The 106949-nt window shown below is 53.1% G+C and overlaps 5 protein-coding genes, 2 long non-coding RNA genes and 1 other non-coding gene across 13 annotated transcripts; 6 read left to right on the top strand and 2 right to left on the bottom strand.

Annotated features, from left to right (window-relative positions):
- Positions 1–1483: 1483 nt before the first annotated feature.
- GCK (glucokinase) lies at positions 1484–38204 on the top strand. The gene is made up of 10 exons (XM_020902798.2): positions 1484–2068; positions 28436–28598; positions 29134–29288; positions 30433–30552; positions 32173–32268; positions 32473–32572; positions 34555–34738; positions 35652–35807; positions 36448–36681; positions 36936–38204. Exons 1-10 carry the CDS (start codon positions 2024–2026, stop codon positions 37078–37080), a joined length of 1398 nt encoding a protein of 465 aa, XP_020758457.1. The 5' UTR covers positions 1484–2023; the 3' UTR covers positions 37081–38204.
- Positions 38205–39833: 1629 nt separating this feature from the next.
- MYL7 (myosin light chain 7) lies at positions 39834–42875 on the top strand. The gene is made up of 8 exons (XM_070476365.1): positions 39834–39911; positions 40566–40637; positions 40846–40959; positions 41162–41249; positions 41506–41592; positions 42014–42092; positions 42302–42350; positions 42774–42875. Exons 1-8 carry the CDS (start codon positions 39834–39836, stop codon positions 42873–42875), a joined length of 669 nt encoding a protein of 222 aa, XP_070332466.1.
- A 12654-nt stretch (positions 42876–55529) lies between these two features.
- On the top strand, positions 55530–64495 carry POLD2 (DNA polymerase delta 2, accessory subunit). Of its 2 annotated transcripts, XM_020902802.2 has the most exons (12): positions 55686–55898; positions 56026–56192; positions 56875–57134; positions 61179–61300; positions 61504–61627; positions 61789–61903; positions 62076–62274; positions 62558–62638; positions 62786–62943; positions 63155–63282; positions 63767–63868; positions 64235–64495. In XM_020902802.2, the coding sequence occupies exons 3-12, from the start codon at positions 56915–56917 to the stop codon at positions 64387–64389; spliced, it is 1404 nt and encodes a 467-aa protein (XP_020758461.1). In that variant the 5' UTR covers positions 55686–55898; positions 56026–56192; positions 56875–56914; the 3' UTR covers positions 64390–64495. The 2 variants fall into 2 exon arrangements, with proteins under 2 accessions (XP_020758463.1, XP_020758461.1); XM_020902804.2 differs by lacking the exons at positions 55686–55898; positions 56026–56192 and adding an exon at positions 55530–55623.
- Positions 59533–59639, top strand: LOC139036592 (U6 spliceosomal RNA). Its single transcript, XR_011489410.1, has one exon. It is a non-coding gene; the product is annotated as a U6 spliceosomal RNA (small nuclear RNA).
- Positions 64496–64595: 100 nt separating the features above from the next.
- AEBP1 (AE binding protein 1) lies at positions 64596–74387 on the bottom strand. The gene is made up of 21 exons (XM_020902799.2): positions 73742–74387; positions 71695–72081; positions 71085–71147; positions 70886–70957; positions 70610–70741; positions 70453–70533; positions 69955–70032; positions 69748–69831; positions 69576–69629; positions 68837–68946; positions 68620–68759; positions 68208–68292; positions 67972–68116; positions 67782–67867; positions 67501–67624; positions 67030–67226; positions 66756–66935; positions 66189–66540; positions 65969–66108; positions 65720–65819; positions 64596–65497 (listed from the first exon to the last, which is right to left on the bottom strand). Exons 1-21 carry the CDS (start codon positions 73992–73994, stop codon positions 64866–64868), a joined length of 3495 nt encoding a protein of 1164 aa, XP_020758458.2. The 5' UTR covers positions 73995–74387; the 3' UTR covers positions 64596–64865.
- An 8249-nt stretch (positions 74388–82636) lies between these two features.
- Positions 82637–85725, top strand: LOC110143210 (uncharacterized). Its single transcript, XR_002315536.2, has 2 exons — positions 82637–82804; positions 83742–85725. It is a non-coding gene; the product is annotated as an uncharacterized lncRNA (long non-coding RNA).
- A 5507-nt stretch (positions 85726–91232) lies between these two features.
- On the bottom strand, positions 91233–91827 carry LOC139034912 (uncharacterized). Its single transcript, XR_011487488.1, has 2 exons — positions 91655–91827; positions 91233–91453 (listed from the first exon to the last, which is right to left on the bottom strand). It is a non-coding gene; the product is annotated as an uncharacterized lncRNA (long non-coding RNA).
- A 93-nt stretch (positions 91828–91920) lies between these two features.
- Positions 91921–99913, top strand: POLM (DNA polymerase mu). Of its 5 annotated transcripts, none has more exons than XM_070467097.1 (11): positions 91921–92189; positions 93486–93669; positions 94200–94298; positions 94423–94593; positions 95339–95410; positions 97211–97331; positions 98608–98740; positions 98884–98986; positions 99090–99326; positions 99404–99487; positions 99722–99913. In XM_070467097.1, exons 1-11 carry the CDS (start codon positions 92014–92016, stop codon positions 99803–99805), a joined length of 1464 nt encoding a protein of 487 aa, XP_070323198.1. In that variant the 5' UTR covers positions 91921–92013; the 3' UTR covers positions 99806–99913. The 5 variants fall into 5 exon arrangements, with proteins under 5 accessions (XP_070323198.1, XP_020758460.1, XP_070323199.1 ...); XM_020902801.2 differs by having other exon boundaries at positions 99719–99913; XM_070467099.1 differs by lacking the exon at positions 91921–92189 and adding an exon at positions 92213–92552 and having other exon boundaries at positions 99719–99913.
- Positions 99914–106949: the final 7036 nt, after the last annotated feature.

Genomic DNA, 106949 nt, shown 5'->3' with positions numbered 1-106949 from the left:
GCTCCTCCCAAGTCCAGCTTCACTTCCTAGAACACCACAAAGTGCTTAGGTTAGCTGTGCACCTGTGTGTACTCCTGCAAGGTGACTAGAGCTGAATCGTTCCCTCACAACAGAGAAATACAACAATGGAGCACAAACTGTGGTGCAGTCAATAGCACAAGTCAGTGGGAAAAGGATAGCCAACAAGTATTAGACTCCTCAGTTCAATGACGTTCAGTTCAGTCGCTCGGTCATGTCCGACTCTTTGCAACCCCGTGGACTGCAGCACACCAGGCTTCCCTGTCCATTACCAACTCCCAGAGCTTACTCAAACTCATTAGACTCCTACCCTCAAACTATGCACTAATTAGAGGGACAGAAGTGCTGAACATAAACAAATTGAGAAAATATTAGAAGGAAATGTGGAACAGCATTTTTCTAATTTGGGTGGAAAATGCTTTTCTTAGCAAGACAAGAGCTTCACAAAAGAAAGCAAAGAATAAAATTCATAAAAAAGAAATACTGTGTGATGAAAGACATCAGTGATCAAGCCATATGCTTAGCAATAGATGGGGGACAGGTATTATAGCATATTTAACAAGCAAAGGATTATTAGATATTATGGATGGAATATAAAAATAGTTAATACAAACTGAAAAGTAGAAGACGATTTAATAACAAAATAAGTAATAAAAACAAATCATCCATACGAAAAGAAATACAAATAACTATAAACATATGAAAAGGTGTCCAACACTTTGCCACTCAAATGATAATGAAACACAACAGATAAGTAAAAGTTTTATCAACTCATGAATTGGCCAGCATGGAACCAAACTTCCAGTGACTGTGGAAAGATTAATTAGTGAAGCCATTTGAGGGGGTAACGTAGTCCTTTGCAAGCAATCCTAAAATGTGCCCAGCATCTGACCTAGCAATTCAGCCTCTAGGAACCATCCCGAAGAAACACATGTATGTGTTGACTCTGGTAAAAGACAAAGATTTGCAATGGAGAAAAACTGAAACTGCCCAGATGACCATCAGTACAAAAGTGGCTTTAAAGTGTTACAGTGGAAATGTACATTTGGAGAATTCTCCCTGGCCACTCCTCCTTGCTCCCTCTGCTGGATACTAGCAGAGTTCAGATTTCCAGATGGTAGGCAGGGAAGGCAGTGACCAAGCTTGAGAGTGGTCTGAGCACGTGTGGCCATGCCAGTGGCTAAGCCACCCGTCCCCTCTCCTCTGGTTCCCAGAACCCCAGGGGCCTCTCCCCCTTAGGACTTGAGTTTGGAAGACCCTCTGAGTCTCCCCTGGGAACTGGACAGGTGGCAAAGTCTACAGTGATAAGATGATCAGGCTGTTGCTATGGTGATGTCAAGATGGAGGCCTTTTGCCATCAGCCCCAGTTTTCTGCATGGCAGCTCTAATGACAGGATGGTCAGCCCTGCAGAGGCCGGAGGGCGTGAGCACAGAGGCCTGCTCCTGGTTGCCATGGCAGCGTGGGCCCTCGCAGGAGCTCAGAAAGCCCTGGCAGGAGAATTCCCCACTCCACACCTGGTCGGAGCAGGAAGTGTTGGGCGGTGACGGAGCCTCAGGGAAGCAGGTTGGTGTGTGAGAGACGCACAGTCGTCTGCAGCCTCATGACTCAAAGGCTGTCCCCCAGACACGGGAGGAAGGAGGACCTTTTCTGCTGAGTCTGTTTAGAGAGCACCAGGCCATCACAGCTCAGCACAGCCCAAAGAGAAAACTGACCAGCCCTGGGAGCCCAGCAATGGCCCTCCCCGGACCATACCTAGCCTGACGAGGCCTCAGTGGGGAAAGGTCCCGACTGTGACCCAGGAGAGAAAACTGGAGAGCAATGAAAAGGAGGAAACTCTGTGATTGAACATCAAGCCAGAAACCAGCCAGAAGGCGGACCATACTCAACCAGATACCTGGGCCAGCCGTGACCCTTGGTTGGGAGAAGTCCGGGGATATTTCTGCCTTGGAAGCCTGTCAAGGAACGCTGAGGGGTCCCAGCTCCCCTGGGCTGGCTGAGGTACAAATGCTGGATGACAGAGCCAGGATGGAGATCGCCAAGAAGGAAAAGGTAGCTCTCTGCCACAGTCAGTTTTCTAGAAGAGTTTCTTCCATGTTCTTGCATTCCGTGGCTTGTTTAACTTGATCGAGTGTTTGTGCCTCCGTAGCCGAGTGTATGCGCAGGCGCTTTAGGGACAATCTGCTGGGAGTGAATTGTGGGGCACTGGCTTGGCTGGGCACGCTGAGTCCTCTACCTGCTGCTCTAGAGTCCAGCCCTGTGACCTGGGAGTCACTGCTGCCAGGAGGCCTGGGAAGTGACCCCTGCTGGGTAGAGGGTCTGGGGAATTTAAAACCCCAGCTGGGGAGTGGGGTAGGGGGACATGGGATCTTAGTGGCAGAACCAACTACCTAGCCACGAGGCAAGACTCAGCAGACATTGTGAGAGCTCTCAGATGCCCACACCTCCCCGCAAGAATCACTTAAGCCCAAGAACCGTTGCTCCTGGTAAGAAGTGGAGAGCAGTTACTTTTTCCAAAACAAAGAAAAATCCAGACATCCTGTGAGCCAGCTTTGTGCCCAAGCAATGAGGAAAGGAGCCAGAACTGGTGACAGGGTGGAGGGGAGCGCCTGCCTGCTCCCCTCAGCCAGGCAGGGTGGGGGAGATGGGGGAGAGGGCCCGGATCCAGTCCCTTTGGCATGGTTTCCCCCTCACATGTCTTTTCTTCTCCTTCTTCTGTGAAATGATGAGGTCAGCATAAACACTGGCCTGGTTCTGCTCCTGGCAGGGCTAATGATGTTAGGAGAAAAACAACCAGCCCAGGTCGGGGCGCCCACAAGCTGCAGGCAGCAGGAAGCCCGCATCTGCTGGTCACCGACGCTCCTGCCGGCGGAGTTTGGATGAGAAATCCTATGAGGAGGGGCCATGGGGGGGGGCAGCTGGAGAGAAGGGAGATGGGGTCTTTGGCACAAGCAGAGAGCTGGCACGGTGGCAGTGAGAGGTGGGGCCTGTGGCCTGCTGTGGGGGAGCCTACCACATCAGACAGGGGCTGGCCCATGCCGCCTTCTTGTTTGTCCCGGGGATGCAATGCTCCCCGTGGTAAACTGTTTCTGTTCCACACATGTGGGGTGCTGGTTGGCTCTAGAGCACTGGGGGGATGGGGATCACCGCAGCCTCATGAGGGCCAAGAGGAGAGGGAGGCCCCTCCTCTGGCCCATTCTTTAAGGGGGCACCAGAAACATCAATCATCAAGATAAATATTTTAATGCAAATTCTAAAAAATAAAAAATCAATGCAAAAAATTCTGGTGAGCAAAATGCCGAATTTCCAAAGAAAGAGGGCCCAAGTACTGCTGATATGTTCACTTGTTTCAGGCCTGTGCTAGCTGCCCTTACAGCGCCAGTCAGCAGGCTGCCAAGGCCAGGCGAGGGAGGTAGGGGCTGTTGGCGATGCACACACCCCTCCTGTCTGTCCCGGCTGCCCAGAGGGCCCACTTCTTGTCTGGGAGCCGGGAAGCTTCAGCTTGGTTTCAGGGCCCTCCTAAGGGTCTGAGGTCTTGCTGCCAGACCTGCCCAGGTCCAGCCCTGTGCCCCTGGCAAATGCTATCCTCACTGCTAGCCATTTGGCCCGGAGCAGTGAGCAATTTCAAAATTGTCCCCAGCAGGTTGGCTGGGGCTGTATCCACTGCAGGCTCCCAGAAGGAGAGTGTTCTGGTTGCATTGGTGGGGCCTCAAGTGTGGCCGATTTTGCTCTTTTTGTTTCCCTGGTGCCTCTTGCCTATGCTGACATCTCAGATCACCTGGGGTCATCCTCTAAGTTTGTAGGACTGTGTGGCCTCAATACCATTTTCAGTGACTTCCCCGGGGGGATGGCGGCTTCATACATAGTTCTTCTAGAGCTCCTTGGGAGCAGGCCTGTTCCTGTGATGCCGCGTCCCCTCACCTCCGGCCTGTGGCTGTGGAACCTCAATACCCTGAGTCATTCCCTCGGCTTGGAGCTCTATCTTTTCCCCATAGTTTCATCATCTGTAGACAGGTTAAAAATATCTTTTTCTTTTTTTAAAAGAATTTTTTGATTTGTATTAGTTCAGGTATACAGCAAAGTGATTCAGATATATATATGGGCTTCCCTTGTGACTCAGCTGGTAAAGAATCCACCTGCAATGTGGGAGACCTGGGCTCAATCCCTGGGTTGGGAGGATCCCCTGGAGAAGGGAAAGGCTACCCATTCCAGTATTCTGGCCTGGAGAATTCCATGAGCTGAATATATATATATCCTTTTTCATGTTCTTTTCCATTACAGATTATTACAAGATATTGAATATAGTTTCTGATGCTATACAGTAGATCCTTGTTTTTATCTATTTTTTATATAGTAGTGTGTATCTGTTAATCCCCAATTCCTAATTTACCCCTCCATCCCTCTCTTTTCCTCTTTGGTAACCATATGTTTGTTTTCTATGCCAGTGAGTCTATTTTTGTTTTGTAAATTAGTTCATTTGTATTATTTTTTTAGGTTCCACATGTAAGTGATATCATATGATATTTGTCTTTGTTTGACTTACTTTACTTAGTATGATAATCTCTAGGTCCATCCTTGTTGCTACAAAGTGGCATTATTTTTCCATCTTTTTTATGGCTGAGTAGTATTCCATTTTATGTATGTACCACATCTTCTTTAGGGCTTCCCATGTGGCCCAGTGACAAAGAATCTGCCTGCAAATGCAGAAGCCGCAAGAGACTTGGATTTGATCCCTGGGTCAGGAAGATCCCCTGGAGGAGGAAATGGCAACCCACTCCAGTATTCTTGCCAGGATAAGTCCATGGACAGAGGAGCCTGGCAGGCGAGAGTCCATGGGGTCGCAAAGAGTTGGACACAACTGAGCAAGTGAGCACACACACACCACATCTTCTTTACCTGGTCACCTGTCAGTGGACATTTAGGTTGCTATAGAGTTCTATCTCTTGATGGTCACCACTTCTGAGTGGCCTCAGATTGGGTTCTTGGAGCCCCCTTGGAAGTTTCTGGTCTATTCTTTACCCTCTCTCATCTGTGCCCCTCTGCTAGTGGGCAGGAGGGATGGGGGCTCCATAGCCCATATAGTTAGCTGTGTGTGGTGGATTTGGGGAGCACTTTTCAGGAGGAAAACTGGGGAGGTGACCCTCCAGGTGTTTTAGTCTGCCCAGGTGCCAAAATAAAATACCATGGACCAGGTGACTTAACCAACAGACATTGCTTCCTCACAGCTCTGAAGACTGGAAGTCTGAGATCAGGGTACCAGCATGGTCAGCTTCTGGGGAGGGCTCACTTCTCGGCTTGCAGACTGCTTCTTTATTGCTGGGTCTTCACATAGTGGCGGGGGGATGCAGAGGTAAGACAGCATGCTGGTCTCTTCCTCTTGTGGGGACTCCACTCTCATGACCTCACCTAACTGATCATTTCCCAAAGGTCCCACACCCTGATACTATACACTGGGGGTTAGGGCTTTGGCATATGGATTTGGGGGAACACAGATTCAGTCTATAGCACTGGGGTGGGGGGAGAGCTGGAGAGGGGGTGGACCTCTCTTCATTCAGCCTCCACAGCTGCCCTGGGCACTGTGCTGCTGAAGCAGAAGGCTCAGAGATGGGGTGAGAGTGCATCACTCAGCAGGCATGCTCTCCCAGTTTCCCCGGCAGAACCTGTCCCAGCCTATCTGGGGCCCCTGCCCCCTGAGCTGGTTGGAGGCCCTACCACTGCCAGATGCTCAGAAGGACACAAAGCCCCAGGTGGCCCCCAAGCATATGTGTTGGTAGAGGGGCCAGAGTGGGGAGGAGCAGATGGCTCCCCCGAGCAGAGTGGTGATAAGACCCTGAGCATGGGGCGACCGGGCTCTTGGGACCCAGTAAGGTGTGGATTCAGCAGTGGGGGCTGGGGCCATGCCTGCCTGCCATGGGCCCCTCTCAAGCAGGAGCTGCTGGCTCTGAGCATGTGACACGCTGTCCCTGCGGTCCCGCAGGGGGGCTGGGCTGGCAGACTGTGAAGCAGAGACTGCTCCAGGAGAGCTGAGCAAGCCGCCTGCATCCCAGGCCCCAGGGTCCAGGCGCCTCAGAAACAGAATTAGAATTCCAAACATCTCCCTGCAGAGAGGCATTGTCGTCTGGGGTTTCTGGGGTCAGGAGCGGGCCAAGGGGACCCAGCAGTGAGAGGCAGTAGGGACCCGGCGAGGCCCATGCCTGCTCCTGCAAGAGCAGGACCGGAGGGCAGATGGGCTGAGAGAGAGAGGAACAGAGAGGAAGAGAGGAAGAGAGAGGAAGAGAGAGAGAGGCACAGTGTTCTCGGCCTCCTCTCCCGGTTTCTGCAGAGCTGCCCTGAAACCACCCTGATGCGAGAGAGATGAGAGTTGTGATGAAGGGAGGCCCTCCTGGGAAGGATCTGGAATACCTACCCCCCCACCCCCCAGTCCTGTGTCAGAGGGGCAGACCCAGCCCCTCCCCTCCACCTTCATCTCCCTTCCCTTCTCAGATAGATACTGATCCTAAGGACAATACAGTTCTGTGTGTGTGTGTCTGTCTGTCTGTCTCTCTCTCTCTCTCTCTTCCTCTGTCTCGCTTTCTCTCTGTTTTTCTGTCTCTCTCCTCCTGTCTCTTCATCTCCGTGTGTCTCTCACTGTCTCTATGTGTCTCTTTTCTCTTTCTCTCTCTCTCTTTCTCCGGCTGGACACATGGTGAAAAGAGGCCCCCTTTTCCTCCCCAAACCCCCTCCCTTCCACATCACCCCCTGAGCAGGTCCCTCCCAGACTGGAATCCCCTTGGCCCCTGCTCTGCACCCCTGCTGTACTCAGCCCCGGGGTGTCCCTGGGCCCACACGCTCCTCTCCCAGGCCCCTTGCCTCAGCCTCTGAGGGCCTCTGGGGATGCTGCTTGGCGTCAGCCAAGGCCCCTGGTGCTCTGACTGCTGCCACCTCTTCTCTTGTGCCATGTATTCTATCCCTTTATTTCTCAAAGAGCAGCCGTTTCCTGGCAACCAGTTTGTGTACAGGCCATCGAGCTATTTGGAGAAGCCTGTTTTATAGGACTAAGTTCCAGTAAGTACACGTGCCTGGTGAGGATCCATTTCTGTTTGTTTACTTCTGCTCCAAGGAATCCCTCGCTGCAGCCACTCACGTTTCAAATATAGCTACAGCACTAGCTCCAGCCTCCCCTTTTCTCAGTGAGGTTTAAACCCATCTGGCACATTTCTTAAAAAGAGGGGTTTATATCTGGAAAGAGATGTATCTTCTACCCCAGAAAATGGACCACTTCCCCCTGACTCAGATGATGGCTTTTTTTGGGAGTAGGGGTGTCTTTTTTTGCTTTTTGGACAAGTGTTCACATTTCCTCTCTTTGGTCTTGGACTCTCCTTTCCAAGAGAGTTGAGCTCCTGGTCCAGGCCTCTCCCTGACCCCTGAAAATGCCAGTCTGGCTCATCCTCCTCCAGCCATCGATGCCAGCTGTCCTCTTGAGGGCTGGGGTGGGCCAGGGTGCTCCAGCTCTGAATCTTCCCACAGGCTCCTTGAGCTGGATGCTGGGGGTCCCACCAGCAGCTGGAATCAGCGGGAATTGCACCAGCCATAAGCTAGACTGCAGGGAGGTAACTGGGAAGGGGCACTGGAAGGAGCGGGGCTACAGAGGCCGTGAAAGTTGGAGGGTGTTCCTGGAGCCAGAGCAATCCTGTGGGATAAGGGGGATGAGGGGCCAGGTGTGGGGTCTGGCCATACCAGAGAGCCCACCTTTCTAGGTGGGCAGCTAGCGCCCCCTGGACCCCAATTCCTCAGGCCCCCTGCAGTCGTCCTGCCCTACTCTTGATCCCCAGTCCTTTCCCATGCTCCTCATGCGTCTTAGTCCATCTCTGGTTTGCTCTCTTAGCTGACACCTGCCAGGTGGGGGCAGGGGCAGGCAGGGGAGGGGTGCTCCAAGTATCCGCCCCCAGTGCTGGCCCAAGCAGGAGTCTCACAGAGGGGGAGGGCCCCAGTGATGGGTCCTTGGTCCCAGGTCCCCACCGGCCAGGTATGCCCGATGCTTAACTGCACTGGCTGTTCTGCTCAGAAGCTGTCCTGCCCCTAATGTCACAGAAAGAAGGCTCTGTAGGCAGAGAAGCCAAGTGAGTTGCTGAAGTCACAGGGGTGAATGATGGAGACCTGGGTTCAGCGAGCACATTTGTTCTTCAGCAGTGACTTCATGAGCCCAAAGGCAGCTGCTGGCAAGGGCAGAGCCTGCCCGGGCTCTGGAGTCAGCTTCCTCGAGGCCTTGTGAGATCTGGGCGGCTCTGGGCCTCACCTGCCTGGTCTGTAAAATGGGTTAATAGCAGCATGTGCCACATGGGCTGGGTGTGGAGACTTCTGCGAGGTGGGGTCAGAGGGCGATCGGATGGAGACTGGGGGAACCAGGAGCTTTTGAAGTTATGCTGTTTGAGAGCCCCAGGGCTCTGGGTGGAGGAAGCATCCCCACACCCACCCCACCCTGTGAAGGAAGGCGCTGCTCACCGCTCCAGCGTGGACACTGACTCCACTGCTCCTTGGCTCCCACCCCTCCAAGGGGCTTAGCACAGCCTGCCTGGGGATGTGCAGTCAGGACCACAGCCTTATGTCCAACGAATGCCTGTAGATGCCTGCTGACCTTCCAGTTGACCCTGCCCAGCACAGCTTGGCAGACTCCTAAGCCCTGGGCAAACCACATAAATGCTCAGGAGTGGTGGAGCTAGCTCCCCACGGGCCCTGGTCCTTCACGCAGGGCCCGTGGGGGCCCACTCCTGCTGGCCATCTTGCCCAGGGGGGAGCTCTGCTGACCCCTCACAGGACAGTGGGGACAGACCTGGGTGGATGTGCTTCCTGCCCATGAAGACCCAGCAGATCCGTCCTTCATCCCCAGGGGAGGTGAGGGGTGGGAGAAAATAAAGAACTCCTTTGGTTAGCACTCCCAGAAAAGAAGAACCAGTCTGGGCACCCAGCAGGGAAGGAGGCCGGCTCCACCTCCAAGGACTGCCCTCTGCCCCCAGCCTGTGCCTGGCAAGGCTGTGGGTTCAAACCCACTCTTTCCTTTCCTAGCAGGGATGACTTGGTGACTTTGAAATCCCTCCAGACCTCAGTTTCCCCTCCTGTACTATGGCCTGCCAGGGCTACTGTGGGGGTGTGAGCCCCTAAGTGTGCGCCTCTCAAAGGGGTGAGGAGAGGAGCCCCTCATGCTAGGTAACCAAGCACTGACCTTTCCAGAAGCGCTTCCCACTGAGTAGAAGGCAGAGAAGTCCCACAAGTAGACAGAAGGAAGGTGAGGCCACACCGTGCACACCCTCTTCCAGATGAGACAGTATCCTCACTCTGTGTCCTGGGACATCATTTTCCCATCCACAGGCTCACATGAGACTCGTGTCATATACGTCAAATATATATGTATATGACCTGCATGACTCCTGGATCTAGCCGAGGTCCCGTTTCCTCCAGAGGTTCCAGGGTAGCATTGTTTCAGCTGATGGGGCTGTGGGCCATGCACACAGGGAGAAACATCAAGACCAGTGTGCTGGGGAAGAGCACCTGCTTTCTTTTTCTGGCCCTGGCCCGTGTAACCCCCTTAGGCTCACCTGCAGGCCGGGAGTCCCTTGAACATACTATAAAAAAAGCCAATGCATACATTTGTAAAGAAAAAGTCAATGAGAATGGTGATAGATGTCTTTTAAAATAGCCCACAAGGGGCTCACTATTGTGCGGTGATTTCAGTCCATTACAAAGAAATAGTGAATGTTTCCCTATTCACACACACACACACACTCACACACACACAATCATATAATCACTGATAGAAGCAAATGACTTGGAAATTATAATAGTAGTGTAAAAAAAATACCATCAGGCAGGACTCGGGGTTTCCAATGACTGAGCCTGAGTCTGCCCAGGAGGAGATTATGGAACAGGAGCAGCGTTGCAGGGCTGGGTGCCAGCCCCTCCCCTGTGTCATCCAGCTCCCTCTGTGGGTGTACATTTACTACCTCCGCACCTGAGAGAGGGCACCTGCCTGGAACCTGCTTGACCAGGTCTGTCACAGGCCCACCTCTCATCCCATGGTACAGCAAACGCTCGTATTTCACCATGAGACCTCAGGCAAGGAAGGATGTGTCAGGGGGGGCATGAGAGAGTGGCCGGCACCCTCTCTCTGAGAGCCCTGGGTCCAGCGAGGTCCACATGCTCACATGTGGTGCCCTGGTCCAACAGGTGCTGGTGGCCGTGTCTGCTCCTTTTGTGGTCCAGCCAGTTTATGTTCAAACTGCTCCATGGGATGGGGTGCATCTCTATACCTGTATTTGCTTGTGATGAATTGGGAGCTGTCAGAGATCGTGCCCGAGGTCACACAGGTGGGCACCTGTGGAGCCGAGATATAGCCAGACCTCTGGACTTCCAAGAAAGCCTGGACCCGTTCAGCCTGGATGCCAGGCCTCACAGGTTCTCTGCCATGCTCTGGACCAGTGACCTCCTGCTGCTGTGTACAGTCCTCCGGGGGACTCTGAGGCTTGGCAGTCCTCTTAAAGGCGGGTACCAGCTGGGGACACATGTGGTAGGGTGATCCCTTCCCACCCCACAACACTGCTCATCCCTCACAGCATGTCTGGGAAGCACAATTCCCCAGAGTTATATTCATTAATGTGGACACTTTTATTAATGCTAAAAGGGATTCCCAGGTGGCGCAGTGGTAAAGAATCCACCTGCCAAAGCAAGAGACTAAGAGATGTGGGTTCAGTCACTGGGTCAGGAAGAACTCCTGTGGCAACCCACTCTACTATTCTTGCCTGGAGAATCCCATGGACAGGGGAGCCTGACAGGCTATTGTCCATGGGGTTGCAAAAAGTCATACACGACTGAGCACATATTCACACAGTTGAGATAAAAATATAAATGCTGGTCCCTCTCTGCATGAGTTTCTTATAGCTTCTGTAAGAAATGATCACTAATAGTGGCTTAAAACAAAACAAATTTATCAACTGCCGGTTCTGGAGGTCAGAAGTCTGAAATGGGTCTTCTGGGCTAAAATCAATGTGTCAGCAGAGCCAGTTCCTCTGCAGGTTCTAGAGGAGAGTCCATATTTTTGGTCTTTCTGGCTTCTGAAGTCCATGTACGTTCCTTGGCTCATGGCCCCTTCTTCCACCTTCAAAGTTGGCAGTTGCTCCCTCCAGCCTCTGCGTCTGTCATTACATCTCTGACATTCCTGCCTCCCACTTATAAGGATGCTTATGACGTTATTGGGCCCATGAAATAATCCAGGACCATCCCCCCATCTCAGGGTTCTTAAACATCTGCCACGTCCCTTTTGCCATGTAAGGTCACGTTTCACAGATTCCAAGGACTAGAATGCCTTGGGGGCTGTGGCTCCACCTCCCACGCTACCCCATCCTCAGCTCAGTGATGAGTGCAGCCCTGCCTGCCTGCCTTACACTTTGCCTCACTGGCTTTGAGGACTTTTTCTTTTCAGCTGTACATCACCTCCCCCATCCCAACATACATACACACACTTACTCAAATTCTGACACTTTTAGTCAAAATAAAATAAAAGAGATCATACAGAGCTATTTCCCCTCATGGGCAGCCTTGAGGAGGGCAAAGGAGGAGGCTTCCCAAACCCAGACCCATGCAAGGTCACAGCCTGCAATTTTCCTTGCATTTGGGAATTGGTACCAGTGTCCTGCATGGCCCAGTGGAGGGCAGGAGGGGCCAGGCTAGGGGAAGGGCTAGGGGTCCACTAACAGTAGAAGGAAGGGACTGAGGACCAGGAAGGGTGGCTTGTGGGCATCTTAGAGAGTTTGGGATGTTATAAGTCCTGGCCTTCCTATCTGTTCCTTTCCAGATGGATTGGCCAGGAAGGCCGGCAAGAAGGGATACTGCATGGGGACCTGTGGAGGAAGTTAGCCCAGACAGGATGTGTCTGTGAGGGCCTGGAGGCAGGAAGAACATCCAGGAGGGGACCTTGGGTGACAGGAAAGAATCACTAGTGCTGGAGAGAATCACTTTCCTAGGGGATGGGCATTTGGACTTGGCACTTCCTGTCTGTGAGGATGAAGGGACAGCAACAGAGGAGTTGACTGCTTTTTCCCTTGTGCACGGCCAAGTGTTCTGCTTGTGTCTGAAGGTGACTCTCAAAGTGTTAGCCTTCTCTCTAATGCAGGTACAACTCCACACATCACTGTCCAGGGGAAATGCAGTGTTTTCTAGAAGCTGTGTTACAAAAGTAAAAAGAAATAGGAAGATTAATTTCCATAAAGCTTTATTTAACCCACTATAAACAGAATATTAAGGGCTTCCCTGGTGGCTCAGATGGTAAAGAATCTGCCTGCAATGCAGGAGACCTGGGTTTGATCCCTGGGTTGGGAAGATCCCCTGGAGGAGGAAATGGCTACCCACCCCAGTATTCTTGCCTGGAGAATTCCATGGACAGAGGAGCTTGGTGGGCTACAGTCCATGGGGTCGCAAAGAGTCAGACACGACTGAGAGACTAGCACACACAAACAGAATATTATTGGGACTTCCCTGGTTGCCCAGTGGTTAGGACTCGACTACACTGTTGAGGGCTCAGGTTTGATCCCTAGTCAGGGAACTAAGATCCTGCAGCATCCATGCTGTGCAGCATGGCCAAAAAATTACACATATACATACACACACACACACACACATATATATATATATGGACAAGACAAAAATCCAGAATATCATCAGTGAAACATGCAATCCACATAAAAATTGTTAATGAAATATTTTACATGCTGTGGTTTATATTGCCTTCCAAAGCCATGTATATTTTCCATGTGCAGCTTCTCCCAATTTGGACTTGCCAAGTGTCAAGTGAACAAGAGCCACATGTAGTCAGTGGCTACCACCCTGAATAGTGCAGTTTACAGCTTCTCTGATAGATGATTGTCCAGGGATTCGTCCGGATCTCTGGCCATAAGCAATGCAAACTCAGTGGAAGCAGGGGAAGCAAAGAGGAGATGGACTGGCTGATGGGACCAAGTTCCATGTGCTGAGGTGAGATGAAGGGAGGGGAGCAGGATCTGAGGTCCAAGGGTGGCCGAGGGCCCTCTGTCCACCTCTGTCTGGGGCTGGTGTCCCCTTCCCCTCCGGATGATGAGGCCATAGAAACTCCAGGCTCACAGCCTTACAGTGTTACAATCAGAGCAAAAGGAGAACTCTTCTTCGTGAGTTCCACTACACACGATTCCCAGGAAGGACTGGGGGCTCTGCTGGGGCAGCGCACCCCCTGGAGTTCCCAAGGTGCTGGCTCCCTGAGGCACTAGAATCAGCTGCCTTCTGGAGTCAGAGAGCTGGTGTGGGGACACAGGACAAGGGTCCTGTTCTGGGCAGGCCCTCTGACCCTCGTCCATGCCTGTCCTTACTGCAGTGTGGTCCCCAGGCAGCCCAGCTCCCTTCACCAAGCCACTCACGTGGGTGCTCTCAGCTTTGGCCCGAGGCCGCCTGTCTGTCTCACAAAGTACATCGTTGCTGTGTGTTCTCCTGTGGCCAGCTGGCCCCCAGCAGCCTTTCTGCTCTCCTGACCTCCCCGCTCCCCCTGCCTCTGCTGGCTGTCCCATTCCAGATCCTTGCCTTGTAAGTCAGCTCACTTTCCCTACTGTGTCCAGAGTGAGCCATTATCAGTGCAATTCCAGTGGGGCTTCCCCTGCACAGAGACTCCCATGACCTCAGCGCAGAGCCAGACCCTGAGAAGACAGCCCTGACTGTAGCCTCGCAGCCTGAAATCTGCCACCACACTCTGGCTGCCCTAGACCCAGTGCATTCACTGTACCCAGCCCAGCTCCTGGGACTTGGCTCCTGTAGGTGTCCTGCCTGGCTACTGGCTCCAGGAGCAGGGCTGACCAGGTTGCAGTCATAACTTTAAATTCTGTGGGGCTCTTCCTGTATCTCTTGTGGAAGCATCCCTCCTCTGAGAACCAGGACCCCTGGGCCCACAAAACCTCAGGTTGCAGGTACAGAAAGAACAAATCACCTCACATCAGTCATGAGGAGTGATGAAGAGCCCTTGGTTCCCAGACCATGTATTTTACCTTTTAGGGACACAGCATCACCCAGTGGGGGTTAGAGTGGACACTGCACCCTGGGTCCCTTCTACTGGGGGGCAGGCATCTTCAAGCTGACAGCTCAGCTGTGCCTTCAGGAGGTTGTTTGACTGCTCTATCAGGGGGCAGCTGCTAGGTGGGAGGACTAGTGCATCCTGATTGTGTGCTCACTGCCAGGGCTCCTTTGCCATGAAGCAAGTCCTTCCTCTGTGGTCGTGTTGTGGGGGATCTCGGATCAGTAGTCGAGGTTCCTTGGTTGGTGGTACTAGCACTGGCTGAGACAGTGAAGGTAGGAAAGGCAGACGTGTGCCTGGAAGAACAGATGAGTTGTTGCCCCTTCTAGAGTGGGTCGGTCTGTGTGATCAACTTGTACTAGGTTGTGGCTGGTTGGTCCCCTGGAGGAACTGTGTCACCCCAGGGGTTTAAGGTTGGTCTCTGACACTGGCAGGTCATACATTTGACAACAGCAAAAGCTAGGCTGGCCTTGGCAAGACGGAGCCTATGCTTTGGGACGTAGACACAGCTTCCACATCCGCCGCCATGATTAATGGTTTGTGGTGGCATCGTGGTAACGTCGAGAAGCTACTGACGTGAGAAGTCTCCAGCCAGCCCCCCGCGGGCTTGGACCGTGCCTCTTCTCTAGTAAGTGGTGTCTCACAAGCTGGAACTCCGCCGACTTGTTCCCGAGCACCTGGATTTCTCTATACTCCTCCTCCCCGCCCCATTCCTATCCCCAGTCCTCTAATCTCGCTCCTTCCAGCTAAGCTGTTCGTTCCTGTCCATGGTCTATGGGTACCTTGACCTGTGGGCCATTTCTCTCTCCTCACAAGGGGAGTCACTGGGTGCCTGCCCCAAACTCTGACTCTTGAGAGCCTTTCTCCCCATTTCTGTCTTCCACGGCCACCCCTGAGTGGGACTGCTCTCTGGCAAATGCCAGTTTCCAGCTTGCACCAACAGGCCAAGCTGACCTGTCTGTGGGCCAAGCGGGTGGATTTTGCCCCCCTCCGGCAGCCAGACAGAGGGAAGGCCATCCGTGTGAGCTGAGGGGGGCATGTGGGCATCCGTGCAGGAGTGGTAGTGACAGGAGGTGGGTCTGAGCCTCCTGCCCCTGCTTGAGCCTGATTGCAGACGCCCTTCTTCCGTCTTATGATGGATGGCTGTGGCATCTGCCTGATCTGATGACTTAGCAGCTCTGACATCACCCAGCTCAGGATGGGCAGTTCTGGCCACATGATCGGTCACTCAGTGTCCCGTGGTTAGATGTTCTGTCTCTATTGGGGCCCAGTGACAGACCAGGATCTGCCTTTCAAGTGGTATTTGGTTCTCTGCTGCAGGTGGTGGGCCCTTGGTCTAGAGCCTGGGGTCCGGTCTGTGACACTCCTCTTGGGGTTTATCACACTCTACACAGTGTAACATCTCAAGTATCACAGCTGCCAGGTCACGTGGCCTCAGAGTCAGGGCTGACTGTGGCCGACTGGGTGCAGAGTGCTTTCTTTCTCTGGCTCCACTTAACCTATCAGCCTTCTGTTTCATCCAATAAATATGTTAGAATAGTATCGCCAAGTGCAGAATATGCTGCTTCCAAAATCTGAAGAGGCTTATCAAGCACTACACACCTTTCTTAGTGATAAGAGAAACAAGGCACAATCATTTGTTACTCACTTTAAAGTAATTGCCCCTGGCATGTCTCAGACCACTGGGCCCCTGCAAATTTTACGGAGGTGGCAACCCCTGAGGCTTTTCGAGATGTGCCTCACCACGAGACATCCATGGTACTTGACTCTTGTGTTCAACTAGCATGATGTCCAACTAGGATGATGTCATCAATGTGGTGAGCTGATATAATGTTCGGTGGTCTGTGTAGATCAGATGGTTTCGGTCTCTTGGGACCATACTGTGACGGAGAGCAGGAGAATTCACAGAGTGAGGCTGGGTGCATGGGGGACGTGGCAAGACAAGGATGGAGGCAGATTCACATTTAGCAGAAGTCAAGCTGCAGTCTAATCCCATGGGGAGCTCTGGGGCATGAATGGCCTCATGTGTGAGTTGTCTCTCCTGAAGCCAGGTAGCCTTTGCCCTTCTATACTGGGCAGTCATTGGTTGGGGGCCCTGGTAGGAGGGTAGGGGCTGCCAGATTCAGCAAATAAAAATATAGCAAAAAACAAAAAATGCCCAGTTATATTTGAATTTCAGATAAACAGCAAATAAAATTTTAACATATGTCCCAAATATTGCACGACATACTGTATTTTCTCTGCCAACCCTGGAGGCACATAACCTCCCAGGTATTTCTGAATGGGATGACTTTGTAGATTGAAGGCAAGTCTTGGGAGAAGGGCCCAGCTATGAGCTGTTGGGAGCCAGCTGGGGCAGGTGGGGGCAGGTACAGTGCCTGTACAAGGGGATCATGGCAGCCTCCAAAATCTACAATGTGATAGGTTGTGACATGAACAGGATTGTGTGTACTCCATACAATTATAGCCACCATTGAACTCTTTAAGAGTTAAATAATTAGGAAATTGGTGTTTTGAATGTTCCATATTATGCAAAAATCACTGGTGGGTTGCTGTATATGAACAGAGTTTTAGTGATATCTGGATAATTGGATGGAGTTTTTGGATGGGCATCATTTGCCTTTCATTTAAAACAAGGAATGAAAAAAACAAATAAAACAAGGAATGTAGGCTCTTGCTGTTGTAAATTAGTTCTCTAAGATGTTTTCAAAGTGATTGCAAAGCTCCTGAATATAGCTCAACCATGCAGGGAATCCCTGCGGGGAGCAGCAGCAAACCTAGCTTGAGCAGCGGCATCGTTAGACCTGATGTGAGTCAGAGGGTGGGACAGAGCCCCCACTCCATCTGCAAGTGGCAGGGCCAGAGCGACAGGAGCATGTGTGGCAGACCCCTGGTGCTATGGTCCCACAGCCCCTGCCAGAACCGCAGCCTCTGCAAGGTGGCCTAGCTCTGTCAGAGGACCAGGTCCTAGGGAGGCGGGGGGCGGTGGCTGCAGCCCGTCTCTGCTCACTTCCTCCACTCGGGTCTTTCCCCCTGGAGAGCCAGTTGTTAAACATTTTCCAGCTGGGTTTCCATAACCTTGAAGGGAGTGGAGTCCAGTTCTGCCTCACCTCCTGGAGGCTTTCCTGAGCCACTCTGTTGAGGGTGATTACCAACATGTGCCCCTCTTTGGGCTTGCCCACATGAAGAAAAGCAGAATAACTTGTTAGTCCTCATGTGGCAATTATGGTCTGTTAGGCTGTACCCGTGGAGAAGGCAATGGGAACCCACTCCAGTACACTTGCCTGGAAAATCCCGTGGACGGAGGAGCCTGGTAGGCTGCAGTCCATGGGGTCTCGAAGAGTCAGACACGACTGAGCGACTTCACTTTCATGAATTGGAGAAGGAAATGGCAACCCACTCCAGTGTTCTTGCCTGGAGAATCCCAGGGACGGGGGAGCCTGGTGGGCTGCCATCTATGGGGTCGCACAGAGTCGGACACGACTGAAGCGACACAGCAGCAGCAGCAGCAGCAGCTGTACCCAACACTCAACGAACACTGAATTCATTGATAGGCTCATAATCTCACATAAAAAATAGTCCAGAGGTGGCTCCCACCCCAATACAATGACACCCCGATGGCAGACTCTGGGTCAACCCCGCGGTTTGTCTTATTCTCCCCGTGGTGGCTGTATGGGGTACCAACAGATCCAATGATGCTCCGAATGCAAGAGGGGTGGGTCTTCCGCTGCCACATGTTCCCTAGCTGCCTCCCTCCTGTTGTTTCCAGAAGAGGAAGGGGGTGAGGCCAGGCAGGTCCAACTCCCAGCACTGGGTGCGTTGCCACAAACGGAGGCTCTTTGAGTCAGAATGAAGGGGAACCACCTGTGGGTGGCAAGAAACAATGTTTGCCCCCACCCCTAAGAGCACACATGTGCAGGGTACTGCCTGGGAGCAGGCCACCCACCTGACCAGGGCCAAGGCTCAGGACTTTTTTATAGGCACAAAAACTGAAATTTTGAATATATCACTTATCTGAGATCAGGTAGGTTGCAAGATCAGGTAGGTTCCAGCTCCCTCTTCCTGTCCCAAGTGCCATGAGGGAGCTGGAACAAGGACTTCCAGGGTCCTGGTTCCTACAAGGGAAAGACTGCTGCCCAGGGAGGCTTGAGGATGAGGCAGCTCTCTCCAGGGGCCCCTGTCTCCTTCCATCAGTGATTCGGACCCCTGACTCTTCTACTTTGTCTGTTACTCTTCTTTTTTTAATGTTGATATAAAATACATGCAACAAAATTCACCTTTTTAATCAAGATTACTTTTTAATTTTGTTTTTATAGATATAATTTTAAAATATTTATTTATTCATTTGGCTGTACCAGGTCTTAGTTGTGGGATTTTCTTTAAAAAATTTTTTTAGTTGTTTATTTTTGACTGCACTGGGTCTTCATTGGGTTTTCCTGGTGGCTTAGATGGTAAAGAATCTTCTTGCAAACAGGAGATCCAGTTTCGATCCCTGGGTCAAGAAGATCTCCTGGAGAAGGGAATGGCAAACCACTCCAGTATTCTTGCCTGGAGAATCCCTGGATGGAGGAGCCTGGTGGGCTACAGTCCATGGGGTCTTCATTGCCAGAAGAGAGAGTTTTCTCTAGTTGTGGCAAGCAGGGGCCACTCTCCAGTTGCAGTGCTACGGGCTTCTCATTGTAGTGGCTTCTCTTGTTGCAGAGCATGGGTTCTAGGACACTCAGGCTTCAGTAGCTGCAGCACGTGGGCTGAGTAGCTGTTGCTCATGGGCTCTGGGGCGCAGGCTCAGTGGTTGCTGCTCACAGGCTCAGCTGCCCCACAACATGAAGCATCCTCCCGGTCCAGGGATCGAACCCATGTCTCCTGCATTGGCAGGTGGACTCTTAACCACTGGACCACCAAAGAAGTCCCAGTTGTGGGATTTTCAATCTTCACTTGTGGCGTGTGGGATCTAGTTCCCTAAACAGAGATCAAACCTGGGCCCCCTGCATTGGGAGCATGGAGTCTTAGCTGCTGGACTGCCAGGGAAGTCCCTCAAGTTTGCTATTTTTTTTTTTAATTTTTAATGGAAGATAATTGCTTTACAAATTTTGTGGTTTTCTGTCATACATCAAGAAGAATCAGCCATAGGTACACCCATATTTGCATATTTTCTGTACAATTTGTTTCTATTTTTATCATTATTGATTCCTTTATTCTTAGGTTTACTTTATATTATATGTGTTGGGTTTTTTTTTTACTATCTTTAGAGAAATGCTTTGCTCGTTGATTTTTCTTTTTTTTTTGTAAGTGAATTAAGGGTTCCTTTGAGTTTTGCTTTAGCTATTATTCATACTTTTTATATTTGGTATACTCATGGTTATACATTTATAAAGAGGGCTGTAACCCAACTCAGATTTCCTCTTTAGCCCAAATGCCATTTACAACAGCCTAATTTCCTTTGTGTACCCTTTGAGTGCATTATTTCAAGTCACTATAAATATATGTATTGCTCCAAATGACTCTTGACTTTGTTCTGCTGGCCCCTCAATCTAGAATGTGCTTCTCTGCTGGCCATTTCCTGCTCATACATCAAGGACTGCAGGAAGAGGTCCTGAGAACCCTGTTCTCCAGAGAACCCTCCCAGCCTCTTTCATGTTCCCCCAAGACTCTGCAGCTCTGCCAGTATCAGTTAGTATTTGTTATTTGCTTGTCTCTTCAGCCAGATTGTAAGGTCCTTGAGAACTAAAAACTAGTCATTTTCATAACCTCAGACTGAACACAAATTAGGTGCTCAATAAATCTTAAATAAATGTGTGATTCAATCCCTTCCGAAGCTCTGTTTGGGTCACTGGTGCTTTCATTCTGAGAGTTAATTAGGGCAGGTTTAATCGCTGTAACCAATGCCAGACAGGAAATGGATCTATAGAGCCGAATTGTGTTTGCTCCCATGTTACCTCAGCAGTATCCTGCCTCCTTTGGGTCCTGAATGATCCTGCAGCTAGCCAATGTGCAGGACACACCCTGTTCCTCACCCACTCTCTGCCCCCATCCCTCCCATGGTCCCAGCCTTTAGGTTTCACCCTGACATCTGGCCCCAGGCCTTCAGGCCCACCTGTTGTCAGAAGCAAGCACCGTACTGGACAGACCTCTGTGCCTGCTGCGGCTCTCCCCCGACCTCCCCGCCACCGCTTCACTCCTCCCCACCTCCCCTGGCTGAAGCTGAGGTCTCTGAACATCTCCATCACGGAAGCAGCTCCAGAGTGACTTCCCGACCCCCAGCATGTGCTTGACCCTGGAGGGACCGTCCCCATCTAGTCAGACTCATCTTCCAGCACACCCGGAGTCAGGCTGAACTGGGGGTGAGTCCTGGTTAAGTCACTGGTGGCTGCTGTGTATCAGCAATCCCTTCAGTCCCCTGGACCCCCATGTCCCCACATTTAAAAGGACAGCCCTGAGCTTGCCGGCCAGTTGTGATCCATGTAAGCATCTAGCACAGCAGCCGGCCCATGGGAGGCACTGGGTCCTCACCACCAGTGGTTACCAGGACCCCAGCCCAGTCTGCTGTCTCTTGGCTCTTCTCCCCCTTCCTCTGTCCCTGACATGGCCACACTACCTGATACCCTCTCATCACCAGGCCCCTGGTCTGCCCTTACACGAGGGCGCAGCCAGTCTCCCGTCAACCCTGCTGTAAGCAAACACTTGCAACACCGTACTGACCTCCAGGCCCTGTTGCATCAGGTCAGGGAGTACCCACACTGTTGCCCAGCTGGTGGGGAGGGCTGTCAGGCCAGTGGGGAAGGCGCTTGCAGGCAGGGTTCTCCGGTTCCCAGCCTCACTTTCTTTCCCACGGAATATGGAGTCTGGTAATCTGACCCATTCAACTTTGAGCCTCCATCCTCAGAGCCTCTGTGCAAAGATAGCAGATAAGGCCCAACTTTTTTGTTTTTAACTTCATTTTTAAATGCTACTTCATTAGTACAAATCCATTGCAGAAAACGCAGGACATATAGATAAGCAAAGAGGAAAATTAAGTCACTCATATTTCCATCATCAAGATAACTACTATTACTATTTTTCTGTATTTCCTCCCATGTGTATATCACATATACATATATATGACAGGGTCTTCCCTGGTGACCCAGCAGTTAAGACTCCAAGCCTCCACTGCAGGAGGCACAGATTCAATCCCTGATTGGAGAATTAAGATCCGCATGCTGTGTGGTGTGGCCAAAAAAGAGAGAGATTTAAATATATTTATATATTTATTTATATATTATATAATATATATTATATATATAAAAATATGAGGAAAATGGATTGTGTTATTTTTAAACTGTTTTTCCTCTGTATTTGTCATCTATTCCTATGTAAACACTTAGTGGCTTGAAACAACAAAACTTTATCTCACACCATTTATGTGGGTCAGGAATCCAGGAGTGGCTCAGCTGGGAGGTTCTGGCTCAGCATCTCTCCTGAGGTTGCAGTCAAGATGTTGCCTGGGGCTGCATCATCTGAAGGCTCAACTGGGGCTGTTGGATCTGCTCCCAAGGTGGTTCACTCAACTGTCTGGCAAGTTGGAGATGCCCATTAGCAGGTGGCCTCAGTTTTTCTCAGTAGACCTCCTGATAGAACCTGAGTGTCCTCATGACCTGGTGCTGGCTTCCCATAGAGTGAAGAAGCCAATAGAGAAGTGGGGAAGCTTCTTTGTCTTTGATGGCCTAGCCTCACACTTCAGTCCATCATTTCTGCAATAGCTTGTTAGTTACATAGGTTAGACCTATTCAGCATGGGTGGGGCCTACACAGTGGCTTGAATGACAGATATGAGGCTCACTGGAGGACCTTTCAGAGGGTAGCCACCATGTTCTCTCCCTTAAAAAAAAATTATTTATTTGGCCTTGCTGGGTCTTAGTTGGGGCATATAGGACCCTTGATCTTCACTGTGGCATTTGGACTCTTTAGCTGTGGCATATGGGATCTAGTTCCCTGGCGAGGGATCAAACCCAGGGCCCCCTGCATTGGGAGCACGGCGTCTTAGCCACTGGACCACCAGGGAAGTCCCACATTCTCTTTAAACAAAATGTCATTAACATCTTCCCATGCCAACAGAGGCAGAACAATCTTATCATTTTAAATGAATGCATATAAATGTAGCATAGTTTATTTAACCAATTTCCTAAAGTTGGGTGTGTGGATTATGTCTCATTTTTTGATCCTATAAAGAGTAACCTGGAATATCTATCACTGAATTTGTTAGGTTATTTCCTAGAGATAAATTTAAAAAAAATTAAATCATGCCTATCAATCAGCTCCTTGAGCAACCAAAGGATGAGGACACTAACTCGGACATAGAAGTTCTTCAGCTCCTACTCTTTCTAATACCCCACATCTCTCTCTCTCCCATTAAGTCAGGAGCTCACTATCTGCTGAGACATCCTAGCCCATTGCTGGGCAGCTCTGTTGTTTTATTTTTGAGAAAGTCTAAGCAGAGACCACATTCATCCAACTTCCTCAGAACAACCCTTGCAATACTCACAACTCTGTGTCCTGGGCATCCCCCAGGAGCCATTATCTTTGATATCCTCCCTCTCCTGGCCTCTCTTCCCTGGACAGGTCTGTCGCTTGCTACAGTGATCCTTGACTCCAGCTCAGTGCTGACCCTCTGGTGTCACTCCCTCACCCGAAAGGGAAGTGATGAGCCAGGGCATACCTCCTGTGGTGGGAGAATAGGAGAGCTGGCTGAGGCATGAGAGTCTGGCTCTGTAGGATTAACTAGTGTGGGCAAGAGGGGGTATTGGCCTCCTTCCTTCTTGCCCTCACAGGTGCAAGGAGGAGGCCAGGAAAGGGGGTCTGGGGAAGGATGCTCACTGGTCAAATTGAAAGCCAGAGAGGGCCCCGGAAGTCCAGCAAACCAGAAAGGGACCCACTGATCTCTGCCCAGCCCTGTCCTCTCCAGCCTCCCAGAGGACAGAGCTGGGGGATTCTGATCCTCCTGTCAGGTGCTGTGAGCCTGGACCAATAGAAGGGCAGCTGCTCCCCCTCTGTGAAGACAGAGGCACAGAGCCAGGGTCTGGTGGGACAGTGATCTGTCACATGTGGGTCTGGTGAAGTCCTTTTTGCTCTATTTTGGGAAAGAGATCAATCATGTCAAGGGCTTCCTTGGGGATGACCACACTGGCCATTGGCTGGAGAGCCTGGCATTCTGTCCAGACACCCGGCCCACTTGTGAGCTCTTGCTAATTTTAGCAGTGCTTGGCAGCTGCAGGCAAGTCCCACTAGACAAGTTCACTCCCAGGCAAGGAGCTGGGAGGTGGGGAGGAGGGATGGTTCTCAAAGTGAGCACTGGCCTGGGCTTTGCAGACCCCAAACCCAAGAATGACCTTCCCCACCTTTTGAGGCAGGTTTTGATGATTTACAGTTGAAGACCTTTGATGAAAACAAGCATTTTCTACTTGGGCGGGGAGGAGGGGGCATGGCCCTGAGGTAAGGGTGGAGCCAGTCATCAGAGTGGTGCCCTGCCTCCATCTCCTCCCCACCCTTGCCCCACCCCTCCCCTTCCCACCTCCTGGCCCCACCCCCAGCCCCCAGCGACCATCAACCCTCACCCCCAGCCTACCCCTGCCTCAGCCCAGGCCTGAGCCTGGCTCTCAATGCCCCAAATGATGTCTTAGGTACATCCTCCAACCCCTCATTCAACCCACCTGCCTGATTGGACAAATGATGGCTTTGAGGGCTCAGGAGAGGAGCTGAGAGTCTCAGGAGGTCTCTCACCCTTTGCACCCGTTTCACAAGGAGTCTGCCTTGCTCAGGTCCTCAGGCCAGGCCTTCCTGCCACCAGCCTGCCTCTCCCCTCCCAAGCATAGTACAGACCTCAGGGAAAAATTGGCCAGGGGTCCCCATGGTCCACAACCAAGACCAGGTCCAGATTCTTCATCCCACAAAGGATCAGGCCCTCAACAGCCCCCTCCCAGCCTGCCAGCTCTTCAATGTGCTTTCCTGACCTGGGCAGTGTGAAGACTGTCCATCCTGGATGTCCAAGGACTGGAGGGGACATAGACTGGTTCTGCCCCCTCTCCAGAAACTCTGGGCAACAAATCTCCACCCCCGTGGGCTGAAGGCATGGGGCACCACTCCACAGCCCTTGTCACTCCTGATCCCACGCAGGCCTCCTTTGCTCTTTCGGCCCTGCCTGACTGCGGCAGTGGGCAGAGTATTTTAGCAGCTGCCTGCTGAATGTTCTCTGCAGAAGTCCCAGGCAGCCTGAGTGGGCAGCTCTCTGCTCCAAGGCCCATAGCTGCACAGGTGGGCCCCTGACTTCCAGGCTACAGGCCATCCCTGTGCCTCAGCAGGCACGAGTGTCTCCACCTCCCCCCAAACCTACCTCTTGCCTCTCAGAGAAGTGGTGATGGAAGCCGCAAGGAGACAGGCCCAGACAGCTTTGAACCCGGTGAGAGTCACTGCAAAGCCAGGTGAGTGGTCCCTGGGGCCACAGCTGGGACAGCAGAGGTCAGGGTGACGCTGGACCCCCTGGAAGGAGGCATGGAAGCTAGGCAGCAGCTGATCCCTCCACTGTCCAGCCTCTCTAGGAGGGGTCTCCATGGACAGTGTCTTCTTGGGGACTTGCTCCTGGGCTGACAGAGCCAGACTGTCTGCTGTGCTCTGGCCTCACAAATCCAACTGCTCCTTGGCGCCAATCTCCCCTTGACTAACAGACACACTGACATGCCAAGACCAGGTGGATTCCCCCAGCCCTACCCACACTTCTCGGTCTGTGGGACCTCCCCTCCTAGTGCGCAGCCATCAGTATGCAGATAGTCCTTAAGGCCACAGGTCTGGACAAAGCCATTGGATGTATAGGTTGGAAGCAGAGTGAGAGGGGCCAGGTTGGTTGGGCAGAGATGATGGGGGCTGGGTCTGTGGGACTTGGTTGAGGACAACTGCCCTCTTTATGCCATACTCGGCCCTTTGGGACCCCACATCCTTGGCTCAAGAAAGAAGGCAGGACATGCTGCCGGGCTTCCTTTTGATGGATGAGACAGGTGAAGGTGTGAGAGTGCCTCCCACCCCAGCATAGTACTGGGAGGGCCCCAGAGGGCCAGGGCATGGGACCCCTGGGCAAATGCTGGACACCCTGTGGGCTTTAGAGCCCATCCATTCCCCTGGAGGGCAGTGTGAGCCCCATGTGCGTCCAGCTGCGGCCACTGGATGGCTGTGTACACACAGAGGGTGACCCTGGGCCAGCTGCCACGTACTCCTGGGGAAGTGCTTCCCCAAACTGCCAACCCCAGACCTGCCTTGAGAATCCCAGGAGAGCCGACATGGGAGCACCCAGGAGAGCCAGAGGGCCGGGGCACCAGAGGCCGGGATCCTGGGGGCCATGGCGCTGTCAGATGGCGGCGGTGGCCTGCCTGGAGCATAGTAGAGTTGCTCAGGCAAGAGACACCCCCCCAACACACACACACACAATATTCGGGTGTAGCTGTGAGCCTTGATGCTGTGTCCTGTGACCTCTTCGTGAGCAGGCAGGGGTGCAGCTGTGGGGTGAGAGTGGGAGACAGGCTCTGTCTGTGACCTGGGGGACAGGTGGCTTCTTGGGGTTCCTCAGGCAACTCCCTGCAGTCCCTAGGCTACTCAACAAGACCTTTAAGCAGGGCTCCTGGACACCCAGCCCAGGCTCTGGGAAGGGCTGGGCAGCCCAGTGGGATGGGGAGGGGAGGTGGTCTCAGAGCCAGTGCCCGGGTTCAAAGCCAGATCTGAGCTGTCTAGATCTGTGGCCTCAGAAAGGAAGTAGGGGTAATAAAATGCTTGGGTCCCAGGGGATTAAGCATAAAGGAGAACTGGAGATGCTCTGGGCAGGGTCTGGTGCACAGTACCTGCTTCTGGGGATGTTCGCAGGGGGTCTGTGAGGCAGACCTCTTCCCTGTGACTTGAACCCCACCCATACCCACCTGGACACACAGCCTTGAGAGTTGAGGGACTGTGCAGTTAGGAGCACCTCCCTGGGGGTTGCAGGCTGACTAAGCGTGGCGCCTGCAGATACTCAAGGAAGGGATTTGCACCATCTTGGAGGATGCTCCTCATGGCCAGAGGGGAGGTCGGCTGGAGGCCCATGTCAGTCTATGGCCACCTGCAGTGTTGGTCTGCAGCCACGGAACCTTCCAGACCTTTTCCAAACATGTGCCCACATGGGCCTGGACACAGGGAGTGAAGCCACTGGGTCACGACCCCTCATGGGGCCAGGCTTACGGCTATTGGACAGGCTGCCATGATGGAAGGAGAGGGGATAAAACCCAGCGGGGCCTGAGGGCTGGGCCTCTGCAGGACTAGCATTGCTTTTGATAAGAGCCCATGATGTCCCACAGTCCTGTTTGGGGAAAGATGCCAGGCAGCCCTTGTGTACCTGGCCTTGGGTGCTGGACCCATGCTGTGTGTTGGCTGCCTGTGGCCACCATCTAAAAGATAAGCGGACTCTAACACCTTCTCTTGTGCCAGGGATGCGAGGCAGCTTGTGTAGTGTATGCCAGCTCAGCGCCTGGCATACTGGAAGGATTTAGCGAATGCTAATGTTACTATTCCTTCTTGGCATGTTTTATGTTCGATGTTTGAAAGTGTGTGTGTGTGTGAGAGAGAGGGGTCCAAGCTGTAGGTGTGGGCCTCTGAGGACCGCCTGGGGGCCTCTCCAGGGCTGTGTCCTGTGAGAAGAGCCTTGGGGCAAGCTGCACCCCACCTCATGCCCAGAGCTGCAGAAGAGCTTAGCAAACATTGACGTTTGAATCTGCAGGCTTTGTTGTAGACTTTGTCAGCCCCCTTCCTGTGTGACCTTCTGTGGGTTTAAGTTTTAAGCAAGGGGTCTTGGTAGGAGAATTGGTTCCTAAGTAAGGCTCTGCATCCATCAGGAGTGCTTTGGGCTTCAGGAAATGAAAGACCTGACTAGCCACGGCCTTAAGTGATGAGTGCTCGCTTCCACAACCAGCACAGGGAGGCGTGTGGGTCCAGGGCTGACTCAGCACGTCAGTGCCGTCCCAGGGCTGGGCTCACCCTGCCTCTCTTCACTGCCATCCATAATATGCTAGCAGCCTTTTCTCTTCAGCCTTGTCTCCTCATGGTTCGGGACAGTTGCTACAGTGCCGGTTATCACACTCTTATACAGCTATGTACACAAAGTTGGCAGGGCACTGACCTTCCCCAGAGGGCCCTCCTGCTAAAAACAGGCTTCCCATCACCTGTCATTGGCCAGAACTGGGCCACACGCCCAACTATAAACCAAATCACCAGCAAAAACGGGACAGGATAACTGGGCTTGGCTTAGCTCAATCATGGGATGTCCCCTCAGCCTGGTGAGGGGCTGTCTTCCTTTAAGGTGCTAGCCCCCCAGTCTCCGAACAAAACGTGGGCTATCAAAACTGAGGAAGAAGGAGCTAATAGCTGTGTCGTCTCCTTATTGGAATTCAGAGCATCTCCACCCCTGAGCCCACATGGAAAACTGCCAGCAAAAGAGGGTGAGGCTTTTGAAGAGTGGATCCATGGCTTTTATTTGAGTATCTGCCCTTTCTTTTTTGGTCCGAATATCCAGGGAATCAAAATGGCCTTTTCTGCATGAATATGTGCTATTGTGCAAAGAAGGAAGGGCCGCCGTACCACTGTCCACATGCAAGGTCAGAGCAGGGTCTCTGCTTCCTGGGGATTCATGGGCATGGGTACTGCGTTTACACCCAACCTCGTGCCACCACAAAGGGGTGAGTAAGTGGCCACTCCTCCAAAGAGTGTTGGGAGGAGACCCTCGCCCAGGCTGTCCATACTCACTGGAATGGTGACATTGAATCTATCTTTTATATATAGGGACCCTTCCTCCCTCTAGCAACTTCCAGGCTGTGGACACCATGCCCAACAGACACCTCTAACTAACTGGTGTCACCTCTAACTGGTGCCTTGACTAACAGTGAAAATTTGCACCACTGGCCCGTTTACTCCCTTAGCATAAACTCCTAGAGGTAGAATGATCGGATCTTTTAGACAATGCCAGCTGCCCATCGCCCTCTAGACAGGCTCTTCCAGCCTGTGTCTCACCCACTCTCCTGGTTAGCACCTCCCTCTTCCCCTGACCTGGATCAGGGGTACAAAGGGAGGTGCCTCATCTGCCCTCTGCCCCTCACCCCCAGGCTGCATTTGTTTAGAAGGGGTGTTGGGACTCCACTGTCTTAATTTTCCAACTGGTTTTAACTGCGGTAGTTTGAAATGAAGGTCATCCCGGACTCAGGGTCAGGGGGCAAAAGGAGACCCTCGGTGTGGGTGAGAAACACCCTCTCCGCAGGTCCCCCCTCCCCAACTCTGCACAGCTCCTCTCCCACCCAACTGCTCCCCATCCCCCTCCCTGTGCAGGCGGAACAGATCCTGGCGGAGTTCCAGCTGCAGGAGGAGGACTTGAAGAAGGTGATGAGGCGGATGCAGAAGGAGATGGACCGAGGCCTGAGGCTGGAGACCCACGAGGAGGCCAGTGTGAAGATGCTGCCCACCTACGTGCGCTCCACCCCAGAGGGCTCAGGTACTGTGGTCCAGGACAGGGCTGGGATGGAACCCACAGAGGAGCCAGCAAGTCCTCAACCATAGGCAGCTGTCCCCTGGCTCCGGCAGGGAGAAGTGCCCTAGGCCCTTCCTAATAGAGCCCTGACTGTCCCTAGCAGCCTCAGTGTGCTGGGCCCCAGACACTGGCCTGTTCCATTGGCCCAACCCTGGGGCCTTCAGGCTCATTCTGACCTCAGAGAAACTGGCTTTTTTCATTTCACAAGGAGAAAAATGGTTTCCTATAGTCATTTGGGGGACTCTCAGCCCAATCCTGAGTCTGGACCATTTTCCTAGATCTTCGGGTGGGCTCTGGGCTTGGGGGGACTTCAGTCCAAGGCAAGGAATTCCTGCTGACTTAACCAGTTCACCTTTGACCCTTTCCACAGTTTACTCTGGGGTCCGGTACCAGGGGCCCCTCTGGTGCCCCCACCATGCCTTTACCTCCTCTTCTCCAGTCTCAGGGGTCCTGCCAGGCGGTGCCCATGAGACTGATGTACTTCTGTCTGTGGCTGCAGAAGTTGGGGACTTCCTCTCCCTGGACCTGGGTGGCACCAACTTCCGGGTGATGCTGGTGAAGGTGGGAGAAGGCGAGGCGGGACAGTGGAGTGTGAAAACTAAACACCAGATGTACTCCATCCCCGAGGATGCCATGACGGGCACTGCTGAGATGGTGAGCACCCTGGGCTAGGGAATAAGGGGCTCGGGGGCAGGTGGTGCAGGGACCAGGGTCAAGGCCAACCAGGATCTTGGAGCTTGGTTAGTCCTGGTGTTAGGGCCTACTTGTTCATCAAGGGCAGGTGGCTGTGGGCCCAACTTCAGGGGGCCCTGCTACAGGAAAGGGAAGCAGCTGAGAGGCCTAGGTGGATGGCCGTGGGGCATGGCCCCAACAAGTCGCACCCCTGCCCAGTTTCCCAGAAGGATAAGAAACATGGTAGGACAGTCAAGAGAACACTCTGGTCCAACAGGCTCACAGTCCATGCATGCATTCTCCTTCCTCCCCACGTGGCGTTCCCTCATCCTCCACCAACACAGATGGCAGGTGGCGTGACTGCAATGATAATATCTGCCCATGGGGAGGACTCAAGAAGGACCACAGAAGTAGAATGAGCCCTAGGGGACGTGGATGGAGCCAGAGCCAATTTCCTTGAGGCACAGGGTTTTAAGAGCCAATTTCCTTGAGGCACAGGGTTTTAAGAGCCAATTTCCTTGAGGGACAGGCCCATGGCAGCCTCATCCTTGCCATACCCTGGAATGCTGCAAGACGGGGTGTGCACCAAGGAAGCAGGATGGTGTTGCTGCCTCCCTGGGCCTGGAACCCACTGGGAAGCTTAATCGATCAGCAGGCACTCAGTAATGCCCAGCTCTGGACAGGCCTATGTGAGTGGGGTGGTGGCCAGTCCTCACAGGTCCAGGGGTTGGGTGGCCAGGACACTTGCAGACAGCAAAGAACACTTTGGGTTTTGAAGCCAGAAACCATAGTTATAGCCAGGCATACACCTCTGTCAAAAGTCTGAGGCTAGATGCTGCTGGGTCCAGCTGGGAGGGCCAGACTGGCAGAGCACAGCTGGGCTGGGGACCAGCCCAATTGTCCTGGCATTGCCTGTCCTGAGGACTGCTGTCTGTGGGACTCTGGCATGGGGGTTGTGCACAGGGCTTGCTTGAGTCCCGACAAGCAGTGGTGATCAGGAGCAGGGGACTGAGGGCAGGTCCAGAGGCCATGCTTTCAGGCGCCTGCAGTTCAGCAAGGGCTGAGGAGCATCCTGGCACGAGGCTCGCCCTCTGCAGCCGATGGCCACCTTGGTGTTGTCTTCCAGCTCTTTGACTACATCTCTGAGTGCATCTCTGACTTCCTGGATAAGCATCAGATGAAGCATAAGAAGCTGCCCTTGGGCTTCACCTTCTCCTTTCCTGTGAGGCATGAAGACATCGACAAGGTGGGGCTAGCTGTGAGGTTGGCAGGGGAGGAGATGGATGGATGGGTGGACAGGCATCCCAGAAAAAAGGGCCCATGAACTCTGCCCTGGGCTGCTTTCATATGCAGCACCCCATGTTGGGAAAGAGCCTTGAATTCAAACAAGCTCCATCACTTAACTCCTGTGAGACTCTGGGAAATAGTCATAATATTAGCTGATTCTTACTATTTGACTCAAGCCTTCTCGCAACCCTATGAGGTATGCATAACACCCCCATTACAGAGTAGGAGACTGAGGCATAGCAACTTGCCCACAGTGGGAAGTGGCAGCGCTGGGGCTCAAACTCAGGCAGCCAGGCTCCAACACACCAGCATGTCATCACTACACTATACCTTCTGCTGGGGAGGCGGCAATGTCCCAGGGCTGCAGCTTTACCCTGCCTTCTGGCAGGTAAGTTAGCCTGCCAGTTATACATGCCTCCACACATCCTCCACATATCCACACCTATATGTAAATCACACACAGACATAGACACATGTAAATTATGTGTATGTGTGTGCATAAGTTACACATGCGAATAACATGTGTGCACATAAATTATACTTGCATGCACTGCATGTGTTTAAATTACACACATGTATGCACTCATGCTGATTATATATATATAAACACATAAGTGGTACATGCATATTTTTATACATAAATATATTACACATACATATATACACACACAGGTCAGTTATATATTTGTATATATCTACACATGTCAATTATACATTCATATATACATGTAAATTATACACATCAAGTATACATACATATACACATGTAAATTACACCTGCATATTTACACATCTTTCATACTTACATGTGTATATGCATGTGATCATATATATATATATATATATATATACACATATTCACAGGTAAATGATACATACTCATTTACACATATTAATTATACAAATATATACATGTGTGTGTGAATTATACATACATACATACATACAATTATACACAACACACGAGACCTCTGGGTCAGAGAGAAAGCCAAAGTCAGTACTCCTGGCAGAAGCAGCTGTGGGAGCAACATCTTATGTTGGTTTTCCAACCCCCAGTCCCCACTGAACACTGGGGGCCAGATGGGACCTTCAGATGGGGTCCCAGATGGGACCTTCACACACAGGAGCTGCACACAGGAGAGGAGCCCTGGTCTTACACTGGCTGCTCCCCTACGGACTGCCTTCTCACTCAGGGATGATGGCTCTAGGCTTAACTATACAGCCATTCTTAAATTGGCTGGAACCCAGCTCTGCAGAAATATGAGATATGCATAGAGAATTGTCTCCAACACTTTTCAAAGTTATATGGCTGCTTTGAGCCTCAGTTTCCTCAGCTTTAAAGTGGGTGCACCTTGTACTTCCCTGGCAACCCAGTGGTTAAGATTCCATGCTTCCAGTGCATGAGGCATAGGTTTGATCCCTGCTCAGGGAATTAAGAACTCACATGCTGAACCACATGGCCAAAAATTTAAAATAAATAAATAAAGTGGGTGCACATCCCTGAGGTATGAGTTAGCTCCCATACCCTCACATCTAACCCTAGCATCCAGCAGTCACTGAGACCCTCCTCTCCCTCTAGGGCATCCTTCTCAACTGGACCAAGGGCTTCAAAGCCTCGGGAGCAGAAGGCAACAACATCGTGGGGCTCCTGCGAGATGCCATCAAACGGAGAGGTGTAAGTGGCATCTGCACCTGCCCCTGTGACTGCCCTGGACCCTCCTCCCCTCACCTTAGGCCAGGATGCTAGTGAGGGCCTGCTGGGTGTCCCCTCAGGAAGGGGTCTGCCTCCTGTGCCTGGCTGGAACGGCTCAGAGCCCGCTAAGCTGAGACCCCCACCTCCATCCAGCCCCATCACCACTGTCTCTCCACCTCTTGGCAGGACTTTGAGATGGACGTGGTGGCAATGGTGAATGACACTGTGGCCACGATGATCTCCTGCTACTATGAAGACCGCCGGTGTGAGGTTGGCATGATTGTGGGTAAGGATGCACACGCTGCCCGACCCAGGGGCCCCAGCCACCCAAAGACAGAGCTGAGGCTTCTCATCTACAGCAGGCTGCACAGGGCCTCTGCGCCAGTCACAGCCACTTGAGGTACTGGAGCCCAGGGTGGTCTTGTGAGCAGCAGGGATGTTCCAAATGCACGTGCTATTTATTGGTAGGAAGCATTTCAACACTCGCAAGTCACTGCCTCAGATGGCACATCAGCTGCATGTCCACCTGGCCCGTCAGGATTTGATTAAATCACCTCATCTGGTAAATTGACCAATGTGGACAGATTTGTCCAAGTGGAAGAGGATAAACCCGAGTGGCGTCATCCCTTCCTGGACAGTCTTACCACACCCCAGGGCAGCTGGCCACCCTGCCGGAAATGGCAGGTACCTGGAAAGGGGACAATGCAGGTCCCAGTGGGCCCTTCCCACCAACCGTGGGCCTTTCCCAGAAGTTCCCGGGGCCTTTACAATGTTTACTGCAATGCTTGAACACACAGGCATGTGGGTATTTCCCTGGACTCTCTGGGCCCTGGTTACCTAGAAAGGCAGCGTTAAGTTTGTTTGCTTCTACGGCCCCTTCAGAGTCAGCCCTGAGAGGTCTGCATTCCTGTTCTTACCATCCCTCTGCAACTGTATGAACATGTCCTAAGGGGCAGCCTGGTCGACTCTGCCTCTCCTGTAGTTTCTCACATCTCTTCCTTCCACCTTCACCTTCCAGCTGAAAGTTAAGTCCACCCCTGAACAGAAGCTCCAGGGGCCCTGGCTCTCTCCTCCCTGAGAGGAGAGAGAACCGCCTGGGTCAGGTCCCCAGCCCACCTCCACCTGGGCTCTGTGGCTGACGGCCTCAGGCTCACCCCTGGAGCAGAGACGGGAGAGTGGCCTGTGATCACATTTGCCCTGCAACACTCTAGGTGTCTCTGCTCTGTGGTTAAACACGTTTATGATAATTACCAAGACTTAAAAGTTGGGAGGAATCACGTCAAAGGCTGGATTTCTGTATTTTTTCCCCCACAAAATCTTGGAAGGCCCAGCATCACTGGGCCTGGACCCCAGGCAGCTCCGCTGCTGGTATGAGGTTGGCATGACTGAGTGGCTGTCCCTCACAGCTTGAGGGGAGGCAGTCACGTTCAGGCTGATGCTGTGCTGTCACCATTTTGAAACTCAGTTTATGAACAAAGGACTCCATGTTTTCACTTTGCATGGGACCCTGCAGATTATAAATTCCATAGCCAGGCCCACCTGCAGCGGCCCGTGTGCTGCTCCCAAGGACCCACACTCTGCCTCAGTCACCACTGGGTGTGTGCGTGCGTGCTCAGTTGCTCCGTCGTGTCCGACTCTTTGCGACCCTGTGGACTGTAGCCTGCCAGGCGCCTCTGTCCATGGAATTCTCCAGGCAAGAATACTGGAGTGGGTTGTCATTTCCTCTTTCAGCGGATCCTCCCAACCCAGGGATTGGACCCATGCTTCCTGCATCTCCTGCATTGGCAGATGGATTCTTTACCACTGAGTCACCTGGGAAGCCCTACCTCTGGGTGCCCCCCCCCCAAAAAAAGAACAGGGGCTGAGACAGAGAAGCTCAAATAAATGTTTAGAAAGTGCCAGAAAACAAGAGATGCACAGACAAGACAAAATCATAACATTCCACTCACATCTGTAATTGGCAAAGCACTTTAACATACATTCTTTCCCTCATTTCTCTCAACTCCAGGTAACAGGAGGAGTAGGTGTTACCAACCCCTTTTGGGGAAGAGGAACCACCCAGGGAGGTGGGCTTATCAACCTGAGGTCACACAGCAAACCCTGACCTTCCAGCTCCTGGGAGAGTGGGTTTTCCTTTGCTGCAGGGGGAGGGAGGGAGTGGTGAGGATGGAGGGCTCAAAGAAGCTGGGAAGACAGGCCACACAGGGCTTCCTGCAGGACAGGACAACTGGCATCCCAGGTGGGGTCTGATGATGCCACTTCCCATAGGCACGGGCTGCAACGCTTGCTACATGGAGGAGATGCAGAACGTGGAGCTGGTGGAAGGGGACGAGGGCCGCATGTGTGTCAACACCGAGTGGGGCGCCTTCGGGGACTCAGGCGAGCTGGACGAGTTCCTGCTGGAGTACGACCGCGTGGTGGATGAGAACTCCCTGAACCCGGGGCAGCAGCTGTAAGGACTGCCCCTCCCCCGGCCGCGTGGCAGATGGGGCCTGCCAGCAGATAATGGGCTTGTTTTTAAACAGCTCTGGGGAAAAGCAAACTGACAAATCTCTTCATAATCCTTCAGCTCATACACGAGTGCCCCTCTGTGAACTGGAAATAGTGAGAAATGCCAAGATTAGTCTTTAAAAAGAGGGTCTATGGACAGATGAGCAGGGACGTCCCCTGTTCCAGCAGGTGACTGCTGGCACAGGAAGACTCTGAGAAGCCCCCAGCAACGCTGACTGGGCTTAATCCAGAGGTCCCCAAAGTCTGGCTCTAAACAACTTGCCAGAATGAACCGGAGTAATCTGGAGGATATTACGGGTTCACAGAGCTTGTCCTGAGTCAGGGCTTTCCTTTATCAACTGCCTGCTCTGCACCAGGCACCTGAGCTTCTTCTCTGGCTCTCCTAAACCTCGGCAAGGTCAGTAGTATTCAGTGAAAGAGGAAAACACTGGAGGCCTACAGACTCTAGGGCTGACGTGCCAACTCGGTGGATTCCAGGAGCACAGGGACCCTAGGAGCCCTAGCAAGTGGGCAAAGGCCCGCTTCAGGCTGGCCACTAGCCACTCTGAGCCTGAGCTTCCCCAACTGTCTCTGGGTGATGAGAAGAGCTCCTATCACATACAGGCGGGGAAATCGAAGTGGGCTCAGCTCAGGGTCCTTCTAGAGGAAGGTGTTAGAGGGACTGAACCGTGGCCCCACCATGGAGCATTCTCCCAAGGCCCCAAAGAACAGGTGGATTGATGCCGGAATGGGCTTGAACCCAGAGTCACAGCGTCCCACGTGGCCTCCTCTTGGCTGTGATGGGGGCGGTGGCCGACCTCCGTCTGCTCGTGGGGACCTCCCTGCGGTGAATGACCCGGCTGTTCTCTGCCCAGGTACGAGAAGCTCATCGGTGGCAAGTATATGGGCGAACTGGTGCGGCTTGTGCTGCTGAAGCTTGTGGACGAGAATCTGCTCTTCCACGGAGAGGCCTCGGAGCAGCTGCGCACGCGCGGCGCCTTCGAGACACGCTTCGTGTCGCAGGTGGAGAGGTGCGCGGGGCGCTCAGGGGCTAGTGGTAGGGTACGGGTGGCGGTGTGCACGCAGAATTTCCAGGACCCATACGCGAAAGTCATGGGGGGGGGGGGGGCGGGGCTCCAAGTGCGGGCCGGGCGGAGCTCAGGGGCGCAGAGGGCGGGGCCGGGACCCGAGTCGGGGTCCCAGGGTAGCAGTGAGGTCCTGGGCCGTGTGCGGGGAGCCCGGCTCAGAGGGCAAGGCGCAGGGCGCAGGGACTCAGGACCAGCTAAGGTCCCGGGTTGGGGCACCGGGGGTGGGTATGTCTTCCGGCTCCAAGGGAACTCCCTGCGGGACAGTCGACAGAAACCAAGCCTCCCCTCTGTGGCTCCCCGACACGCCGTGGACCTAGGCTCATTTCATCCACACAACAGCCCAGGGGCGCGGCAGTTATCGTCCACGTTAGGGTGGAGACCCTGGGCTTAGAGAGACGAGTAATGACCAAATTACTGCTGGTCCCTGGCGAAGTCAGACCCGCTCCCCTCGGGACTCGGTAGACCCAAGCTCTCTGCCTGGGAGAGGTGGGCAGGGGGAGGGGCAGAGGCCGCCGCGGTGGGAATCTGTCTGGTCCCAGGCCAAGAGACCCTCCCTCAATGCCCTCCCATTCCCTCCCTGCAGCGATTCCGGTGACCGCAAGCAGATCTACAATATCCTGAGCACACTAGGGCTGCGGCCCTCGGCCACTGACTGTGACATCGTGCGCCGAGCCTGCGAGAGCGTGTCGACGCGCGCCGCGCACATGTGCGCCGCGGGGCTGGCGGGCGTCATCAACCGGATGCGCGAGAGCCGCAGCGAGGACGTGATGCGCATCACCGTGGGCGTGGACGGCTCCGTGTACAAGCTGCACCCCAGGTGAGCCCGCGCGGCCTTCTGCCGGTCCAACCCTGGTCCAGCCTGCGCCTTGTGAGTTTGCATCCTTAGGGCAGAATCCGGGCTTTGGTCTCCATCTATGATACGCAGGCTGAGACGGAAGCTCTCCGAGGTCCCGAGAATTCTTAAACTCTCCGTACTCCCTTGCCCCCCAGACACAGGAGGAGGGTTCCCTTGTTTTACCCCCTGCGCTGCATTCAGCACGATAGCAGCAGCCAAGCTTCCCTTCTATGCAGCTTCAAGGAGCGGTTCCACGCCATCGTGCGCAGGCTGACGCCCAGCTGTGAAATCACCTTCATTGAGTCCGAGGAGGGCAGCGGTCGGGGCGCAGCCTTGATCTCCGCGGTGGCCTGTAAGAAGGCCTGCATGCTGGGCCAGTAAGAAGAAAGGCTGCAAGGCAGGAAGGAAGCTGTGGCCGGCTACTGGACCTGGGCGCCAGGGGACACTCTCCTTACAAGTCCCCCCAACCTGGCCCAATTGAGAGGCTTCTCCTTGTGAGGACCTTGGATGCCTCCCATCCCGGCTGTCACCCCCAGAAGGTGGGGGAAAGCCTCTGGAGAGGTTGCGGAGGGCCCAGGCAGGCCTCTTCTCTCAGGGTCAGTTGGTGAGATAGCCCTAGGGCCCTGACTGGGTTGGGAGCAGAAATGAACAGGAATGGAGAACCCTCAAAGTACCTCGCCTTTCTTGCTGGAATCAAGGACCCAGAAGGGAGTTATTCACTCAGGATTTTGTTGCATTTCTACACTGCTTGTCTCTTGGAGCTTTCAGCCTGGCTCAGCCCTGGCTCTGAGAAGGGGGTGCCCTCTGGACCCTACTACGGCCTGGTTTCCCCATGAGCTCAGCCTGCGTGGGGAGGCAGCCCTCATCACCTGGCCAGACCTAGACCTGGATTCCACAGGGCCCCTGGGGAGCTGCTGATCCCATTTCCCCCATTTCCCAGGAAATGGAAGGGACAAGCTCCACAGTAGAGACTGTGGGTACCCTGAGGCCTGGATATGGCAGCCTTTTCCCTCCTATCCTGCCATCCCTGAGTGGTCTGTGGTTCTGGGATGGACCCTCACAGGAGATGCAGGAGACAAGAGTCCCCAAAGCCTCTGCTCAGAGGGGCCCAGGAAAAGGAGGAGTCCCCCCACCCACAGACAGGCCTGGGAGCATCTCTGAGATCGAGTCCCTGGCTCCCATGGCCCTGGGCACTCAAAAAGCCCAGCAGCACTCAGCACACCCCCCAAGGGACAAGCTAGGCCTCTTTCTTCTCAGCAGACTTCCATGTACCACACCAGCATATCCATGCCCAACCTGGAACTGTGTGGTTTTGTTTTTTTTAATTAAAAGTTTTAAAAGTTTAGAACATGACCTTGTCCACTGTTCTTTGACCTCTGTGTATGAGACTGGGGGACAGCACACATACAGACGTGATCCTGTGCACACAGACACTCTGCAGGCCAAGGTGTGTCTTGAAATTTGCCATCCTCTCTGGTGAGCCATGCTGGGGAGTATGAAGAGTAACACACTTCCTGCAGGAACAGGAATGGCTTGGGGGCAGCGTGGGGGTGTGGTTAGGGGTCCTGGACTTGACCAGGCCTCTGCGCACCAGCCCGTGGGATTCAGGGCGTGGTTCCACATGTCTGTAATCACTCAACAGCTCTGAGGTCTCAGAGCTTCAGTGCAGTCCTGGAGGGAGTGGGGCTACTCTAAGAAGGGGGACAGGGCTGATCTCTGGGGACTGGTCCTGCTGCAGGTTGGTCTCAGCAGGGAGTCCCTGGAGCCACTTAGGTTGTGACAGTGATGGAAGGGGTTGGAGACAGAATTACAAGAAGTCACATGGGGACTTCCCTGGAGGTTCAGTGGCTAAGACTCCGCACTCCCAATGAAGGGGGCCTGGGTTCCATCTCTGGTCTGGGAACTAGATCCCACATGCCACAACTAAGAGTTTTCATGCTGCAACTAAAGATCCTGCGGGCTGCAGTTAAGGCCCAGTGCAATCAAATAAATATTTTTTTTTAAAAGAAGTCACATGAGTTCTGTGATCCTTTCAAGCTTGCTCCTGAAAGAAATGCCTTTTTCACATTAGCCAAGCCTCAGGGCTAAGATCTTCTTACACACAAACCCAGTTACATATGAACATGTAAGATTTTAACATACACTCACTTTTTTTTTTCCAGGTTTTTGGACGCTGTTATCTTTTTTAATTTAATTTTCATTTTATGTTGGAATAGTCGGACATGACTGAAGAGACTTAACACATTGTTGATTTACAGTGTTGTGCTAGTTTTAGGTATACAGCAAAGTCGTTCAGTTATACATATACATATATCCATTCTTTTTCAGATTATTTTCCCCTCTCAGTTATTACAGAATACTGAGTAGAGTTCCCTTTGCTATACAGTAGGTCTTTGTTGATTATCTATTTTATACATAGTAGGGCTTCCCCTGTGGCTCAGTGGTTAAAAAAATTCACCTGCAATGCACGAGACATGGGTTCAATCCCTAGGTTAGGAAGATCTGCTGGAGGAGGGCATGGCAACCCACTGCAGTATTCTTGTCTGGAGAATCCCATGGACAGAGGAGCCTGGTGGGCTACAGTCCATGGAGTCACACAGTCGGGCATGTCTGAAGTAACTGAGTGCACATGCGTAGTGTGTATTACATTCACTCTTCAGTGAGAGAAACCAGCAAATCTGGAATGACTATGTTGTTTCATTCAGTACTTAACCCAAAGTTGTGATTTTGAGTTTTCATGTCCTCCTTGAGATGCTGTCCCATTTTATGGTATGCCACATGGAATTACTTCTGATCTTTTTCTTTCTCTCAAGTCTAAATTATGCATTGGAAGTCTGTTTGAGTCTTTGATGATGTCATTATCAGTACTAATGTACTCACGTTCCAGCATTCACCTACAGTATTGGATCTCACGTTACCATAAATTATTTTCTAGGTGTCTTTTGTGTTATGATTCAGGGCCCTATATTGATTGTTTAAAATTCTCCATGGAGGCAGGTTATAGGTATAGCCTATGAATTTCATCTTAGGAGAGTAAAAGAGGTGTTACAAGCTACTTGTTACACAAAAGGGACCTTGGGTCTGACGGACAAGAACCCTGCTCTCCTAGTTGGCCTCCCTGCATCCTCGCCTCGATGGGCAGAGGGACAGCCATGGGCCCTCTCCTGTTCTGGGTTCAGGGGAGCCGCCAGCTGCCCACTCTTCCTGCTCTGGCAAGTCCCCAGCCCCCCAGCCCCTTTCTGCCCTGGGCCCACAGGGAGCTGAGAGGCTGCTGCTCTGGCACAGCGGAGGGAGCCCAGGCCCCTCACTCTGTAGTGAAGCTCCACAAGAAGAGTTTGGGACCCCCTTCCATGGGGGTCACAGGGGATGCTCGGGTCCAGGCAGTGCTCCATGCTCCAACAGCATCTCATGCAAGTTCTGGTCGGGGTCACCATTAGCTCAGGGCTGCCTTTTGCCCCTTGGTCAGAGGGGCGAGAGGCCAGGGCCAAGTGTCCTCACCTCGGGGAATCCCTGTTGGGGGAGGGTCTCGGGCCAGAGACCATCCTCAGAACCACTGACTCCCTTCCCAAGCCCAGCTGTCCCTGTGGCCTGGGCTGGAATTGCAGGAAGGACGTCTGGTGAGGGTAACAGGGGCCCCTCGTTCAGCCCTGGAGCAGCGAGAGCTGCGAGCCTGCTCTTCTCTCAGGAGGCGGTGCACTCGGCAGTGCCGGGACGGGGGAACACTGCATGTCACACGTCTGTCGGGGGCCTGAAGGTCACTGGGAACGTGGCTGGAATCCGCTCGGGGGCCCCGTCTTCCCCCAGCCCAAGCAGAGGCTGCCAAGTTTGGGCCTATCCTCTCCTCCTGTCCTTATTTGGCATTCCAGGTGATAAGGCTGAGACATAAAGGGGGCTGTGGGCCCCTCGAGGCAACCAGGCCGCTGCAGAGAGAGAGGATGGTGAGTGCCAGGTGGGGGACTCCAGGCCAGCGGACTCCCAGGTGCTGTCCTCTGGGCTGGGGGCGTGGAGCCGGTACCAGAGAGGTGGTCTCCAGGGAGAGAAGCAGGACCCTGGGCCCCAGTTCTCCCGGAATGTTCTAGGGTTGTTGATGGCAGGGAGTCTTTGGGGAGCTGGGGAGAGGACCCGTCCCCACCTGTGGTGTTGCAGGCCAGCAGGAAGGCAGGGACCCGGGGCAAGGCCGCGGCCACCAAGCAGGCCCAGCGAGGCTCTTCCAACGTCTTTTCCATGTTCGAGCAAGCCCAGATCCAGGAGTTCAAGGAAGTGAGTGCCCCACTCCCACCAGCCTGGGCCCCATCTGGGCACCGTGCCCCCAATACATCCCTTCTTCCCTGTAGATCAGGGGTCTTGGCCCCTGTCCTTGTTCCTCCCACCACCCAGGACCCCCTCCACTCCTGCCTTGCCTGGGGTGTGGGCTGCTCCCACTGGAGACTGTGCCCCCCCCCCCCCCCCCCCCACCTCACAGGCTTTCAGCTGCATCGACCAGAACCGTGATGGCATCATCTGCAAGTCGGACCTTAGAGAGACCTACTCCCAGCTCGGTGAGAACACCGGTCTCCTGCCTGGCCCAGCCCCTCTCGCACCAGGGACCCGGCTCAGAGCTGCTGGCTGGCCCAGCCTCTACTCCTGTCCTGGCTCGCACCACCCACCCACCCCCAGACCACCTTCCTTTCACATCACCTCCCCCACCCAGAAAGCGTTCTCTATCCTTGGTGGCTGGGATGGGGGAGGGGCAGCCCAGCCCTACTCAGGGACACTCAAGGGCCCTGTGTCCATCTAACATCCCCACAGGGAAGGTGAATGTTCCAGAAGAGGAGCTGGACGCCATGCTGCAGGAAGGGAAGGGACCCATCAACTTCACTGTCTTCCTCACACTGTTTGGGGAGAAGCTCAATGGTGAGCCCGGGGCAGGGCTGGAGTCCCTGGCTGGGCAGCAAGTGTGCACTCCACCTGGACCCTGCCTGGACCCAGCCTGAATCCCACCCAGAGCCTGTCCAGACCCCATCTGGCCCTTGCCCACCCAGAAGATGTGGGGCCCACCTCTGCATTCCATGAGCACCGATCACCCCAAGCCTCAGGGCTGGGAAATATGCCTTCGCTTTCACTCCCAAACCCCCAGTCCCAACCTCCTGGCCAAGCCCACCATCTCAGAAAGACAGCCGATCCCAGCTTCTCTGAGCCCCAAGGAGCACTTTGTATCGGGTACCCTCCCCGCTCTCTGTGATATGGAAGGTTCCCTCCCGCACCCCGGGTTCCTCCTCGGTGGGGCTGGGAAGCTGGCGGTGTGGGTGCTCACCTGGCTCCCTTGGCCTCCCAGGGACAGACCCTGAAGAAGCCATCCTGAGCGCCTTCCGCCTCTTTGACCCCAGTGGCAAAGGCGTGGTGAACAAGGATGAGTAAGTAGGACAACGGAGTGGATGGCCAGGGGGCACCGTGCCGGAAGCAGGAAGGGAGGTGGGTCCCCTTGTGAGGGTGGCCACCTGTCCTTTGGGGTCCTCTCTGCTTTTGGGGGGAGCTGACCATCTGGGCTGTGAGAGCCTCCATCCTCTCCCCATGTAGCAAGCCCCACCAAGCTCTCCCCACTGTTCCCCACTTACTCCCTCAGGTTCAAGCAGCTTCTCCTGACCCAGGCAGACAAGTTCTCTCCAGCCGAGGTGAGGATTCTGGGCTCCTTCAACCATCCCTCCTGGGCCCCTTCACAGGGCTCCACCCCATAGGGTCTGCAGGGTGGGGGCCTCAGTGACCCACTACCCTCGTGGGCTTAGAGCCCAGCTTACTGGAGGAGGTGCTGCCTCTGTTGAAATCTGGAGGGTGAAGGACATGGAGTCAGAGGTGTGTGGGCTGGGCGAGCTCTGTGTGCAGAGGTCCAGGGGTGAGAGCGCAGTGGACCTTAGCATCTGAAAGATTTCCAACATGGGAGGAGGGCGGCTCTGTGGGCAGGGTGGGCCCTGGGACCCACTGCACCCCTCACTCCTGCCCCAGCCCTCTACCTGAAAAGCTGAGGGGCAGTGCATGGCCGCAGGGGCAGGGAAAGGTCACAGGCCTCTGTCAGATCACTCTGACCAGCGCCTGCGCAGGTGGAGCAGATGTTCGCCCTGACGCCCATGGACCTGGCGGGGAACATCGACTACAAGTCCCTGTGCTACATCATCACCCACGGGGACGAGAAGGAGGAGTGAGCCCGAGGTGCCAGCGGCTGGGACGCAGGGCCAGGCCTGTGGAGACACCTCAATAAACGCTATTTCCGAATTAGATCTCAGTGGTGGCCTGTCTGTGGCAGATGGGGTGGGGGCGCCGAGGTGAGCTGAGGGGCCAGTGCAGAGATTGCTGTGACAACCAGCCTGGCCCTTGCCAGTCCTCTGCATGCACCCCACACTGCCCTGTGACCTACGAACCCTGATGTGCCCAGGTTATAGATGAGGACACTGAGGCCTGCGAGGGTGGGCATGGCACCCAAGGCCACTCCTCTAGGAGAGGAAATGGGGGCCTTTATGCCCATCTCCACCAGGCCCAGAATGAGCCACATGAGGTTTCTCTGCTCAGCAAACATCTGCCAATGGCCCGGGGACTCTGCCCTCCTGAGAACCCCCTCCCCCTCACAGCCCCCATCTTTGCACCCAGGCTCAGGTGGGCCTCTCTGCACACGCGTGTGGTGTGCTGGGCTCTGTGTGAAAGGCACTGAAGGACCCATGTGAAAACACAAGTGAGGCGCCCTGACACCAGCGCAGAGGCTGGAGCACACACAGTTTGTAAGGGAAGTATGCTGAAACTGGCCTCATGCCTCCGGGTGAAGAGATGAGGCTGCTGGAGAGAGGAGAGGGCTTCTCTGGAGGGGATTCTGCGTGTTTGGCCCCCACCTCACCTGCAGAAACCAGGAGCTGGGGGCACCCAGCCTCATCGTAGGAACAGGAGGGGCAGCAGGGCAACCTCCAGAGTGTCAGCAGCAGAGAGAGGGAGAGGACAGGGCAGGAGGGTGCAGAGGGGAGGGCAAGACCTAGAACACAGGAAATCCTTCTCTGCCTGACTCCTCCCCCCCTCCAAGCCCTGATGCAGTACCCCGCCCCCACTACAGGCTGGGGAGGTGGGAGGAGGTGAGGGAGAAGGGGGAGCTGACCACAGTCCCTCCAGAAGGCAAACAAGAGGAAAAGCAATTCACCCGAGAGGTGTTCAATTTTGATGTTTACCTGGGACTTGGCAAGTTTAATTCTTACATTGAGACTTCAGATATAAAGTTATCAGTGGTGCCTTCTATTGCTTATTTGTGATCACAGAAGTCATGGCACTGCCTGAATCTTCATCAGGGAGGAAGCAAACTGCCCCTCCCAGCATGCTTGCTATGAAGATAGGTGAATAAGATCAAGCAGGTGTTATGATTTGAGCTCATGAGTTCTGCTTTTTCATCAAACTGATTTCAAGAAGTGGGGGATGGGGACTTCCTTGGTAATCCAGTGGCTAAGACTCAGTGCTCCCATTGTGGGTGGCCTGGGTTTGATCCTTTGTCAGGGAACTAGAGCCCAGATGCCCCAACTAAAGATACAGCATGCTGCAAATAATACCCGGTGTAACCAAATAAATAAAAATAAATATTTAAAAAAAAAAACAAGTAAGGGATGATTTAATAATTCAAGCCTCTACAAGGAAAAGTTGTGAAAGACTCTGAAACAGACCAAAAAAATCATAGATGTGTGAACAAAGGAAAAAAAGTGTCATTCACCACCCAGTTCTACAAGGGTTAACTCACAACCCACAGCAGTCACCCACCATCTGGATGGAAACAGAAGGAAGCACTCTGTGCTTTGGATAACCGGGGCCCCTAGATAGTTAAGATGCGTATCTCAGGAAGGATTCCAATGACCCCAGAGTCTTATCTCTTCCCATACATGGAAAAACCCTAAAATCATTGTCATGAGATGTCTGTTCTTTGTGACTAGCAGTACTCTTTTACCATGATGTATGCTTGACTGCAGGTATTTTCTAGTCAAAAAAAAAAAAAAAAAATCACATAAAAACTGGCCTCGCCCCTTCCTCTTCCGAGCAGTTCCTCAGAGCTAACTGAGCAGCTGTCTCTCAGGCTGAGTCCTCGGTGAGACCCGCAGGAAGGCCTGGAGCCAGGGCCAGCCCACTGTGCTGCTCAGTCCCTTGGGCTTTGAGTGCACACAGAGATGGCTATAGAGGCAAATGCAAATTAAAAATGAGAAAACGTTAATACTCCCCGATGCAAAGAAAGTAAACACTTTCCTCCCTCTTCTTAGAGCATTTCCTTTAGAAAAGCTGTAAGTTCTTTCCCTTCCTGTGTGTGTGTGTGCACGCGTGTGCACGCGTGTGTGTAAATCTGTTTAAAAGCTGAATCAGCCTCTTGCCAGTCTGACAACCCTGAAATGTTTCCCAAGGACCTGGGGACATCTCTCTGAAGAGAGTAGTACCCTGCTCGCCCAGTTTCCCTGGGACGCAGAAGCCTGACTACCATGGCCCGGCTTGTTAAGCGTACTTCCAGTTGTAAAGAGATGAGAAGTTTGCTTTTCCTCCAGATAAGGCAATCAGTAAACAAAGGTGGCCCCCCACCCACTCCCAGTGGGGTGAGCTATGCGACAGGACTGGTTTCTGTTTCTCTTGGGGAAGGATGGGTTGAACTGCCTTGGAAGGGGAGGGACTACTTCCTGGTCTGATGTCTCTGTGATGAGCACAGGGCCCGGCTTAGTGGTTGTTCAGGACCACATCTGCCTTCTTTCTTATGACTTTGGTAGAGAGGTTTTCTGGATTGGCAAGATGTTTTAGACCTAAAACTTTGGGGACCTCAGCTTGGTCCCATGCCACCAGAGCCTCGGCCTGGATGGTGGGGATGGAAGTGGATGGGGTGGGAGTAGGGGGCAGAGTGGCTTCACCAGCCTGGCTGGGTGGGCAGTGTGGATCCAGGCCTCTGTTCACTGTATTTTCTAAATTTATCCTGAGACTGTTCAGCCCCCAATCCGGGCCTTGGTTCCTGCCCTGCCCCCACTCCATCTTGGAGGCAGGGTGTACATTCTTTCTTTCTTTAGCTATTTTAACACCACTGATAAAGACCAGCTCTGGCATGAGAAATCTGTGATCCGTCTGCTTTTGCAGAAGATGTGGCCTGTCTGGAGGACTAGCCAACAGGGTCTAATGGCTGTCATGGGCCCCAGCCCACCTTGCCCATCCTCTGCTCTGGGCCTCTCCCAGCAGGCTGAGAGAGAGGATCTGAGAGATGGTGGTATTGGCGCTTTGCTCTGATTTCACTGCGACAAGAATACAGTGATCCTGGAGAGGCCAGTCAATTTAGGTCTAAATATGTTACGGAGTCCAGGCTCTCTCTGTTTGCCACACAATAGGCCAATAAATCCAAAATGAGGTTTTGGGATAAGGAGGGGACTTTATTCAGGAGCTGGCTGGCTGAGAAGATGGCAGGGTAGTGCCTCAAAATAGCCATTTTTGGGGGCCTAGATGCCAGGTTCTTTTATGGATCTGAGATGAGGGGAGGTGAGGAAACAAAGTAAAAAGACTATTCAATCCTTGCAAATGTCCCCTAGAATGGCAAGCCTCAGGCAGGGGGATGTGTTTGTTTCACTTCTGTACAGTCATTTCAAGGGTGGTGTGAAATGGAATATCTCTTGTCATATCAGCAAAAAAAGATGCCACATTTATCTGTGACTGACTTCCCCACATGTGTATTTCTTGGCCGTGCTGGTAAGCAGCAAATGAGGGGCCACTACAGCCCTTGACTGCTTTTCTGGTTAAATGTGCAGCTGGAGGAACGTGCAGATGGCTTGGGGGTAGACTGGTACCCCAGACAGTTCACAGGTGCTGTCTGCACAGATGACAATTTCCTAGCAGCAACAAGCGGAGGGACAGAGAGTGCCTTGAAAGGGTGGTAAGTTGGAGGATTGCTGTCTGCCTTGAGATGACAGAGCCCCTAGGAGCCATGTAGCTCATCCACTCACCACAGTGGAGCGATCATACCATAGTCAAGGCTTTCTGCATGTCACGTTCGGGCAGAGCTGCTCCTATCAGGAGACCAAGTTATCTTCTCCAACCAGCAATCTGGGCTGGCTTATGGCTTGTTGGCCTCAAGCAGCCTGTGGTTCTGTCCTCACTTTCTTGGAACCCAGAGGTCACTGTGTTGAGATAAAGCCCAGGATAAAGATCACACGAGAGGGAGATCTGGCCCTTGGCCAACCCACCCAAGGCTGGACTTTGAACTGAGATGGTTGGACCCCCCCCAAGTTCCTGTCAAATGTCTGGTCCAAGCTCAAGCAGGAAGAGAGGATGAGCAGCTGGGGTACCCACTGCACCACGAGAAATAGGAAACTACTGTGGCTTTAAGCCAGTAAGATGTGGGATGGTTTGTTTTGCAGTTGAACATAAGGAGTATATCATCTTACCTATTGGGTTTCCCTGGTGGTGGCTCGGCAGTAAAGAATCTGTCTGCAATGCAGGAAATGTGCAGAATATGCAGGTTCAATCCCTGGGTCTGGAAGATCCCTTGGAGTAGGAAATGGCAACTCACTGCAGTATTCTTGCCTGGAAAATCCCAAGGACAGAGGAGCCTGGTAGGCTACAGTCCATGGGGCTATAAAGAGTGGGAGATGACTGAGAACACATCCATCTTATCTATGCTGCTGTTGTTGTTCAGTTACCCAGTCATGTCTGACTCTTTGCGACCCCATGGACTGCAGCACGCCAGGTCTCACTGTCCCTCACCATCTCCTGAAATTTGCCCAAGTTCATGTCCATTGCATTGGTGATGCCATCCAGCATCTTATCTATATACTAAAATAATGTCTGGGAGGAGGAAATTTCCACCACTCCCCTTCTCGAGTTCTTGTTGGGAAGGTTCCCTGGAATAGGAAATGGCAACTCACTCCAGTATTCTTGCCTGGAGAATTCCAAGGACAGAGGAGACTGGAGGGCTATAGTCCAGAGGATCACAAAGAGTCGGACACAACTCAGTGACTAACACTTTCACTTTCCCCTTCTCGAGTTCTTGTAGTTGGACCAATAATAAAATTAACACAAGACAGATTAATGGGAGAAGAAGAAACACATTTTAATTCCTGCCCATAGAGGTTTCATGGGAAGGGTCCCTAAGAAGTGGCCAAAGCAGGTAGTTTTTATACTTTTTAGAAAAAGAAACAAATTTGGGAGGCATTAACAGCAAGAAGAAACTGAAGTTTTGAGTGCTCAGTTGGTGAAGAATCTAAGCAGGGTTTGAGTTTAGGGTAGAAAATTTAAGAAATCACAAGATGTGTTCATACAGGCTTCTCGCCCGAATTCCCCATCTCTATCAGTAAGGGTGTCCTCTGTCCAGATGGGGGGAGCACACCTTTCACATGAGAGATGACATCCTGCTTTCAGTGAGACAGGAGGCTTGGGGTGTCCCTCCTGCATTGGCCATTTCTTAAGTGATTTTAACCCAAAATAATCAATATGCCATTGTGGCATATTTTGGGAGTGTCTGCCCTGAGCCCAACAGTAGCAATCCCCAAACTTAAAGAAAGATTAACTGAAAATTGAGATTCTTTCCTTTATTTTGACTTTCAGTTACTGGAAATGAGACCCATGGCTCATTGGTAGCCCAGGTACCCATGGTTTTGGTTTGGAGACTTACTGTGATCTGCTCCTCTGATGGGGGACACAAGACACAGAGGTGCCCAGAGTCCAGGCTTGAGGGAACTGAGCCAGAAGGTGCAGGAACAGCTGCCCAACCCTTCGCAGATCCTGCATCTGGCCTCTTTGGGCTTCAGCCCCAGCACAGGTGTCACCTCCCTAGGAAGCCCTCTCCTGATGCAGGTCTGGGCCATGCTGCACCTGGGGCTCATCCAGCCCACCCTGAGATTGGCCCAGCTTCCCAACTTCAGCACCAAAAGGACAGATGAGAGTTATCCCACCTGAGCACCAAGTGTGGTGTGTAGCAAGTGCTCAGGGAATGTCTCATGAATAGTTAAGGTGATACTATGAATCTCCAGACTCTGGAGCCGGAGACCAGGAGGCTCTGTAGACTCTGTGGGTCCCTGGAGGGCGGGATCTCTGGTTTCTCTCCAGCAAGGCTTTGGCTGCAGGAGAGGGCTCAGAGGAAAGAGGCAGGAGTTGTGGCCTCAGGGAGAAGGGAAAGCTCTTCTGCTGCCCACACCCACAGCTCTGCCACCTGCAGCCCTTCAGTGCCTGTCTGCCCCACCCCGGGCTCTGGAACAGGCTCTAACCTCCCACCTGCCAATTTGCCTCGGCCCTGCCTCTCCTCACAAGATGCTCTGCTGACGTGCTGAGACACCCAGGTCCAAAATAGAACCTTATCACCCCTGCCTGCCCTGCTCTGCCGTCAGCAACACTTCTCCCATCTTCCTCCTGGGACCCCCTCCTTAATGCTCCACTTCCTGCCCCCACCGCCACTCCCCCTACCAGGCTGCCCTCCCCAGAGCCACCCCAGGCCCGAGTGAAGTGCCCCGGTCAGCCTGGTCCTCCTGCTCCCCCCCCAGGCACTGCCTAGTCTGAGCCACACTGAGGTCCCACCGGGTTATATTCAGAGCCTCTAAGTGCTGTGGCCCCCTTAGGAGGTGGGGACTTTGCCTTGGCCCAGGCATTGGACTGGGGTGACCATTGCTCCCAGAGGGACACAGACCAGAGGCAGCAGGTCTGAGGGGGAGAGAGAGGCAGGGGATCAGACAGGGGCAGAGACACAAGCCCTGAGGTCAAGCGACAGACAGGAGGGGGTCGCCTGTCCTGCCTGTGGTCCTGTGGGGCTTTCCCCTGTGATGAGACCTAGTTTGTGCTTAATCTGCCTCCAGCTGGTTTCCGTGACTTGTGATCAGGACCCAGGTCCTTACTTCAGGACTGATTCTGGGAAGTAGACCAGCCTTATAATCTCCCCTGCACATCCCCCACACCCCCATCCAGAACACCTCCTTCCAAGCCAGTCTCATCTTGCTCTAACCCATGTCACCCCTCCAGGGACTTCCAGCGCTCCAACTCCAGCTGTCTGTCTGACTGACCCCGGGACTTCCCACAGATGCCCGCAGCTCTCTGCTTTCGTGCCGCAAGGAGGTGCCCTGCAGTGGACAGGGAGTCATCTACCAGCTCAGTGCTTGTCCACGTTCCCAAAGCACTGTTTCCCATGGGGAGTAACTTCTCTCAGACCATGTGTGGCTCTGGTGGGGGTAGTTCCTGGTAACCAACCCTACAGACACGTAGGGGCTCAGACCTCTTCTACACAGCAGGCAGTGGGCACTTGCCAGCCAGCTAGACCACCTCTCCCAGACAGTTCCGTGAGCGAGTAAATCCAAGGGAAGTGGGAACTCTGGAGGCCATCCATCCCAGGGCTGGCATCAGATCAGAGAATTCCAGATAGGAGACGGCTGCTGTGCTCCCAGCTCCACGGCTCTCCTGTGGGCCCCATCTGCTTGCAAACCCATCCTCCAACCTCCCACCAATGCTGTGTATCCCTGATATCCAGCTAATCAACTACCTTAGGTTTAAGTTGGCCATGATCACGTGATACACTGAACTGCAGCTGACTCTGCCCGACTTCAGCACTTAGTGCTGAAGTCTTTCAAGCCTCAGTCCCCTTCAGGGTATATTATCCCACAGCCATGAGAATGGCCACCATCTTGGTCTCATGTCCATGTCTTGAGCCAGGTTTCTCATGACCAAAGAATGGCTGAAAGCATCCTGGTTTTCAGAGTCCCCCACCTTACCTCCCAGATTTCCCTGTCTGGGTCCTCTACCTCCAGGCTTACTGGCCCTGGTCCACCGCACCTTGACCTTTGCTTTGGTCCTCCTGCTCATTCTGCTCCACTATGGCTCCCAAGCTGCCCTGCCCAGTGATGTGGCTCCATCCTACACACCCTGCCACAGGGCTTAGACATCAAACCAGCCTCTCTCCTACTGTGGCCTTTAAGTGACACTCCTGTCTCCCTAGGGAAGCCGAGGGCCACCCAGTCTGCCAGGTGTGCATCCAGTTCTGCTTCCACCTCATACTAATTACATACAAAAAATGTTTCAAACAATGGTGATAACTTTTCTTCATTTTACGCTAATTTACAAACTTATCATTGGGCCTGTGGAAGAAATAACTTTTAGGAACTCAAGAATCACTGTTAAGAAATTCAATCTTTGTCTAAGGCCATATAGAAAACCAAAAGAAAGTGCAAGTGAAGACGCTCAGTCGTGTCCGACTCTTTGCAATCGCATGGACTGTAGCCTACCAGGCATCTCCATCCAAGGGATTTTCCAGGCAAGAGTACTGGACTGGGTTTCCATTTCCTTCTCCAACAGGAAACTGAGAGTGTTTGTATAGTGTTCAAATAGTTACTGATTTTGCTTGCTTGATTTCTACAGTGTCTACTCACACTGCCGAGTCCTTTTGTGCACCCGAGGACACCATCAACAGAGTAAAAGGCAACCCACGGAATGGAAGAAAATATTTGCAAATCACATATTTAATAAGGAATTCACATCTGGAATATATAAAAAAATCCTAAAGCTCAACAAAAATACAACCCAATTTAAAAAATGGAAGATACAGGAATGAAAATTTCTTTTTTAAAACTTAATTTATTTTAATTGAAGAATAATTACTTTACCATATTGTGATTTTTTTTTGCCATTTATCGACATGAATCAGCCAACAAGCACATGAAAAAATATGCAATGTCACTAATCAATAGGGAAATGCAAATCAAGACCACAAGGAGATACCGTGTCACATCCATTAAGATGGCTTGTTGTTGTTGTTGTCATTCAGTCACTCAGTAGTGTCCAACTCTTTGTGACCCCATGGACTGCAGCACATCAGGCTTCCCTGTCCTTCACCATCTCCTGGAGCTTACTCAAACTTATGCCCATGATGTCATCCAGCCACCTTGTCCTCTGTCGTTCCCTTCTCCCCCTGCCTTCAATCTTTCCCAGTATCAGGGTCTTTTCTGATGAGTCAGCTCTTTTCATCAAGTAGCCAAAGTATTGGAGCTTCAGCTTCTGATCCAGCTCTCACAACCATCATGACTACTGGAAAAACCATAGCTTTGACTACATGGACCGTTGTCAGCAATAATGTCTCTGCTTATTAATACACTGTGCACGTTGGTCACAGCTTTTCTTTCAAGGAGCAAAAGTCTACTATCCAAAAGCCCAGAAAACAAGTGTTGGTGAGGCTGTAGAAAGACTGGAGAAATTGGAACTCTTGTGTATTCTTGGTGTGAATGCAAAGTGGTAGAGCTGCTGTGGAAAATAGTGTGATGGTTCCTCAGAAAACTAAACAGAATTACCATTTAATCCAGTTATCCTACTTCTGGATATATACCAAAAACAATTGAAACAGGACCTCTAACGGATATTTGTATGTCCTGGTTCCTAGCAGCATTGCTCACAATAGCCAAAAGATGAAAACAACCCAAATCAATGTCCATCAATGGATAAATAAACAAAATGTGTTATACACATACAACTAAGTATTATTTGTCTATAAAAGGGATGAAATTCTGACACATTCTACAACATGATATACCTTGAAGGTATTTTAATTGAAATAAGCCAGCTACAAAAAGACATATTATATAATTTCCACTTATATGAGGCACCTAGAATAGGTGAATTCACAAAGACAGAAATTAGATTAGAGAGTAACACAGGCTGGGGTTGAGGGAATGGAGAGTTATTGTTTAACGGATACAGAGATTCAGTTTGGGATCAAGAAAAACACCTGGAGACAGACAGTGGTGATGATTGCATATCCTTAATGACGTATACTTATGCCAATAAACTTGGGTGGTATTATCAATTCAATGAACATGAGTTTGAGCAAACTCCAGGAGATAGTGAAGGACGGGGAGGCTTGGCGTGCTGCAGCTATGGGATTGCAGAGTCAGACATGACTAAGCGACAGAAAAACAAAAACATCAGATAAACTGTATGCTTCATAATGGCTAAAACGCTGTTTTATATTATGTTTCACCACAATTAAAAACATTTTTAAAAATAAAAACACATTAATGAGCATCACAAAAAGCCCTGTCCCTATAATGTCATTCCACCCAGGCCTTGCTTTCAATGGAAACGAGACTTACTTTGAGGCCCAATCCCAAAGACACTGTTTCTGTTAAGCCTTTTAGGAGACCTCTGCTCTTTTAGAGTACTCTCTAATACTCTCTACAGAGTATTCCACTCTGTAGAATGGAGTATCTACATACTCCATTCAAAAAAACTTTCATTTATTTGGTTACACTGGGTCTTAGCTGTGGCACAATGGAACTTTGATCTTTGTTGTAGCATGCAGGATCTTTAGTCATTGCATGCAAACTCTTAGTTGTGGCATATGGGTTCTGGTTACCAGACTAGGGAATGGAATCCGGGCTCCCTGCATTAGAGTGTGGAGTCAGCCACTGGACAACCAGGGAAGTCCTTACATAATTCATTTAAGAATATGCTTGGTTTCACGTTCAGAAAACTCAAAGTGGAGAAAACTTTAGGGGGTTCCTTTGTTAAAGTGAAATAAGTTAGCAATTGCTGGTCCTGATCCAGTAGCTAAGTGGTATCCGGGTTGGCATCTTTGGCAGGACACTGCCAGGAACTCTATTCATTACAGAAAGAAGGAGGAAAGGGAGTAGGCTGTGGTTCTCCTTCTTTTTTTTTTTAACCCAAGAGAAATTTATTTTCTCATAGTTTTGGAAGCTAGAAGTCAGATCAGGATGCCAGCACACTTGGGTTCTATGAAGACTTCCTGGTTTGCAGAGAAAGTACTGTGTGCTTGGATGACCTCTTGGTGTGTTCATGTGGTAAGGAGAGAGAAAGCTCTCTGATGTCTCTTCTTTTTTAAACTTTTATTTTGTATTGGGGCACAGCTGATTAACAATGTTGTGATAGGTTCAGATGAACAGCAAAGGGACTCCGCCAAACACATACATATACCCAGTCTCCCCCCAAACTCCCCTCCCCTCCAGGCCTGTGCTTTTCCTTTTTATCACAAAACCAGATTTCTCAGAAGCCCAACCTGCCTCCGCACGCTCCGCACCCCTCCAACCATTCCTGCCAGACTTCCCCTATGTCTCTGCCAGGTCTGATCTCACCATCACCAATGACTGCCAGGGAGGCCTAAAAAGTCAACACTTTAGCCCTTCCATCCTTGCAGTTAGCCAGGGGAAGACAGTTGGGAAGTGCAAGCCACCCATGGAACTATACCCACTTGTCCATCCCCCGTTCCCAGCCACCATCATTCCTACTATGGCTTTTGTCTTGGGGTCTCTCCCAGACCCCCTTAGCTGCCCCAACTGTGTGCCTGACACAGGCCTGCCAGTAGCAGAGCTCAGTGGAGAGGCCGCCCAGCTTCATGTCTGAGCAAGAGAATCAGGCAGGTTAGTTCCAATTTTGGTCCTGGTTTCCTGGCTGTGTGACCTTGGGCAGCTATGAATCTTTCTGTAAAATGGAAATCCTAGGACCTGCCTCACTCTTAAGACACTTAGTACATAATATGCACCCAAAAAGTGCTCACATATTTCTGTTTATATTCATTTATACCTTGTAAATATAAGCAGATCTGGGAGTCTCCATGTGCCAAGCACTGCGGTAAGTGAACTAGACTAGGTTTCCTCACATCTTCTGAGGGCAAACTCCAGTTCAGTCTAATTGGATGTTTGACAAATGCCTAATTAAATGGCAGAGGCAAAATGAAGTAATGGATAATTAGATGGGAAGTTCAGCTGACCTGCACAAGAGGGCCAGAACACATAGGATTAAGTTAAGGCGAAGAGTCAGGCTGCCGAAGAGTCAGGCTGCCTCGGGCTGAATCCTGGTTGTTACTCACATGGTGACTCCTGCTATGTGACCTGTGCCTCAGTTTCGGCATTTTCAAAGCGTTATTTGAGGATTAGTTGAATTAGTATGTGTCAAGAATTTAAAACAGTGCCAGGTCCACAGAAAGGGCTTTTATGTGTTATCTTTAACTATTATCTACTTTGTTCCAAAGACAAGACCGGTACTTGGGAAACAGATGCAGAGTGAACCAGAGGGCATGAGACTGAATCCCGGCTCTGAAGCCAATAGGAAGCTTCATGCAGAAGGGCCACTAGGGCTCGTTTAGGAATTCTGTGAATTGGTGGAGATGTGGAAAAGAGCCCCCATGAAGTGGGGGATGGCATGGGAAAGTCTTGGTGGGTAGGGAGGAGTGAGAAAGATGAGGGTCAGTGAGGAAAACAGAGACTGAGGAGTGTTGGATGGAGGTTGGGAGGCCTGTTGGCCCTGTGCGTAGGGCCTTAGACATCCAGTTTCCCTTGTCCTGACCCTAACCCAAACCCTCTCCAGACTTCTAGTATCCCAGTGCCCCACCTACTCCTCGGGCCTGCGGCGGAGTTAATCGCTCCCCGTGGGCGGTGCGACCATTGGCCTCAGTCCGCCCACCCTGTTGTCAGCAGTGTCCACTGCAGAGGCGGGCACCCAGTGGGGTCCTGTGGTGGGAAAAAGGGCGCCAGTTCTCGAGAAAGCGAGGTAACTTCAGGACAAGCCTCACGAAGGGCCGGGGTCAGTGCGACACTGCACACAAGCGAGCGCCCGGGTCCCTAGCCCCTGGCCCCGCCCCTCGTTGCTCTGCAACCTGTGGGGCGTAACCCTGCACATGCGCAGGGCTAAGGGGCGGGGTACGTATCATGGCTGGGGCAGTGCAAGTGCGGATTGGCGGGGGGAGGGGCGAGGCGGGGGGCGGGCCCCGTAGTTATTAGCATAATAAAGTGCGCGGTGACTGGTGAGATACAGCAAGGATGGGGCGAGGCGCGCGGAGTGGCGGGAGGCGGTGCGCGGCGACGGGCGGGTCCCGCGGTGATGAGCTTGGTGGAGCGCGCGGTGATTGGTGGGATGCCTCTGTGGGCGGGGCAAGGCGAGCGGATTGGCGGGAGATGGCGCGCGGCAGGGGGCGGGGCCGCGGCGTCAGGAGAGGTGAGTGGGGGCTTGCTTCCCTGGACCTCGTGGAGACAGAGGGGTAACTCTCTTGGTGTTCACGCGTGGCGACGGGTTAAGCGGCATCTCTCGAGGGAAGTCTGAGCAGGGTCTTTGCTGTATCTCCCAAGACGGCCCCTGGTTGCGGGCTGGGGCCGTGATCTGGGGCTTCAGACCGAGAGGTTCCTTTGAGATTGCGGCCGGAGTGCTGCCACTGCTCTGCACTTTGGGGCAGAAAGTTAATTCACATACAGTCCCGGCCCAGTATCTGTCTGGTAGGGTCAGAATTCAAGCCACTTATAGCTGTAAAAAAACGGGGGGGGGGGGTAGATACCGGTTTAGTACCACATCCTGTTTAACCCCTTACATGCGAACTATTATCATCCCTGCACGTCTGTATAGACTGAGCTGCTCCATGAATTGATCTTGGGACCTGCTGTGGATTTGACGTTCTTGGCACATCTCACTCAGGCTCGGGACTGCTTTTGAAAAGTGGGCTTAAATGCTGCTACTTCTGGTCTCCTAGAGCTCTTACTCTAGTCAGAGGAGGCAGACAATAAGCTTAAAAGGTATTATTTGTTGAAAGGTAAATGCTATGAAAAACAATAAACATTGGAGGAGCAGACATGCCAGGGGAGGGATGCAGATGGAGAAGGTTTGAGCAGACCTGAGGGAGAGGTGGCAGTGGACCATACTTGTATAGGAGGGCGGAGAGCAGTGCTCCTGGGGTGGGGGGGGTGGGGTGGACAGAAGGGCAGGACCAGTGGGGCAGATCTCATAGGCCACTGTAGGAACCTGGGGTTTTATTCCATGAAACGGGGGACATTTGGAGGGTGTTGAGCAGAGGAGTGACTGATGTATATTTTGGTATTTAATCATAAGCTAATTATTAAAAAAAATAAGCTAATTATTTTATGGTAGGCTTGTATAATAATAAAGCTGTCTTCACGCCCTGAAATGGGGCAGGTGCCAGGGAGCTGGATGGGGGCAGATGAGGAATCCCCTCATGTGGGGCGTGTGGAGTTTGAAGCCCTTGATAGTCATCCAGGTAGATGTGTGGAGCGGTCAGTGGACACTTGAGCCGGGTTTCGAGAGCTCTAGGTGGGAGATGCATTCCCTAACTTGCTCCATCTCCGTTTTTGGATGCAGGTTACTGGGTGAGACGTTGGTAACCAACACAGCCAGGTGCTGTTCTGGCTGTCTGCTGTGCATGTGGGCTGGGGTTGCAGGACTGCGTTTGTGTTTTCACAGGGACCACCTCCTCCTTGGCTTGGACACATCGAGCAGGGCCATGTTTTCTGAGCAGGCTGCCCAGAGGGCCCACACTCTGCTATCCCCGCCATCAGCCAGCAATGCCACTTTTGCCCGGGTGCCTGTGGTGACTTACACCAACTCCTCGCAACCCTTCCGGCTGGGAGAGCGCAGCTTTAGCCGGCAGTATGCCCACATTTATGCCACCCGTCTCATCCAGATGAGGCCCTTCTTGGTGAGCCGGGCCCAGCAGCGCTGGGGTAAGTGATGAGGTTGGGAAAATGCTTCCGAGTTTGTTGGGTATGTATTTCCTGCCCCTTGGGGTCGTCTGTCTTTCTTAATCAAGTGACCTGGACAGTGCAAACCTTTTTCTTTCTTCCCCGTTCTTCCTTGGTGATCTCTCCTGCTTTAAGTTATTCCTGATGAAGCAGGACTCCCACCCTCCCCACCCTGCACCACATTCAACTTTCAGGTGATATTGCATCACCCCGTTCTTAATATCTATGAGTGGCTTCCGGGACTTCCTTGCTGGTCCAGTGCTTAAGACTCCGCACTTCCAATGCAGGAGGCATGGGTTCGATCCCTGGTAGGGGAATTAGAATCCCACATGCCACACGGGGAGCAAGAAATTAAAAAAAAAAAAAGAGTGGTTTTTCATGAGTGTTGAATTAATCTGTTATGCCTTTAAACAGAAATTTTGTAGGTAACATTGTGTCTTACTCATTTTTATTGCCTTCCCCCCATCCCCAACTGCCACCTGGGTGGCTGGGTCTCAGCCCAAGTTGTACATTGGAAGCACTTGAAAAGCTTTGTGAAGTTCTGGCTCCCAGGTCCATTCTGTCCCATTAGATTAGCTGGGTTGTGTGTGTGTGTGTGCTAAGTGACTTTAGTCGTGTCTGACTCTATGTGACCCTATGGACTGTAGCCCACCAGGTTCCTCTGTCCATGGGATTTTCTAGGCAAGAATACTGGAGTGGGTTGCCATTTCCTACTCCAGGGGATCTGCCTGACCCAGGGAGCAAACCCACATCTCCTGCATTGGTAGGCAGATTCTTTACCACTGCACCACCAGGGAAGCTCTGGTTTTATTAATATTATAGGCAGTCAGGAGAATACGTGGCTCAATCTCCTAGCTACATCATCATATTAAAGATGTTTTCCGTTTTCTTTACTTCAGGCAGAAGTATCATTCACCTTTTCTCCGCCACATAAGAAGGGTCTCCTTCCTCTGGCCTTTCTCTTGCTTTACATGACGTCCTCAAGGACATCCTCCTCGAGCCCAAGGTCAATGTCATCTTTTAACCTGCTGTGGTACAAAGCTTCTCTTCTCACAAAGCTGCCCAGTAACAGGAAACAGCCATTTTATTCTGCTCACAGAGTAGGGCCAGGAATTCAGACAGGGGCCCATGATAAGTGGGGCCTTGACTGGATGATGGATAGTGGGGCAGCATCTCTCACTCACCACGTGGCTTCTCCATGTGGCCAGGCTTCCTCTCCAGAGCTCAGCCCCTGGCAGAGTTCCTCTCTACTCACAAGTCTCCTGAACACCTCAAGCCCTTTCTTGCCATCGGCTCTCCCTGCGCCTGGCATGCTCCATCCCCAGGCTTCCTTCACGACCTCAGTTTAAATGTCCTGTGCCTTGAGAGGCCGCCTGGGCCAGCAGGGCCTTCTCAGCATCTATTGCCTTCGCTCCCGTCTGTTCATGGCACTTGTCCCAGCAGTGGATCCCTCATCTCCTGCTGTTGCCTCTCCCTCTGCACCAGAAGCTCAGTGAGAGCAAGGATGGGCCACTGGGTTCATTCTCAGTGCTGGAGCCTGGCCTGGTGCCCACAGGCTAGAATGGATGGATGTCCTCCCATCAGCACAGGGGTGTGCAGTTCTGCCTAGTGCTCAGACGTACATGTTGGGTCTCAGCTGTGTAGCCTTGGACATGTTACTTAATCTCTCTGTGCCTCAGTTTCCTTAGCCAGGTAGTGTGTGATAATATCTCCAGTGATGTGTTGTTGGGGGTAGAAGAGCTCCAGGCTCAGGGCTGGGCACAGCTCCCTGGGGCTGAGTGAAGGCTCAGTGGACATCATGGCTTTGAGATCTGTTGTTCCCGTTGGTGTCTGGCATTCTATCTAGTACTGCCACCCTCCCTATCTTACTCTGAATTACTCTTCTTTGCTCCCCAGGGTGTAGATCTGTGGAATGTTATTGGTTAGGGTTAGGGCAAGAAGGGCTTGTGCTGGAGAACCCAGCTAAGGAAAGGGCTGGTCCCAAGTCCACATTGTCCCATAACCCTGTTAGCATTTTCTCCAGGCTTAGGGTCTAAGTCCTAACAAACTCTCAGGCCTTCGGGGACTTGGCTCCTCCCTCTTGCCCACCCAAGTGACCCCTGCATTCCATGACTCTCCCACGCCTGTCTTGCTCCTCATCCCTGACGCTTCCTGTGTGTTCTGTCTGGGATCTCAGGAGCTCAGAGTGAACAGGGCTGTCTGACTTTACAAAGAACAGAACAGGGTGGATGGGTATACAAAGTTTGAATTTAGGGTATCTCTTTTCAGAAGACAAGGCACTTGTGGGGTCAATAACAGAATCTAAACTCGTGAAGGAAATTATAGTGTTCAGGCAGGGCTGTGTTGAGACTTGGCATACCTATTTCTAAAAATCAGTGTTGTGCTTGCTTCAGCAGCACACATACTAAAATTGGAACGATACAGAGAATTTTAGCATGGCCCCTGCGCAAGGATGACACGCAAATTCATGAAGCATTCCATATTTTTAGACAAAGGATTAATCTCAAAAATATACAAGCAACTCCTGAAGCTCAATTCCAGAAAAATAAATGACCCAATCAAAAAATGGGTCAAAGAACTAAACAGACATTTCTCCAAAGAAGACATACAGATGGCTAACAAACACATGAAAAGATGCTCAACATCACTCATTATCAGAGAAATGCAAATCAAAACCACAATGAGGTACCATTATACACCAGTCAGGATGGCTGCTATCCAAAAGTCTACAAGCAATAAATGCTGGAGAGGGTGTGGAGAAAAGGGAACCCTCTTACACTGTTGATGGGAATGCAAATTAGTACAGCCACTATGGAAAACAGTGTGGAGATTTCTTAAAAAACTGGAAATAGAACTGCCATATGACCCAGCAATCCCACTTCTGGGCATACACACTGAGGAAACCAGATCTGAAAGAGACACATGCACCCTAATGTTCATCGCAGCACTGTTTATAATAGCCAGGACATGGAAGCAACCTAGATGCCCATCAGCAGATGAATGGATAAGGAAGCTGTGGTACATATACACAATGGAATATTACTCAGCCATTAAAAAGAATTCATTTGAATCATTTCTAATGAGATGGATGAAACTGGAGCCCATTATACAGAGTGAAGTAAGCGAGAAAGATAAAGAACATTACAGCATACTAACACATATATATGGAATTTAGAAAGATGGTAATGATAACCCTATATGCAAAACAGAAAAAGAGACACAGATGTACAGAACAGACTTTTGGACTCTGTGGGAGAAGGCGAGGGTGGGATGTTTCGAAAGAACAGCATGTATATTATCTATAGTGAAACAGATCACCAGCCCAGGTGGGATGCATGAGACAAGTGCTCGGGCCTGGTGCACTGGGAAGACCCAGAGGAATTGGGTGGAGAGGGAGGTGGGAGGGGGGATCGGGATGGGGAATACATGTAACTCCATGGCTGATTCATGTCAATGTGTGACAAAACCCACTGAAATGTTGTGAAGTAATTAGCCTCCAACTAATGAAAATAAATGAAAAAAAATAAAAATCAGTGTTATACTTTAGGTATAAGTGAGGGAACTCTGCATTAGCGTCCCATGGCTGCTGTCATAAACAACAAGGCTAAAACTATGTACCTTCAAACAGCAGAAATGTATTCCCTTCCAGTTCTGGAGGCCAGGGGTCCAAAATCCAGGTGTCGGCAGCACCACGCTCCCTCCGATCCTTCTTTGCCCCTTCTAGCCTCTGGTGACTGGCCCAGCACTGCTGGCCTGTGGCCGCATCCCTCTGGTCTCTGCCCCTGCACCATCTTCACACTGCCTTCTCTGCATGTCTGCCTCTCCTGCAAGGATACCTGGCATCCAGAGTCCCTCTCTCTTCCTGGGGCTGATCCTTTAGGTCCAGGGCGTCCTTGCATTTGATGTTCTCTCCCTCCTGGTGGAGACCAGGGCCCCAGGGCCACAGTGCTCAGTGAGGACTGGGCCAGTGCTTCGTGGGGAGAGGAGGGCCACCTGGTCTCTGAGCACATTCTCTTTGTGCCCCAGGCAATGGGGTCCTAGTGAAGAAGCTGTGTGAGCTGCAGACTGGGGAGAAGTGCTGTGTGGTGGGGACCCTCTTCAAGGCCATGCCGCTCCAGCCCTCCATCCTACGGGAAGTCAGCGAAGAGGTAAGGCCAGCTGGCTTACACACGCCATCCCCAGAACAGTGTTCCCACCCCAGAGGGCACGTTGGGGCTACCTGCCTTGGATCCAGAGAATCAAGGCTGGGCCTCTGCCCATGGGGTTGCTGGCTGCAGGGCCATCTCACTGATCTAGCACTGGAGCCTTGCTGGGCTCTGGCCTCATGACCACTGTCATCTTTGAATTCCAGCACAACCTGCTCCCCCAGCCTCCTCGGAGCAAATACATCCACCCAGATGATGAACTGATCTTGGAAGATGAATTGCAGCGTATCAAATTGGAGGGCACCATCGACGTGTCAAAGCTGGTCACAGGTGGGGAGTAGGGAGGGGGTGGCCTGTGCATCTGGGTGCTGGCTCACACTTGCATTCTCAGAGCAATGAGTTTGGGTTCAGGGAGAGGGTTAGACTATGGTAGCATGTTGGGTGGTAGCCTCTCGGAGGTTCCTCCCAGACCTGACCCTGCTGCTCCCCAGGAACGGTCCTGGCTGTGCTGGGCTCTGCGGGAGATGACGGAAAGTTCCTGGTGGAGGACCACTGCTTTGCAGGGCTTGCCCCTCAGAAGCCTACACACCCCCTCGACACGGACAGGTGAGGATCAGGGGCCCAGGGTCTGGGCAGTGGTCCAGGGGAATCACAGTCGCTGCCTCCATCCCCCTGCTTCCTTATGATGGTGAGGAGCCCCACCAGTAGCTCCAAACAGCCCTCTTGGGAGACCCCCTTGCTTTCCCAGCACCCAAGAGGACCCTGACTTCTCTGGCAGGTTTGTGCTGCTGGTGTCTGGTCTGGGCCTGGGTGGAGGCGGGGGCGAGAGCCTGCTGGGCACCCAGCTGCTGGTGGACGTGGTGACAGGGCAGCTTGGGGATGAAGGGGAGCAGTGCAGCGCCGCCCATGTCTCCCGGGTCATCCTTGCCGGGAACCTCCTCAGCCACAACACACAGAGCAGAGATTCCATCAACAAGGTATGGCGCCTACCTGCCTGCATTCAAGCCCCGCTTTCCCCACGGAGGGTTGGGGATGGGGTCTTGCAGGTCTGATGACCCAGGAATCTCTGGTGCTTGGGGACCCAGCCTCGTTCTCAAACCTCCCTTCTGAGGGCATCGTGGGGCCAGAGGCCCAGAACTCTGTCTCCCTAAAAGTGGGGCTTCGCTCTGCTCTCAGCCCTCCTGGCAGGGGCTCTGGGTGTCCCTTTGATCTAAGTCTCCCTTGGGACCTGACAGCCTGTGTATGGACTTCTACTCCCAGGCCAAGTACTTGACCAAGAAAACCCAGGCCGCTAGCGTGGAGGCCGTCAAGATGCTAGACGAGATCCTCCTGCAGCTGAGCGTGAGTGAGCTGGGCCAGGCCAGCTGGGACCAGGAGTCTCTGGCGGTGCAGTTGGGCACTGGAAGGCGGGCAGGGGAAGGGGACTCCAGCAGGGTGACTGTGGAGGGCGCTGGGCCCCACAATCTCCCCTGCCCCTGTGCCCTCCAGGCCTCCGTGCCCGTGGACGTGATGCCGGGCGAATTTGACCCAACAAACTACACGCTCCCCCAGCAGCCCCTGCACCCCTGCATGTTCCCTCTGGCCACTGCCTACTCCACGCTCCAGCTGGTCACCAACCCCTACCAAGCCACCATCGATGGAGTCAGGTAGCCTCACTCCAGCCTGATTCCTGGCCATTTGTGTTGGTGACACCAAGAGGGGAGGATGGCACCCAGGGCTGCAAGAAAGCCCACCTGGATTGGGCTCTTTCTCAAGGCGGGCTTGGGAACCTGCTATGAGGGCGCCGGGCCAGCAACTGTGGGAGGAGCACAGATGGTGGCCGCCCCAGGGTGGGGTCAGCCGAGCCTTGACTTGCAGATTCCTGGGGACGTCGGGACAGAACGTGAGTGACATCTTCCGATACAGCAGCATGGAGAACCACTTGGAGATCCTGGAGTGGACGCTACAAGTCCGGCACATCAGCCCCACAGCCCCTGACACCCTAGGTAACGGGGCTTAGACCCGTGAGGTGGGAGCAAAGGGTTGGGAAAGACCAAAGGGGCTCCACGGATGCTCAGAGGGTTCCCAGCATGGATTTGCACCCACCAGCCTTGCTGTGACCTGTCTGAGGAAAAGCCCCGAAGCCTGACCTTTGTTTTGGGAGCTACTCTGGAGTCTTATCTCTGTTTATGGCCAAGGCCCTGCTTAGGGCTAAAGGCCGTGGGAGCATATTGGGAGCTTGAGCCAGTCAAGAGTCCTGCATCCTGCCGCACTGCCCACCGAGACAGAAGCAGCAGCAGCACAACACGTTGCCCTGCCTCTGGGGTCACGTGGCCAAGTCTGGAGGGATTTTTGTTGTGACAGCTGCAAGGTCTCGTGTGTGAGATGGCGCTCCATGTCCTACATGGGATGGCCCTACCCCGAATGTGCAGGTGTCTCCTGTGTGAGGCTGAGAAGTCCCACTCTCAGCTGTGCCTCCTCCTCCTCCAGGTTGTTACCCTTTCTATAAAACCGACCCATTTATCTTTCCGGAGTGCCCTCACGTCTACTTTTGTGGCAACACCCCCAACTTTGGCTCCAAAATCATCCACGGTAAGTTTTGTCTTCTGGGGGCCCCAGGCCTGGGCTGTCACAAGGGACATGCTCTCAGCTGGGGCCAAGGCTCACAGAGAAGGCCTGTGTTGGGTGTCCAGGCCCCCGTGTGGTGAACAGGCCAGGCTCTGCAAGGGCTGAAATTGTCCTTGCCCAGAGCTCATCCTGGTCAGTGTGGCTCTAGCTTTGGACCTTTACAGTGTTCTTGGCCTTTTTCATTTCTGGTCTCAAGGCGCTTCTGTGGTCAGCGCTCCATGGTGTTGATGGCAGGAGGTGGGGGAGGGCTTCTGTTTACCTCTTGTGACTTCCCTTTGAGACAGGGCTCACCCAGCACCTAAGATGGGCCCCCACCTGGCTTCTTTGCAGGCCCCGAAGACCAGACAGTGTTGTTGGTGGCTGTCCCAGACTTCAGCACCACCCAGACTGCCTGTCTCGTGAATCTGCGCAGCCTGGCCTGCCAGCCCATCAGCTTCTCAGGCTTCGGGGCAGAGGACGAGGACCTGGGAGGTCTGGGTCCCTGACTCACAAAGGCAGCCTTGTCCAGAGTAGCCCTGGCCATTCTTTCCCTGTGGCGTCAGCACCATGACAGCTTTGGCTCTGTAAATAAAGCCTAACTATTTACTGGTATTGAGCTGGGCAGTCCCTGTGTGGGCCGGGACACTCCTGTGGAAGGAGCCTCCCTCCTCCTCCCTTCTCCCAGCTGGTCAGGATGGCAAGTGGTCAGTGATACATCTGCCAGTGAGCTTGGTTTATTGGTGTGGCCTGGGCAAGTGGTTGAGAAGTCTGCCCCGGGGCTTGCTCGTCTGGCCCCATCCCAGCCTTGCAGCGGAGCAGCAGGTGACCCTGGCTCTTAGGTCTTTATCATTCGTGCCCCCTCCTGGCAGAACCCACACCGGGTGGTGGGGGGGAGAGGGGGCCCTTCCCTGTGCTGATGGCCGCGGAGCTGCCCAAGGCAGTGTGACTACTGGTGGAAGCTCGCGCGTTGGCAGACCTGTTCTCAGAAGTCCCCAAAGTTTACTGTGTAGGTCTCAACTGTAGTGAAGGGGAAGTCCGGGCCTGTGACCATCTCTCCTTCCTCCTCCTCCCCTTCCTCCTCCTCAGGCCCCAGCTCTGTCCCAAACTCCGTCACCACCTCCGTGTAGGTCTCCGTCTCCGTCTCTGTCTCCGTCTCCGACTCCTCCCAATTGACCGTGGTCTCTGGTAGAAACTGCCAGGGCCCCAGCGTAGAACTTGGGGCTGGGGAGGGGGCAAGGTCGGCGGTGGGGAGCAGTGTTGGGGTGGTGGGGGGCGACGTGGGGGCGGTGGCCGGACTCGTGGTGGCATTGAGGCGTCGGAGCCGCATCTGTTCGCGCATGCGCAGCCGATACTGCAGGCGGCGGCGTTGCATGCGCCTCTGCTGGGGGGTCATGGGGCGCGACGGGTCGATGTGTGGGATGGGACGATTCCCGTTCATGGCCATGATCTCACGGATGCGCTTCCAGTTGGAGCGAGCCAAGATGAAATTGCACTGAGTGGCCCCGATGTCATAATCCACGTTGCAGGTCTTCGAGCTTGGGGTGTAGCCCTCTGCGTGGGCTGTCACGCGGTACTCACCAGGGTTCAGGATGCGCCAGTAATCGCCACCACTGGCTGCAGAGGGAGGATGGATTTGGCTACCTGGGAGTCCCCCCTCCCTCCCAGGCCCCAGCTCTGTCTGAGAAACCCACAGTCCCTCTAGCCCTCCCTCTGTCTGGTCGGGGTCCAGAGGAGCAGGGACTTCAGGGCAGGACAAGCCAGGCTTGCTTTGCCAAGGGCATGTACAGGTTTGGTCCCGCATCCTGGGAAGTGGGGTATAGTTGTGCACTTGTGTACCTGTCTTCACTCCGTGGTTAATGCCACTCACGGAGATGGTGGCATTGGCTATCGGGATGCCTTGTTCATCTGTCACAACCCCCTTGATGCCACGGTGAACCTGCAGGGAGGAGGCAAGGTGGTGTCCACATGGAGACCCCACAGGGCCTGCTGTTCCCCTGTCCCATCCACGAGGTCCCCCAGCCCTTCACCAGCCTCTCCCCAAATGCTGCCCCACCCCTCTGCCAGTCCTCATGGTGGCCCTCACACCTGCTCCATGAAGGTGAGCAGAGCCTCCTTGTTGTTCTCCCACTCTCGGGGCAGCTCGCTCTCATGAGGGAACTTATCACAGCCCAGGTAGATGGAGAGCTCCAGGCAGTTGGTGTGCAGGTAGCTGAAGTCGTTGATAGCTGGGCAGGGCAGACACAGAGCCTCAGTCACCCCTGCCCATGCCAAATGCCCCACCACAGACCCTCCCAGGCCAACTCACTCCCAGAGCGGGGTTTCCACTTGGCCCCATTGACGATGCCCATGCCGCCAGTGTAGTCCTGTGCCTGGCACCCTCCCCGGTAGGGCTCGGTCATGGTGAGGTGGGTAGAGGCGAAAGAGATGGCCAGCCAGCGGAAGATGGCGTGGTCTGGGGTCTCCTGGGCCTCAGATGCCTCTTCTTCATCCTCTCCCCGGGCAGCCGCCATGGCCGCAGCCAGAAGCTGCTCCTGGCTGGGTGTGCGGGCCATATCGTAAGGGTAGGACACAAGCCGCTCGCCACCGTTCAGGTTTGCCCCCAGCACGAAGGGGTTCTTCTCCATCCAGGCAATGATGGCCCGGACTTCTGTGGATACCTGGGGGTGGCCAGGGGGAGAGGTCTGGTCCACAGCCTCCATCACCTGCCCTGCAGACCCCACAGCAGAACTCACATCCCCTTGGCCCCTCAGAGCCCCTGCAGTCTCAGCACAACCCAGCAGTCTCCCTTAACCCACCCCCAAGTCCCGAGCTCCACCCAGACCCTGGGTCTAGGTTGCTCTCCCAGGCCCTGTTGGCCAGGCTGTGGCCTCACCGTGGCATCTGGAGAGAGGTAGCGTTCGGGGATGGGCAGATTATTGTTGGGCACCCGGTAGGGGACCCACTTCCTCTCCTCAGCTCCCCAGAGCACAGAGTTGAGATCCGGGAAGTCCTCATAGATGTCAAAGCCCTCCTCGGTCCACAAACCCAGTGCCCAGTTCCCAAACTCTGAGCCCTGGGGAAGCCAGGAGAGAGGGGGTTAGCATCAGCAGCCCACTCCCAGCCCTGCCCCACCCAGGCTCCGCCCTGACCCCCTTGCCTCCACCCACCATCTGCGCTGCCACCTCATAGCCGTCAGGGTTCAGCGAGGGCACCAGGTGGATGCGCGTGTCGTGCACCAGGCTGCGCACGCGTGGGTTCCCATCACGGTATTCGCGGCACAGGTATTGCATGAGTAGGAGCAGCAGCTCTCGGCCCAGCACCTCATTGCCGTGGATACCAGCTGTGTAGCGGAACTCGGGCTCCCCTGTGAGGGTAGGAACCTCAGCAACCAGCCAGCCTCCTGAGGCCTGAGGCCCAGGGGATCTGAGGGAGGACTCGAAGGGGCCTCATTCCCAGGGGACTGGGAGTGGCTGAGGCTTGCAGGGCCCAGGAGGGGCTCCAAAGACACAGGTGGGAGGTGGTGAGCCAGCAACATCAACAGTGCAGGCTGAACTGTAGTACCAAGGCCTTGCCTCTATCTGTTGGGCTTGGGGAGGACCAGGCTTCCAGGAGGTCCAGGGGGCTGTGGGGGCCCTCACCCAGCTCGTGATCCCCAGGATTGTCCGAGATCTCCATGGCGTAGATCTTGAGCCCTCGCGAGCTCTTCCCCAGGCTGTATGTGCGGGTGATCGTGGGGCACTGCTCATTCACCACCTTCATCAGCTGGGTGCCAGAAAAGACAGGGCGTTACAGAGCCCACCCCCCTGCCCCCAACCCACCCCCAGTGACCATGCCTCTCCCACGGCCCCGTCTGTTCTGTGGGGAAGCACCCTAAGCCCAGCCCCTGGACAGGACCCCAGCCTCAGGACAAGCACCCCACCTGCCGCATGTCCTTGTAGTTGTGGTGCCGGAAGTCCAGGTCGTCGGTGGTCACCACCTCGTTCTGTGTGTAGTAGCTGTGGACAGCTGCAGAGGCGGCAGGCGGGCAGGACCTTGAGCAGTCCACCTGCCAGCCCAGCCCAGGTCGCCCCAGCCACCCGTCCATGCCCCTGCCAGCCCCAGGCACTCACGGGACACGGGGCACCCCAGCACCTCCAGGCGCATGCAAAGGCTGCCGTTCCAAGTGAGTGGGTAGATGCGGATGAAACGGGCCACTACCGGTTCCGGGAGCTCGCTCAGCACGGGCGTGTCCTTGTCCACATTCCCGTGGAAGGTCTGGGAAGAGGCAGGCCTCAGAGCAGCCCCCAACCCCGGCTGAGACCCACCTGTGGCCCAGGAGGGTAGAGCCAAGGGCTCGGGTGCCCACCATTTCCTCGTAGCCGTTGGTGTACATCACCCATGTCTGGCTGTCGTTGCTGAAGCCCACGAAGAAGGAGGTCACAAAGTCGTCACTGGGGGGCAGACAGCGGTCAGGGCAAGGCTGCTCTCCCCACCCCAGGCTAAGGCCCAGGCCTTCGGGCGGCCTGAGCCCCGTCTTCTGGGCCCAAGAACCCAGAGCTAGCACGTGTGGGGCTAGCTGGGGATCAGGAGAGGCTGCCATTCCTGCTGCACACCTGAGGTGGTTGCTTTGCTTATCTGGACTCAGGGAGCTGACCGGCCACAACCAAGGAGTCAGGGTGGGGGCCCTCGAGAGCCCACTGGAAGGTTCTGAACGGGACTCAGGGCCACGTCTGGAGCCACCCACCCCCACCAAGTGCCTGTGAGCCTGGCGGACGTACTGGATGCTGGAGTCGCGGCCCTGGGTGATGACGCCTGTGAACTTGGTAGTCCTTCTCGTGTCTACCTCGATCCACTGGGTCTGGGAGTCATCCTCAGCACACCATGCCCCATCGTAGTAGTCATCCTCAGTGTCGCCGGCCTGTCAGGGACAGCAGGGAGGCTGAGCGGGCAGGGAGCCCCTACGCAGCGGGGAGACGGGCCCATCCTGACACCCACCTGCATGTTGAGCCGGCCTCGCTGTGCGCCCAGTCCATGGCGCAGCATGGAGGAGGCCCGGATCTGGTTGTCCTCAATGCGGTGCGACTCCATCCCGATGGGGGGGCACTCTGGAGACATGGCACCCCAGGCTAGTGGCCTATTGGCTCCATCCCTCCATCGGTCCCTCCCTTCACCAAACCCAGAATGGAGGAACCCATTCCCCTCACATCAGAGAGTGCCAGTTAGGGCAGCTCCACCCCAGCCCATACTTCCCCTCCTTGGGCCTCAGCTTCCACCTCCGGGGAATGTGCTGAGGATGCCGGGTGCCAAGGGGCCATGAGGCCTACATGAAATCACAGGGATGGCCACCCCAGGGCCTGACCCATCACAGACAGGCATTGTCTGTATCAGGGCCATCTGCACACTGGCCTTGTGCCCCAAGCTCTGTCCATGGGGTGAGGCCCAGGGCAGACACTCCAGGGTCTCTCCCTTTTGCATCACTAAGAGCAGGAGAGAGTTCTGGAGGCCTAGAGTGCCATCAGGAAATCTGGGTTTGGGACCTACATGTGGCCTTGGATGGGTCACTTCTCCCATCATGCTTACCCAGCTGCTATTGCCCTGCCCCACAGCACTCATACCCACCCTACAGCCCCCACACATACCTACACCCCCCAGCACACCCCGTCTCCACATCCATCCTGCAACCCCTCCAACCTCCCTGTCCTTATACACCCTAGCCTCTGCACCCCTCACTCACTGATTTTCTCTGCTGGAGCCCACTCCTCCTCCGACTCCTCACCCTTCCGGGGTCCTGGGGGGCAGCAAAGGGAGGAGGTGGTGATAAGGGTCCCAGAGCATCTGGGAGTCTGGCTGGCCTCTCACAAGGACCTAGGCTGTGTAGGCCCAGCCCCCAGCTCCCAGAGACACACCTTTGGGGTCCTTGCCCTTCTCCACAGTCCATTTGTCATCCGTCTCCTCCTCCTTGGGGCTGCTGCCCTCCTTTTTGGGTTTCTCTGAAGGATGGAAGGTGAGAGGATCCTGTTGGCTTAGCCTCGGAGTTCAGGGGGCAGGTGTTGTGGGGGTCAGGCCTGCCCTGGGGGCTGGCCCGGGGGTGGGGACAGTCTGGGTCCACTCACTCAGCTCTTCCTTCTCTTCATCTGTTTCCAGGCCAGTGTCGGGCTTCTGGGGCCTGGGAGGCCGGAAGTAATAGTCCACTGTGGGGAGGGAGAGCCCTGATGAGAGGGTCTGGGGCTGGTCCCAGGACCCCACCCCAGGAGCTCCCAGGTTCACAGGAGCCCAGTGGGCAAGACGAGGAGGGGAACGGAGTCCAAAGGGACCATGCAGGAGGGAGAGGAAGGGATGGAAGCCCCGAGGGGTGAGGGGCGGCTAGGACGGGAGCTCAGGAGGGTCAGAGAGTGACGTCCACGAGCTTAGGAAGAATAGGCCAGAACCGAGGGCAATGGGGAATTCAGGAGCCGGGAAGACCCAGCCTGACGGAGATCAGACGAGGGCAGGCAGGCTGGAGGGGGTGGCGGGGGCAGTGGGGTTGGTGAGGTCACTGCCACCAAGCTGGAGATACAGGCAGCTTGGCCCTGGGATGCAGCTGTGGCGGGCGGGGGGCCGTGGGCACTCACTGTCATCATAGTTGGGGATCACGTAGCCATCCTCATAGTCGGGGAGCAGCGGGGGTGGCAGGGGCTTCAGAGGTGGCGGCTCTGTGGAGGTGGGAGGCAGGGGTGGGCCAGAGCCCCCTCTCCTGGCACCCCCACCCCAAGTCTGCCCACATCCTACCGATCTTCTCTGGGGCCTCAGAGCCCCGCCCAGGCGGCTCAGCCTTCTCCTCAGGGCGCTCAGGCCAGGGCCTCTCTGGCCTTCTCCTGCTGGGGGGCGGCCTGGGCTGCTTCTGCCGGCGGATGTATTCAACTAGGGGAGAGGGTGGGCTCTGAGCCGGGCCAAGGACAGGGAAGGTGGGGCCTCCAAGTGGACTATCATAAACCCGGGCCAGGGGTCGGGATCTAGCCAGGGAGGCAGGGCAGGCGGGCCTCCCAGACGGCGGATCCTACTCACAGTCCTCATAGTCCTCCCGCTCTATCTGGTCGTTGTAGTCCAGTGTGGGCTGCTCTGTCTCCTCCTCCAGCTCTGAGGGAAAATGCTTGTGGCCACCTCGTGGAAGATACTCCCCGATGCCCCCACCCAGCCCCACCCTGGAAACCCAGCAGGCCAGGGTGATTGGTCCCGTGAGGCCAGGCGGCTGGTGCCCACTCACCAGGCTGGTGCTCCACGTGGGTCTCTTCTCCTGGACCCCCCCAGGGATCTGGGAGGGGTCCACCTGCAACACAGACCCCAGGGGGGTGTGGATGGGAGGCCTGCCCTGACCACTGGCTCCACAGCGAGGCTCCACAAGATCTGGGCCCTGCTGACACCCTCTGAACAGCTCACTCCCAGGGGGGCCTGGGCTGCTTCGGCCCTTCGCACCCTGCTGGCACTTCTGGAGGGACAGAGAGCTGGATGGCTTTCTGGGGAATCCAGGCACCGCTGTCTGGGAGGACCTGCTGCCCCAGCAGAGGGGCACCCTGTAGGCTCACAGCCCAGTAACGCACGGGCAGGTGGCTCTTGGGGGGGGTGCAAGGGTCAGAGCCCAGGATGGTGGAGAGCTAGCCCCACCCACAAGGCCACCAAGCACTCCCTCCCCAGGGAAGGAGTGGTACTGAGGGAGCCTCAGCTGAATTGTTGTGTTCCTGACAACAGTGAGGCCCCAGCGCCCATCGGGTCTGAGGGTCTGCAAGAGGCAGGGACTCAGGAACCTGCTCTGACCACCACCCCTCTGCAGCCCAGCAGGTCAGAGCCCCCAAATCCCAGAAGAGCCCAGTACACACCTCCCTCCTGGGGTAGTTCCTCGTGGTCGGGGCTGAGGAGTGGGGGCAGTGGCCATTGCGGGCTTTCAGAGGGGGTTGGGGTGGGGAGCTTCTTCCCAGCTAGCGGCCTCTTGGTGGCCTTGGGGGGCTTCTCCTTGGGCTTCTTGGTGGCCTTGGGGGGCTTCTCCTTGGGGGGCTTCTCCTTGGGCTGCTTCTCCTTGGGCTTCTTGGTGGCTTTGGGTGGCTTCTCCTTGGGCTTCTTGGTGGCTTTGGGTGGCTTCTCCTTGGGTGGCTTCTCCTTGGGTTTCTTAGGAGGCCTAGAGGACCCCTCTGGGGGCTGCTTGGTCGCCTTGGGGCCTTTGTCCTTCTTCCCTTTCTTCCCTTTGTCTTTGGCTTTTCCCGGAGGCGCTGTTCAAGATGCAGATTCAGGTCAAATCAAAGAAGAGCCCCCTCTATGCCCCAGGTATCCCCCGCAAGGTGCCCACAACCTGGGCAAAGGGGCTGTTGGTAGTTCTGTGTTTCCTAAATCAAGGAAACTGAGAGGTTAAGCCACTTGTGGTCATGGAAGAGCTGGGGTTGGAACCCAGGCTTTCTGTCTGCGAAATGTGCTGTCGCCACCACACATTGACCTGGATAGCTCAGCTTCTCAGGAGCAGGCCCTCACCCTCCCATCTGCCCAAGGAGCACCTCACAATCCACTCTTTCTCCACACAGCCCCTTGGTCAGTCAGGGCGCACTATTCTGCGCTGGTCATGGAAACAGCAGAGGGTGACTAAGTCATCCAGGCCTGAAGGAGCACCCAGTCTGAAGGGGGAGGCAGTCTTGTTCCTCTCACACAAAGTAAAGGGCATGGGCCTGGGGCCTCCCTGGAGCTAGAAAAGCTTCACAGAATAGGGATACGCATGCACGATCCCCTGTCCAGGACTAAGGAGCCTGGGGTAGGTTGGAAGCCATAACCACAGGGTATCCTGGGGCCATGCAGAGGACAGAGGGACAGGCAAGTACTTCAGCTGCTTGCCCATCTCAGAGTCTGGGGGAGGGAGGGAGCAAGGGCAGGGCCTGGGGTTGCCTGTAGGAATCTTCCAGGACATTAAGCAAATGCCGCTGAAAATGTAATGGGGTTGTGGGGGCCACATGACTGAAATACAGGAAAATCTACAAAATGCAGACAGCCAGGAGAAATAGAGCTGCCCCAGCAGCAAGCAAGAGGCCAGGACAGCAATCCTGGAAATAGGCAGGGGTGCTGAGATGGGTTCCAGAACCCGTCCCCCAGGGGTGGGGGAGGAGCCAGGAAAGATCTAGAGCAGGACAAAGGGGAGGGGCCGCTGACCTCAGGAATGATGGATGGTGCCTTGGAAGTCTCCTGGGAGAGAGACCCTTGCCCACCCTCCAGAAGGTCATGATAAACAGCTAAGATTTATTGACAACTGATTATATAAGAGGCACTGGGCTAAATGCTTTGGTGATGTATCACCTCATTTAATCCTCACAATAACCTGAGACCACTGCCCCGCTGCTCCTGGAAGGCTTGAGGAGACAGGAGGTCTTCTGCACCCCGTCCCCTGCCTCTGTACTCCTGGAGTAGGAGGCCAGGCAGCAGAAGGCTGCGGATCCTTCCCAGGGAAGGCTTGTAGGCTGGGTCTCTGGCAGTGGTGTGGCACGGACAGTGTGTGCCACCATCAGGCTGAGTGGCCCCACTGAGACAGCAGGGCCCTTCACCTTCACACTGCTCTGGGGAGGGGGCCACCAAGTCCCCTGTTAGCGCGAGTCTAGTCCCTCCAGGGGTTTGGGGGTTCTGCAACAGGGACTGGGAGGACCCAATCCACTGCGCGGCGGACCTGCTGGATGTGTCTCCAACCTCAGAGGGCTACCAGCCAGCACTGACCTCTGCCTGGCACACTGTCCCGCCAGACATCTGGGCTCTCTTGTGCCTTAGGAGCCATTCCTCACGCTGGGCAGACTGGACATCGGCCAAACCCTACCGAGGCCCGCCATTCTCACCTGTGGCGCAGGGCTGTCCTGGCGGCCCCCCATCACGCCTAGGGCCACCCCTACCCAAAGCTCTTACCCTCTTCGGCCACCCCCGGACGCGCCCCCGGCTTGCCCCCTGTCTGGGCTTTGCGGGCGGGAAGGGTGGGTTCAGGGGGCGGCGGGGCCTCCACGTCGTCCTCCCGGGGCTCGGACTCCAGCTCGGACAGGAAGCCCTCGAGGAACTCCTCGATCTCGTCGTCGGTCAGCACCGTCTGCGGGCGCCCCCCGGGGCACAGCGCCAGCAGCACCAGGAGGCAGCCGAGCAGGGGCGCCCGGAGCAGGGCCGCCATGGTCACAGCACACACTGGGAGACAGGGGCGCTGGGGAGGGGGCTTCGGGGGAGAGGTGCGGGGAGGGGGTCGGGGAGGGGCGGGCAGGGGGCTTCGGAGCGGCCGGGGCGGGGCGGGGGGTGTTGCTCGGGGAGGGGTGGGGGGTGATTCGGGGAGGGGCGGGTGGGAGGATCAGGGGTGGGTAGGGGACTCAGGCATGCGGCGCGGGGGTGCTCCGGGCCAGGCAGTGACTCAGGGGTCGGTGGGGGCTCAGGGATGGTCAGGGGGTTCCAAGGCGCTGGCGGCGGCTGGGAGCTCAGGTCCCGCGTGGCGCGCTCCCGCGCGGACCGCCTTCTCCAAAGCGCCAGTGGCGGCCGGGGCGGGGGCGCCGGGGCTTCCGGAGCCGGCTCTCCCCACCCGGGGGAAGGAGGAGGAGGAGGAGGAGCCGGGCGTGGACGGAGGGGCTGCGGGGGGGCTGAGCAGTCCAGGCGCAGCGCGCGCTTGGCACTTCCCGAAGTGGGAACTGCGGGCGGTGTCCCGGACCTGGGTCCCGCGCCCAGGAAGGAAGGCCCCCCTGGGGAAGGAGGGCTGGAGGGATTGTGAGGTCCTGAGGGTGCTGGTGGGAGGGCCCCGACGCCCCTGCCCCGTTCTGTCTGCAATACCACCTCCAAGCCAGATGGGAAATGGAGTCGGTGCCCCAGGGATGCCACTCCAGAGCCTGCTGGACGTGAGCAGGAACCCTGAGAGCAGAGCCAAGCCATGGACTCTGGCCTCGAGGACCTTACCCCCTCTACAGACCCGCAGGAGAGTCCCAACCCATCCTTTCCTCTCCCTGGAGTCTTCAGTCAGACATCCAGCTAACCCCCCAGGTCCATGAGAGCCCGTTCCTATGCTGGCCCTCAGGGAGACACCACACTTTGGGAATTCACTCTAGCCAGGGACAGGTGCAAAACTGCCCTAAGGACGGGCTAACTGCTCTGTTGGAAGTAGGATCCCCCATTTAAGATTGCCTGTCCCTTCCGAGGATACTGACTTACAAGGACAAGTTTGGAGGGGGGTCAGAGATGGAGCAAGGAGGGAGGAGATCCCTTTCACATTTTATTAAATTGTATGCGTCATTCATAGGAATGAGCTGTCAGGGGCATGGAGGGACTCAGCCCTGATACAGCAATCTCTGTACAAATTCAGGGAGTTTTTGCCCTCTCGTGCACTCCCAGCAACAGGGAGGCATCCCAGATTAAGAACCCTAGAAAGGAGGCAGGAGGCAGGAGATGAGACACTATCCCTGAGGACATGCATCAGCTGAGAGAGTTGGTGGGTGCCTTCAACACAACCAAGCTGTGTGCTGGAACCTGCCATGGGAACAGATCACTCAGCACCCAAATAGGAGCCACGGATGTTTTCGGGTAGACCCCATCCCCTATAGTTTCTTTTACTGTTTCCTTGGTGAACATTGCTTCACCTCTAGGGATACACTCTTTTCCCCAACAGCTGACATCCTAACAAGGACAAACAGGCATTCTTCTCCTTCCTCTTACCAGATCCCAGTCTTTTAAAACTGTGTTTACTATACCTCCATCTATCACATTGATGCGGGGGGTGGGGGTGGGGATGGTGTCTGTGGGGTTGTGGTGCATAGATCGGGTAGTCAGAGACTCCCAGATCGATTAGTAATGTCTGCCATGGGCACCATGTGCTGCCATGTGTGCCTGGTATTTCCATATGGCTTCTCAAAGGGCAGATGTTGGCTAGCCCCAGATGGGCATGACACCTAAGACCAGAGCTGCCAGAACAGTCCTCCTTGATGGGATGAGGAAGCAAGAAAAGTACACCTGGAGCCTATGGGCCAAGTTTAGCAGCACTCAGCCCTGAACCAACGCTGTCTGTCTCAGGAGGCCCTGAGATGATGAACAGGAGGCAGCCGAGGAGTGCTGTGGGGGCTGCTGACTCAGCCCTGACCTCGGGGCAGGGGCCGGACCCAGGGGGCTCTGCCTTCTCTCACCTCTTTCTCTCAAGGCCCTTCCTTCACTCCCAGCTCCTGTCACTTCCCTGAGGAGACCAAGGCCGCCCACCTGGGCTCTCGGAGCATGCCTCACCCCCACCCCAGTCAGGCCTCCTTGTCCCTATGCTGTCCATGCCCTGCTGTCCTGGCAGCAGTAGGATGAAGCAAGCTCTTACCCATAAATGTCCTCTGCGAGCCTCTGAATCATCATTCTCAAAACTTCTGCCTTGGAATTTGTTCTGTGGCCCCCAGTTGAGTGTGTCAAGTAGGGAGGCCCGAGGCTCGGGGGAGGGGGCAGCTCTAGAACGTCACTTCCCTGGGAACAGCTCCCAAGTTCAGCTGGCTCACACATGGATCAGATTTGAGCTCCACGTCCTCTGCCAGGGAAAATAAAAGCCATAAGAAAATTAAAAAAGAAATAGAAACTTTTCCTCAGTCCCAGTGAGTCACCAACGGGAACATGAGCAAGGACTTGTGGGAAGCTGGGCCCTGAAGTGGGGTGGGCAGGGGTCTGGGGGCCATCCCTGCCTCCCTTGAGGGTCTGGGCAGGTGAGGGGGTGGTGACTGATGTCCCTGCCAAGCCCGTATCTCCCCTTAGGGAGCAGGGCTGGGATTCCACTCAGCTTTCAGACCTGCACTCAGGAAGTCACGCAGACCTGGGCCGGTCACGAGATGCCTGTCTGCTGAGGAGCCCTGTCATCTAAACCAAACTCCCCAAGGGCAGCAGCCCAGGCCAGGAAGAGGCAGGCCAAGAGGTGGGAGGCTTGATGCCTCTTGTGGCTGCCACTCACCCTCCTGGGGTCCAGCACCCCTTGCCAGTGGGTGGGGCATCTGTATCCAAGTCCAAGGATTCTCCTGAGCCAGTCTGGGAGTCTGCCGGACATCTTGGGCCCCCTACCTGCAGCTTCCTAAGGAGAAGTCTGGGCCTTTCCCTCCGGCACAGTGAAGCTGCCCTAGGGGCCACAACAGGACTGGACGTGACAGGCAGAGGCAACGCAACTTATCACCCTGGTGGACCTATCCTTGCTGCTTCCAGAGTGGGGAAGGGGCATTCTGGGGGGAGCTGACATGGGCTGGGGAGGGAGGGAGACAGTGTGCATGGAGTTTTCCTGCAGCCTTGTGAGGGTCAGGCTGGTGGAGCCCACAGATGCCACGGTGGGGAGAGGAAGGGGCATGACCGGTGCTCCCAAGTTCTGACCAGACTGGGATGGGTCCTGTTTAACTCATGGGCCAAGAGCTCACCTCTGAGAGCCATTGAGAAAGACCATGCCAGGAGGGCTGCCTGCCAGGGTGGGAGGGCCCCAGGAGAGACTGGGATAGGGGTGAGGGGTACTCCCACCTCGGGTCAGGAGCAGGGACACTGCAGAGGTGTGTAGCAAGGTCCATCTGGGAGGAACGGTGCAATGTAGAGACCCTGTGGGCTGCAGTGAAGGGCAGGAGGGGGGTGTACATGTAGGCAAAGCTGTCACGTTGGGGCACCAAGGCCATTTTGCCCCTTTCAGTAATGCCCCCAGCAGGGTGGGGAGCCAGAAGCTCCCACATTGGGAGGGGGTGAGGAGGTGGAGCAGAGATGGGAAGGAATGGAACCCACCCTCTTCCCACTGTGGTAGGGTCACTCATACAGGGATAAGAAATCAGTGCAGAATGGGCTTGCCTTGTTAATCTTTCAGCTGTGACAGGTTCCCCAGTGAGAAGAGGGACCCAGGATGGACCCGGGGCATGGGGGAGAGGGCTTTCCTGCTTCCTCCAGCTCATCTCAGAAGCCACTATTAAAACTATGACCTTGAATAACTTGATTTTCTCAGGCTGTAAGTTGAGGGGGTGACTCCGTGACCACTAGTGGCTCCCTACCCCTGATTGGAAGGGCCTCCCATTCAGACAGTCTGTGTCTAGCAAGATTAGCATCTGTCTTTGCACATCAGACAATTTGGAACTCGAGGCAACTCTGGCCTGAGCCTCAGGAGGCGTGAGGGTCAGTTCCTTCCTGGAGTGGATCCCAGGTGGCCTGACCCTATTCCCCCCACCACAAGACCTCAGAGTTCCTGCCCTACAAACGCGGTGACCACACCCTCCCCACGAGATGGGGAGATGATGCAGTGGCTCCATCCAAGCACTCACTCTCCACATCCAGGGAAGTTAGGAGTCCCTAGAGGAGGATGCCCCAAGCTGTGGGTGCCTTTCCCTAAATAGAGCCTCTAATGGGCCTCTCGGGGAACTCGTCCATTCTAACGGTCTCAGCAGAGTCTCTACACCGAGGGGCACCATGTCTCAGCTTCCTGAGTGCCTGAGAAGATGTCCCCAGGCCGTCCTGCCAGGACTGCTAGCCACGTCAGCAGGAGAACTGCCTCATCCCAAGTCACTGTGGCCAGAAGGTGGGTGATCTCATCACCCTCCACCTCCCAGTCCCCACCCCACCACAGCACCAGCCCCTCCACTCTGGGTCCCCAGCAATCTGAGCACGTGACTGTGGGTGTGACTCTGACTGCAGCTCATGTGTTCACTCGGCAGGTCTCCACAAAGTTTTCAACAAGGTCCAGGTCTGAGTGTGGCCCGGAGACCCAACAATTGTGGAGGTGGCCTTCTTCTGAAGACGTTCAGGTCAGAGGGAACAGGATATGAGTGACTAGACTCCCCAGAACAGAGGGCACAGGGGCGGACATTGACCCCCCCAGGAATGTGGAGCTCTGCCCGTGAGTGAAAGGGAAGGGAGGTACTCGTGGGAGAGGTTCTGCTTCTCCAGGCTCAGACTCCTCACATCGGTCACCCACGTCTTGGGCCCCAGCACGTGGGCAGCGGACTGGACAGTAATGATGATTTCAGTTCTTGTGGCGCACATGCAGCAGCTTCCCCCATATTCATGTGAGGAAACTTGGGTTAAGGGAGAAGAGACGTGTCCTCGTCAGTGATGGTATGTTTGTGAGGCCAGACCAAAAGCTCTTTCCCTTCAGTTTACATAGTCTCTGGCACCAGGCCACAGGGCCACGGGGCCACCAGCCCATCCTGCTGAGACCCAAGCATCACCAGGAACCACCCTAGTGCCTCAGCCTGGGCAGAGTTGGGAAACTCACCTGCCAAAAGGACCAGTGTGTCCCAGTTCTAACTGGGGCGGCCGCAGAGCACCGGGAGGTTTGGGTCCCCAAGGCAGCAGCTCAGACACGGCCCAGCTGGCCAGAATGATGGGGGCCAGGGAGGGGTGTAACTGGAGGGATGTAACTGGAAGCCAGGTCTCTGGACCTTAGGCACCAGGATCAGGCACCAGGCTCTCCCAGTCTCCTGGAGTCCTGAGTCTGCCTTCAGGGACCAAGGAAGAAGGACCCAGGCCCACCAGGTCTCTCTGCTCCTTCTCAGGGGGGCCCTGGAAACGCCCTCTGTCTGCAGTCTGGATGTTACCAGGGGATAAATCTGCTCAGGCTCACCAGGAGGGTGGTTCCCAGAGCCAGGGGACCTGGGGTCTCCCAGACAGTGTCTAGTCATCCGCACAACTGGCCGAATGATTTTCTTGGTTTCCGACAACTTGAAAACCACATGTGATTTTCCACAGCCCTGTGCCCCCGCCCAGCTCCCTAGGCCTGGACTGCTGAGTGAGCAGAGTTCACCAGAATTCCTTCCACTCACCACAGGACCCAGCCCCCGGGAGACTGGGGGGTCACCACAGCCACAGGGGGGCTGAGGAGCCGAGGGGGCGGGAGGCGGGGGCCTCCAGTGCCTGAGTAATTCTGCAGCCCGCAGACTGGGATGAGGGCGATGGTGTCATGTGACCATCAGCCGGGCCTGTTCGGTTCCAGACGGGCTCTAGTGGAAAAAAGTATGTGAATCGTTCCTCCCACCTTCATCTAAATTGAGTCCCAATGGATTAAAGATGTAGCTGTTGACAGAGACGCCATCACAGTAGCAAAAGAAAACATAGGAATCTGTGCTTATACTTTTGTGGGGGAAGTCTTTCCAAGTAGAAACTGTAGGAGGATGCGGAATTTTGGTTGCATAAAAGCTCTAGATTTCTGTTCAAAATATCCTGAAAGTGAAGTTAAAAGGCAAACAAAACACTGAAAATATACCTGCAACCCGGAGATCAGAAAGAAAAACATGTTAGGAGCTGTCCCTAGCCTCAGAACTTCTCTCCAAGCCTCAGTTTCTCTCCTCTGTACAATGGGATAATATTAACTCTATCACTCCCTTGTGAAAAGGGCACAAGGATTCATTGAAATAAATCTAGAAAGCTGTGACTGAAAAGTACTAATTCTTCAATAAAGGGAAGCCATTCTTATTTATTTATTTATTTTTTGGCTGTGCTGGGTCTTCGTTGCTGCATGGGCTTTTTTCTAGTTGTGAAGAGTGGGGGCTACTCCCCACCTGTGACGCTCGGGCTTCTCATTGTTGTGGTTTCTCCTGTCGTGGAGCACAGGCTCTAGGGTGCGTGGGCTTCAGTGATTGCAGCACAGAGGCTCACTAGTTACAGCTTTCAGGCTCTGGAGCACAGGCTCAATAGTTGTGGTGCATGGGCTTAGTTGTTGTGTGGCATGTGGGATCTTCCTGGATCAGGGATCTAATTCATGTCTCCTGCTCTGGCAGGTGGATTCTTTACCACTGAGCCACTAGGGAAGCCTCCCCCCACCCCACCCACCCTGTTTTTTTTTTTTTTTTTTTACATTTTTAAAGCTAATTTGACTTCGTTTCCTTTATTATTATTATTTTGGCTGAGCTGCATGTGGGATCTTAGTTCCTCAACAAGGGATCAAACTTGCACCCTCTGGAGTGGAAGTGTAGAGTCTTAACCACTGGACCTCAAGGGAAGTCCAACCTTACTACCATTTTCACAAGTGAGCCCCAAGACATAAGCAGTTCACAAAAAAAAGAAATGTTAAATGGCCAGTAAACATATGCAAACATGTTGACCTCAGACAAAAAAATATGCAAATGCAAATTAAAATACACTGAGGACTCCTTTTCCAATATCAAATTCCCAAAGATTAAAACCCTCCTGGTGGAGGCAGTACCAGGAAATCAAACGCTGTCATTCAGGATCATTTGTTACAAAGAACAGAAATTCACTATGATGGCTAACTTTGTGTGTTCCCTGATTGGGCTAATGAAAGTGAAAGTCGCTCAGTTGTGTCTGACTCTTTGCGAGTCCCTGGACTATACAGTCCATGGAATTCTCTAAGCCAGAATACTGGAGTGGGTAGCCTTTCCCTTCTCCAGGGGATCTTCCTAACCCAGGAATTGAACCAGGGTCTCCTGCATTGCAGGTGGATTCTTTACCAACTGAGCTATCAGGGAAGGGATGTCCAGATCACTGGTGAATCTTTATTTCCGGATGTGTCTGTGACACTACTTCCGAAAGAGAGTTGTCAAACTAAATCAGTGGACTGAGAATAGCAGATGGCTCTCCCCAGGGTGGGTGGCCCCAGTCTCTGCTTGAACTGGGACATCCATCTCCTGCCCTTGGACATCGGCTTTCCTGGTTCTTGGGCCTTTGGGTTTGCGCTGAACTGCACCACCGGCTCTCCTGGGCTTCCAGCTCACAGATGGCAGACTAAAGTCTCCCTAATCATGTGACCCAATCTTTCATTGCAAGTCTCTCTCTGTATATGTCCTTGGAGGAGGGCACGGCAACCCACTCCAGTATTCTTGTCTGGAGAATCCGTGTGGCTGGTGGAGCCTGGTGTGCCACTGTCCATAATGTTGCAGAATCGGTCACGACTGAAGCAACTTAGCACACACGCTCTGTGTATGTATCCTGTGGGTTCTGTTTCTAGGGAGAACCCTGACCAACACACCCGCTAAAGCAGCTGAGCCCCGACAGACCATCATCCCACAGGTGCTTGGTAGGACAGAGGGCCTCTGAATACCTCTGCACCCCAGCGCCCCTCCACACCCCAGGACTTCAGTCTGGACTTCAGCTCGATGCATTTGCCAGAGGGGTCTCAGACCAGGCAATGGGACTCTACCCTGTGCCTTATTCCAATCAGCTGCTGGAGGGATTGGCCGTGTGCCAGTCACCTCCCAAGGAGCCATGAGAGGATTCCAGGGCTGGGTAGGCCCTGGGCTCATCTTCTTGGGAAGCTGGATGCCAGCCTCATAAACAAGCATGTGACCCAACATCTACAACCCTCCCCCACATCAAGGACAGACTCTCCTGCCCTGAGGTACACTGTGACCTCAAGGCGCAAGGAGCCTGTGGCTCTGGAGGTGAGGAGCCTGGGATGGCCAACCTGTCCACAGGGACTCCTGGGAATGACATGCTGCTTTAGCCCCTGAGAAAGCCTCCCTGGCCCTCCTCCCCAGACCAATACAACACATTCCTGATTTAGCGGGAGGAAATCCCACCAACACCATGAGCGCGTCCTGCCACGGGGGATGTATTGCTGTTCTTTCTGCATGCAGTGCCCTTTCCTCAGACGTCACATCTTTGGGCCTTTACCCAGCTTCCCACGTGGCTATTTTATTTCTGGCACGTTGACCCATGAGGCTACACTGATGGTGCTGATGGCCCCAGCTAAGCAGCCCTCCTTTGCCCTGTGCCCTGTAACTTTGTAGGAGCCTCCCACTCTGACTACAGGCATGACCCTCTGATGACTGGCCAGGCAGGCAGGAACAAACTCAGTCCAAGGAGAGGCTTGAAAAAAATGCTTGCGGCATCCCCTCTCCTCTCCTCCAAACTTCTAGAACTGTGTGAGCGCAGCTGGGCCGTCCTGCTGAAGGACAGGACCCCAGGGGCCAAGCTGGGACCATGCAAGACAGGCTGCCACAGGCTGGACACGAGGGAGAGCAGCAAGAGCAGCCAAGCTGGGCTCAGATGGGAAGAGTCGCCCAGGCAGCTGGCAGGCGGGTGAGCTAATAAATGTGATTGTTTTAATCTGCTGAGTTGGGTGGTTGGTTACTCAGCAATAGCTAACACTTATCTCAGATGTTTATTATCGTTCTCCCTACCAGCACTGCCAGTGTCACAAGACCAGGGGATCGGGGGCTGTGACATTTACTGCGACAGCTCTCTGGCATGCAGAGGTCCTGAGTAAATACCTGTTAAATGGCTAAATATAGGGTAAATACCTTAACAGGATCTTGTGAGACAGACAACAGTCCTGGAACTAGTCAGAACTGAGTAGGGAAAGAGGGTAGTACTAGCACTAGTGAGGATCATGGCAGTGGGTAAGCACCAAATAGGCCTCAATAATTGATGTAGTCCTGTCTTCAAGATGAAGACCAGTCCAGTGTTCCTTTCTTTTCATTTTTTTGCGCCTCCATTTTCTGCATCTGGCTTCCATGTCATGGTACGAAGCAGCTGCTTGAGGTCCAGCCATCATTGCATCATCCCAGCCAGCAGAAGGGAATAGTAGAGCACAATTTCTTCCTTTAAGAACTTTTTCTAGAAGCTCACACAAAGCTCCAAGTTCGTTCCATTGGCCTTGACCAGATCTCAGTCATGGGCCACACCCAGCTGCAAGGGAAGCCAAGAAGTGTAGTCTTTTTCTGATGACCATGTGCCAGCTAAATGTCAGGAGTTCTGTTACTAAATAAGAATGAGACAATAGACACTGAGGAATAATGAACAGTCTTTGCTACAGATGATATTATTTTCACTTTTGTGTCTGATAAGATTACCAAGATTTTAGAAAAGTGTTTTTTAAAAAAGTAGTATCTGGTAGAAGAAGGTGTAAAAGCTGAAATCCCAAGAAAGTATAAGAATAAGAAACACGTCATAGTATTAGCCATTTTATAATCTTTTTGTGTGTAAGGTAGTCACATTCTTGCATGTTTGTCTGCAGACCTGAGCCAGAAGCCCAGCCAACAAAAACAAGAAGTAGTGACAAACTCTTTTGGAGGAAGAGGACCGTCAGCTGCTGTAACCCCAGCTCCATGGCTCCTGCCATTAGCATGAAGAGCCGGAATGTCCCCAAAGCCCCTATCGTGCCCAGAGTTCTTAGTGCTGGAACTCATAGCTGCCCTCTCTACCCTGACCTTCCTCTTAATAACCAAGCTTCTTGAAGGAGTTGTTCACACTCATTGTTCCACTTCCTCAGTTCCATGCAGCTGTTCTTGCACCTGGCACTCTCACCAAGCCTCAGGGATCGCCCTACCCCTGCCCTTCGAGATGCCACACCCCAAAATTAGTCTGTGCCCCTCACAGGGCAGGGCTGTAATGGGCCCCAAGTGCGTGTGCTGGGCTGGACACCCAGCAGTCCTGCTGACCTTGTGGCCAGGTCTGAAATCCTGCCAGCTGTGGGCCATCAGAAACAGGGGTGAGGCCTGGGAAGTCTCAGGGTAACTCCCCTGCAACTCTTGCACCCTAGTGTGTGCCACCCAGGACTCCCACCCAGAGCACCTGGCCTCACTGCTGCTGGCTTTGTGTCTATCAAAACTCTTCTTATTACAAATCTCTTTATCATGAAAGTGGTGTGTGCTCATTGTAGAAAAACTAGAAAGCACAAGTAGGCAAAATAACAAACTGACTATGATATGTTTTATTGACTCTCGAACCATCTGATCCTCCAGAGGGAACAAGTAAGTTTGTGACAGAGATTCATGTGGGAATTTTGGAAGCACAAACACCAGGAGTTCTGTGATGGAGCTAAGGCCCCCTTGGGTCACATCTGTGAATTGATAGAAAAAAATATGTATTGGTCTCTGCCATGGGTTCCTGGTGCAGAGTTCCTAAATCCCTTGGAATTTCCTGAGTGATAAGAACACTAGGAGCACTTCTTGTTCTAATATTTCATCTTTGAACCCAGTTCGTGACACAGAGCTCATAATCCCTTGGAATTTACTGGCAGAAAAAGGATCTTTTTGTTCTAATTCAGTGACTCTGAGTGGCTTACTGGATGGCTTCAGGATCAGGGCTGGTCACCAGAGAGACCAAGCCATGATTAGGAGCTTGGCACTTTTGGCCCTGCTCCCTATCATCTGGGTAGAGGAGTGGGCTGGAGATTGAGTTATTGATTGATCATGCCTATGTGATAAAGGCCCCTGTATAAAAATCCCTAGATGGGGTTCAGAGAGCTTCTGGTTGGTGAACACATTCATATAAGGGGCTCACCCCAGCTCCATGGAGACAGAATCTCCTGTGCTCAGGACACTTCTGGACCCCAACCTATCTATTTCTTCATCTGGCTATTCATTCATATACTTCAATACCCTATGTAATAAGCTGGTAATTTAGTAGTCTTGAGTCATGTGAGCTGTTGTAACAAATTACCAAACTGGAGGAGGGGATGGTGGGAACTCCAACTAATAGCCTATTAGTCAGAAGCACAGGTTGAGGGAAGAGATAGATGGGCCCCAGGCTGGACAGCTTCTCTCCTGAGGACAGAAGCTCCATAATAGCAGAAACTGCATAAAAGCAAGATGATGGAGAACGCTGGGCCCTGCCCAGATGAGAGATAGAAGACCACATATTCCTCCTCCTCAAAGTTAAGGAGACCTCCCTGAATACACATGTGCAGAAAGACTCCTTGGAGGTCAAAAAGGGAGGGCATTACACCTCATAGTAAGTGATGTCAACCTCCCACGAGCCTCTTCACTAGACTCCATCTTGGCTGAGGGATGAGCACGCACACATGAGCGGACCCTGAGATATACCAAATACGGCCACAGAACCAGGTAAATCAAAACCGGGCAAAAGAAACCTGGAAGAAATGACCCCCAAAGTGATTCAAACCACCATGAGGGTGCAAATGTCTCAGCGCGCATGTGTGTCTATCCACACGGACTGTACTCTTTTTCCTCCTAATAAACACTTTACTTGTTTCACTACTTTCTGTCTTTGTGGCAGTTCTTTCCTGCAAAGCTGAAGAGCCAGAGCCTTGTCACTAGGTCTAGGGGCTAGGATTCGGTGCTCTTACTGCCCTGACTTGACCTCAATCTCTGGCTGGGAACCAAAACCCCCATTTCAAGTCACTGCAGGCCAAGCCACTCAAGATCCAAGTGACAACCTAGATCTGAGATTGGCATCTGAATTGTGTTGGGGGGGGGGGGCGGGGGTTCTGCATTAACCCCGGTCAGTGTCAGAACTGAGTTAAACTTAGGACACCCAACTGGTGCTGGAGAATTGCTGGGTGTGGAAAATCCAAGGCAAGTGTCAGAAGTGTCATGTGAGAGTAAAGTAGAACATAGGAGTGTTTTTCCAAGACAGCATCCCAGTGCTTTTGTTCACCAGCTGTGCAAACTCTGGCAAGTCACTTGACCTCTCTGTGTCTCTCTCTTCTCCCCAGCAAGATGGGGACATGGATGTCGTCTGCGGACAAGAATGTCCTGGGCCTGAATGAGCTGACACGTGTAAAGAGCTTAGAACTGCTCCTGGCAGAGCACTGATCTCATCCTGTGTAAGCGCATGTGCTTAAAAAACATTTCATTATTGAAATTTCAAACATATGCAGAAGTGGAGAGATGATGTGCCTAACTTCCCACCTACCTCCGGCATCAAAATTTTCAACTCCAGGCCCATCTTGTTTCATCTAAGTCCTCCCCTTTCCCCCATCTTAAATTTGAAGCATATCCCAGACATCATGTGATTTCACCAGGAAATATTTTACTGTGTACTTACGAAAGAAAGAACTTCTCTTGTTCTTTCTCGCCTGCCTCTTGTTCTCTCTCTCCTGCTCTAACATAACCAATGCTACATGTGACAACTCTCAACCACATTTCTTTTAATATACAATGTTAATATCAAGCAGGGTACATGTTTTCTGATTGCAGCATACATTTTTTTAAGTTGGTTTTTTTTTTTGATGTGAATCATTTATAAAGTCTGTATTGAATTTGTTACAATATTGCTTCTGTTTTATGTTTTGGTTTGTTGTTGTTGTTGTTGTTGTTTTGGCTGCCGAGGCATGTGAAATCTTAGCTCCCCAATGAGGGATCAAACCCGTGCTCCCTGCACTTAAAGGGGAAGTCTTAACAACTAGACCTCCAGGGAAGTCCCCTATGTTTTAGTTTTTACACTTTACTTAGAATTGGGATCCAAATGAGGCCCATGGGCTGTGACTGACCGACGTTTCTTAAATCTATCAGTTTGCATTTGGTCTGAACATCAGACCTGGGAAGAAGGGTACCTTATTACTCCCACTTACAGATGAGCAAACTGGGGCTTAGGTTGATTAAGTGACTTAAATAACTGGTGACAGAAGCCACGCACCACCCTGAAGAGGATGGATGACAAAGGGCATCTGGAGGAGACAAGGGCAGGACCAACCTGGCATCACCACCAGAAATTGGGTCAATCCCAGGCACCCAGTCACTCCTCGGTCCTCATCTCAGGTGACCCTCCAGGCATCTGATAGAATCGCTCATACCTTCTGCGGCGAAAGCCTTTCCATTTGGACACCACCTTACCCAGTTCACCCTGCCCCACCCCCTGCCCTGGGGGACAGTCTCTAACCTCTAATGTAAGGGAATCCAGGGTTCAGTGCTTGCACATCTTCTATATCTGATGACCTCCTGGCCCCCAGCAATCCCTAATGTGTAGCTATAGACCTCGCCCCTCCCGGGGTGCTGGCTGCAGCTGTCAGACTGGAACCCTTGCCTCTGCTTCTACTGAATTTCAGGGGACCTGGTCTGCAGCCCCACTCCAGAGCTCCCCACAGGCTGTCCCATCTCAGGACATGGAGCAAGTCTCTCCTTCTTGTCTCTGACCGTCAGATCTGACCCGCTGACCAGACTGGTCTGTTCTACTCACATGCTTCAGCCTGGTCCAGTCACCCCACCTCCACCTCACCTGGATCAGAGGGGTCTCCTGGCTTCCTCTCTTGCCCCTCAGTCTGCTCTCCAGACAGCAACAGGGGCAGGGTGGTCTTGTGAAAGCTGAAGGGGATCACATTCCCCCGTCCTCCATGTTCTAGGTAGAAGTCAGTCCTGCCAGTTGCTGAGGGGCCTCTCTTCCTGTCCCGCCCCTGCTCACTCGGCCTGGCCACTCAGCTCTTTGCTCTTATCCCTAAGTGCCCAGCAAACATCCCTCTTCTTGTAATTCTTCCAGACCCCTTAGCCTTTCCCCTCCCATGGCTAATCACGTTGAGTTAGGGTTGGTTAGATCAATGAACTCTAAGAGTGCGTGTGTGCTAGGTTTCTTCAGTTGTGTCCGACTCTGTGACCCTATGGACCATAGCCCGCCAGGCTCCTCAGTCCATGGGCTTCTCCTGGAAATAATACTGGAGTGGGTTGCCATGCCCTTCTCCAGAAGATCTTCCCGGTCCAGGGATCGAACCTGTATCTCTTATTTCTCCCGCATTGGCAGGTGGGTTCTTTACCACTAGCACCATCTGGAAAGCCCCTAATGAACTCGAAGGACCTTCATTTTAAGGACATCTCTTCTCCATCATTCTCAGGCTAATTTCCCATGGTGAGAGGGAGTCAGGGATTCTTCTCCACCCCTTGGTCCGGTCTTCCAACTCCAGATCCTGCCCACAGCCAAAAATTTTTTAAATATAAAAAATTCAAAAACCTTAAAAAATGTAAGCAAAGTAGAAGGGACAGAGGGAAGACAGCCACTGGAGATGGGCCAGAGGTTGGAGGGATGCAGCCTCAAGCGGAGGAATGCTGGGAGCCACAAGAAGATACAAGAGGTGGGAAGGATAGTCATCTAGAGCTGGGGTCCCCAATTTCCGGAACCTAATGCTTGATGATCTAAAGTGGAGCTGATGTAATAATAATAATAGAAACAAAGTGCACAATAAATGTAATATGCTTGAATCATCCAGAAACCATTCTCCCGCCCCCGCCACCGTGGACCGGTCTGTGGAAACACTGTCTTCCACGAAACTGGTCCCTGGTGCCAAAAGGTTGGGGACCGCTGCCCTAGAGCTATCAGCGGGAACATGGCTTAGAATTCTGGTCTCCAGAACTGCTAGAGAATGCATTTCTGTTGTCTTAAGCTACCCAATTTGTGCTTATTTGTTATAGCAGCCACAGTACCAAATACACCGGGAGCTGTGGGCTGAATTGTGTTCCCTCCAATTCGTCTGTTGAAGCCCTAACCCTCAAAATGACTGTATTTGGAGGAAGGGCTTTTAAGAGTAAAAGTTAAATGAGGTCATGGGGTGTGGTCCTAATTGACTGGTGACCTTAAGGGAGGGGAAGAGATCTGTCTCTCCACGAGCACCCAGAGAGACTGCGTGGGCACACAGGGAGATGGTGGCCGCCTGCAAACCAAGAGGGAAGGCCTCAGAATGAAACCTGCCTTGCCACACCTTGATCCTAGATCGTGGCCTCTAGAACAATGAGAAGTGTTTCTTTTGTTTAAGCTGCCCTGTCAGTGGTATTTTGTTCTGTCAGCCTGGGTGGAACAGGTAGGCCAAACCCACAGAGATGCGGTGAGTAGCTCAGGAAAGTACAGGGCCAGCACTTGAGGCCAGAGCTTTGGGCCAGTGGCCCGCAGGCGCTCCGGTCCAGCAGCAGCATCAGCAGTCTGACCGCAGGCCCTCTGGAATGCTGCTGGCAAGTCGCCGGCAGGGGACGGGAACCGGCAGGGGGCGGGTTGGGCCTCAGAGCCAGGGCAGAGTCCTGGCCCCAACAGGCCAAGGATAGGCGCCAACAGCACTGAAGTGAACTTCAAAGAAGGTGCTCCGTGGGGAGGTTTTGCGAAGGTCACAAGGCCTGAAAAATCACCCCCATGGGCCTTTTCTGAACTGGAAGTGGGAACAGGAAATAGCTAAATGAGATTCATCTTGGAAAAATGCAAGCTCATACATCTGGGTAAAACTAATCCAAAACACAGCATGAGATACCACAGTGCAGAGCAGGGGGCGGACTGCAACCCTCAGGGCCGCTGAGTGGGCCTATGCAGCCTCTGATTTTTCTCAGGGTTGGTCTCAGTGTGGGCAGCAGGAGGCTGGGGACTTAGACATCTGGGAACTCCAAGCCAGGTTTACTGGAAAGAGAGGGCTGAGGTCTCCACTCCTCAGCTGGCTGGACAGTGACCTAGTGGTTCAGGAAGGGGTGAAGAGGAAAAGGGCAACCATCAAGGCCATGGTCTTGTGGTTGGTGCCCAGGCCTCCACTGGGTGGCTACCAAGGATCACCCTTCATAAAGCCTCCCTGGGCCCACGGAAAGCCCTGTGTTCCTCATTTTTGCAAGCTGTCCAGTGTTTTAAGTATGATGGGTCATTAAAAGTTGCCTCTGCCTCCCCAGGAGAAAACTCAGGTACCCAAAATGGAGCCAGAGGCCATTAAAAGGAACAGGAGTGGTTTCAGGGGGTAGGCTACTGCTCCCTAAGGAAAGGCAGCACCTGCAGATGGGGAAGTAACCCTTTACAAAGAACCTGGGAGCTCCCCCTTCCCACATGGCAGGAGGAGAAATGAACATGGGAAATGAGAGAGGGGCTATGTCCCAGGCCTCCCAGCTTCACAGTGTGTGTGCTGGGCCCAGGAGGGCAGACTGGGAGCTGGTGGGGAGGCCCAGAGCGGACCTGGGCTCAGGCACCTGCCTCCCTCAGCCCTGTGCCCACTGACTAGTGAAGGGCTGTGGGGTGTGGGGAGTGGGGGAGGGAGATGAAGGATATCAGATGGTATAACAAACAGATTCCAAAATGTAATGCCTGAAAATAGGAGAGACACACAGAACATTCAATGTTGTCAAGATGTCTGCTTTCCCAACCTGATCTAGAGATTCAGTGCAATACCAGTTTTGGAAAAGGAATTGTGGGGTGAGATTTCTGTTTTCATTTTGTTGGGTATGGTTGCTAAATTGGCTTCCAAAAAGTCCCTCCTACAAATTGCCAATTCCCTCATGTGTGATCAATTTGTAAACATTGGTTAATGTGACAGGTAAAAATATTCATTTAAATTTGCCCTTGTGTGGTGATTGGACCCATCAGGCAATCTGGTATGTGTTTTTCTGTTTTTAAAAGCAAAAAAAAATAATTGTTTCGCTGTGGGACACAGGGGAATCTTAGTTCTCCCACCAAGGATGAAATCTGCACCCCCTCCAGTGGAGAGGTGGAATCTTAACCACTGGACCACCAGGGAAGTCCCTAGTATGTTTTTGAGAAGACTTTCTTCTGTAAATTGCCTACTGGTGTTCTTGCTCATTGTATTTTCCTTATTTATCTGTGAACAATTTCTTAATTACAGGAATTAAATTCAAGATGTGTCACAGTATCCCCCCCTCCCCGTTTGCCTTTAAATTTTTAAATAATTTAAAATATGTATGTCAAACATCATTTTTTTCCTTTAGTGTCTCCAGGTTTATTGTGATATTTAGGGCTTAAAAAACATTCATCGGCTCCCCAGCACAATTTTTGTGTTGTTTCTTTCTTAGATTTGAATGTATGATCCATCTGGATTTTATTTTGGTGTTAAGCATGAGGGAGGAAGCCAACTTCTATTTTTCCAAGTGGCCGGCCAGTCGTCCTAACGCCGTTCGATTGCAAAAGACTGAAAAATCTTTCCCGGGGTTTGAAGCGACCACTCCACCAGCATGCTTCAAGCTGGCGCGTTTGCCCAAAGACCCCTCGCCGCCAGGTTTCCGCGGCCCATCTGTCCGGCCAGGTCTAGTCGGAGGAGGCGAAAAAAAAGCGGGTGGAGTGGATATTCTGCTCCTGAGAACTATTCCACTCGTACCAGCCACCGACCGACCACTAACCCCCTTTCCTCACCCTTGCGCCCAGGACAACCCACAGACACCACTACCAATTCACCTCCACCCTCCAAGGACAAAACCCCCTGACCCACGTCGAGGAAGTCTCCCTTACCTCCCACCTCCTCCCTCTCAGCTCCCACCCGGCGGGTGGTCCCAGGAATGGGAGGGGACTTTCTACAAGGGTAATTTAAATAAAAGGTGTGTGCTCTGGTTCTATTTGCATAGAGGCGGGGCCTCTAAAGCCGGCCTCCACGTCGCTCCGAACGACCCAGGGGTAGAGAACCACCCGGAGACTTAATTTGCAGGGGGCGGGGCCTCCCTCTTTAAGTGGAGCCGGGAGCCACTTCCCCTTCCAGTCGGCTTCCGGTCGCTGTCGCTTCCGGCTTCTGTCTGCTTTCCGCACGCTTTCTTTCTGGCTTCTGTCCAGGCTTCCGCTGCTTTCGCTGGGCGCTGCTGGTGGCCGGGGTCCTAATGCTACCGAAACGACGGCGAGCGCGGGTCGCGTCCCCCAGCGCAGCCCCCTCCTCCGCGGTGCGCTTCCCGGGGGTCACTATCTACCTGGCAGAACCACACATGGGCCGCAGTCGCCAGGCTTTTCTCACACGCCTGGCTGTCTCCAAGGGTTTCCACGTCCTTAATGCCTACAGGTGCGCGGTCGTGGCGAAGCTCACTGCTAGGCAGGGTCACCTGCCTGGGGCCGCCTTTCCAGGGCTTGCTTTCCGAGGGGCGCGGGGCGGGTGCCGGCCAATGGCCTCGCCTCACCGAGAAATGTGGCACGCCCATATCTATCACCGAGCCGTCGCGCCGGGCCGGCCGAGGGGCTCTGCTGCGTGGCGTGGCGTAGGCCTGAGCACAAAATGCCCGTCCTAGGAATTTTGCAGCTGACCAGCCACTTGTATACACGGTGTTACCTTAGAGCTGAGGATACTGAAAAGACTCCCATGCAGCTGACCCCTGGGTGGAGGGGCACCTGAGGTTTTTGGATTCCAAGTTAACCCTGGCACTTCATGGTCATATGTCTTTTGTTAATTTCCTTTTTTGTAAAAGGGTGTTAGCAGTTATGGCCAGGAGTGGTTCTGTAGGACAAGGGGAGAACATGCCAGAAGCTTTGTAAAAGTCGTGCGGGTGTGTGTTGGGTTAGTAATGCTTCGTTAGATGAATTCATCTTGCCCTGTTAGCTAAACAGATCTCTCTCCTCAGAGCTGAGAAAGTGATTTAAGTGAGACTTCCAAGAGTAGAATTAAACCAAACAAAACGGTCACAGAAGCAATGCTAAAAGTAAGGGAGGAGGGTTCCAATCGTTTTGAAGTTGAGAGAGCAAAGTGAACCAGGGGCCAGTCCCCCTGAAGCTTAGTTAACCATACCCAGGGTTGTGGCAGACCCACTCAGGATGATGACAGCAGCCTAGAGTGCACTGGGCACTATCTAAGCCCCTTTGCTTATTATTAGCTCGTTTAATCTTTACAGCAAGCCTACAAAGTAGATATATTAATATCTCTGCTTTGCAGAGTTGGAAGTCAAAAATACAGAGATAAATGATGTGCCCAAGGGCACAGAGCAAGTGTGGGGCAGAGCTGAAGTTCAAAGCCAAGTAGTCTGTCTCCAGCATTTGTAAGTAGGACCCACCCACCCCCACCCGCCTTGCTTCCTGGACTCCAGGCCCCTGGCCTCTCCTTTCTCTGGGCTTGAGGGAGAAGAAGACAGACAAATTAACAAAAAAGGGTTGGGCTTGTGATCCTATCTAGAGCAGAGAACCACAGCTCGGCAGATGCTGGAGTGATGGAGATGTTTGCCAGGAGGAGGGGCTGAAAATCTGGAGTGAACAGATGCTCACCAGGCAGAGGGGATAGTATTGGCGAAGGCTTGGAGATGTAGAATGGAGCAGGAAGAATGGCAGGCCTGGGAAACGGCTCCAGGCCTCACATTCTCTTCCCTCCCCTTAGCCCGGAGGTGACACATGTGGTGATGGAGGGGACCTCAGCGGAGGAGGCTGTCTGCTGGCAGGAGCGCAAGACGTCGGCTCTTCCCCCAGGTTGTACCCGCCCAGCGCTTTTAGACATAAGTTGGTTCACAGAGAGCATGGAAGCTGGGCAGCCTGTCCCTGTGGAATGCCGGCACCGCCTGGAGGTGAGCTGGGTGGAGGCTTAGGGTAGAGCCACTGAGGAAGCCCCAGTGCTGGCCAGACCTCAGCTGGGACAGGTGACATGGCAGCAGTGCCTCAGTGTCCTTCCCGTGAGTTGGGCAGTGAGGGCCCCATCCAGACCACCACGGGAAGGTCCCGGTGCTTCCTGGGTGAGCACAGTGGAGGGGTTCAGGTGTGGGCTTGGAACAGGGCTGCCTGCATTCAAATCCTGGCTCTGCCCATGAGCCACAAGGTCTCAGAGTCCCCAGTTGTGACGTGAGGGTGATGGGCATGCCAGGCCCACTTGATTGAGAGGAAGTGACAGAACACGTGCCCTGTGAGAGGTAGCATCGTACCACTGCTGCTGCTCTGGCCTCTGCCCTGTGCCTCTAGCAGTTCTGCCCTCTCAGAGTTGGCTCCTGTCCTGAGAGCCTGAGGTGACCCCCCATACCAGGAGAAGTAGGGCTCTGGGGGGCTGCCTGGTCCTCTGCCAACCCTGCAGCCTCAAAGCAGCCTGTGCGTTGCCCATCCCTAGGTGGCTGTGCCCAAAAAGGAGACGCCAAGCCCAGCATGGATGCTGCCCTATGCCTGCCAGCGTCCCACACCCCTCGTGCACCACAATGCCAGCCTCTCGGTGAGCTGTGGCTCCCCCGCCTCCCTGGGATGGAGCCAGGCCCTCCTGTGTCCCAACCTTGGAGGGAGGGTTAGGGTAAAGCACCCCACCATCCCTGCCTCTCACCAAGGACCCTTCCCTGCAGGAGGCTCTGGAGACGCTGGCAGAGGCCGCTGGCTTTGATGGCTGTGAAGGCCGCCAGATCGCCTTCTACAGAGCGGCCTCAGTGCTCAAGGCCCTCCCCAGCCCGGTCACAGCCCTGAGCCAGCTGCAGGGCCTGCCCCACTTCGGAGAACACTCCTGCAGGGTTGTCCAGGTTTGTGCTCACTGCATGTAGACAGGCAGAGCTGTGAGTGTGAATGGGGGTGGCGAGGAGACCTGGGAGCCTGGTGAGGGCAGGTGAGTGGGTGGCTCAGAGCCCAGCTGTGGCCACTGATGGTGCCCAGGCAGCAGCAAACCACCCTGTTCACCCACATTCCTCATGTGTAAATTGGGTCGGCACCACCTGCCTGAGGCTGACTGAGAGGTCTCAGCCAAGGGAGCTGCCAGGAGTCTGGCAGGCTGGTAGCTGACATCGTGGGCATTGGCCCAGACTGTCAGGGATGGTGGGAGAGGACCCCTGAGCATGAGCACTTCTTTTTAAAATGTGAAGTTGTCCTTTTGCATGTTACCACTGAGCAAATTTATCATGACAGAAAAAATACTTTTGAATTCACCTCTTTGTGTTTTTTTTTAATTTATTTTATTTTTTGGCTGCATGGCATGTGAGATCTTAGTTCCCTGACTGAACCTGCATCCCTTGCTTTTAAAAGAAGTCTTATTGAATTCACCTATGTTTTAAAAAAGCAGTTGTTGACATACCCCGGGGCTTGTTGTTTATCTGAGAGGTGGCCCTCGTTCCTCGCCCAAGGGGCTTGGAGGATCCCTGGGTATATTCTTCATTACAAGTTCCCTGGGATCCTGGCCCCACAAAGACGCCGCTTCTGGGTGTTAGGAGTTCTGCTGAGGCCTTGGGCCCCCCAGCCCTCTTTTTTCCAGTGAGGCTATGTCTCCTCCCACAGGAGCTGCTGGAACACGGAGTGTGTGAGGAGGTGGAGAGAGTCCAGCTCTCAGAGAGGTACCAGACCATGAAGGTACACAGGGCAGCCCCCAGCAGGGGCCCGCAGCTCCACAGTGTTCCCCCAGAGCCACAGCAAGGTTACCACCATGTCAGACAGCAAGGGGGGTGGCAGGTCCCACCCTGGGGTCAGAGAGGGTCTTACTGAGGACACCTGATGTGCATGAGGCAGCCAAACAGATGGGCAATGAGAAGGTTGTTTTGAGCACAGGGAATTTCCTAGATCATTCAGCAGCATCTGTTCTTATTTGACTATTGATGGCATATTGTCCAGGATATTACATGCCCTGGCATCTTAAAGAGAGCACCCTGAACAAAACAGAACCTTTCTCTGGGTGCCACAGGGACGATTCAGTCTGAGGGGCTGCTCGTCCTCGCACTGTCTCTGCCTTTTGTGGTCTCACATGCTCATTTGTTGGTGTCATCTTGCCTGTGTCCACGGCACACCTTCTCGTTATTCCCACCCACTTCTGGTCTTGTGGATGCTCAGTCAGGCTTCTCAGACACCCCAGTTTTGTGACTGGAGGTTTTCAGACCAGCGACTGGTCATGTAATTGGGGCTTCCCTAGCAGGATGTGTCAGGTGCCATGGAAGGTCGCCCAGAAGGTGAGGATCAGTGAGGTGGGGAGCTTCAGAGAGGTAGAGGAGCCATGGATGAAGCAGGGGCTCGGGTGGGGCGACACAGGAGTCGATGGGTGGAGCGGCGCCGAGAGGGGCAGAGCCATCTGTCTCTTCCTGGGTACCCCTGAGTCCCAGAAGGCGCCCAGGCCAGGAGAGAAGGATGAACAATGAGAGGTTTATTGTTACAAACGTGATTAGGTTATTTTCAGCATCTTTCCTCTCAGGAGTCTGTTGGTGAAAGTGATCCCGTTCATGCTGTTGGTTCAGGGGATAACACAGCCCAGTCTGGAGGAAGTAGGACTCAGGGACATGAGCGCCACCCGGCTGTTCTTCCTCTCTGTGCACGCCAGCAGCCTCCCCATGAAGGTGCCCCTGGCGTGTACTGCAGTCTGTACCACTGCAAGGTTGCCCTTTTGTTTCAACCCCAAAAGTTCCTGAGGAGGGACTCTTAAGTGGCTGGCCTAGGGCAGGTGCCCACCCCTGACGAACGAGCTATAGTCAGGGAAGAAACAGTGAGTTTCTAGGGCCCACCCTGTGTGGGGAAGACCCATGCAAGGGCAGGCGGCCACCCTCTGAGAGGTCGGCTCCAGCAACATAGTTTCCACTGGCCTGGACACCTCTGCTGACCCATGGCCAGGCAGTGGCACTTGCTGTGTTTGTTCCTGGAACAGAGCCATAGCCAGCCCCCAGCTATTCCTTCCAGATCCTGCTAAAACAACCCCTCAGCTGTTACCTGCCCGTTTTTGCTGTTTTAAGAGGCAGAGCCACAGCAACAAGTCCCAGCTACTCTTGGGTGGGAGCAGTATGGTTTTCCCAGTGAGTGGACAGACTGTTAGGATGACCCCTTTGGTGATGTTGGAATCATGGGCTAGAACTGTACAAGTTGTGAGAAGAGATCATTTTCAAGGAGGGGCCTGATCCTTCCCTGCCGTCCCCCGTGATGTTTGCGTCAGGGCCAGGCTTGGGGTTTGAGTCCTGCCTCTGCACCCACTGTGTGGCCTGAGCAGATTATTTAAATATGAAAAATGTGAGTAGGGATGCCACCTGCCAGACCACATGATGACTTAATGAGGTCATTTGTGCAGTGCCACAGGGGTGCTGTCCTAGGACATGCCTTGCGTACATCAGTGGCGCCCATCCTCATCTTGCACTAAGAGCTTTGCTCCTGACCACACTGTACTCATCCTCTAAACAGCTCTTCACTCAGATCTTTGGGGTCGGGGTAAGGACTGCTGACCAGTGGTACCGAAAAGGGCTCCGGACGCTGGATGACCTCCGAGAGGAGTCCCAGAGACTGACCCAGCGGCAGAAAGCAGGTGAGCTTTCTGAGAGAGGGCGGAGCCCTGGGCTCCCCCAAAGCACCAGGGCCTGAAAGCCTCCCACACCACAGAACCCTTAGCTCTGATGCATGGCATGTGCTCATGGCTGCCTGTGTGGCAGGGAGCAGGGTGAGTGTGAAAACAGGCATCTGTATTTGGTGGCTTCCTGAACCGGTGGAGTCATGACTCATTGCAAGCCCTTCTCAGTGAATGATAATGGTCACAGTAGCTGCCTCCTGGTTAGACTTGGACCTGAACCAGGCATGGACCCTGTACTCCTGATTTCATGGGAGGGAGAGCAGGTCAGAGGAGCCCAGGCCCTGGACACACTTACAGTGTGGTGCTTGGTGGCCTAGCCTGCTGGCTCATGCCCAGTGGGGAGAGGTTCGGTGAGGAGCCTGCTGGTGGGAGGTAGCGCTATGCAACGGAAAGAACGTTAACTTGAGAGTTGACTAGGCCTGAATTTGAGTTCCATCTCTGCCACTTACTAGGTAGGAGACCGTGGCCCTGAGATTTGACTTCTCTGAGCCTCAGTTACGTTCTCTCTAAAGCATGGGATTCTGTGAGCTCTTTGGCGTGGAACCAGCATGTAGCAGGTGTTGAGTGGATTCTCTGTCTCCATGTGGCCTGGGTTGGGGGCCCTTCTGAAGGAGCCCCACAGCCCAGCACTCCTTGCCTCTTTGAACATCTTCCCAGGGGCTGGGGGAGGCCACCTGGGGGTCCTGGGAGAGCTGTCTGGTTGGTCAGCAGGAAGTGAGACCAGAGAGCCGTGTGTCCACTGGAGCGTTATGCAGTGACATCTGTTGGTTCCACTTATTCACCTCTCCCCAAGGAATGGCCAGCAGTGCTTACTGAGCTCGCCCTGTGCCAAGGGCCCTAACTCCCACCCTTAGTCACCTCCTAACACTGTGTGGAAGGTGCAGTGATTTCTCTGACAGGTGAGGAGATGGATTTGGGTTCAAGTGAGGTGTTCTTAAGTGGCAGGGTCATCCTCTTCATCTCTAATACCTCCTAGTCCCATTTTATGGATAGGAAAACAGAGAAGTTGAAAAGGATAGTCTGTGTCTTGATTGTGTCAATGTCAGAATTCTGGTGTGATGTGCAGTAGTTCTGCAAGATGTTACTGAGAGCACAGAGGACCTCTTCCTTCAACTATATGTGGATCTACAATTATTTCAAAATAAAAGTTTAATATTTAAGAGAGAGGAGGGGTGGTGGTAGATAACTCGAGAGGGCTGGGTTGGGCCAGTGAGGAGAGCGGTACTGTCCACAGGACTCCAGCACCACCAGGACCTGAGTGCCCCGATCCTGCGATCAGACGTTGAGGCCCTGCAGCAAGTGGTGGAGGCAGCCGTGAGGCAGGCCCTTCCTGGGGCCACTGTCACGCTGGCCGGAGGCTTCCGGAGGTAAGGGGACTCGACACGCCCTCCGGCTCAGCTCCAGGCCCTCCTCAGGGAGGGCGTCTGAGGTGGGACCACTGAGGCGGGCCTTCCCTCACTGAGGGGTTTTGGGAGAACATGGAGGCTGTGAGTCAGACTGGCCCCCTCAGGGGGAAGTTGCAGGGCCACGACGTGGACTTCCTCATCACCCACCCCCAGGAGGGCCAGGAGGCAGGGCTGCTGCCCAGAGTGATGTGCTACCTGAAGAAGCAGGTGAGGGGCTTCCCGCTTCCCCTGCTGAGAGTCCTGGTAGGATTCCAGCTGCTGGTTTCTCAGTCCCACATGGCAGTGCCCGGCCATGTCTGTTCTCCTCCAGGGCCTTGTCCTGTACCACCAGCACCAGCACAGCTGCCAGGGAGACCTGACCCAGCAGAGCCACACCATGGATGCCTTTGAGAGGAGTTTCTGCATTTTCCGCCTGCCACAACCCCCAGAGGCTGCTGTGGGTGGTGCCCAGAAGCCCTGCTTCGCCTGGAAGGCGGTGCGGGTGGACCTGGTGGTTGTCCCTGTCAGCCAGTTCCCCTTTGCCCTGCTTGGCTGGACTGGCTCCAAGGTAGGGAGTGTGCTGCTGGGGCTGGCCGTGGATCTGAGGTTGGTGGCCCTGCTGAGACGTGGTCACTTTTTCTCCAGCATTTTGAGCGGGAGCTACGCCGCTTCAGCAGGAAGGAGAGGGGCCTCTATCTGAACAGCCATGGTCTGTTTGATCCGGAGCAGGTGTGTTGCTGTGGTGGGAGGTCTGGGGGCTAGAAAACAGCTTTCTCTTTGGCCCACAGTATGAAGCAGCCCCAGGTCCCTCAAGCCTGGAACCCACAGGGCCCTCAAGAGGCATCTACCATAGGGCTGGGCTCTGCCAGCATTTCTAGCCTCCTCCCCATACCTTTCTCGGGGAATCTGCTGCAGTGGAGGGAATGGCCCCCAGGCCCTAATGCCTGCATTCTGTTGCAGAAGACGGTTTTCCATGTGGCCTCAGAGGAAGACATCTTCAGACTCCTGGACCTTGAGTACCTTCCCCCAGAGCAGAGAAATGCCTGATCCTATCAACCCCACCTCTACTCTGGAAATGGAGGGGGTCATTTGAGCCAGACTCTATTGGTGTTTTTGGCCCCTAACTATTTCCAGGCAGAAGATGTGCTGCTGCCCCAAGTCCTTACCCCTTCCATGTGGGAGCCCTGTCTGTGAACCACCACTCCCCCACCTATACCCAGTTCAAGATGTAATGAAATTAGCATGTGGAACAAACAAAGCTGTATTTTCTTAATGTGCTGCTGGTGTGGGTGACTGAGGAGCACAAAGCCTGGTTCTGCCCAGAGGTCAGCTTTGGGGTGTCAGTGAGGGTGGAGGATGTTGACCCAGCAAATAGACTTCCAGTTATTTCTCCAACAAAAATAGGTTTATTCAGGATCAGCGGAGAATCAGTCTGTAACCATGGCAAGCCATGTGCAAGTCCCCAGCAAAAATGGAAAGGAAAACTTTTATAGAGGGGAAAAAGGAATTTGGGAGGCCTATAGGTAAACGTGAGTCCATGGCTTTTTGTTGGCTGAGTCCTTGTCAGGAAAGAAGTGGGCTTTCTTTCTGTTGGGCTCTTGCTATCATTATAGGGCATGAGTGCTCACCCTTCTGGTCTCCCAACTCTTGAGGTTTCTGTTTTTTTTTTAAGACTTCCCCCTTTCGATCAAGATCTTTTTCTGAAAGCATCACTAATCTGAGTCAGGTTTTCTAGTTTCAGGGTCTTATTGACCTTCTGTGCAAGGAAAGGCTTTTCCTCAGTGTAGTGTCCCACATCAGGGAGAAAATGCACAGATTGGAGATCTGTTGAGGTCATATTTAAGAATCGAGGGGTAGGAGGGAGAACTCTTAGGCACTTTTTATCAGAAGTCCATATGTTACCAAGATCCTCAATGTTAAAGAGCCTGTGTAGCATTATGTCATCAAAGGTTGGGTGACAAATTTCCAACAGGCCTGGTCTAGGTATCTTTGGAAAGCTGTCTCAGCAGATGTCATCTGCTTCAATTCAGGGAAATCTACTTTCAGGTCACCAGATGATTTGAAGGTCCAGACAGGGTTTGGTGCTTTCCTTAAGTGTATCATATGAAAATAGGAGTTGTATTCCTTGGAGTTTTGCAGCACAGGGGGGTTAGCAGTACTGATAGCAGCCTCCTTCTCTTGGTGTCTTTTCCAACAGATGAAATTTCCAGGTTGCAAGATATGATGATCAAGGTCTTTCTCTCCCAAGCGTGCACTGTGAAAAAGATTGTTTTCCCAAAACATGACTTTGTTCTGTTTTTTCATTAAAGTATTTATTCATCTGGCTGCTTCAGGTCTTGCTGTGGCATGCAGGACCTTTCGCTGGGGCGTGTGGGTTCCTCTCCAGTTGTGGCACTCGGGCTATAGAATGCACGGGCTCAGGAGTTGCAGTGTGTGGGCTTAGTTGACTTGTGATATGTGGGATCTTAGTCCCCCAACTAGGGGACCATGTCCCCTGCATTGGAAAGTGGATTCTTAACTAATGGACCCCCAGGGAAGTCCTAAAACATGGTTATTTTTTAAAAAAACAATTAGGCCTTTGTAGTATTGGTGTACCCCTCCTTTTTTTAGTCAGGGTCAAAAGAGGCAAGAGTCCAGTGCACTGCACATCCTGTGATTATCTAAAAGGGTGTGAGAGCTCGATAGGAGGTGGCTCTGCGATTTAGAAAGACCAACAGCAATGCTTTTGTAAAAGGGATTTGGAGGGTCTCTAACAAGTGTTGCCAGTTGAATCTTAATAAAGCTCTAAGGTTATACCTGAATGGTCTAGTGGTTTTCCCTACTTTCTTCAATTTAAGTCTGAATTTGGCAATAAGGAGTTCATGATCTGAGCCACAGTCAGCTCCCAGTCTTGTTTTTGCTGACTGTATAGAGCTTCTCCGTCTTTGGCTGCAAAGAATATAATCAGTCTGATTTTGGTATTGACCATCTGGTGATGTCCATGTGTAGAGGGTCTTCTCTTGTGTTGTCAGAAGTGTTTGCTGTGACCAATGCATTCTCTCTGTTAGCCTTTCCCCTGCTTCATTCTGTACTCCAAGACAAATTTGCCTGTTACTCCAGGTATCTCTTGACTTCCTACTTTTGCATTCCAGTCCCCTGTAATGGAAAGGACATCTTTTTGGGGGTGTTCTAAAAGTTCTTGTAGGTCTTCATAGAACTGTTCAGCTTCAGCTTCTTCAGCATTATTGGTTGGGGCATGGACCTGGATTACTGTGATATTGAATGGTTTGCCTTGGAAATGAACAGAAATCATTTTGTTGCTTTTGAGATTGCATCCAAGTACTGCATATTGGACTCTTTCGTTGACTATGATGGCTACTCCATTTCTTCTAAGGAATTCTTGCCCACAGTAGTAGATATAATGGTCATCTGAGTTAAATTCACCCATTCCAGTCCATTTTAGTTTGTTGATTCCTAAAATGTCAATGTTCAGTCTTGCCATCTCCTGTTTGACCACTTTGCCTTGATTCATGGACCTAACATTCCAGGTACCTATGCAGTGTTGCTCTTTACAGCATCAGACTTTACTTCCATCACTAGTCACATCCACAACTGGGTGTTGTTTTTTCTTTGACTCCATCTCTTCATTCTTTCTGGAGTTATTTCTCCACTGGTCTCCAGTAGCATATTGGTCACCTACTGACCTGGGGAGTTCATCTTTCATTGTCCTGTCTTTTTGCCTTTTCCTACTGTTCATGGGGTTCTCAAGGCAAGAATACTGAAGTGGTTTGCCATTCCCTTCTCCAGTGGACCACATTTTGTCAGAACTCTCTACCATGACCTGTCCATCTTGGGTGCCCCAAAAGGGCATGGCTCATAGTTTCATTGAGTTAGACGAGGCTGTGATCCATCTGATTTAGATTGGTTAGTTTTCTGTGATTGTAGTTTTCAGTCTGTCTGCCCTCTGATGGAGAAGGATAAGAGGCTTATGGAAGCTTCCTGATGGGAGAGACTGACTGAGGGGGAAATTGGGTCTTGTTCTGATAGGCGGGGCCATGCTCAGTAAATCTTTTATCCAATTTTCTGTTGATGGGCGGGGCTGTGTTCCTTCCCTGTTATTTGACCTGAGGCCAAAATATGGTAATAAAGATAATGGCAACCTCCTTCAAAAGGTCCCACCACACACGGCTACACTCAGTGCTCCCAACCCTGCAGCAGGCCACCACCAACCCACACCTCTGCTGGAGGCTCCTGGACACTCACGGGCAAGTCTGGGTCAGTCTTTTGTGGAATCACTGCTCCTTTCTCCTGGGTCCTGATGCACACAAGGTTCTGTTTGTGCCCTCCAAGAGTCTGTCTCCCTAGTCCTGTGTAAGTTCTGGCAGCTCTATGGTGGGGTTAATGGCGACCTCCTCCAAGTGGGCTTATGCCATAACCAGGTCTACTGCACCCAGAGCCCCTGCCCCTGCGGTAGGCCACTGCAGACCGGTACCTACTCAGGAAACACTCAAACACAGTTCTGTCTTAGTCTGTGTGGGGTCTCTGTGTCCTGGTGTGCACGAGGTATGTTTGAGCCCTCGAAGCGTCGCTGGAGGGTATGGGCTTTGATTCTAAACATGATTTTGCCCCTCCTGCCACCTTGTTGGGGCTTCTCCTTTGCTCCAGCGCCACGCAGCCACTGCTCCAGCACCTACCATCTCGCTGGGGCTTCTCTGCTCTTGGATGTGGGGTATCTCCTCACAGTCTCTCCAGCTCCATCCCCAAGAAAAAGAAATGCAAAAAGGCTAAATGGTTGTCTGAGGAGGCCTTAGAATAGCTGTGAAGAGAAGAGAAGAGAAGAGCAAAGGACAAAAGGAAAGATATCCCCATTTGAATGTAGGGCTCCAGAGACTAACGGAGAGAGAAGAAAGCCTTCCTCTGTGATCAATGCAAAGAAATAGAGGAAAGCAATAGAATGGGAAAGACTAGATATCTCTTCAAGGAAATTAGAGATACCAAAGGAGCATTTCATACAAAGATGGGGCACAATAAAGGACAGAAATGGTAGGGACCTAACAGAAGCAGATTTTAAGAAGAGGTGGCAAGAATACACAGAAGAACTATACAAAAAAGATCACAACCCAGATAATCATGATGGTGTGATCATTTACCTAGAGCCAGACATCCTGGAATGTGAGGTCAAGTGGGCCTTAGGAAGCACCACTACGAACAAAGCTAGTAGAGGTGAGGGAATTCCAGTTGAGCTATTTCAAATCCTAAAAGATGATGCTGTGAAAGTGCTGCACTCAATATGCCAGCAAATTTGGAAAACGCAACAGTGGCCACAGGACTGAAAAAGGTCAGTTTTCATTCCAACCCCAAAGAAAGGCAATGCCAAAAAATGCTTGAACTACACAATTGCACTCATCTCACACGCTATCAAACTAATGTTCAAAATTCTCCAAGCCAGGCTTCAACAGTACATGAACTATGAACTTCCAGATGTTCAAGCTGGATTTAGAAAAGGCAGAGGAACTAGAGATCAAATTGCCAACATCCGTTGGATCATTGAAAAAGTGAGAAAGTTCCAGAAAAATATTTACTTCTGCTTTGTTAACAATGACAAAGCCTTTGACTGTGCAGATCACCACAAACTGTGGAAAATTCTTAACTAGACGGGAATACCAGACCACCTGACCAGCCTCTGGAGAAACCTGCATGCAGTTAGGAAGCAACAGTTAGAACTGGACATGGAACAACAGACTGGTTCCAAATAGGAAAAGGAGTACGTCAAGGCTGTGTATTGTCACCATGCTTATTTAACTTATATGCAGAGTACATCATGAGAAATGCTGGGCTGGATGAAGCACAAACTAGAATCAAGATTACCAGGAGAAATATCAATAACCTCAGATATGCAGATGACACCACCCTTATGACAGTGAAGAAGAACTAAAGAGCTTCTTGTTGGAAGTGAAAGATGAGAGTGAAAAAGTTGGCTTAAAACAAACTCAACATTCAGAAAACTAAGATCATGGCATCTGGTCCTATCACTTCATGGCACATAGATGGGGAAACAGTGGCTGACTTTATTTTTGGGGACTCCAAAATCACCACAGATGGTGATTACAGCCATGAAATTAAAAGACACTTACTCCTTGGAAGGAAAGTTATGGCCAACCTAGACAGCATATTAAAAAGCAGAGTCATTACTTTGTCAACAAAGGTCCATCTAGTCAAGGCTGTGGTTTTTCCAGTAGTCATGTATGGATGTGAGTTGGACTATAAAGAAAGCTGAGTGCCAAAGAATTGATGCTTTTGAATTGTGGTATTGGAGAAGACTTGAGAGTCCCTTGGACTGCAAGGAGATCCAACCAGTCCATCCTAAAGGATATCAGTCCTGGGTGTTCATTGGAAGGACTGATGTTGAAGCTGAAACTCCAATACTTTGGCCACCTGATGCAAAGAGCTGACTCATTTGAAAAGACCCTTATTCTGGGAAAGATTGAGGGCAGGAGGAGACGGTGAAGACAGAGGATGAGATAGTTGGATGGCATCACTGACTCAATGGACATGGGTTTGGGTAAACTGCAGGAGTTGGTGATGGACAGAGAGGCCTGGCGTGCTGCAGTTCATGGGGTCATAAAGAGTCGGACACAAATGAGCGACTGAAGTGAACCGAATGCTGTTAGTGTGTTTGATGAAACCAGAGAATTGAGGGTGGTAAGTGCAGTAAAAGTGTTGTAAAACTGGCCAGCTGTGCAGACTTGTTGAAGCACCTGGACAGTGAAATGAGTTCCTCGATCATTATGAAATTTACAAGAAGTTTCCCAGGTAGGCATAAATCTTTTCCAAAAGTACTTTAGTCATAGAAAAGAGTAGTAACCTATCTATAATGGAAGCTTTAGCCCAGTGTGCCAACATAACAGACCATGACTAACACATACCTATATCCATGATCTGAAGGCAGTTGCATGAAATCCATCTACCAGAACTCAAATGATCCATCAGCAATCTAAAATTTCCAGGAGCAGTACAAACAGGCTTCCCTGGGTGTATTTTAGACAAAGGGGACTGTGAGATAGGTACTTTCTGGGGCTTTGTTAAATGTTTCCCCAGCAATATTGACTCATGAAGCCTATCATTTTGTCAGTGTGAAAGTGAAAGTCACTCAGTTGTGTCTGATTCTTTGTGACCCCATGGACTGTATAGGGGCCAGAATACTGAAGTGGGTAGCCTTTCCTTTCTCCAGGGAATCTTTCCAACCCAGGAATTGAACCTAGGTCTCCTGCATTGCAGGAGGATTCTTTACCAGTGGTTTAATGCATGTACAGTGGTGAAGAGTGGGAATTTCAGTCTCTAGTAGGACTGGGTAATTGTTTGGCCTGAACCAGAGTATTCTCTTTTTATCAAACCAGCTGTCATTGAATTTCCAATCTTGTCTCTCTTTTCCTGGGGCCGATTTTTGGGCTTCTTGGGCTTCGAGTTCTCATTCAGGGGCGTAACCCTTTGGACCAAGACAGAAGTTTAGCTGCTGTCCTTTAAAGACAGAATTCCTTGCAGAAATTTTAGCAAGGTGATTTACCTTAGCTTCCAGAGAATCAAGTTTAGAATAGCCTGGATCTTACTAACCAAGGATGAATAAAAGTGTTAAATCCATCAATTCCTGAACATTGGGGCCATTTTAAATTTTAATTCTGCTGGAATTTGGGAAGCCACATTGCTTCCACAATATTCCAAAATCATAAGCTACTCCAAAAATGTATCTATTATCAGTATAAATATTGGCGGTTTTGCTCTTGGCTGAAGTACGAGCCTGTGTAAGAGCACATCGTGCAGCCTGTTGGGCCAAACTGGAAGTGAAAGTGAAGTCGCTCAGTCGTGTCCGGCTCCTTGCAACCCCATGGACCATAGCCTACCACTCTCCTCTGTCCATAGCCACAGTTAAAGATGCTGCCTCAACACCGCCAAAAGAAGTTGAGATAACATACCCAGCACAGTATCTGCCATTGTCTCCTTTTAAATAAGAACCATCAGTAAACATGAAAAGTCAGTGTTTCCCAATGAAATTTCCTACAGATCATTATGAGGAGTCAGGAGGTGGTCTGTCAAGGTTAAGTCATTGTGGGGTACTTCATTGGTGACAGAAGAGTAGCAGGATTCAGATTATTACAGTGTAAAAGAGTTATGTGAAGAGCAGCTAACAAAAGGACTCCATTGGAGGTGAGATGAC

Source organism: Odocoileus virginianus, chromosome 1 (assembly GCF_023699985.2).
Source record: "Odocoileus virginianus isolate 20LAN1187 ecotype Illinois chromosome 1, Ovbor_1.2, whole genome shotgun sequence".
Lineage (NCBI taxonomy): Eukaryota > Metazoa > Chordata > Mammalia > Artiodactyla > Cervidae > Odocoileus > Odocoileus virginianus.
Note: the sequence above shows the minus strand (reverse complement) of the source record. Positions and strands in the feature narration are given on the sequence as shown.

What these genes read in the sequence shown, in the direction of transcription:
- MYL7 (XM_070476365.1), top strand. Translation starts at nt 39,834, where the DNA reads ATGGGCAGAGGGACAGCCATGGGCCCTCTCCTGTTCTGGGTTCAGGGG. An exon ending in CGCTGCAGAGAGAGAGGATG is followed by an intron (nt 40,638 to 40,845) that starts GTGAGTGCCAGG and finishes GTGGTGTTGCAG; the next exon opens with GCCAGCAGGAAGGCAGGGAC. An exon ending in GGCGTGGTGAACAAGGATGA is followed by an intron (nt 42,093 to 42,301) that starts GTAAGTAGGACA and finishes TTACTCCCTCAG; the next exon opens with GTTCAAGCAGCTTCTCCTGA.
- AEBP1 (XM_020902799.2), bottom strand. Translation starts at nt 73,994, where the DNA reads ATGGCGGCCCTGCTCCGGGCGCCCCTGCTCGGCTGCCTCCTGGTGCTG. An exon ending in TGCTCACCTTCATGGAGCAG is followed by an intron (nt 65,820 to 65,968) that starts GTGTGAGGGCCA and finishes TCCTCCCTGCAG; the next exon opens with GTTCACCGTGGCATCAAGGG. An exon ending in TAACCACGGAGTGAAGACAG is followed by an intron (nt 65,498 to 65,719) that starts GTACACAAGTGC and finishes CTCCCTCTGCAG; the next exon opens with CCAGTGGTGGCGATTACTGG.
- POLD2 (XM_020902804.2), top strand. Translation starts at nt 56,915, where the DNA reads ATGTTTTCTGAGCAGGCTGCCCAGAGGGCCCACACTCTGCTATCCCCG. An exon ending in CACAGCCCCTGACACCCTAG is followed by an intron (nt 63,283 to 63,766) that starts GTAACGGGGCTT and finishes CTCCTCCTCCAG; the next exon opens with GTTGTTACCCTTTCTATAAA. An exon ending in TGGCTCCAAAATCATCCACG is followed by an intron (nt 63,869 to 64,234) that starts GTAAGTTTTGTC and finishes GCTTCTTTGCAG; the next exon opens with GCCCCGAAGACCAGACAGTG.
- POLM (XM_020902801.2), top strand. Translation starts at nt 92,014, where the DNA reads ATGCTACCGAAACGACGGCGAGCGCGGGTCGCGTCCCCCAGCGCAGCC. An exon ending in GACCCAGCGGCAGAAAGCAG is followed by an intron (nt 97,332 to 98,607) that starts GTGAGCTTTCTG and finishes TACTGTCCACAG; the next exon opens with GACTCCAGCACCACCAGGAC. An exon ending in TGTGCTACCTGAAGAAGCAG is followed by an intron (nt 98,987 to 99,089) that starts GTGAGGGGCTTC and finishes GTTCTCCTCCAG; the next exon opens with GGCCTTGTCCTGTACCACCA.
- GCK (XM_020902798.2), top strand. Translation starts at nt 2,024, where the DNA reads ATGCTGGATGACAGAGCCAGGATGGAGATCGCCAAGAAGGAAAAG. An exon ending in TGACGGGCACTGCTGAGATG is followed by an intron (nt 29,289 to 30,432) that starts GTGAGCACCCTG and finishes GTTGTCTTCCAG; the next exon opens with CTCTTTGACTACATCTCTGA. An exon ending in GGCATGAAGACATCGACAAG is followed by an intron (nt 30,553 to 32,172) that starts GTGGGGCTAGCT and finishes CTCTCCCTCTAG; the next exon opens with GGCATCCTTCTCAACTGGAC.